At 45.5% G+C, this 144,179-nt stretch overlaps 3 gene segments (V, D, J or C); all 3 read left to right on the forward strand.

The window, feature by feature from the left end:
- Positions 1–46,080: 46,080 nt before the first annotated feature.
- Positions 46,081–66,242, forward strand: LOC138520322 (T cell receptor alpha variable 17-like). The segment is given in 2 exon segments: positions 46,081–46,195; positions 65,902–66,242. Coding segments are annotated over 2 exon segments (456 nt in total).
- Positions 66,243–76,576: 10,334 nt separating this feature from the next.
- LOC138520323 (T cell receptor alpha variable 17-like) lies at positions 76,577–78,342 on the forward strand. The segment is given in 2 exon segments: positions 76,577–76,634; positions 78,002–78,342. Coding segments are annotated over 2 exon segments (399 nt in total).
- Positions 78,343–85,501: 7,159 nt separating this feature from the next.
- On the forward strand, positions 85,502–111,539 carry LOC138520324 (T cell receptor alpha variable 26-2-like). The segment is given in 2 exon segments: positions 85,502–85,571; positions 111,199–111,539. Coding segments are annotated over 2 exon segments (411 nt in total).
- Positions 111,540–144,179: the final 32,640 nt, after the last annotated feature.

The following is a 144,179-nucleotide window of genomic DNA, read 5'->3' on the forward strand; positions in this document are numbered from 1 at the left end:
GAGCGGTATTCTGAAGCTGATATTTGAATAGGTCTATCATCATATCTTCCTCCTTTGCCAGTTGGAAAGAGTAGAGGAAAAGCACGCGCTTCTATACTTTTTTCCCATATACTGATTGGCGATCCTTTTGTTTGACGCATTTGGTAAGTTTCCAGTACATCTTGTACGGTGTCATTACAGTGCAAAGGATGAATTGTATACTGGTCTAAAGTATTTGATATTGTAGCAGGATCTAGTAGCTCAAATTGACCAGCTTCTTCTGTTTCTTGAATTATTTCAGTTGTATCTTTCAAGTTTTCTTCAATATTAATTTCTTTGTTATATTCATTATTCTCTTTAAGATATTGGAAGGCTTGTCTAACTTTCTATAAATCTACCAGCTGTTGCCATATTTTTTGTCTTTTGTAGGTACTCCATTTACTAATATAATTAAAGATTGGTGCATTGGACGTTGCACTCCTAGAGTGTGCACATTTTCTTTTAAGTTTAATGGTAAATAAACTACTTTTCCACGAATGCCTTTTACCAATTCAGAGGGAGGTAATTTTGCTGTTTTTGGTTGAAGGCGTATTATTGCTTGAAATGGGTGTACTGTTTGAATTATGATGCTCTCATATAAATTAGGTTGTTGTAGAGGTTTTGGTACTGGGTATAATTCCAAATTATTTGTGATAGAACATGAAGGAGTTTGGTTGTTGTCAAGTTTTGTGGTGCAATAACTGCAAAGTATTAAGGGCTCAGTTATTTCATATTTGTTTTCTGCTAGAAGGTAGAGAGCTAATTCAAACCATTTAGAATCTTCATTGTCTTCTATTTTGTATGATAGGTCCACAGTTTTTGTGTTACTTTTATAAAAAATTCTACGGCAACATACACATACATGGTTTGGTACTTCAGCTGATGTACTTTTAAATTTTAGTATTTCTTTTTTGTATGTGTTTAGCAAAAGGTTGCCATGTGTAGAATTGTTGCTTAATTGGTTTAAAGCTATTTCATTCTGTAAATGGCTTTCACTTCCAAAATATTTTTTCTGGATATAGTGAATTTCTTCAAGTAGGTCTTTTGCTGTACCATGTAGAAGGATGTTATTTAACTTTGCTAGTGCTAAAGCATGACTTTTAGCATAGTACAGTTTATAGACTAGATTTCTTATAGTTGAATGATGTGTTGATATCCTTTTGATATCATGGAAAGTGGTTTTACAAGTAGGTCCTGTAATGCAGGCCAATGAATGTCCTTGTAGTCCTGTGTACTTGCGCACTGGACAGGTATCTATATTTTGCAGTAATTTAATTTTGATTTTGTCTTTGCTTTTTACATATTTATTGAGGAATTGGTATAAAGATTTGAAACATTGTTTGGGAATGTTACACATTGACGTGCATGGCCATTTGTACACTAGACGTTTTGATTCAGTTGAATGGAGGGGTAATTTTAAGTTTTCAGGGCATATTTTTGTAAGGAGTACTTCTTGTTCCATTATGGTATTATTCACTTTTTCATAACCTCGACCACTGCTATTTATGGCAATTGTATTCGTTTGCTTTTGTTTGTACGCTTGTTCATTAAAATATGGTTCTGTGCTCGTAGTGTGATTCCATTCACCTCCGCAGATACTTAAGAAGTTCTTTCTGTTGACTTTTCGCTTATTGAGAAGTCTTTTTTGTAATTTAGTTATTAGTTTTGTTAGTGGTTTCATTTTGTTTAACAGTAAAATAAATAAATTTCTTTTGAGAAGAATTGCACTGTCCATCAATGCTTCTAAGATTAATTTCCTACGATAGGTTTTAAGCTATGAACCTGATTTCTCTCCTGTTTTTATAAGATTTTGAAGGACTTTGTGACAGTATATTTTGGCTAAAATACTTTTCTTGGTATGCTTACTTTGCACTATATTAAAATTTAAAGAAGTAGTTTTATCTGTACTGATAGGTGATTTTCTGTTAATTGTTTTTTGGTTTGTTTTACATTTTGATAGAGGAAGCGAAGTTGTTGTACTTGAAACTTTTTGTGTTTCACTAAATTATTGTATTAGCTGTTTTGTTTCAACTTTTTTTACAAATTCTGCTAGAGATGGATGCTTATGTTGGACACCTTTATTTTCATTTGCTCTAATTTTGCGTTGCTTTCTACGGAGTTTTCTTTTGGTAGGCATTCTTTAGGGTCTGTTGAAAAAAATAAAGAAGATATGGGTTGGGGTGTTCTGGAATATATGTGTGCTGTGTGCATGAGTGTTTGAGTAAGATGATAAAGATGTATGTAATGGTGTGTGATTGTGCATTGAGAACTAAAACTAGTAGGGGTAGGTATTCTTGAATTTATGTGTAACTAAACTGGGGTTCAGATGACAAAAAAAAGTAAGCTAGTGGTGTGGAAAAGTACAAATAGTAAATGTAATGTATACAATTAAAACAGTTGTTTGTTCTATAATATGAAAATTGTAGTGGTTCAGTTGGCTAATTTGTGTGTCCAAAAATAGAAATTTGTGGGCCATTCTGGTTGTAAATCGCTTTTTACGACATGGAAATTTTTGGACAAAATGGTACAAAATCTCTATTTTAAGAAACCAAAATAGCTGGTATTAATGTTATAGTATATTTGATTAATAATATAAATAATATGGTGATATTTTACTTACTTTTTTTTTTTAATTAACAGGTAACTTCTTAGTTTTTCTTTCTTCTTCGAATTCGGCTGCTTCTTTTCAGGAAACTGGTCTTCACTGCAACTGTGAAAGCTTCAAATTAGTAACTTTGTTTGTATATAGCACTGTTTTTAATTTAGATATTGATTTTTTTAATTGAAATCCTCAGTGCCTTCTGTAAAACTATTAAACTAATTTATTTACATAAGATACATTGCATCAGTTCAGTGTATATGATATGCTCTTAATGAACAAATTGTATTGAATGACTAACTGTAGCAAAAATAAAATATCTTTACTATGTCTTGTGAAATTTATAATATATTAGTGAATACCACTATTTCTGTAAGTAAACTGTTCTAGGTAATAGCGCCTCAATGTCATGTCTATTTTAAAGTAATTAAATAAATAAATAAATAAAAACAAAAAATATGAAATTGTATAAGTATTTTTATAAAGGTTCAAACATAGATTGTGTTTGCATGCAATTTTGTTTGAATATATGTAGTCTATATATTTCATTTAAAAAATGTTAGTTTAACATGATTTGAGTGTGTGTGTTTAAAGAAAGTAAAAAGTATGAAGGTGTATAAGTGGTAGTTGATTTTAGGAAATAGAAAAAAGCACAGTAAATTCATTTAACAGATTTTACAAGGTAAAAGTCTGTTTGAAAATGTGTTCATCTACCATAGCTCTCAAGTCACACGCTTTTAGCCGGTGTCACACGCCTTGTAAAGGGCAGACTCTCCCGCCAAGCCTCCTGCACGCCCATTCATTCCAATGGGCGTCTCACCCGCTAAAAACAAAATCGGGTGATTTCACCCACCTGTAAAACAAAAATGGTTGAGAGCCATGTCATGTAGTATACAGAAAATATGCATACCTGAAGTTTGTGTTCATGCATATGGATATGCGTGGAGCTGCAAGTAGAAATCTTGAAGACTTGTACAGTATTTGTGGTAGATGCTGCTTGCCAATGATATGACACTTGTACTCAGAGAGATTCAGAGTACATTTGCAGTGCTGATCTATGATGATGCAGTTAGATGTAGAGGTCTTGAATGTGATTGGTGCATGGTCATGTGATTTTTGAGGTACATCCAACGAGGGAATGGCAGAGAGAGTGTAGGGGAAATGGTAGAAGGGCTGTTCATGTTACGATATGTCCGCGGACATGGCGGTAGTTCCAGGACATCGGGAGTTACATCCGGGGATTTTTGGGTTCAGAAGTCATGCAAATGAGAATAAGCACTGAAAGGGATTGGTCAGGAAAGTTTGGTGGGTGTGTTGTGCCAGGAGAGATTTTTTGAGATACTCTTTTTGCTGAGAGAACAAAAGATAGCTATGGCTGTGTGTTTCAGAAAACAGATTGTTTGGATTTTAGGAGATTCGTGGATACATTGGTTGACGGTGCATGCAGAAAGCTGTGGAGTAGCTGTAGATCTTGGATTCCCACATGTGGAAGTACACTGGCATGGAGTACGTGGAATGAAGTGGTTGGATTTGCTACCTCTCTGTGCTACTTTGGAGACAGAGCAACATCCAGACATAATTGTAATTCATTGTGGAGAGAACAGTTTAGGGCATGTGACTGGAATTTTTTTGCAATTTGCTATGAAAGAAGGACTGAGGAAGGTTATGGACATGTTTCCTAATTCGCAAGTGATATTTTCACGGATTGCGCAGAGACAAATGTGGCTTCGTTCTTCTTCATTTGGTCCACAAATGGAAAAAGCAAGGCGCAATGTTAATAAGGCTGTTTGTGGCTTTCTAAGAGATTTTGGCATGTCTTCTTTTCACAATGGAAATATTATGTTTTGTAGTACATACATTTTTCGCAGAGATGGAGTCCATCTTACTTATGCTGGCAATCAGATTTTTCTGAGAAATGTACAAAATGCATTGCGACCTTTTTTGGAATTACAACAATGATTTTGAAGTAGATGTTAAGCATTTACAATTTTTGACTTACAAACACCACCCAAAGGCTCTTTTCAGAGCCACCACTTCTTTCCAGAGAAAATTACAATGTTTGTGATGGAGTAGTAACCCAATTTTTTTAATATTCGCGAACTGTTCGCGGACTTCTAAAAAATACAAAGAGCCCTGCTTCATTTATTTTCACTTCTATTTTTTAACTGTGAAAGGCGGCTCTGAAAAGAGCCTTATTTTTTTTTTATTTTTGTAATTTTGTATTTTTTGGGTTTTTCAGACACGACACAGTAGGAGAGGAGGGTAAAGGAGGGCAAAGGGGGGGACACTAACCACAGGGATAAGAAAGGGCGAGCTGAGAGAGGAAGATGTAGAGTGGGTTTTATTTGGGTAGTGAGCAGGTCTTCTCGTGCTCTGAGACGATAGTCTCAAAAGCACTCCGAAGTCGCTCCCCCCTGCAGAGTAGTGTGTCACAGTACATACATACAACTGTGACCCTCGAAAGGTAAGGGTCATCAGCATTCTGTATGGCCTATGAGGCAGCTTCAGAAAGACGCTGTCCCACAGAGGTGGTCCTTGTGGTGACAGGATCAGAAACAGAGGATGAAGTAGAGGAAATCAACCTGCTACGTTCTTCGCAAGGTACAACCCTGCGAATAGCCCCAGAGTGAAATGACCTCAGGTGTCGCTTCATAGTAGTGGTCCCAAAGCTGTAGTTACCGTGCTTCCCGCGACTGAGTATAATTTTGCACTCATTGCAGGTAACATGGTTCGCACGAGCCTTAGGACCATTCCCATGAATGGTAAATAACAGCCACACCCAAGACTCACGCCTAGTGCGGGTAGTAGGGATTTCCTCTACCTCATTCTCATCATCCTCTTCTTCCTCCTCTGCATCCTCACTCCTGTTCCCCTCTTCAGGCCCTTGGGGAGGTGGTGGTGGTGGAGGGGGGGTGGTGGTGCTGAAGGAGGTGCAGCACCAAGTGGCAGTTCAGCAGCCAAGGATGCCATGTCGATGATGGTGTAGTCTGCAGGTGGCAGCAAAAATCACTGTGTTCTGAAGAATAGCCAGAAACACAATGGGAATAAGCTCTTGGGCGTGGTCTTTTATAGGGGTGCTTGTGCACGGTCCGCGGACATGCGCACTGTGCGCGGACAGATCGAACACAAAAAAAGGATCGGAAAGTTTCAAAAGGTATATAGAAAGTCAAGATTGCTTTGTGGGACTTGTGGCATTGTGAGATTTTATTGAAAAATATTATGGATTAACTGAAAATGTACTTTTAAATTGTTCGGGGACACGAACAGTGTCCGCATTTCAGGACACACGATGAGCGTGGGCGCGGTCATATGATCTGTTTGCAAACTAGTCTGCGAAGGAAGCGCCTGTCCGCAGGACACCAAGTGCACGGAGATTGGTTAGCGCATGCGCATTGATGTCCTACGGACACTGTTCGGGTTCTGAAGTAATTAAAAGTGCGTCACACGTGAAACGAATATTTCAGGACACCGCGTGTCTTCTTAGAACAGTTTAAACTTGGTAGCGAACAGTAAGGACAGATATAGTGTTCTTCAGGACACGTGTAATTTAGTTTATGTAGGAACATTTCAGGACACCAATTGTGTTCTTAGAACACTTTCAATTGGGTATCGAACACTACGAACAGTTGTACTGTTGTTCAGGACACATCATTTTCGTGTATTTAGGAACATTTCAGGACAGCAATTGTGTTCTTAGGACAGTTTTAAGTTGATAGCGAACATTAAGGACAGATATAGTGTTCTTTAGAACACTTTAATTTTTGTTTCTTTACGAACATTTCAGGACACCACGTGTGTTCTTAGAACAGTTTCAACTTGCTAGCGAACAGTACGAACAGGTGTGGTGTTCTTCAGGACACCTCCATTTTCGTTTATGTACGAACATTTCAGAACACTCGCACTGTTCGCGGACACTTTTATTGTTTTTAAAAAAAAACGGAAACTGTTCACAATACAATATAAAAATTAAACTTTATTTAACATATATTAATAATTTATGACAGAGAAGGTGAGGCAGAAACAGAAACAAAAACAGGAGAATTTGGGGTTTCAACATGATTGGTATTAGGTGAGGAAGGGATGGAAATCTCATCAAAACGTTTTGGATTATGGAGAGGGTTTGGGGATAATTGACTGGGATATGGTGAGGAGGGACAAGTACATGTGGGGCAATGGTATGACGTTTTTGTTTTAAAATGATCTTCAACAAAAGTTTTTAAATTATTAAAATTGGTCAACAGTAAATCAATTTTTTCTTTTATGTTGTCAAGCGTGTTTTCCATAACAGCTTCTTCAGAGGTAGTTTCTATTTTGTTATGCTCTGTATAAAAAAAAATATATATATGTTAAATGTATACAAAATAATAATATTTAAATGGTTTATATTATAAAGTGTTTACCATTAGTTTCACTATCTTGTGACATTTCTTCATGTGGGAAATTGTCCTCTAGCCATTCTAGAGTACTAGACATTTCTGTGAGAAAAAAAAAGAAAAGATAATATATTTTTTAATCTAATACAGAAAGTTTATAAATATATGAGTAACATGAAGTACACTTACTATTTCTGGTAAGATAAGTCCTATGTATTCAGTGGGTCTGGTCTTGTTCTCAGTTCTGTTGTGTCTGTGAGGTAATTATGTTGGAAGCCAATTTATGTTCTTGTGGTATATTCCATTTCAGAACATATTGTATTTAAATGAATGGTTAGTGTGTTACATATATGGGTTACATTTCTTATGTATTACTATATACAATGTGTTTGTGTGCTGCTTTTTGAATTTGTTAAATGTTCTTATATTATGATATAACAATCAAACATACCCCCCTAAAGTTTTTAGGAAGTGGTACTGTTCTCCGAACATGTCCGCGAACATTAAATAATTTCGCGGACATCAAGTTCATAAGAAGAGATCTAGTCAGTTCCATATGACATGTATATAAAGTCAAAGTCATTATTGTTAAGTTTTGCTACTAAAAACCTATGAAATTCTGTGAAAAAACTTTGTTAAAGGGACGTTATGGTTAAGTTGCGCTACTAAAAACCTATGAAATTCAGTGAAAAAAACTTTGTTAAAGGGACGTTATGGTTAATTTGCGCTACTAAATCAGTGATGTCATCAATGACATTTGTGATGTCATCTTTGATGTCCTGGGTGTTAGTCTTAGCAGAGCACGGTGGTGGCGCGAGTTATGGTTGGTTAGCTTACCATAACTGGCGAATTTCAAGGGTTTTTCGGTTTTACTTGGAACCATAACGTCCCTTTAACAAGTTTTTTCACTGATTTTCATAGGTTTTTAGTAGCGCAACTTAACCATAACGTCCCTTTAACACATTTTTTTTCACTGATATATATATATATATATCATTAAAAACCTTTGTTAAAGGGATGTTATGGTTCCAAGTAAAACCGAAAAACCCTTGAAATTCACCAGTTATGGTAAGCTAGGCAACCATAACTCGTGCCACCACTGTGCACTGATAAGACTAACACCCAGGACATCAAAGATGACATCACAAATGTCATTGATGACATCACTATGTGTCAACAACAATAACATACTACCATTCTATAAGTAGTATTTGAACTCGCACTATATATTTATGTTACTAACCCTCACTTGACTGTGCAGTATAAAACAGTTCCTAACTCTTTTGTTTGCCCAATAGGGCTCAAATGTGTGTTTTTTTAAGGTTCAATTGTGTTTTTGTGAACCTACAGATTTTAGATGTGTGTCTAAACGTATGAATAAATTGAATTATCCCAAAAATTATTTCCAAACCAGTCTATGACCTCCAATAACTAGTATTTGTACACACTAGCTACCTGCTTCTCTAGGCTTACCTTTTTACACGGTTGAAGAGGGGAACTGTTGACTCCTTCTTTTTCCCTTATGTTAACTGCCTTCTTGAGTCAAGCCACCCTATAACAAAAGAGAAGGACCCTTTTCTTGCCCTATCTTTACCTTGCTCACCCACAAGTGCCAGTCTAATCTGTCCCCTGCGTACCTTGCCAACCACTTAATACCCCACTCCTCATCCCGCCCGCTGAGATCAGCCCAAGCCCACACCTTATCCACGCCCAGGTTTAAGCTGCAAAAAGCAGGCGGGTCTAGCTTCTCAGTCTTTGCGGCCAAATTATGGAATACACTTCCCAACCCACTCAGAGCCGAACAGTGTTACCACTCATTCAAGAGTAAAGCAAAAACTTGGCTCTTTGCACAGGACCATGCTCCCACATGCATTTAACTTAGGTCACCGCGTACGTTTACTACATAACATCTGTATCCCACTGTAAATATGTGCACAGTCTGCTCACCTACTTTTGTACTTATCTTGTATTTTCCTGCTACCTTATCATATCAACATCAAGAGTGTATTGTATGCAATTTTTTACCTGTATACCTGTAAATTCCATCCTGTACATACAGCGGCATCAGCCACCTTGCACTGTTTTGTTTTCTGTAACCTCGTACTTTGAAGAAATGCGCCCAGATGCCTTTGGCCAGGTGCGCAATACTAATAAATAAATAAACTAAACTAAACTTGGACTGGTCAGCACCCACCAGTTCATCTGTCCTTGGCAAGGGATGGGCATCGGTCTTGGTGACTGCATTTAATGCCCTATAGTCCACGCAGAATCTGAGTTCCATAGGTCCTGCCTTTGGTGCTAACACACCTGGGCTAGCCCATGGAATTGTGGAAGTTTCAATCACTCCAAGGTCGCACATCTTATTTACCTCTTTGCTTTTAACAGGTAAACTATCACTAGTGTCTATATCATGCTGGCCCCAAGGGGTCAAGCCTGGTGTAAGTGAAAACAGAAGGCCAAAGTGAGTTAGCAAAGCTTTGCACTCCTCCTGTTGCTGCATTGTCAGATTAGTAGAGAGTTTTAACCCTTCTACTGACCCATCTGAAGGGTGTTCCCTTAGAACAGGGGTGCACAACTGATTTTGACAGAGGGCCAAAAGTACCTTACATGAGGGCAATAGTGGGCCGAAAAGTAAATGTGGGCGGGGCGGTAGGCGGGGCATGGCAGGAGGCTTTTTAAACCCCCAATTTGTACTAAACACATGGAAAAATAATGTTTTTGAGGGGTAACGATTTTTATTTGCATTTCAAACTTACATTTTGTACTACACATTTTCCATTGTTATAATTTATTTCTATTTAGTTATTGTATCTCGCCTGTTTAATTAACTTATATATATTTTATTGACCCTAGATACACTATGCCCCATGGCCCCCTCACCCCAACCAAACACTATGCCCCATGTCCCTCACCCCCAACCAAACACTATGCCCCATGGCCCCCTCACCCGCAACCAAACACTATGCCCCATGGCCCCCTCACCCCCAACCAAACACTATGCCCCATGGCCCCCTCACCCCCAACCAAACACTATGCCCCATGTCCCTCACCCCAACCAAACACTATGCCCCATGGCCCCCTCACCCCCAACCAAACACTATGCCCCATGACCCCCTCACCCCCAACCAAACACTATGCCCCATGGCCCCCTAACCCCCAACCAAACACTATGCCCCATGGCCCCCTCACCCCCAACCAAACACTATGCCCCATGTCCCTCACCCCAACCAAACACTATGCCCCATGGCCCCCTCACCCCCAACCAAACACTATGCCCCATGACCCCCTCACCCCCAACCAAACACTATGCCCCATGACCCCCTCACCCCCAACCAAACACTATGCCCCATGGCCCCCTCACCCCCAACCAAACACTATGCCCCATGGCCCCCTCACCCCCACCAAACACTATGCCCCATGGCCCCCTCACCCCAACCAAACACTATGCCCCATGGCCCCCTCACCCCCAACCAAACACTATGCCCCATGGCCCCCTCACCCCCAACCAAACACTATGCCCCATGGCCCCCTCACCCCCAACCAAACACTATGCCCCATGGCCCTCACCCCCAACCAAACACTATGCCCCATGTCCCTCACCCCCAACCAAACACTATGCCCCATGGCCCCCTCACCCCCAACCAAACACTATGCTCCATGGCCCCCTCACCCCCAACCAAACACTATGCCCCATGTCCCTCACCCCAACCAAACACTATGCCCCATGGCCCCCTCATCCCCAACCAAACACTATGCCCCATGGCCCCCTCACCCCAACCAAACACTATGCCCCATGGCCCCCTCACCCCCAACCAAACATTATGCCCCATGGCCCCCTCACCCCCAACCAAACACAATGCCCCATGGCCCCCTCACCCCAACCAAACACTATGCCCCATGTCCCTCTCACCCCCAACCAAACACTATGCCCCATGTCCCTCACCCTCAACCAAACACTATGCCCCATGGCCCCCTCACCCCCAACCAAACCACCCAACTCAGCACACACACAAACATGCACCCATACAGACCCGAACCCCCCACCCCAGCACACAAACATGCACCCATACAGACCCGAACACCCCACCCCCCAACTCAGCACACACACAAACATGCACCCATACAGACCCGAACCCCCCACCCCCCAACTCAGCACACACACAAACATGCACCCATACAGACCCAAACCCCCCACCTCCCAACTCAGCACACACACAATCATGCACCCATACAGACCCGAACCCCCACCCCCCAAATCAGCACACACAAACATGCACCCATACAGACCCGAACCCCCCACCCCCCAACTCCAAACCCCCACCCCCAACTCAGCACACACACACTCAAGCATGCACCCATACAGACCCGAACCCCCCACCCCCCCAACTCAGCACACACACAAACATGCACCCATACAGACCCGAACCCCCCACCCCCCAAATCAGCAAACTCTCAAACAAGCACCCATACAGACCCGAACCCCCACCCCCCAACTCAGCACACAAAAAACATTCAAATCAAAACATTCATACACATCCGACAACCCCCCACCCCCGCATCTCAACATACACACAAAATACATTCAAATACAAACATTCACACACCGCCCCACATCTCAACATACACACAAAATACATTCAAATACAAACATTCACACCCCCCCCACATCTCAACATACACACAAAATACATTCAAATACATTCATACACATCCGACACACCCCCCCACCCCCACATCTCAACATACACACAAAATACATTCAAACACAAACATTCATACACATCCGACACACCCCCCACCCCCGCATCTCAACATACACACAAAATACATTCAAATACAAACATTCATACACATCCGACACACCCCCCACCCCCGCATCTCAACATACACACAAAATACATTCAAACACAAACATACATACACATCTGACACACCCCCCCACCCCCGCATTTCAACATACACACAAAATACATTCAAACACAAACATTCATACACATCCGACACACCCCCACCCCCGCATCTCAACATACACACAAAATACATTCAAACACAAACATTCATACACATCCGACACACCCCCCCGCCCCCGCATCTCAACATACACACAAAATACATTCAAATACAAACATTCATACACATCCGACACCCCCCCACCCCCGCATCTCAACATACACACAAAATACATTCAAACACAAACATTCATACACATCCGACACACCCCCCCGCCCCCGCATCTCAACATACACACAAAATACATTCAAACACAAACATTCATACACATCCGACACCCCCCCCACCCCCGCATCTCAACATACACACAAAATACATTCAAACACAAACATTCATACACATCCGACACCCCTCCACCCCCGCATCTCAACATACACACAAAATACATTCAAATACAAACATTCATACACATCCGACACCCCCCACCCCCGCATCTCAACATACACACAAAATACATTCAAACACAAACATTCATACACATCTGACACATCCCCCCACCCCCGCATCTCAACTTACACACAAAATACATTCAAACACAAACATTCATACACATCCGACACACCCCCCACCCCCGCATCTCAACATACACACAAAATACATTCAAACACAAACATTCATACACATCCGACACACCCCCCCACCCCCGCATCTCAACTTACACACAAAATACATTCAAATACAAACATTCATACACATCCGACATACCCCCCCACCCCCGCATCTCAACATACACACAAAATACATTCAAACACAAACATTCATACACATCCGACACACCCCCCCACCCCCACATCTCAACATACACACAAAATACATTCAAACACAAACATTCATACACATCCGACACACCCCCCCACCCCCACAACTCAACATACACACAAAATACATTCAAACACAAACATTCATACACATCCGACACACCCCCCTACCCCCGCATCTCAACATACACACAAAATACATTCAAACACAAACATTCATACACATCCGACACACCCCCCCACCCCCACATCTCAACATACACACAAAATACATTCAAACACAAACATTCATACACATCCGACACACCCCCCCACCCCCGCATCTCAACATACACACAAAATACATTCAAACACAAACATTCATACACATCCGACACACCCCCCCACCCCCGCATCTCAACATACACACAAAATACATTCAAACACAAACATTCATACACATCCGACACACCCCCCTACCCCCGCATCTCAACATACACACAAAATACATTCAAATACAAACATTCATACACATCCGACACACCCCCGCATCTCAATTTACACACAAAATACATTCAAACACAAACATTCATACACATCCGACACACCCCCCACCCCCGCATCTCAACATACACACAAAATACATTAAAATACAAACATTCATACACATCCGACACCCCCCTTACCCCCACATCTCAACATACACACAAAATACATTCAAATACAAACATTCACACACATCCGACACACCCCCCACCCCCGTATCTCAGCATACACACAAAATACATTCAAACACAAACATTCATACACATCCGACACACCCCCCCACCACCGCATCTCAACAAACACACAAAATACATTCAAACACAAACATTCATACACATCCGACACACCCCCCAACCCCCGCATCTCAACTTACACACAAAATACATTCAAACACAAACATTCATACACAACCTACACACCCCCCACCCCCGCATCTCAACATACACACAAAATACATTCAAATACAAACATTCACACACATCCGACACACCCCCCCACCCTAGCATCTCAGCATACACACAAAATACATTCAAACACAAACATTCATACACATCCGACACACCCCCCCACCACCGCATCTCAACATACACACAAAATACATTCAAACACAAACATTCATACACATCCGACACACCCCCCCACCCCTGCATCTCAACTTACACACAAAATACATTCAAATACAAACATTCATACACATCCGACACACCCCCCACCCCCGCATCTCAACATACACACAAAATACATTCAAATACAAACATTCATACACATCCGACACACCCCCCCACCCCGCATCTCAACTTACACACAAAATACATTCAAACACAAACATTCATACACATCCGACACACCCCCCCACCCCCGCATCTCAACCTACACACAAAATACATTCAAATACCCCCCCCCAATAAAGCAAAACAAACCCGACACACAAACACAAACAGAGCACTTACCGGAGACGTGCTGGAAGGCAGGCAGGTAAGCTGGAACGCTGGAATCGCACTACGACTGGCGTGGTCCAAGGCAGAAATGCCTTCCGGCATCAAGCCTTATGGACCACGCCAGCCGTAGTGCTGGCCCTCCATTGGTGCACCACACACGCATTACGTGGCTCGCAGGAGCGACGTGATGCGTGTGTGTGCTGAGCCAATGAGGGCCAGTGTTTTCACCGGCCCGGAAGACAACAAAGACTTTCCTAATGGAGGGCGGCCGCGGGCCGCCCTCCATTAGGAAAGTCTTTGTGCCTCGCGGGCCGGTCAAAGGGGCATGGCGGGCCGCAACTGGCCCGCGGGCCGTATGTTGTGCACCCATGCCTTAGAAGATCTGGGAGAGGCTCACTTTCTTCTTCTTCTTGATCAGAAGTTAAGAGCAAAGCTCATATCTCTGGTCTAGAAACATAAGAATTCAGATGGTTAGAATGAAAGACCTTGGGTGCCTCCTTGTGGTTGCCCAAGTCTACCAAATAATTTACCTCTCCATGTTTTCCTACAACTTTGAAGGGTCCTGCCATTTGTGCTTTAAGACTCTCTGTCTTACTGGGACCATGGGCCTCATTACGGGTTCCGCAGTAACCGTGCCAGTGCAACCGGCGGGTTGCTGCCGGACCCATAAAAAAAATGACTGCCGCCTGACTTCCCGGTGCCACTGGGCTATTCCAAGTCTGGTGGCCGGGAAGACAGGCTCCAGAAATTTTGTTAGTCCCCATTCCCATGGAGTCACATACAACTCCATGGGAATGGGGATGCGGGAACACCAGCACTGTTAACAACAGTACCAGTGCTCCTGTGACAACTCTGCAAGTGGGTGCCATCCCGCCCAGCAGGTCTGACCCTGGCGGGCATGACAGCACCCTCCCGCAGAGTTGTAGTTTGCCGGTCCAGAAAAACAGTGCCGGTAGGCTTACCAGCACCATTGTTTCCGGACTGGAACAATTGTAATGAGGCCCCATGATGAGAACTTGTTGGTCTGGAGTGAACTCCACCATGTTTGCCTCTGGTCATGCCAATGCTTAAACAGAGCTTGACAAGCTTTAACATTCTCAGTAGCCTCTGTCACCATGAGTGCCATTCTCTGTCTGAGGCCAAGCACATAGTCAGTAATCCTTGCTGGCTTGAGGGAAGGAGCACTCTCCAGACCCTCTTTAATCACGGGCAAAGGGCCTCTGACTGGATGATCGTAAATTACCTCAAAGGGGATAAAGCCCACTCCAGCTTAAGGAACTTCTCTGTAGGCAAATAAAAGGCATGGCAGAAGAAGGTCCCACTTTCTTTTAAGTAGTTCTTCCAAAGCTCCAATCATGCTCTTCATGGTTCTATAAAACCTATCTATCAATCCATTTGTCTGAGGGTGATAGGCAGTTGTGAACTTGTGGGTGACCCCACAGGTTTTCCACATGGCTTGCATGTAGTGGGAAATACAATTTGACGCCTTGTCGATACAACCTCCTTAGGAAATCCTACTCTGGTAAAAATACAAAGTAGGGCCTTAGCCACTTCTTGAGCAGTAACAGTTATCATCGGAATAGCTTCAGGGTACCTGGTGGCATGGTCCACCACAACCAATATAAATTGGTTGAAGATGTTGGAAGGTCTAGGGGAAAAAACAATGTCAATCCCACCCTCTGAAAAGGAACTCCCACAACTTGGAGAGGCACTAAGGGTGCCACATTCTTGGCTCCACTCTTGCCAGATAACTGGCAGGTGTGACAACTCCTACAGTGTTGTTCAATCTCTGCACCCATCTTGGGCCAGTAAAAGTACAATGAAATCCTCTCCTTTGTCCTATTAGAGCCTAAGTGACCAGCCAGGGGGACTTTATGTGCTAACTATTGGAATTTGGGTCTCAATTCCTGAGGTACCACCATTCACCTTAGGTCTCCTGAAATAGACTCCATAGGCTCACCGTATAGAAGTCCATCTTCCCAGTAAAGCCTATGCTTCCCAGGATCTTGCCCTTCACTCTGGGAAGCGGCCTGCTGATGCAGACCTTCTACAGTGTGATCCTCACTTTGTCCCCTACTGATGTCTGTCCTTGGGGGTGCTTCTGCAAGTAAAGTCTGCAGCTCAGGATGGTCTCTTGGATCCAGATCTTCTAGACAAGGTTGAATATCCTCCTCCTCTGACTCATCAGAAGAGGGTTCTTCTGGGGATTCATTTGGCACCAACTCACCCTCAGCTGGTGGTGGGGTCACAGGGGTAACACCTAGATTTTCAACAAGGACCTTTTTCCTAGTGTAGGTTTGGGGCTTGGGGCCCTTCTTTCCTTTAGAGGCTCTAGGTTTCCCCTTGGTCTCAGATGGACAATCCTTTAAGGTTGCCTCTCTGGCTTTCCTTGTCAACTCCCTTCTCTTCTTAGAGGGGGGTTTGGGTGTGCTGGAGACTTCACCTAAGGCCTAATGTCAAAATTACCAGTGCCTGATTTCCTGTCCGCCGGACTTGGAATAGCCTAGTGGCACTGGGAAGTCAGACACTGTAATTCATTCCGAGTCCAGTGGCAACCCGACGGTAGCAACGGCAGGATTACTGCCGGACTCGGAATGATGTCCATGGTCATTTATTTTCACAGAGATGATAAAAATGTAAATAGTTTTTTGTCCTCACAGATATCTAAAAACACAGTGTTAAAGTACAAAAAGTAAAGACCTCCAAAAACTACATGTGTTCTAACAAAACTACTACACACAAAAAACTGTCATAAGTCTTAAAAGAGATACAAAAAAAATGGGTATCTGTTACATTATCACAGCATTCATATTGGCAATCTAGCTTTGGTTGTGATCTCTACCACTTAAGTAGCACACATTGTGGAGAAGAACCAATTCCAATTCAAATGTTTTATTTCGACACAAAGTCATAAATGCCACAATACATAAAACAATTCATCAGCATAAAACAAAAAGATCAGTTGATCAGGTCAAGGCTCATCATAACAGTAATTAAAACACAGTACGTGCCTCTGTCCTAAGCCAGCCACCAGTTAACAAATAAGAAGCAGAGCTACAGGAGGGCTCTCATTTTCTTTGCACGAATCCTCCATACCCACTTAAGGTATATACTGGTTGCAAAGACTGCAGGAACATCAGAAGAGTCCAGCACATGTTCATAACCCCACTTATAGTCCTGCAGCTACGGCTTACAAAAAGAGGATTAATAATGCATTCCCTCAGCGCTTTGGTAACAGGACATAACAATATTAAATGGGGGAGATCCTCATCTGAGTCACCACATAAAATACACTTAGCAGATACTCCAGAGTTCTATTTGTGTAATAATACTGCATTTGGTAAAATTCCTAAACTGAACTTTATATACTTAGACTTCTCGTTTTTAGGAGTAATGTAGTTCAAGTAGTCTTCACAGACCACATCTTTTTTTATAATGAGGTAGCGGGCCAGGGTTCCGAGGCCTGAGCTTTCAGATCTATGTCCCGGCCCTCTTTGATCAACATGACCCTTTTCACCACAAACTTGGACCTGGAATCCATGCCATTTGGATTCGACCAGAGATCCCTAAACCCAAGCATCCCCAGCAGACTTTTATCATGGGTTGCCCATTTCAGAGAGGTGCCCCCTTGCTGCGACAAGACATCCATCATCGCTTCTCTGTATTTTGAAAGCTCTACACTTGTCCACAGGTGGACCAAATAAAACACTGGGCGCAACTGACAAATAGTTTCTATTCCCTGAAAGCCAGTTTCTAGCAAGACCGGTACATTTGAGGCAGTACTTGGATGCCCAAGAAACTTTTCAAGAATGTATGCCCCGCCAACGCCAAACTGTTAACATTAGATAGGCCCCACAATTCCATCCCATACAATGCTGCTTGCCTTGCTTGGGCTTTATATGCCTCCAGTGACACTACGACAGCTCTGTTGCCACATTCATGAGTGAACCTGGCAAGGGCATCACCACACATTGTGGGGGAATAGTCATCTGGTAAGGGGGTAAACACCCTTGCTTTTTGGATGTTTTTTAAATAATAAAACAGAGTCTGTAATTCCATCTCAAAAAGGCTGGTCTGCTGATCAGACTCACCTTTCAGTAAACTCCATGCCAAAAGCATAGAGTACACCTGTGCCCTGCAGCATCAATATCCTGATCTGCAGCACCTGCTCTTCCGTAGCACAAAGGAGGTACAGAAGTCACAGGTGTCCTATTTGACAGCTGTTGTGACAGCAAAGTCACCACAGTGCAGATGCTACAATTAAATCTATATCTATGTTCCAAATATTACGATAAACTCTCACTGGTGGCAGGATAATCTGGAAACACATGCTATGCCTACGTTTTTTCTGCATTGGGTGATGGTTTATCTAATAATTAAAATCCACATCTGATTTGTAGCATACTAGTGTCCTCCTTGTGAGCACAGACAGCTTGGGAGGCTATGTGGATTTCAGACACGTGACTGGCAGCATTTCAGTCAATCGGACAATGGACAAGATGCATGCCTCAATTGACTCTCTGGGAGGAAATGTAACACCTTTTTTGTCAGACCTGGGATCTCGCAGCTTGAGATATCCATGCACCCTGGCATCAAAGAGTTAATTCCATAACAAAGGTCTGCCTCACAAAAGGGTGTGAAACACCAAAGGGCTTTTGAAGTGCACGGTTAGAGAAGAGGGTTGGTTTATACAAACAGGCAGGGCAGAGCATAAGCAAGAAGTGGTTCCACTATCATGAATTTCTGTGGGCTTCTTTTTCCTTCCTGTCCTGCCGTCACGCATCCTAAACAAAAAAGAACTTTGGGTATGCTGCAGGAAGTCATCCAAAACAGAATCTTGAAGCGGTTGTCTGGCTTCCCCTCGGGAAATGCCCATCTGTGCTTTATGCCTGGAGTTGAGGGTCCCTAAATTTGGAACACAAGCAAAAATTAGACTTAGGCCCTCATTACAAGTCAGGCGTTAAGGGTTTAATGGAGCCGTCGGCGCCGTTAACCCTTAACGCCTGATTCACACTTTAACGCCTGCTTTTTGCAGGCGTTAAAGTCCAAGGCGCTAAGCGACCTTCGTGCTAATTACGGCACCGTAATTTACGGTGCCGTAATTAGCGCCTTCCCCATCCCCATTATGCCCTATGGGGCAAAAATGGGAATGGGGAAGGGCAAATGGTGAATGGGGAATTACCGCCCCACTCACCTTGGAATGGGGCGGTAATTCCGCCATCCACCATGGCGGAATCCGTCATGGACCATGGTGCTAATAGCACCATGGTCCACCGCCTGACTTGTAATGAGGGCCTTGGTAGTTTCTTTTTGAAGGTGTTGCAGGCTGAACCCAAGAACACAAACATGCAACATATGTTGGTGGAAATGGCAAAAGCAACCCCCTGTTTGAAATGTCAGTGGTTCCATGAAGTCCTTAAAGTTCTGAGGAAGGGAGGTATTGTGTCAGTGAATATGGTGAGATATTCAAGTCTGGCAGTCTTGACATCCCCTATTAAAAGGGGTGTATTAAGCGAGGACCAGGTTGAGCATTGGAGTGCAGCACATTTTTTGGGATCCTTGAGCCTGTTGTCCTCTTTGAGATGCAGCCTAGCGTTGGGTGGGGGTGTGGGTACAATTTCCTCCCCCAACTGTAGGCGCCTTTTTTTCTGACACAATTAAATACAAAGCCCCTGGTGGCCCGTACCAAATACAGAAAGGTAGACCCAGCGAACTGCAGCATGTGTGGGCTGACAGCAATGCAGGATCTCTGTCATTTCCGGCTAATTTGTAATTGGTATCTGGATTTGAGAAGGGACCTGTTAAGGCCCTTTTTCTTCAAAAATTATATTCGGGATTGGAAGGGGGACATGTATTTTATTTGGAAGTGTAAGGACATGGATTTTATTTTAAATGTGTGCAGCTACGTGAGACTGGCTTTGATTTGATGGGCAGGAAAACTGTTAATTTAGTATTTTTCATTAAGGTTGTAGGGGGAGTGTTGTGTTTGGGGTTGTTGAGGGCTGTTTTTAATTCTTCAGGCCTGGGTGCTATTAATGTTAGTTTGATGTTGCTGCTTGCTCTTACTGTTTTTAGTGTTTGTAAATTGTTAATAGAGAAATCTGAGTTATTAAAATATTCATATGCTGCAGAAAGGCACAAGTCACTTGTTATCGTAACAAGGATTACACCCTTAAAAGCAGGCTTGTTTTGACCAATACCCTGTTGCTTGTTGCCTTTATAAGGAAGCAGTCACCCCCCTTTTTATTGGATTCATTCCTGAACTACAAGAAGAATTCATGTGGCTCTCTTTTGGGAATACTTACCTCTCCAAAGCTCTCAGCTATTGAGGTGAAGAAGGAGTGCTCCAAGGCAGTGGCAAGCTCTGCTCCATCCCCATCCCCAGGGAATGTTGGCAATGAACTGCTGTTGGAGCAAGACCTGCTTCTGCCAACACCACCACTACCCAGGAATTCAGTGGAGGTGATTGACCCATTCAGGTGTTATCCAGCATCCCCTGTGTTGGGAGACCAAAAACAAGGATTCATCTTGTCCCTGAGCCCCAGGTTTTGGACTCACATCAACTGAAGAAACAGAGTAGCTGGTCTTCAGCCTTTCTACTACATTGAACCATATTAAACCATCTTTGACCACGTTCCAAAGCATTTCACACAAAATAACCCATGGTGCTGTCTCTGGCACGTCTTCGGACTTCTTTAAACCACTGTGCTGCTCCTCGAGCTAGTTTGCTGCTGCAGTATGACAGCTGAGCACGTCGATTGGCCTGGCTCAAACAAGAAGCATGCATCTGATGAATGCTTTGACCCACAGCATTTCTAACAGCACATTGAACCGCCAGCATTTTCCTCACTAACTCAAGTTCTAATGCAAACAATCATTAGTGTCAACTTTGGCCAGCACACTTCAAACACTGCATTGAACCGCATTGAACCGCAATAAGCTTCAGTTTGAACTCAACTCAATGCCTGCCCCCTGTCTCGATCACTGCAACTCACTACATCAAACCTGGTTTGGCCCACCCACACAAAGGCAAAAAGCTTGGTTCTATTCTGTTGAACCACCAACAACTAAAAAGGTACCATTGGAAGGCCCAAGGCCCCCTAGTACACTGGTTCTGTGACCCTAGAGCCCGGGTAAGCCCCCCTTTGCACCTTTTCCCATATGACATTTCCTTTTTACCAAAACTGATGTTATTTATTGCCTTATCCTCCCTGCTAATTATACTGAGTGCTTGCACCATTGCATTCAGCATTTCACTGTCTTACTTTACAAGGGTTTTCCAGTACCGTTCGTTTCTATTGTATATTGATGTGTTTATAGAACCTTGATTGGGCATGCCTTTATTTTGTATTGTTGTATTATTGCTATTAGGGATGCTACTGTCGCACATTCCCTCCTGTCGTAAGAGTATAGCTTACCCTCTGCCAAAATTACCACAAAAGGCAAAGGAGGTACATCTCTTATCTGTTCCTGTTTTGCCTTTATGATTGGACTCAGGGTTATTTTGTAAAATTCAGAGAGCTGAGTAGGCAGTTTAGCCACTACCCTTGTATTTCAGTGAGTAAGTAGTCATTTCATCGCACACATGTACTGCAAACCCCAGCAGTGTACAATTCAAGGGTGAAAGGTAGTTTCCAGGCACCCTCTGGGTGGTCTACCTAAGGAGAGGTGGAGTTACAAATCCCAGGTGCATAGAAGAGTGCAAACTCTCCATATCCGTAATTGAAAATCCCTTAAAAGACTTTTGAATTTGAATTTGAATTTATTTGTAAAGCACATATCCTCCTTACAGAGAGGAACCAGAATGACTGAACTGCAGCCGGGCATCAATTTTGCAGGGTTTTTGCAACTCTGTATAGAAAATAGAAATTAAATCAGTTAATGAAAGAGTTTTAAGGTTTTTTTGATATAATAAGTAAGAGTTGAACTGGAGTCCTCCAGCCCTTTAAGATGAGTTAGCAATACCCTTGAGATGGATGGGGATGCAGAAATTAGTCAAAAATCAATAATTGAAACAACTCAGGTAGTTGGCAAAAGGATAACTGTTTTAATATCAATTATCTAAAACAGGGAGTACAACATACATCAACAACGTCTCAGTGTAAGATCTCTCAATGCATCTAAAAAAAAGCATTCTTTTAAAGCAACAAAGCATCATAGGTGATTTCAACCTATGTATTACTAACGTCATCCTATGTGGCAAACTACAAAAACCTATTGACAAGTGTGATTGTTTCTTGAGGAACTTCTAAGCATACGATCCATACTCGTCTACAGGAGTGAAGAATAGTGATAGGCTTTTTAACATCAGGTGGGGCAACTAAGCCCTCCCCTTAAACAGGTCACTACGAACGTCACTAAATACACAACGTCCCATTGGCTACACAAACTATAGGACCCTTAATCATGCGGCCCCCTACCATTGGTTGGCACTCTAAACTCTGTCAGTACTTTTCCACCTAAATTAGCAGCACGCAGACTGGGCTACCAAGTACTGGTTAGCTAGTCTTCAACCATAGCTTCCCACCAATTAGCCTATTCATCCATCATCACCTCAGTGGTCTGCTGTCAATTAGGGCTTTAAACTTGTCCTTGGGAGTGTTCTTTGCTCTGGAGAATTCAGGGGAGTGAAGGCACGCTCTGCCCTCATGTGTAGGTCTGACCATCATGTTCGTCCAACTTCATCCCTCCACGTGACTGAAGACCACACCACAAAATCGAGCCCTAGTGTATTAAAATTCTATTTTCTATTAGACCTCTGACGTTTTCCTTGTTTGTGTCCATGCCTGCTGAACAGGAACGTTGTTCTTTCACATGATTTTTATCCAATGTCTGCTCATCCCAGCGTGAGAAGACCTTGGCTTCTTGGCTCATTTAGTCTCGCCTTTCTGAGATTCACTTCATAATTCACTTGTTTTCTAACTGCGACACACTAGAAAAGAGGCCTTCCTTCTTTAGCCCAGCTCTGCTAGAATACCTAGTGGAAACATCCATTCTTTACTCACTTATAGATATATATATGTATATGGTGGTGCATGCTGCAATCTATTCACTACTTAGCTAGCCTCAAGAATACTTCATCTGCTTGCGTTTCTTTGCATCTGTACACGTGTAAAACAGTTTGACATCTTCATCTGTTCTGTAGCATACGTTTCTTCATCTTGATCCCAAGATGCCACTTATCTTCGATACTTTCTTGATGCATTATAGAATATCTGCATTCTCTAGTCTCTGCATCTCTTCTATGTACGTCACCTCGACTCTGCATGATGTCACCATTCGTCTTTGCCATTCATTTGCTCTGCTTCTTCTGGGATTTCATTCAAATGTCCATCATACTGTCTCATATGCAAGTATGGTTCCTCAATGGGAACCTTGCTTCCAGGATCCTCCTTGGTATTGGTATTTTCACTGGTACTGCACGTGTCTTACCCTCTGGTTCCCAACATATAGGCAAGATGGGTAAGGTGATTGAGGTGGGGGTACTTAGCTCCTTCTCTACACTCCCCCCTCTGGGCGATTAATCAACCACTCTGCCATCATCCTTCACATCTAGACATCCTTGTCTGAAGAAATGCTTTTTTGGGATCCATACCTTTATGACTCCCTTCAGGCATCCAGCTGATTTCACATGCTCATCCTTGTTCCAAGTCATGAGCATGCACTGTCCTCTTGGACTGCAAAAGATCCAACTTCCCACATCCTTCTTATGGTTCTTTGGATACAAGAACTTCGTTCCCTCAGGTGCATGGATACAGGCCTTCACAAAGTCTCTGATTTCTTCGTCTGTCAAGTCTCTGGCCTTCCATCCTGATTCAACATCGATCATGATTTTCATCCCTATGTCTTTCTTTGCTGTCTTCTTGCATTGTGTGATTATTATCTTAATCACACAAAATCTGAGCAACACCAAAACAATCTGGGCTTCAAGGAACTTGAACATGTCTGCCATCTATTGTGGAACCCAAGAGAAAAGTCATCCAAACCAGCTGTCATCAGCAATGTCTTCTACTTTGTCTATCATCTGGACGTGTAGCTTTGTCAGCATCTCTATGGCCTCTGTCAAGGTGCCATTCTCGTCATCGTGAGAAGGTATGAATGTGCAACATGATTCTCCGATTTTTGCACAAACACCTCCATCCATAGCTGTGATTATATCCAGGACGTATCTATTCTGAAGAGTCATCAGTCGTATGGCTTTCATCTCTTCTCTGATAGCATTACGGTTGTGTTGATCATCTGCAGCAATGCCCATCTGGTAATCTGCAGCCATTTGGTATTTGCTCCAACTTGGATTCTCGGCATGAAGATCAACATGAATACTGATGAAGTCTGACTGAACAGTCTGAGCTCATACGGGATAGAGTCAAAAGCTTCTCTTGACTTGGCAGAGAAATTGTTCTCCCTCTTTATTCCATTAATCAGCTCCACAGATCTCTTCTTCCTCAGGTGAGCATCTGTTTTTGGGAAACTGTCAAGGTTCAAATCACTTTTAGGAATCACCAATGGGTAACTTCATATAAGCTTTAGATCCACATGCCCAATACTGATCCATGATCACTGCTGTCCCAATGTTCATTCCTAATGCATCAAAGACACGACTACAGTTCTGATTCACTCCAACTTAACTTGTGCCATTGTTTCTGAAGCACAGCTTTGCACTCTCTAAAGGCACTATCCGCAAGGGTCCTCCTCTGTCTTTGACACAGGTCAGTAGCTTAGCAAGTTTCGCTGTAATGGCTCGCACAGCACTTGTGCATTCCAAATAGTTGATTCAGGATGATCAACTAACATCCAGGCTCTGCAGATAACCACTCCTTCTTCCCAGCCATCTGGTGATAACACTGATCCCCAAATCTGCATCTGGCCTCTGTTCTTCCAAATTTGAATGTCTTCTGCAGATTTTCCTGGACTCACAAGTCTTCTGTTTACTTCCCATCTGATTCCAGCTCCTTTCACTCTGGGCTTTACGTATCTGATCACGTGATTCCTCGTATGCACCCTATTTCTTGTCTTCGTATCTTGGACATAGTAATCTTCATCTGGATCTGTCCATTCAGTTGCCCATTTGAGATAGGCATCTCGGCCCATGAACTTGCCTCTTGTACGACAGAATGCTATGTGCTATAGACAATGTGCAGTCTGGACATCTATTTCAATAGCTATGAAGATCTCAGACTTCCCCATGCTATGAGGCTGGAGTGCACATACAAAGCATTCCTCCTTTGAGGTTCTTCTTCCCACTTCTTTCATATGCTGATAACATATGTCATTCCCCAAATGTGCAGTGCTATCCAGGTAACCATTCAGTTCATGATCATCCTCCCTAGCACTTCTCTTAGATCTTGTTTTATGAGCCTCTATAATCACCTCATGAAGTATGTCAACATAACTCTTCCTTACTGGACCAATTATAGGAACATTTGTCAGTGGACTTGGTGTTTTACATGTTCTACCTGTGTAGGTTCACTCCTAGTCAATCTCTTCCTTTGTCTCTCCTTTTGAGTCTGTTTCTGGTGCTAAGGAACAATCTCCACAACACTTTTTTCTAACAAAATATGTCTATTGACATTTGCAATAGATCCAGGGAATTTTACACCATCTACTGGAATAGGAATGACTAAATAGGGTCTTTGCTGCATTGTAGTTGCCACATCTGTACCCTTTTCTTGTATAGGAGGATACACAGGAATCTTTGCTCCACTTGAGTCTATATAGTAAGCAGTGCGTACTGTAAGTGAGAGCAGCATCACTATAAACAAGATGCAAGAGTAAATTACACACAAATAAGACAACTTGCAGCAATAGCTTTTTGCACAACGTGGACGTCTATCATTATCTGCCATTATAAAGTTGCTATTGATGCCGTCCATTTGACTTTTAAGGAAGGAAAAATAAATCTTTAACGTGCAACATCATGCACTATGTATGGAAGCTGCTGAATCAGCTCCACAAGTTCCTCGATCAGCTCCAGCTGGCTATATGATGATGAACAAAAGTTTCCAATGAAGACCACGAATTGGCCTTTTACCAGACGACATGAAGATTCTCCTTCAGCATGAAACAAAGTTCCTCAACCAGTAGACTTTTGGATCTTCTCCCTCGAAAGTCTCATTCAGTTCTCAGTGTTCTCTCTGAGTACCTGTTCACTTGTATTATGATGTCTCTCAATATTTCATTAAGCGCTGCATTGTTCCTTGGCTCTCTCAGGAAGGTTCTGACATCAGTTTGTCTCCCAACAAGATGCGTACATTCCTCAATCAGATAGTAGAACACCCAACTGACCAGTCTATGTGCATTATACAGTTATAGGGGCATTTGTGTTTTCCCCACTGTACTCAGGAAGCTGGAGAATTTGCTCAGTGATGGCTGCAAGCAATCTCCTCACGATTAGACCATTCTTAGAATCTTGCAAGCACAGATGAACGCTAGTAGTTCTCCCCACAAGCGCAGGCTAAGCGCAAAATGAACAGAAAAACTGCAATAACGATCCATGAAACGTTGGCATTGGGCACCACCATAGGCCCCTCCAAACAGAAATTCAGTGAGAAAGGAATCGGGGAACTGCTCCCTCTTGCAGTCGTCAAAAAAGAACTCCAGATCTGGCATATTTTTGTTTTTCAATCGAGGCTTAAGCATGCCTCAGTCCAATGTCAACAAACTCCTGTGGCTCAAGTACAAAATAGCTTCCCTTCACTTTTTTTAGTGACTGAAAAGAGTGTCCCGAAATAAGCCACAGTCCAATATATTCTTTATCTTTATTCAACAGATTCTGCGTCTTTCTTCCTCATCATAGACCTAGTCTGCACGTGCTGTGGTTCTTACCCGATGCTTACTTTTGATGTGGGTGTTAGGCAGAAACCTGTGCAATTCCCTTAGGGACCACTGCAAAAGGCTTAGGACTATAGGTGTTGGCAGTAAACCCAATTGGTAGCAGTCTGCACCACCCAGATTTACCTGGTAGCAGTGGCTGAGCAGTCAGACTTCTCTCAAGAAGAGTTAGACAGTATGTAGAGTATACACATTAGGTACAGAAATACAGTAGCACAAGCAAACACTGACCAGAGCTTTGGTATAAAAGTATATAATTATTTATTTAAAAACACACTTGTAAAAATACACTAACACTAATATGGCAAGCAAGTTCCAAACACAGTCACTTAGAAATATACACACTTCCCTCATTCCTTATTAGACAAGTCTTAGTTAACACCACTTATTTCCAGACAGAGGTGAGCGCTTAACTAAAGATGGCACTCCAATAAGTTATCACAAAAGGGAGGGAAAAGGCAGGAATTAGGAAAGCACACAACACAATACTTTAGAAGTACTCAGCAAGGCAGGAAAGTCAAAGTCTACTTGTGAGCAAAAAGTTCAGAGGCCCGGCTCCCTCTTAGAGAGAGTAGAACACCAATGCGCCCAAGATCACACAGTTTAAAAGGCTTGAAAAGTCTTGTAGAGAGTTTAAAAAGGAATGAGTTCAGCTCAGAAAAGTTCAGTTAGCCAGCCTAGGGCCAACCCAAGTGGTAAATTGAGGATTTAAGAGACACCCCACACAGACCGCTGCGAGGGAGGCCAGCCGGACACAGTACCTTGAAAGTGGAGAGAATCCTCCAGCGGGGGCAGTTGTTCCTGGCAGCGGGTGCAAGTCGCGGCGTCATCCAGAGGAAGAGAAGATCTCGACGTGGAGGAAAGCTGAAGGTCGTTGCACTGCCAGGGAAGAAAGCAGCCGCAGAGTTCTCCGGTTAAAAGGTACTACCCTTTTATTCGCGGTTATGGTAACATGTGGTATCCCGGTTGCCGGGGTGCTTGGCACAGGCAAGGCAGCCACGAGATGATCCGGGAAGGCGAAAAGGCGGGCAAACTGGTTATCCCCACCAGTCAAAGGAAGAAGACTCTTCGGGATGAAGATCTCCTCTGTCGTTGGAAGAAGTGGTGAGTCGGTTCAGCAGGGCTCCACCGGTAGTGTCGTCATTGCAGGTCGGCTCAGCTTCTCCCTCTTCGGATTCTTTGGTCCTGTGGCGATGTGAGGGGGAATTCTCTGTTTAGGCTGAATTTCCTAACCTAGTGAGTCCCCCAGCAGCTTTGCTGGATTTTTGGGGTTTATTTTTTTCTCCTGCCAAGAGTGAGACTCTTTTACCCTCACTCTTGGACATGATTTGAGCGTGTTTCTTTGGATCTAGAAGTGTTTAATGGGCTATGGGGTCTTTTACTCCATAGGGTTTCATGTGTTTTTGTGATATGTGTTACACAGCACCCTCAGTGCAGTGACACAGGGGTGTCTTAGTGACCCCCCAGTATAGACTCCATACCCTGGGACTGACTACTGTCTCCCAGGGCATGTAAAGTCACCATTGACTTTACTAGTCTTAAATTCTGAACAGAACCAGTACAAACCATCATATTGTGGACGTACTGGCTGGGGCAATTCAATTGCCCCAGGGTCTGTTAGTCGAGGGGGCACGTCTCCGTCCCCCCTGATCGAGTTTTGGCTGGTGGCAGTGGATACTACTTTTTATATTCAACCGCGAATATTTTCCTAAGGGATTTCCCATTGTTTTAGGCTACTATCTTTATTTAATTATTTACGGTAGCCTCGAACATACCGCCGGTTCATTTAATTAATATTAATTCTCTGGTTGGTATTTTTCGCCAAAACTTGATTCTAAAATGGCGTTTGTGTTCTCTTCTGTGACTCCAACCCAAGTCGAGCCCTTTGTTCCACTTTTTTGGCGGGCTTCTCCACAGAAGCCCTCCAAAGTGGTGCCACTATGTCTGGGGTACTTAGGAGGGGTGGAGGGGAATTTAGGCACCCTGGACTGAGTTGCCTAGGCAACTCAAGTCGCACTCCATCCTGATTGCCCCAAGTGGAGAGCCGGCCGGCTCACCACTTAGCATGTTTGAGTGACAGCTAGGCTGAGTGAATGGGGGTTTGCTGCATAAAAGCAGGGCTTTGGGGACTGGAACTTCAGAAGTCGCCACAGGACCTAAGAATCCGACGAGGGAGAAGCTGAGCCGACCTGCCACAACGCTACCACCGGTGGAGCCCTGCTGGACCGCCTCACCACTTTTCCCAACGACAGAGGAGATCTCCCGCCGGAGAGTCTTCTTCCTTTGACTGGTGGGGATAACCAGTTTCACCGTCTTTTCGCTTTCCCGAAGTACCTCATGGCCGCCTTGCCCGTGCCAAGCACCTCGGCAACTGGGATACCACGTTTTACCACGACCACGAAACCAAGGTACCACCTTTAACCGGAAAACTCTGTAGCTGGTTTCTTCCCTGGTAGTGCAACGACCTTCCTCTTTCCTCCAAGTCGAGATCTTCTCTTCCCCTGGACGACGACATAACTTGCACCCACTACCCAGAACAACTGCCACCGCTGGAGGATCCTTCCCACTTAAGGTACAGTGTCCCGCCTGGCTTCCCTTGCTACCGACTGTACGGGGTAGATTTAGCCCCCGGCTTTTGAACCTGGTTTAGCCTGGGATACCTTGGCTAAACTTTTCTAAGCCTCTCTAAACTCTTCTTGAACCCTCTGCAAACTTTCTAAGCCTAGTGTAACTGTGTGATCTTGGGTGCATTTGTGCTCTGCTCTCTCTAAGAGTGGGCCCGGCCTTTGGACTTTGGCTCACCAGTGACTTTTTGCTCTCTGCCTTGCTAACAGTGTTCCTGAATCATAGAGTGGTGTACCTATTCATATTCTGTCTTTTTCCCTCCCTTTCTCACAAACTTATTAGAGTGCAATCTAGTTAAGCGCTCACCTCTGTATGAAAATAAGTGGTGTTTTACTGTGATTTATCTAATAGGGAAAAAGGGGTGTATATATCATAATAGTAACTGTGTTTAGGATAAGTTTACAATAAGAGTGCTGGAGTGTTTCAACTGTGTGTTTTTAAATAAATAATTATATACTTTGATACCAAAGCTCTGGTCAGTGTTTGCTTGCATTATTGTATCTGAGTGCCTATTGAGTATACTTTGCATACTGCCTAACTCTTCTTGAGGGAAGTCTGACTGTTCAGCCACAGCTAGCAGGTAAATCTGGGTTGTACAGACTGCTACCAAGTGGGTTTACTGCCAACACCTGTAGTCTTAAATCTTTTGCAGTGTTCCCTAAGGGAACTGCACAGGTTTCTGCCTAACGCTGGTGTACAGCGGTGGGATTTGTATTGAGTATACACTTTGGAGTGCTTTAGGATACCTTAGTGCAACTAACCACAAAGCTTAGCACTGAAAAAGTAATCTTTCTAACATGTCAACTATAGTCAAAAGTCCCTTGCTACAAAAACTGCTGATTGTTTAAGAGTATTGTGTAAGCATAAGAACCTCCTGACTAAAGGCAAAAAAATGGAGTTAATAGAAAGGTTGTTAGCTAACCAAAGTCTGGATGATGGGTCTGAGGAACCTAACATGCCAGAAAATGTAGATAACAGTATAGAAATTGATATTGATCCAAATGTTGATAATCTTCAGGAAGAGTCAGAAGAGGAGGGTGAGGCTGCTTTGACTGTCCCCCCTAGGCCTCTGTCTGCTCTTCCTGCTGTACCTACTGGGCCTTTACCAAGTCCCACACTAAGTCCTCAATATCTCGAATTAGAGAAAATGAAACTTGAACTAGAGTTCAAGAGGCTGAATACTCTGGCTGAACAGAGACATCAGGAAATGAATCAAGAACTAAGGCTAAGGGAAATGGAGCTCAAGCATGAGCTAGAAATGAAGAAATTATCTGTTGAAAATGCTTCTCTCTCTGGCTCCTCTAGAAGTTCCAGTCCTAAAAGACCCCGGATGCCTAAAGAATTGGTTGGTATGTATGAGTCTAGGTTGGATATGTTGGATTGGTTGTCTCTGTTTGAATATAATCATGGGCTCCAGAACATCACAGGAAATGACTTGCTCACCTGGTTGTTCTCTAGGCTTCCCCCTGTTGCAACTGATGTGGTAATGGAGTTGGGGGAGGAGTATAGGAAAGAGTATGAATGTGTAAAACTAGCTTTGATAGCTAGGTTTGGGAAGACCCCTTCCCAGTATCTTAAGAGGTTTAGGACCCTCAAAAAGCATGATGGTACCCCTTGGGCTACCTGGGTGAGTGAAGGGTTGAAAAACTTAGAGGGATGGATTAAGGGTTACAAAGTGAACACTTATGAAGGTTTGAAGAATCTTTTCATGTTGGAGTCAATTTATGATGCCTGCTCTCCTGAGCTCAGACAGCACTTGGCTGATTCAAAGGAATTAGATTCCCGAAAGCTAGCTAAGGCTGCTGACTTGTGGGTTGCCAACAGGGCCACTCACAAGGATTCTGGGGTAACTCAGAAAAATGATGAGGGGAAACAGCCTAAAAAGGACTCCAAAGAGAATTCTAATACTGCAAATTCCAAAGAGGGCCCAAACAAAACCAGAAGGATAAGCCACCAGGGAAACCACAGCAGAATAGTGTCTCCTCTGGTGCCAAACCAGAGGGAGGTCAGAACAAGCCTCCATTCCAGAAGGCATTGGGAAAATGCTTTGTTTGTGGCTCTACTGACCATGTGAAAGGAGATCCCAGATGCAAGGGTAAACCTTCAGGGATCCAACTTGCCTCCTTAGCCTTCGCTCCAGAAGAGGAAGTCCCTATGGCAAGCAGAAACTTTCTACTGCTGGCTGATGAACCCATTGGAGTCTCAGCCAGTGTTTCTTTAGTCTCTCTGGGGTTGTGGGAACAACAGAATTTAGATGTGTATAATTCTATCCCAGATAATACTAAAGAGTATTATAAAGACAGTGTCCAGGTGAATGGTCAGGAGACTCCTGCCATTAGAGACACTGGGGCCAGCATAACTGTGGTGGATGATTCATTTTTCAAGGCAGAGGATATTGCTAAGGCACCCAAATGCCTCACCAAGTTAGCTGGAGGGCCTGTGCAGATGTGTCCCCAGTTACCAGTTCTCATCCAGTGTAATGACATGGCTGTAAAAATACCTGTCAGTGTACAATGTGAAGTGCCAGGTAGGGTTCTGTTGGGTAATGACCTAAAAGCTCTTGGAGTTGTGTCACATACCCTCAGACCACCTAGTAAAAGGTTACAGGAGCTCACAAAACCTGCAAGAGAAAAAACCCTGAGAGGGTTATCTCAGGAGATGATGACAGAGATCACTCCTTTACCACTGGAACAACTCACTGCAGTAACTACCAGATCAGGAGCAAAGGGGCAACCCAAGACTCCTAGGAAGAAGTCAGCAGCAAGCACTCCAGTGCTTCCAACAGTTACACCTGTAACTCCACCTCCAGCTGAGGCTGAGAGGGAGGTACAACCCTGTATGGTTGAACTAGACTCTGAAGAAGAGCTAGTGGGAGGCCAATAACTTATTGGAGATCTAGACCCTGAGGACCATCCTGAGCTGCAGTCTTTACTGGCAGAAGGTGGACCCAGCAGGGCAGCTTTCCGTAAGGGACAAAGAGAATGCCCAACTCTGGAGGGTCTCCGCCTACAGGCAGCTGCTCAGGCTGATGGGCAAGAGCCTGGGAAGTATAGGTTGCACTGGGAAGATGGCCTCTTCTACAGTGAACCAACTGAGTCTGAAGCTGGAGACTACAAACGCCTTGTAGTACCTCAAGAAAACAGACAACAGTTCTTGCACTTAGCCCACGAGATTCCTTTGGCTGGTCACTTGAGTTTCAAGAAGACCAAGGAAAGGCTCTCACTCTACTTCTACTGGCCAAAAATGGAGGCCGAAGTAGATAAGTTCTGCAAGAGCTGCCATACCTGCCAAACTTCTGGTAAGGTTGGTGCCAAGAATGTGGCACCATTAGTGCCTCTCCCAGTTGTGGGAGTCCCATTTGAGAGGGTAGGGATTGACATTGTTGGTCCCCTTGATCCCCCTACTTCCTCAGGCAACAGGTTTATCCTTGTTGTAGTAGACCATGCTACTAGATACCCTGAGGCAATACCTATGAGAACTGTTACAGCTCCGGCTGTGGCTAAGGCCCTCCTTGGTATTTTTACCAGGGTTGGGTTTCCTAAGGAAGTGATATCCGACAGGGGGTCAAACTTTATGTCCCACTACATGAAAGCCATGTGGAAAACATGTGGAGTTACTTACAAGTTCTCAACCGCCTACCACCCCCAAACCAATGGGATGGTGGAAAGATTTAACAGAATCATGAAGAGCATGATAGGTGCTTTAGAGGAACCCTTGAAAAGAAAGTGGTACCTTCTTCTGCCATGCCTTCTCTTTGCTTATAGAGAAGTCCCTCAGGAGGGAGTAGGTTATTCTCCCTTTTAACTTCTCTATGGCCATCCGGTCAGAGGTCCATTGGCCCTGATTAAGGAGGGGTTGGAAGGCGCTCCTCCCCTCAAGCCAGTCAGAGTGACTGACTATGTGATAGGTCCCCGAAGGAGAATGTCACACATGATGGCAGAAGCTAGTGATAACCTGAAAGCTGGACAAGCTTTGGTCAAGCATTGGCATGATCAAAAGGCTAACATGGTTGATTTCACTCAAGACCAGCTAGTTCTCGTTATGCTCCCAACAAGGCAGAGGGCCTTGCAAGACAAATGGATGGGACCCTTCAAAGTTGTGGGAAAACTTGGCGAGGTCAACTATCTGGTGGATCTGGGCAGACCCAGGGAAGCTCCTACAGTCTTCCACACCAACCGACTGAAAGCGTACATCTCCAGACCTGAAGTAGGAGCTTTGCTTCTAGCTTCAGCAGCAGAGGAAGAAGAGAGTGAGTCTCTCCCTGATCTCCTCAGAGGTGTACCTTTAGATGAAAAAATTGAAGGAGTCAATCTCTCTTCAGATCTGACACCTGAGCACCAAGAGGAGTGCAAATCTATGTTAAATCAGTTTGTCTCCCTGTTCTCACTCTCACTAGGCTTGACCCCTTGGGGACAGCACGAGATACTCACTGGTGACTGTCTGCCAGTCAAAAGCAGAGGATACCGAATGTCAGAAAATGTGAGAACCCATATTAAGGGGGAGGACAAGAAGATGCTTGATCTCGGGGTAATAGAACCCTCTACTAGTCCATGGTCTAGCCAAGTGGTATTAGTACCAAATGCAGGATCCAAAGACTTGAGATTCTGTGTGGACTATAGAGCTCTTAATGCAGTCACCATGACTGATGCCCACCCTTTACCCAGGACAGATGAGTTGGTGGATAAACTTGGTGCAGCCAAGTACCTCTGCACATTTGACCTTACATCAGGCTATTGGCAAATAGCCTTGACAGACCATGCCAAGGAGAAAACTGCATTTTCCACCCCAGTTGGCTTGCACCAATTTAAGGTCATGCCTTTTGGATTAAAAAATGCACCTGCTACATTCCAAAGGATGGTGAACCAAGTTCTAGCTGGGATGGAGGACTTCTGCATGGCATACTTGGATGACATTGCAGTCTTCAGCCACTCCTGGGAGGATCATGTGAACCACCTAGGACATGTTTTGCAGGCTCTTGGACAGGCCAATTTGACTATCAAGGCAAGTAAATGCCAGATAGGTCAAAGTAAGGTGGTCTACCTTGGACAAGAGGTAGGAGGTGGAGAAATAAGGCCTTTGCTCAGCAAGATTGAAGCTGTGCAAAATTGGACAACACCTACTACTCAAACCCAAGTGAGAGCCTTCCTAGGCCTCACTGGGTATTACAGGAATTTCATTGAGAACTATGGGACCATAGCTTCTCCCCTGAATGTAATCTCCTCTCCAAAATTCCCTAAAAAGGTCAAATGGAATGAGGAGTGCAATCAGGCCTTTGAAAAACTGAAGAAAGCTCTTTGCCAAGCTCCAGTATTGAGAGCTCCTGACTACCACCAAACTTTCATTGTACAAACTGATGCTTCCAATGTAGGTATAGGTGCAGTTCTAAGCCAACTGGATGAGAAGGGTAGAGAGCACCCCATTTGCTTCATCAGCCGTAAGCTGAAGGATCCTGAAACAAGGTGGGCAACAATAGAAAGAGAATGCTTTGCTATTGTGTGGGCACTGAAGAAGTTTAGGCCATACTTGTATGGTTCTACTTTTGTCATTCAGACTGACCACCAACCCTTGAGATGGTTAATGCAAATGAAGGGAGAAAATCGAAAACTATTGAGATGGTCAATCTGCTTGCAAGGGTTTGATTTCACCATTGAGCACAGGTCAGGGTGTCACCATCAAAATGCTGATGGACTCTCTAGGATGTATGTCATCGACTAGAGGTATGAGGTTCATCCAGGAGTGGATTAAATCCTCCTGTCCCTTAGTCTGGGGGGGGGCGAGTGTTAGGGAGAATTCTCTGTTTAGGCTGAATTTCCTAACCTAGTGAGTCCCCCAGCAGCTTTGCTGGATTTTTGGGGTTTATTTTTTTCTCCTGCCAAGAGTGAGACTCTTTTACCCTCACTCTTGGACATGATTTGAGTGTGTTTCTTTGGATCTAGAAATGTTTAATGGGCTATGGGGTATTTTACTCCATAGGGTTTCATGTGTTTTTGTGATATGTGTTACACAGCACCCTCAGTGCAGTGACACAGGGGTGTCTTAGTGACCCCCCAGTATAGACTCCATACCCTGGGACTGACTACTGTCTCCCAGGGCATGTAAAGTCACCATTGACTTTACTAGTCTTAAATTCTGAACAGAACCAGTACAAACCATCATATTGTGGATGTACTGGCTGGGGCAATTCGATTGCCCCAGGGTCTGTTAGTCGAGGGGGCACGTCTCCGTCCCCCCGATCGAGTTTTGGCTGGTGGCAGTGGATACTACTTTTTATATTCAAACGCGAATATTTTCCTATGGGATTTCCCATTGTTTTAGGCTACTATCTTTATTTAATTATTTACGGTAGCCTCAAACATACCGCCAGTTTATTTAATTAATATTAATTCTATGGTTGGTATTTTTTGCCAAAACTTGATTCTAAAATGGCGTTTGTGTTCTCTTCTGTGACTCCAACCCAAGTCGAGCCCTTTGTTCCACTTTTTGGCAGGCTTCTCCACAGAAGCCCTCCAAAGTGGTGCCACTATGTCTGGGGTACTTAGGAGGGGTGGAGGGGAATTTAGGCACCCTGGAGTGAGTTGCCTAGGCAACTCATGTCGCACTCCATCCTGATTGGCCCAAGTGGTGAGCCGGCCGGCTCACCACTTAGCATGTTTGAGTGACAGCTAGGCTGAGTGAATGGGGGTTTGCTGCATAAAAGCAGGGCTTTGGGGATTGGAACTTCAGAAGTCGCCACAGGACCTAAGAATCCGACGAGGGAGAAGCTGAGCCGACCTGCCACGACACCACCACCGGTGGAGCCCTGCTGGACCGCCTCACCACTTTTCCCAACGACAGAGGAGATCTCCCGCTGGAGAGTCTTCTTCCTTTGACTGGTGGGGATAACCAGTTTCACCGTCTTTTCACTTTCCCGACGTACCTCGTGGCCGCCTTGCCCGTGCCAAGCACCCCGGCAACCGGGATACCACGTTTTACCACAACCGCGAAACCAAGGTACCACCTTTAACCGGAAAACTCCGCGGCTGGTTTCTTCCCTGGTAGTGCAACGACCTTCCTCTTTCTTCCAAGTCGAGATCTTCTCTTCCCCTGGATGATGACGCAACTTGCACCCACTACCCGGAACAACCGCCACCGCTGGAGGATCCTTCCCACTTAAGGTACCGTGTCCCGCCTGGCTTCCCTTGCTACTGACTGTACGGGGTAGATTAAGCCCCCGGCTTTCGAACCTGGGTTAGCCTGGGATACCTTGGCTAAACTTTTCTAAGCCTCTCTAAACTCTTCTTGAACCCTCTGCAAGACTTTCTAAGCCTAGTGTAACTGTGTGATCTTGGGTGCATTTGTGCTCTGCTCTCTCTAAGAGTGGGCCCAGCCTTTGGACTTTGGCTCAACAGTGACTTTTTGCTCTCTGCCTTGCTAACAGTGTTCCTGAATCATAGAGTGGTGTACCTCTTCATATTCTGTCTTTTTCCCTCCCTTTCTCACAAACTTATTAGAGTGCAATCTAGTTAAGCGCTCACCTCTGTATGAAAATAAGTGGTGTTTTACTGTGATTTATCTAATAGGGAAAAAGGGGTGTATATATCATAATAGTAACTGTGTTTAGGATAAGTTTACAATAAGATTGCTGGAGTGTTTCAACTGTGTGTTTTTAAATAAATGATTATATACTTTGATACCAAAGCTCTGGTCAGTGTTTGCTTGAGTTATTGTATCTGAGTGCCTATTGAGTATACTTTGCATACTGCCTAACTCTTCTTGAGGGAAGTCTGACTGCTCAGCCACAGCTACCAGGTAAATCTGGGTGGTACAGACTGCTACCAAGTGGGTTTACTGCCAACACCTGTAGTCTTAAATCTTTTGCAGTGTTCCCTAAGGGAACTGCACAGGTTTCTGCCTAACAGGCGATGTCTGAAGTCCCAGTCCCCAAAGCCCTGCTTTTATGCAGAAAACCCCCATTCACCAGTCCTAGCTGTCAATCAAACATGCTAAGTGGTGAGCCGGGCGGCTCACCACTGGGCCAATCATACAAGAGTGCAACTTGAGTTGCCAAGGCAACTCAGTCCAGGGTGCCTAAACCCCCCTCCCACACATCCTGTAAACCCAGAGTGGCACCACTTTTGGAGGCTTCTGTGCAGAAGCCTGCCAAAAGCACAACAAAGGGCTCGACTTGGGTTTGGAGTTACAGAAGCGAACACAAACACCATTTTAAAACCGAGTCCTGGCAAAAAGACCCAACCGGGGAATAAATATTAAATAAATAACCCGGCGGTATCTTTAACATTGCACCAAAAAGTGGTGCGTTTAAAATGAATGGAAAATCCCATAGGAAATATTCTTAAGGAATATTTTGCGTGGTAACCACTGCCACCAGCCAGAAACTCGACAAGGGGGGACTGCACAGTGCCCCCTTGAAAACAGACCCAGGGGTAATTTAATTAACCCCTTCCAGTACTTCCACAATATGATGGTTTGTACTGGTTCTGTTCACAAATGTGGACTAATAAAGCCATTGGTGACTGTACATGCCCTGGGAGACAGTAGTCAGTCCCAGGGTATGGAGTCTATGTTTGGGGGTCACTATGAGACCCATGTGTTACTGCACTGAGGGTGCTGTGTAACACACATCCCAAAACACATGAAGCCCTACGGAGTAAAAGACCCCATAGCCCATAAAACACATTACAAAGTCAAAGGATATCTCAAATCATGTCTAAGAATGGGGGAAAAAGAGTCTCACTCTTAGCAGGAGAAAAAAAATAAACCCCAAAAAATCCAGCAAAGCTGCTGGGGGACTCACTAGGTTTGGGAAATTAGCCTTAACAGAGAATTCTCCCTAACAGGGGTGAGAGTGAAGGGGGTTCTCCAGCATATATTTTCACATCTCCAAGGAAAAAGCAAGCGCGTCTGCCTTGTACTTTGACTGCAGATGGTGTCACGTCCTCCACTATGAAGGGGCCGTTAAAACAAGGCTCATGCACCTTCTAATGAAGTTGCAAATTAGGACTGCATCTCCAGGGAAAAGTTTGGGAAGACAAACTTTTCAATTCCACTTGTTGTAGCATCTCCTTCTGTGTTCTGTGCTGCCCCACAACCCTTTAGCTTGAGCTGATCTGAAATGACAGAGAAACTTGCAGTCATGCATGTAAGATAATCACGTAACTCCTTTCCTAACAATTCTGCTGTTGTCCGGGCATCACTTCTAGTTCTAGACGGAGGTGTGACAGTTGTCCTCATTCACCTCCCTGTCACTGTCTCGTGGGGGGTAAGATGGTGGTCTGAACCTGTCTGATTTCTCAGCACATTCAAATCCAGTGGTAGACAATAAAACCATCCTTTCTTCAGGGTAAGCTTCAATGTGGCTATTCTCTCTTTAAGAAAGCCGTTGAGTCTCTCACAGACACTGTTTGCTTGTAGGTGATACGCTGATGAATACATGTGCACCACCGTTTTTTAGCCCGTCTGAGCCATTGCAAAAGGGGTCCAGCCCTATACAAATCAGTCAGGTAGTGCCACCAATGGTAGCAGCCAGGCCCGAACTGCTAGGCCAGGTCCCCTCTGCACGGAAACACCAGCAACCCCAGACATGTTTCGACCTTGTTGGGCCTCCTCAGTGAGGTGCAGCTTGGTTCCCCATGCCTGCTGGGCCTAGAGACCCAAGCTACTCCTCACTGATGACACCCAACAAGGCCGAAACATGTCTGGGGTTACTTGTGTTTCCATGCAGAAGGGATGTGACCTAGCAGTCCGGGCTGGACTGCCCCTTTTGGGGTGAGGCCAAGCCTGATTTGCATATGGTCTTTCCCCTTCTGTAATGGCTTGGCAGGTGAAGAACGATGGTCTGGAGGGTTGCCCAGAGCAATGCCAGTGGTTAAGATTCATTCTAAACCTTCCAGCTATCACCTCTTTGTGTTTGCTTTATACTAAGCAACAAGCTTATTTGCTCAAAGACTTCATTGACAAAATGAGGGCCATTATCTGATCTCAATACTTCACATATTCCCCATCTAGGAAACACTTCTCGTGCTAATAATGTAGCTGCACAGGGTGGTGGCTGGGTGTGCACACGGTCCAGTTTCAATCCACCTCGGAAAAGGACATACCACTACAATGATATATCTGTATCCATTGCATACTTGCAGCATGTCAACAAAGGCGATATGCAAATGCTGAAAGGGTCCACTAGGTCTTGGAATAACTCCTCTAATTGTGCGCAATGTGTGTCCAGCAGTAAACCTTTGACATACGATACAATTTAATACATAAATTGCAACGTGTTCTACTAAATTTGGAACAAACCAATCCTCTGCTATTGTTGCGGCGAGGCTCTCTCTAGTAACTTGCACAGGGTGGTGTAGCTGGTCCAATGCCACCCTTAATAAGGTACAGGCATCACCGGTTTACCAGTGCTGTCTTGTTGCCACAATGCTTCAGAGGGGTTTAAAGAACACCCTCTTCATGTCTACATGTCTTTCTCATCTTGAGGTGCGTCCCCTTGGATCTCTGCTAGCTGAGTCCTAGACAAGTTATTATAACATTCAGACACACTCATCATCACTACCATACTTTCATTCACATCAGACGTATCAAATGACATGATAGTTTCTGAACATGCAATTCGCTTGGCTTCCTCGTCTACTTTTTGATTTCCACTTGAGATAAAATCTGCTCTCTTAGTATGTGCTGCCCATTTAACTACTGCAATGGCTACTGGGAGCTGTAGTGCTTTAATGAGTCTGTACAATAAGGCTGCGTGCACTGAGGTAGCCCCTCCTTTTCCAACATGCTAGGCCTGCGTGCACTGTCGATGTCACATAGGTAGAGTCACTGTACATGGTTACTTCCTATCTGCGTGTCTCTTGAGCGCAATAATCAGCGTCACTAATTCTGCAGCCTGTGCCAAAAACTCAGACGGTAGCCCTGCCCTTATCAACACTTCAAACTCTCCATTGGCCGTGTGCTTTGCCACAGCGGCACCTGTATATCTTTGTCCATAATTTTGATTGATTCTCAAAGACCGTCAAAAAAAATCTCCCTAGCTACCAACGCATTTTCCTTCACCATCGAGAATTCATCGTAGAATTCCTCATAGTTCGAGCAATCATGTGCATGCTCGTCCTCTGCCAGTGGTTCTGCTACAAACATGGCAGGATTCACTATTCTGCATCTCACTATTTTAATTGCTGGATTCGATATGACTACCTCATAGGCAGATGCCCTTTGAGATGTCAACGTGCCTTTGGGCTTTTCCAAAATAGAAAATAATGCAGGCTCAAGAAATAACATCATAGAACATCCCATCACTATGCTAGCAGCCTTCTCAATGGCAAACGCGGCGGCTGCCAAGTATTGTTCGCACGGAAAGTGATCTCTCATTACTGGGTCTAGAATACTACTTTAATATGCAAGGGGCTTGTACCCCAATGTGGTTAGGTGCTTGAGTACAGCTGTCATAACAGTGCCATTCGTGTGCGAAAATAAGAAGAATTCCTCAGTATAATTGGGAATTCCTAAAATTGGAGCTGTGCAAATTGCCTTTTTCAACTCGTCAAACCCTTTTTCCATCTCCTCATTCCAAACAATTTTTTTCCTGATTTACCTGTGCTTTCTTTAGAGCTTGCAACACGGGCCTTGTGTATGAACTGTAATCAATGACCCATGCTCTTACATGATTACACAGTCCCAAAAATCTCTGAGTGTTCTTTATCGTGAGTGGCTTTGCTGTTTTCAAAATAGCCTCAGCTCTTTCAGGAGTAACTTTCTTTCCTTCACACAAAATGTGCTGGCCTATGTAAAGCACTTCCTCTTGACAGTATTGCAATTGCTCCTTGTCTACTTTATATCCTTTACTGCAAAAATAATCATTCACTGGATTGAATAGCTTCTGCACTCTTCCTCTAAGGTGCTACAGACCAATATGTCATCCACGTACTGCAACACTGCAATTTAAGACCATCTGGAGGCCCATATATCAACCTTGGTGCAGATTGATAAATCCAGTGTACAAGGGATTTGGTCTGTGCAGGGTTAGCTTGGATATGCAATAAATAATATGTGCAGAATTAAGGCTGTGCTGTGTTTGAATGAAGACGTGACAAGCCACAAGTGTGGAATGTGAGATCTGGTCTACTAAAGGCATTGGATTGTTTGTTTAAAATACTTTCAGAGCATGAAAACAGCACTAAGGTGTAGCTTATGTTGCTACCATTATAAGCAATCAGGATAAACAAGGTCAGGACTTTCGAGAGGGCTGGCTGATTGAATGACACATGAGGTCCCACAAAGGGCAGGAATTTCTACAGTTTATGTAGGTAGGACCTATATTCTTAGTAGGTCTCAGAAAAGGGCTTAAAAAGACTGGTTAGGAAAGGGCTGGGGCTTTTTATCTCTCTCACAGGCTCGGGAGCTGGCAGCTGTATCAGCAGAGGTTGCAGTCCCAAGTGCTCTTATCATTTGGCTGAATTCAGGAGAAGTGTTTGGCAGAAAGGCTGGTAGAGGAATCTATGGGCTCGTTCCAGGCAAAAATGATGTGGGCCAGATAAAGAGTTCTTCTGTCCGACAACTAGACTGGGGTCACGAGCAGTTCGGGACACACAAACACTTAAAGATTATTCTTTGCGAGTTCAGTTAATTTGATGAGCATGCTAATGAGTGAATGCTTAAGTGGGTAAAACATGTTTTTAGGTGTTGTACTGTACATTTTAAACATAGGCAGCTGTGTTCATGTTTATCCATGAATGCGATAACATTGAGATATGACAGAAGCTTGTACTCAGCCATGTTTATTTGCGATGTTCAAGGCCAATGTTGGCAGAACTCTGGGCGTTATCGCAAATAGAATGTTTTGAAACCCATTGCGGGAAAGGCTTAGGTTATGTTTGAAATACAACGTGGATGTTGTGCATTGTACATGTCATTCCATGTAACTTGCATATTTCTAACTTCTGATAAAGAATAACAATTTGAAAAAGGTGAATTATCCTCAGTGTACTTATTCTGTGCTCAGTTTTATTGGGTTGGCATACAGATAGTTGCAGAATGTGTGGAAAAATGCAAAGCAAAGTTAGTCACTCTAAATTGTGTTCTTATGAAAATCTCTGAATGAATGTTCATGTTTCCTTTACATGGCAAATGTATTCTGAGATGCAAGCCAGAAGGGCATGATGTGGTGTTGTAAATAAGTTAATTGTTTAGAGTGTACTAAGTCCAGTATTTGCTTACTGTTAGTGATCCCGGTATAAGAACAATTATCAGGCAGTACTATAAAGTTAGGCTCACCACTATACCAGTAAATACCACGAAATACCAGAAATACCACCAACCAAAGAAAATACCACTAACCAAACATACTGCCATAAATATCTCTTATAGCTTGGTGCGTTGCCCATGAAGCGGTAAAATAATTATTGGACTTAGCCTTGCATTATAAGGCATAACCATATTGTGCGCTCATTCTCAGAATTAAAACTCTAATCAACACAACTGTGCCGGGTACACATTTGGGGTCATTACGACCCCAGCGTTAAGGGTTTAATGGCGCCGTAAAAGTCTGCGGGTCCATTTGCGGGTCACTACTTTAACGGCTGGTCTCGACCAGCCGTTAAAGTAGTGAACCGCAAATGGACTTTGAAGGCAATAATGGTACCACAATTAGCGGTACCGTAATTGCTGCCTTCCCCATTCCCATTGAGCCTTATGGGGCAAAAATGGGAATGGGGAAGGGCCATGGTGGCACCTTGGGCCTCATTACGACCCAGGTGGGGGACCATGGTGCTAATAGCACCATGGTCCTTGCCGGTATCCGCCATGGAGAAAGGGGGAATTACCACCCCATTACAAGGTTGGCGGGGCGGTAATTCCCCCTTCCTCCATGGCCCTTCCCCATTCCCATTTTGGCCCCATAGGGCTCAATGGGAATGGGGAAGGCGCTAAGTACGGTACCGCAAATTGTGGTACCGTACTTAGCACCAAGGTCCCTTTGCGGGTCCCTACTTTAACGGCTGGTAAAACCAGCCGTTAAGGTCAGGTCCCGCAAAGGGACCACGTAATCAGGCGCTAAGTGTTTAACAGCACCGCAGCCTTTTACGGCGCCGTTAAACACTTAGCGCCTGGATCGTAATGAGGCCCATTGACTTTTACTATTGTGTCATTAGCACTAATCCCACCATGTCTCAAATTCAGGCTGAATTTTATGAGTTATCGGACAATGTTGAGGCAAAATGTTTTGCTTTTGCAAACGGGTCATCTGAAAATCTGATATAATGGAAAGGCTTGATGTATACTGAAGTTGGAAGAGAGACCCCAGAAGACATTTTTGGTAAAGCAAGCTCATCCAGACATGCCTTCTTAGGTTCTTTCAAGCATCAGAGTATAAGGATGAGAGAGATTGTATCCTTAGATTATCCGCAAAACTGTGATTTTCACTACATAAGTTCATAACATTGCGGGAAGAAGATTCTGAGGTCATTAGCAAATTCAAGTGCAGTTTGGACAATGAATGTCATCAGGTGGAGCAATTGAAAGCAGAATTAAAAAAGCAGAGAGCCAGACACGGAACTGCAAGCTAGATGTAGTGACCTTGATGCACGATTGGCTCAGAGAGAGAAACAATTTAATGAAAGTGTGGAAGAGTTAACCCATTTAAAAACAGTGTTAGATGATGTAAGGCAAGAAGGTCAGGGATAAGAATTCAGCCCTCTGTCATGAAGCAGAGCAGCTTCATGGACAGTGCAAAAACCTAGAACAGAAAATATAACATTTGAAGTCTCAGGAAAAGCAACAGTGTACCACATTCACTGCAGCTGAATGTTATCACAGTTCTAGCCAGGAAAATTGACCAGCAGCTGTCCACATGGCCAGACCTAGTTATGATCCAATATTAGAGTCTGAATCACCTGAACATACTCACACACATTCTTACCCACAAGAGAACAGGAATGAGCAACAAAATGGCACAAACCAGGTTGCATCATGCAGTACTAAATTATGAAATCTATCAAGAACTTGATTAAACCGTTCAAAAAAGGAGGCGATTGTTGCATAGAAGATCATTTGGAGGTGGTCCATGATATATTCAAAACCCTTAAGATTCTTAGGGAACAATATGGATGTTATTTTCACCTCACTCTAGATGCAGTTTCTGCTAGTATCATCCGTGGTCTCAATGAGCAGGAAAATGTGTCATGGGCAGACTTTCAGAAAGAGATTGGACACCAATTCTCACCCTATCAGTCTATACAGCAAGCCAAGAAAGTTGCGTATAGCATGGCTGCACATTAGAATGGATAATTGAACAGGCAAGCAAACAGTATGAGGTGATATTTAAACCTGAAAGAGGAGGGGCCTAGGAATAAAGAGGCAAAATCAAAGTCTAAGGTATCCACACCCACAATTATGTAGGTAAAGTCAGTAAAGATGCTGCTACAATCAGCCCAAACTCAGGCAAAGAATGAGCAGGTGTTAAAATCCATGGCGCTAAGGGACCTTGTTGTTAATTACGCCACCGTAATTTACGGTGGCGTAATTAACGCCTTCCCCACTCCCATTGCCCTATGGGGCAAAAATGGGAATGGGGAAGGGTAAATGGGGATTGGGGACTTACCGCCCCGCCAACCTCGGAATGGGGCGGTAAGTCCGCCAACCACCATGGCGTAAAAGTAGTTTACGCCATGGTGGTAAAGGTACGACCCAGGCGGTAACTTACCGCCTGGGTCGTAATGAGGCCCAATGTGTGGATCGTGAGCGGAACACAAAAAAAAATCTATTTGGGAAAGGACATCATGCACAGAATGTGTATGGTGTTATATTTTCTAAATCAAAAGGTCTGGTCCAGATAGGGTGGAGCTGCACCCACATTTGAAGACAAATCATTGTGCCTAAATGATGCCATATGTGATTCTGATGCATTTGTGTTCCTAAATTAATCCATAAAGCAGCAAGAATTTGAATGCAAATATACATTATTTAAAGGGATTGCGGATGGATCCAATCAAATCCTGGTGGACAATAAACAGGGTCGAGACATTCATTTGGAAGAAAATACAACATTAGGAATGGCAGTGCAAGGGTCTTCCTATACTGCTGATTTCAGTAACTCAGTGATAGGGAACATTCCTGAAAGCTAGGTGACTGCACATGATGAATTACCAGAATCATTGGATTCTAAGCCAAAGGGAATCTTTAAAGTTCAGTCTAGGTACCCTTATGAGCCAAGTGAAATGTTATGCTGTCATCAGGATGATTGTGTACTATTCAAATTAGGGGATTCTCAAAGAGAATAGCAGCATATTGAAGTGGAGGTTGATATTCCAAAACATTTGAGGGTAGCGTCTCTCCAAAGAGACACTGCCACATGGTTAGAGGAAAGTACAGAGGTTCCTTCTTTGGAGGACTTCCCAGAGTTTTCTAAAATGATAGAGGAGCAGATTCAAGCTGCAGATTCTTGCACAAATGAAGAAGAAAAAGACCAATTGAGGAAAATGTTTATTGAGTTCAAACAGGTTTTTGCCAAAGATGCCTACGACTGTGGGCTGACCGATTTGCATGTTGCCACACTACCAGAAGGACATGGGTGGGAGCCAGTATTTGTGCGGAAATATAGGTTTCCCCTGGCATGTCTGGAGTCACTGGCTGAAATGATCAAACATTTTGAATCTAGAGGAATCATTAGGCATATTCATAGTGCATCACATACTCCCATATTTGGTGTGCTAAAACCCAATGGCCAATGGCGTTTGTGTGCAGACTCAAGAGAATTGAACAAGAGGGTACCTGTTTCACGATGGCCGCTTCCATTTATTGATCAGGGCCTTGCACAAGTTCACGGGTCATAGGGGTGAGAGGGCAGGTCCTACATGTACAGGGACTTGAAAGGGCATCCATTGTTCAGTTGTGGTAATGTCTCCCCCTTCACATGGCATTTCACTGGTGCTGCAAGATCAGTGTGTGCTATGGCACTTGTATTCACACAGTATCCATGTCCATTGCCCTCTTTGCCTCTCCATGTACCCAGTCAGTGTGCTGTTCTGCAGGACCATGGCATTGTGGGTGGAACTCAGGCAGTGAACACAGCAGTGTGTAAGGAGGAGGTCAGGATTGCAGGTGACCTGCACATACAGGGAGCAATCTTGCATTATGTTGTGGTATACCTCTTCAGATGCCTGGGGGGCCACCAACGCCACATCGGGGCAGTGCAGAGCAGCAATCAGTTGGGCATGTGGGCTTCTGCATACAAAAAATGCCTTCATGGCATTCTCCTGTGCCGGGTGGTGGGCAGGAAGATGTCCCAGGAGATATGGCACAAGAGAGCTTCCACCACCTGCACAAGCACATTAGAAAATGCAGTGTGGAAAATGCCATGGAGTATGCCCACAGTGTGCTGGAAGTTGCAAGTTGCCAAGAAATGTAGGATCAACACAAACTTCAGCAGCTTTGGTAAGGCTGATCTTATGTTGATACTGCTCTCTGTCATTCTGAGTCAGGATGAACAGCTCAGTAATGATCTCCATTTTCAGCTGGTACAGGGTTATTAGCTGGTTGTCAGTCAAGGTCCAGGGTGAGGGCCTGACACGGGTTATATGTGCTTGCCTTGCATTGCATTGCGTCTCTTCCTCTCTGCTCCCTGTACCCCGTGCTGCTCTTCCAGCCTGTGCAGCTCAATGCGGAGCAGGAACAGCTGCATGTCCAAATTCGCAACAGCTAGTGGCAACATGGTGATGGAAAGTGTGTTTGAGGCAGGTGTGGGCCTTATGTCCGCTTCCTGAGTGGATTGGGTGCACCTGTGGCCTAATTATATTCAGCTGTATTCATTGACCTCCTCCTACCAGGTGGAGGTAACTGCACTGTGTTTTTGGTGGGATTACCACCCATTTTTGGTGGTATTTCAACTTGTAATACAGCAGAAATACCATTTTGTATCTTGACTATGATTCCACCGGGGATCATGTCATCACATGTTGGCGTTATTTCCTCTGGCGCTAATTCTGCTGGCGGAATTAGAAACGACTTCTGATTCAGCGGTATGCTAAAAGTGGCATCATTTACCATATACCACCAGACTCATAATGAGCCTGCATGGTCTTCTGCCATAGGCCCTCTAAATCAAGAACAACTCTATGGTTATGAAGGTTTTAAAAATAGTTTTGTCCAAAAGCCGGAAACGAGCTTCTGACACTGTGTTATGTTGTCATACTTGACGATATTTCTCTTTTTTATTTATTTTTTACATTACCTGATGAATTTTAAGGTCTTCGTTAAGTGATTAAAGAGCAAGTTTTTTTATATATGTAAATACCTCTGGCTGATAATTGATATTTATTGCATCTGAGAATAATCATAATACCTTGTGTGTTGTGCTGTCCAACACATGCTGATTAGTACTAAACTACTCTGGGCCATGTCTGTGAAAGGTGAGACAAGGATGCTGTGGGATCCTGGGACCCCATTTCCGACACAGTAGAAAACCACCGATCAGTACTACCTATACATGTCAGTCAAACTATCTTCCACTCGGCCTTGAGAAACAGTCTGACACTTGGTTGCTCCTGCATTAGTATTACCTGTTCTCTCTGTAAGAGGATTCAATTCAACACTACAGCTAAGTCAACGCCTAGTCTGGAATACTGAATGAAAACCCTTATTGATATATCTTTAGGTCCAGTTCATGCGTTCTGGATGACTACCCTTATATAACACCCCTCTCTTGGAATCCCCCTGACCCCACTGAGCCAAGAAGTAGTTCTGTTTTGCAAGTTAAAAGGGTTTATTTGATGATTTAAACAATAGATATATATATGACACTTTATAATAAATTAATAATTGAATAGCACACTTAATCTGATATGATAAAGATTGACAACAGAGAATCTGGCACTAGCACACTTCTTTATAATTACTAAGGAGTTGAGATGAAATGGATAAGGTAGCACACGGGTAATTAGGAACAAGAGTATAATGTGGTAGAGGATGCTTTATGTAAGCTCAGGTGGATGCAATATTCAATGAATGCAGTACAGAAAATACTCAATATGATTTCAACCAAACAATGTAATCACTTTTCTCTGGCTATTCACTCCCCCCCTCTTTATGCAATGCAAGGAAATGGGAGGAAAGCACACAGTTCTCAGAAATGCAATCAATGTAATCAGTTCAATCCAGCAAGCTTAGACAACAGAAAACAGATAGGAGTTTTGAAATCACAGGCCCAAATTGCTTTGATATGTGCTGGCAATGAATGAGAAATATGCTGGAAACGCTTTTAATTCCCTTTCAGAGGTTCAGGGTGAGTGGTATCTAGTTAATATTAGTCCAGGCTCACACTAGCAATGATGCAGGGATAGTTAGCAGGTTAAACGAATTTCTGGCAAATGGAAAGCAAACAGCAGCAGTTTTTACATGTGAAGAAATTGCAAATCGCGGTAAAATTCGCGGATGCGTGTTCCGCGATTGCGGTAAAACTATAAGGGGTAGGGATGCGGTTCTTGGTGCGATTCAAAGCTACGATTCTAAGCTTTCAAATGAAAGTTACTGCAAGTCTCTAGCCCAAACGGTCGCGGAGATATGAGCGATTTAATAAAGGTCGTTTTTGGGTTTGCAAATTTCAAAAGCTCAAAATGACAAGTGCAGCTTGCAACTAGAAATGACAGGTGACAGCTTTACAAATGACAGGTGACAGTTAGGAGGCAGTTCTACTTAGATTAAATAGATTGAATTATATTATTTTAACTAAGAGATTGGTTCTGCACAGTTTTCTAGGTACTCACACTATATTCTTGAGTGAAATGGGCCTCATCACGGATCTGGTCAGGGTTTTAAATTCGCCTCTGGTCTCTGCACTTCACAGTGATCTGGGTCAGCTCTCTCTGCTGGTCTGGGTCTCTCTGGGTACAGCACTGCTTTCTCTCTGGTCTGGTCTCTTAGTTCTGGATAGATTGAAGTCTCTAGTTTGGCTTTCTGGAGGTTGATGGAGGTAAGTATGGATTTTTCCGGCAGAGCGTCCCGCTGCAGATGGATTTGGAAAGTCCCTATCTGTCCTGACTGTCTGCTTTTATGTGTTTAGAATATGGGTGTGTTCTAGCATCACTGACCCTACCTCTCTCTCAGCTTCTAATTGGTCAAACTTCCATTTATCATTTGATTGGGGAATGAACTGTGAGTCAGAGTGATGTCATTTTACAGCCTGCAGAAAGTCCACTCCTCCTGTCAATTTACACACAAATCTAGATTTGAAACAAATACATATTTGCAGAGGTACATATTGTTTTAAAATCATATGCACCCATCATGCATTACAGGAGGTATACCCTGTTCAAACTCTGCTCTTCCTGGGAGCTTGCATTCAGAAATGGCACATATTTCACTTTTTAACTGATTTTTCAATTTCTGACATTGACCCAACTTTACATATATGTGTGCAGGGAGTATGGACATTAACTGAAGAAGTTTCAGATTTTTAACATGCATACAGTTAGAGTAATATCCATTTTTCCGCTAAAACCCCCCTGAACATGCCACCGGGTTGAAAAACCTCTTAAAATGTGGGCAGAAAAATCACAAGAATTATGGTATCATTTATAAAATTTTCACATGTCCGCTCTATGAGTTATTCATCTTTTTAAAGTTATGTTCTGGCTCCAAAGGGGTGTGGTTTCCCAGGTCACATGGTATAGAAACCAGTCTTTCCAGTTTCTGCCAAGCCAGCTTGCTCTCACAGGCAGTGCTCCTCCCAGCTCCTGCCAAGAGGAAGCTACATTTTACGACTGCGGTAATAAAAACCTTTGCCTGAGTGAAGAGGGCTTTGTCCACTCTCTTGCAGAGCCCAGGTAATTCAGTTATCAGATAGATGGCATATCCTCAGTGGGGGCAGCAAAAGGAAGGTTGGCCTGGGAACACAGTGGTGACTCAAGTTTCACTGCTGATGGGGGTAGTTGCCAGGCAGAATCAAGTTCCTTAAGCCAGACTTTCAGCTACTGTCATGTTATTTGTTGCTTTTTAAATTAACTTGCAATTTTACACATGCAGCTAGAATGCTGATTCTAAGTGCAAAACTATGACATTTAAACAATTGCAACCTATGTGACACTCAAAAGTAGGTCACTCAGTCAATTTAAACATTTAGATTTTTTTTTTTTAGTGTCTTTCAATCCAGTGCAACTTAAACTGCTGAAATCCACAGCGCAGCCAGTCTTGTTATAAACCTTGTCTTATGATCTTCATTTCCCAGATTTTGTAGGCACACAAAACTCCATTCTGCCAAATGTCTGCTGGTGTTCAGTAAATATTTTGCACATATTGCAATGTTTGAAAATAGGCATTTTGACTTGCCTTCAGGGAAACAGAGTGGTTTTAAAACGCCGGCTTTTGGATAGTGGTGAGTACTGGTACTGCACCCATTTTTGGGATTTAAGAAATGAATTCCCCACAATTCTAGGTTGCATTTGGCAATCAGCATTGCCATTCCCAATGGTTTCAGACTACTGTGCGGGTAGTCCAATGGTGGTTTTAGGCAGTGTCCTTCTGTGCCCATAACATCGGCAAAAATGAGTGGCAGCCTATTCTTCATGCATTTCCCTGTGCATTTTCTGGGAAGCTCTGGCCATCATGATGTTTTCATGTCAGTACTGCACAGTTTTGAGGTAGGGGTAGGATGCATGGGTAAATACATCCCACAAGCCCCCCTCTTGCGATGGCCATTCTGTTTCACTGATGGGACTCGCAAGATCTGGGATGTTTCCTCATCTTCTTCCAATAGATGGCACAGTTCAGCATCTTTTCCTCCATCCGGTACTGATCGATCAGTTCTCCTCGCCGGTCCTGATGGGAATATTGGGCGGTCCACTGGGCCCATTGGATCTTCGTTCCCGGTCTCCGTATCATCCTCCTTGGCCCGTCTTCAGGTTTTCTTTCTCCTAGGATGACAAAGGAAGAGCGGCAATACCTATTCATAGACGTTTTTCCACCATCGTTGAGATAGTGGGGCAGCATATGCATTTCATCATCACGAAACATTACATTCTTATTTTGAAAAAAAAACAGTATAACTAAGAGACAGTTTCATGCAAATCACAATATTTTAGAGACTAGATGTGGTATGTTTTATGATTGGAACTGAATTAGTCTGAGACAGTACCCGCTAGGATTCCAGAGGATTCCTCCAGTTGTTGCAGAGTGTGCCTGGGATGGCAACATTTCAACTGGTTTATGTGGACCCACTTGTCTTCCCCCTCTGCCGAACCGCCTTTGGGGATGCGGATCTTGTAGGCCACAGGGGAGATCTTATCGACGATCTCAAAGGGTCCCTTCCATGTAGGCAAAAATTTGCGCTGCTTGGCCTGGTTCCTTTGGAAGTTGTATAGATAGACCCGGTCCCCCACCTGATATTCCTTCCTGGAAGTCTTCAGGTCATAGTGGGTCTTCATGCTATCAGCCGATCTTTCTAGATTCCGCTGAGCATAAGCAAAAGCATGTTGGAGGTGTTTCCTTAAATTCTCTACATACTCATGAGTAGTGGAGGCATTTATCAGTGTCTGCTCTTGGGTCCTGTAGAGCAAATGCTGCGGAAGCACCATCTTGCGCCCAGTCATCAACTCAAATGGTGACATTTTGGTTGCAGATGAAGGGGTAGATCTGATAGCCATTAGGACCAGAGGTAATCGGATATCCCAACTTGGCCCAGAATCTGCCACAAACTTCTTTAATATGCTCACAATTGTCCGGTTATATCTCTCTACTGCCCCAGAAGAAGCTGGTCTATAAGCAATATGCAGCTTTCTCTTGACCCCCAGTATCTCCCACATCTTTGTCATTACTTCACTGGTGAAGTGGCTACCTCTGTCTGACTCAATCCTTTGAGGTAGACCAAAACGGGAAAAGATGTGGTTAATCATCAAGGCAGCTGCAGTTTCTGCCTTGCAATTTGGGGCTGGGAGACATTCCACCCACTTGGTAAACAAGCATGTCACAGTCAACATGTACTTATTCCCCCTAGCCGAGCGAATCACGGGGCCTACGAAGTCGATTTGTAAATCTGACCATGGCAGGGTCAGCCCCCTCTTTTGTAAAGGCGCCCGGTGTGTGAGGGATGTCGGCTGAAATTGTGCACACACAAGACAACCCTTCAAATATTGGTTGAGGTCCTGGCCCATGTGTGGCCAGTATGCAACCTCTCTTAAGATTTCCAGTGTTGTGTGAAACCCCCTATGACCGGCGGTGGCCGCATCATGGGCGTGACCTAACATCAGGCTTCGGAATGAGGTAGGAACCACCCACTGATCGTGGCCAGCTTTGGATTTCCTTACCAGCAAACCGTCTTGGATTCGGAACATTTTTGGACATTTCATCAACACTCTTAGGTCCTCTTTCCCAATGTAATCGGTATCCGTCAGGGGAAAGTTCTCAGGGTCCTCAAGGTGCTGGTAAAATTTACCAATAATTGGATCCCCCTTCTGAGCCGTAATCAAATCAGCATCAGGGGTCTCCTTACTCCATTGTGCAATTGAAAGGTCGTTGTGAGCATTTGTCTGGGACCTAGTGATGGCAGTGACCTGGATTTCCCCCAACAGGGACTCAATCTCAATTAGATCCCCTTGGATGGCCCCGGTCTTGGCCAACTGATCAGCTAAGTCATTTCCAGTTTTGTCTGGTCCCTCTACTTTGGAATGACCCTTGATCTTCTTCCAATAGATGGTCATCTCGTTCGAGGTGACCAGATCATCAATGTTTTGGATCAACTTCCCATGTTTCAAGGGTTTGTTGTTAGCACATAACATGCCTCTGGTTTTCCAATTAACCAGGTGCTCCACGAACCCGTTCCGTACATAATCCGAATCTGTGATTATGACCAGTTCGTGGAGTTGATGCTGGACAGCAGTGAGGATGGCATGATGCACAGCCATCAATTCTGCCACCTGACTACTTCGGGGACCAATTTTGTATCCAGCGGAGGGTTCTGGGGACTCATTCACCCATGCATTCCCTACGCCGGCCACCAGTTCTTTCTCCCCGTTGTTGTCAACATGGTAAGAGCATCCATCCACATAGACAGTGGGCATTCCCTCACACTTGTCTTCTTCAAAGACTTTGTGGGGGGAATTAAGGTATGCCTCCATGTTGTCCTTTATTTTTAGACTTTCGTCCTCGAGACAGTTTTCTCTGGCACAATCATGCAAGTCAGCCAGACCTTGCGCGAGGGGACTCTTCTTGTTTTGGCCATATCTGACCTCCACAGGAAAGCCTTGCATTGACAGAATCCAGGAAGTAATTCGGGAATTACTCACATTTCCGGCCCGGATTCTGTCACTTTGGAGATATTGCAGAGGCTGGTGTGGAGTCTCCACTATGATGTGCTCCCCCTGGATAAACGGGCGGTAATTCTTCAATGCCCACACCGTCGCCAGGAGTGCCTTCTCACAATCGTTGAATTTTTCCTCCACAGAGGATAAAGTTTTGCTCGCATAGGAGATTACTTTATTGACCTTGTCATGCTTTTGGTATAATACTGCCGTCAAGCACGTATTAGAGAACCCTGTCTCCAGGAAGAACTCCTTGTTTCTGACAGGGTAAGCTAGGCAAGGCGCTTGTGAGAGGCTTCTTTTGAGTTGTCTTACTGCCTCGGCTTGTTCTGGACCCCATTCCCACTTGACCCCCCCCTTCAGGAGATGAATCAGGGGTCTGGTGATCTCTGCGTAGCCCTCAATGAACTTTCTGCTGTAATTAGTCAGTCCAAGGAGGCTCCTTAGTTCCCGCAGAGTTGTGGGGTCTTTCAGTTTCTGAAGTGCTTCCACTTTCTTTTCCTGGGGACAAAGACCCTGAGGAGTAATCTCATGCCCCAAGAAATTAACACGGGTTCTACACCACTGTGCTTTCTGAAAGGAAAGTTTTGCTCCGGCGGCCCTCAACTGTGTCAGAACATAACGGATCTCCGCTATGTGTTCCTCCACAGATGAACTTTTGATGAGGACATCATCTACATAAGCCAGGTTACCCCTTGCACCCAAGTCGGGCATGGCCTTGTGTAGAAAAATGTTGAATTCATTGCCGGAGTTGAGGTATCCGAAGGGAGTCCGGGTCCATGTGTACTGCTGGCCCCCAAAGGTAAAAGCCAGCTTGTATTGGTCCTCCCTACTGACAGGCACGGTCCAGTATCCATTGGTCAGGTCTATTGCAGTGAATACCTGTGACCCCTGAATCTGGGCCAGACCTTGGTCAATGTAGGGCAGAGGCCATCGGGAAGTATGGACCCGTTTGTTGAGCTCCCTGAGGTCAGCGCAGAGTCTCCACTGGCCGTTTGGCTTCAATATTCCCAGCACCGGATTATTGAAGGTGCTGTGGACTGGACGGATTATTCCCCGGGACTCAAGGTTCTTAATTATTTCAGTAAGGGACTCCATTGATGCGAGAGGCAAGCGATATTGCTTCACAAACACAGGAGTCATGCCAGGGTCCGTGGGGATTGTTGTTGTGTGGATGTCAGTGCGACCACAGTCATATGAGTCTACCGCAAAGAGATCTTGGAAATCCAAGAAAACTTGTTTCAACTTTTGCTTTTGTTCCAGAGTCACACAGGCATCAGCTAGGTTGACTCTCTCTTCCACCATCTGCCTGAAGCCTGGAAAGACTTCTGGTTTGGCTATTTCAGCGGCCTCCTCCAGCTGGGTGGAGAAGTCCCTGGTTAGAGTGCTGATTTGGACCGGAGGCTTCAGGTGGGAAAGGCAGCCCTCATGGACCTGGAAAATCACCTCATCCCTCCTGAAGTCACACGTCACATCTTCCTTACCATAGGGGCAGGAAGTGTACACCAGGAAGTTCCCCCCATGCCGGGTAAAAATCCTGTCTGGTGTTGTATTGTCCTCACTGTCACTGTCAACACAGTCCTTGGGGATTGGTCCCAACAGTTCATTTACAAGATCAATGGAGAAATGTCGGTCATCAACCGCCATTCCAATAATGGTGCCTGCGGCTAGAGTAATACTCTTTAAGTCGCTGTTATCCACCTCTATTGGAATGGTGTCATGTTCTATGTTGACTAATGGTGTTGGGTTTACCCCCAACCCTTGCTGTTGGAAAGAAGCATTTAGATGTATGTAAGCATCAGGGTTTTGCAAATATTGTCCTCTTTTAACTTTCACTTCCAGGGAGAATTGTCGGGTCCTTTCTGGGATGGTGACTTCCTCTTTGATCTGAATTTCAACTGCATAAGGTAGCAATTGAGCTGACCTAAATGCTTTTTCTGGATCATCAAAGCCCATGGGATTATCCGCTAATCGGGACCAAGCTTTGAAGTTTATTAGGTCCAAACTAATGGCAAAGCGATTGAGAATGTCACTGCCTAAGTAAAAGGCGGCAGGGACGTCTCGCACGACCCAACAATTGTGGACTATGCTCTTGTTGCCAATGGAGATTTTGAGCATACACCTGCTTGGCAGGAGATGTTTGGAATTAGGTGCTTCCAGGTCCATTTCCCATTTGTCTATCAGTTTGAAGGTGGGAATGGCTGGATCTTTTGGGAGTTGGCGGAACATGGCTTCGCTGATGAAGCTCTTACCGTTGTTCACACACACTCGAGCGAGAACAGAGTCCTTCCCATCATTTAACTGAACAGGGATGAACAACTGCTCTCCAATTTGCTGAATATCAGCCAGGCTCTGAGCTGATTTCACATCTTTCTGGACTATAGGAGTGGGAGTTTCAGATTGTGGATTGGTATAGAATTTCAGAGTGTTTCCTTCCAGCGTGGAATACCACCTTAAACTGGAAGGAAGGTTGATTTTCAGAAATAGAGAGGACCCCCCATCACCAGTCTGTTGTCCTACTGCTATTACTGTCACGTCTGGAATTTGGCTATTCTGGAAGTGAAATTCTACTTGGTCAGATTTTTGTTCAACCATGTGGCATGTGCCGTTTAAACTAACATGGTTGACACTCTGTTTTAATTTTATTGGTCGGCTAGTCTGGGTCCAGAGGACCTTGTTTACACAATCTATTAGGGGTGACAACCTTCTCAGGAGGTCATTCCCTAGTAAACAAGGGGTGCCCTCTGGGGTCACAACTATGACCGGGTGTTTCAACTTATGTCGCCCAATTTTAATGTCCAAGTCTGCAGTCCCCTCAACGGGAATTTCCTTCCCGTCAAAGTTCTGTAGTTGTCCCGGAAGAGAGGTGAGAGGAATTTGGTAATTCTCTCCCCTTCCTGCATTCAGTTCGTCAAAGGCCCTTCTGGACAGAAGGGTAGCTTGAGATCCAGTGTCCACCAGTGCCGAGATTGTACCCTGCCCCTGTACTTGTACCGGGGCATAATATCTTCCCTCCTTCTCCTCAAGGGGGCACAGATAATGCACATTTTTGGACAACTGGTGGGCTAATTTTCTGGTTTTGGACATCGCGAGAAAAGAATTTTGGGCAGAATTCTGTGGAGAGCCTTGGGAATCTGAAAGAAAAAGTTGGCAACTGGAGATCAGAGCCATTGTGGGTTCCCCTGGCTCCAGTTCTGGGCCGCCCCCCCCTTTTTGGAGGCAGTCCCCAGGATGGGTTCGAACCAGGGGATTTTCTTGATGTTGGTTCTGGGATGAGATGGTGGGCGGCGGTAGCTCAGTCTCCACATCTCCCCAGTCTGGATTTGCATCCCTAGGGACCCATTTTTCTTTGGGAGGAGTTCCCCCCTCTCTGAAGGAGAAGATCCTTTTCCCAGGATCCTCTGAGGATCCCTCTCCCTCAAATTGGAAGATCTGTACCTCCTCCTCAAACTGAGTCTGTTTGGGTCTTTTGTTTCTCCTACCCCCCCTCTGCTCCTTAGGAGGCAGACTTTCAGGGGCAAGAGATTTTGTTTCCGGTTCCTGGGTATCCAGGGGCTGTTTACAAGTGAGGAAGGAAGCTTCCTCCAAGGCTTTACACCCCCCTTCCCTTTGTGCCTCCTCCCTGGGAACCGGTGAGTTATCGGGGTGCTGCCCCCGTCATTGTTCTGGAGCACCAGGTCCAGAGTTGGGTGCGTTCTGCGCCGGCACGCCCATCTGAGGGTTCTGCTGAGCCCTCAGTATGTGACCCAGATCCCGCGCCATGTTTTGAACCTGGCGCTCTAACTGGGAAACCCGCTCAGGCTGATACGGGGCCCTGTTTTCTCCCCTGGGCTGATCCCGGGAAGGGTAGCTGTCCCTTCTTTGGTAGTACCCCTGGTTGGGAAGATTTGGGTACCCCTCCACCCTTGGCCTCCCCTCTCCCGGATTCAGTGGTCTGGGCTCAGGGAATTGGGGAAAGAAGGATGGATGGTTTTGGGGCTGAAAGTCGGGTGGATATCTGGGGAAAAAGTTCTGCCCAGGGTTTGGTAAATTTCTGCCCTCCTGTGGGAAGTTTGGAGGGAAGTTCCCTGGGTTAGGTGCTTGGCTGGATCCCCCCCCTTGGGCTGGAGGAGTCCACACATAACCCAGGATGGGTCGATTTCCCTTGTAACGGGGACTTACATAATCAGGAGAGCGAGGGACCCCATTTGTGGGGCTGCCTCCTTGGCTCCCTGTCTGTGACTGGCCCGAAGACCTTCTGGGCCTAGCATTATTAGGTGCAGGCAGGTTTTTAGGCCCCCCCATCTCCAAATCCAAAACGGGGGTGACCTTTACCTCTGCCACCTTGACAGCAGCAGGGGTGCTGTTGGCTTTGGGGTTTTTCTGGGCATTGCTTTTATTTTCTATGGGCTTCTGCACCTCATAGATCCGGGTAGCCTGTTCAATGACCCAGTCTAAAGATCTTTTCTCATGAAAATCTCTCACGAGCTGGGTCATTATATATTTGGGCAAGGCATGGAAAAATGTATTGACAAACTCTCTACTATCTGTGCGCACCCTTCTGGTGGTTTGCGCAAAAGCACGCTTTAACTCCTGCACAAATTCTCGTGGGGCCTGATCCTCCCCACATTGCAAATTGTAGGCCGCCTTGCGAGCCTCTTGAGGATTTCTGTGAACAGAAAAATGTTTCAGGATGGCCGCCTTATAGGTGGACCATCTTAAATGATTTTGGTCCTCCAGCCCCGCAAAGAAACTGGAGTATTCCGGGGAGAAGGTCCACTTTACATATTGAATGCAGCTTTGGCTGTCCTTCAAATGGAAAGTCTCCATCATTTGTTCAAACAACTCTAAGTGCTCCCAAACAGAATACTTAGCGTTCTTATGGTAAGGCGTGATGACGCTCCTGATCGCCTTAATCTGCTTTAAGGGGTCCTTAAGCAAGGCCCTTTTTGCCTTATTGGCCTTTTTGGTTCGGGTAACCCTTGTCCATTCTTCCTCGGACTCAGAGGCACTGCTCCCAGAGGTTCCCGTCTGTTCTTCCAGGTTTTCCCGGATTCTGCAAGCCTGGGAATGGCTGGCAGAATGTGGGGACCTGGTCTCCTGTGTCCTGCGCAGTTCAGAGGAGTCTTCAGATTCCTCCTTGCTGCCAGGATTTGATGGGTACCCCCTCCACTGACCTAACTGGGCAGAGGTTTTCAGGATGCCCTTAATGGGCCTACTCTCCTGGGGTTCCCCATTGAACCGTACTGTACTTGGGTGCCCATACCCGGATGCCCACCCCTCCATTCCTGAGTGGTACTGGCCTATGAGCCCCATACTCTTAGCTGGATAGTAATCTGCCATCCCTGTGGCCCTGTGCTCATGTGCGCCAGGGGACATGGGGGTGGCAGAGTCCAGGGACTGAGAGGTATGAGGGCCTCTGGTACTAGGGCTCCTGAGGTTATGCTCCGGAGTTTCCATTTCCCAGCGAACCTCATCTCTATCCGCCCCTGCTCCCTGTTGCAATGCAAGAGCCTGCATTTGTGCCTTCAGTTCCTCAGTTAAGGCCTTACTCGACTCTATCAGTCTCTCCTGCATCGCTACCTGCTGTTGGAGCCTATCATTGTGCTGGCAGAGAGCTTCATTCTCTCTCTGTGTTTCCTGATTGGTCCTGGAGAACTGGGCCAGTCTTTGCTGCAGGAGGTTTACCTCCTGGGCCATGTCCCTATTGGCCTGCTCCTTTCTTGCTAGAGCATCTTCCTCCCTTCTGGTGTGCTCTACCAAGTTCTGGTTTTCTTTTTGGAGATCACCCAGCCCCTGGAGGGCCAGGTGATTTTCTTCAATTTTTCTTTTCAAATGGCAGACTTCCTGGCCTAAGGCGTCTCTTTCCTGACTAAGAGCCTGCATCTGCGCCGCCAGGTCGTCCCTTTGCCTTTGGAAGGCGCCGGCTTTCTGGCGCTCCTGATCAAACTCTGCCTGGGTATCCAGGTCTTTCAAAATTAGTTTGTTGCTCTCCTCTTTCTCTCTGTCTAGTTGGATTTGCAGGGTGGCTACCTGCTCTGTGCATGCCCTGTTGAAATTGATCTGTTGCTCCAGCTTTTTCTGGTTCTGCAGTAAGGAGTCCAAACTGTCTTGGTGCTCCTTCTGCAGGGCCAGAAATCGGGTATCCTGGTCTGTCTTTTCCTGTTGTAGGATGCCCATATCCTCTTTTATTTTAATGATATATTGCCTACTATTATTTTCTGCCTCCTGGCTCCTCTGCAGCCTCTGCTCAGAAGAGTCCAGATCAGATTGGGCCTTCTGTAATGCCATCTGTTGCCTATTTGCCAGATTTTGGCTTTCAGCACATCTATCCTGCATGTCTCCCATATATAGGTACAGGTATGCTGCTATCCTGGCAATCTTATTGTGTTCCTCTTTGGCTTTAGGAGCCATATATAGTTCACTCAGGGCCACATGTAAGGGACCCTGATCTCTATATATATCTGACCCTGTTTCAGTGACCTGTTGTGTGATGGCCTGCAACCACACATCCTGGCCCTGTTCGGTCCATTCACCTCTCACAAATAGCTTATGCAAGAGGTGCTCTCTGGCTATTTTCATGTCTACTAAGGTCGTCATTCTAGAGATTGGTCTCTGTCCTGACTTACAGAAGTTTGTATTTTATTTTTGCAGAACAGAACTTTTCTTGGAGTGTCCCTTTTGAGGAATGCTTCACAGCGTAATGCAGCGTGGTGATCCGACCGGATGTATGTATCCCGTCAGTTAGCACACTGTATTAAGCTGCACAAGTGGTATTCTAACCCAAACGTCCGGCTCGAGCCCCCAATTTGTAAGAGGATTCAATTCAACACTACAGCTAAGTCAACGCCTAGTCTGGAATACTGAATGAAAACCCTTATTGATATATCTTTAGGTCCAGTTCATGCGTTCTGGATGACTACCCTTATATAACACCCCTCTCTTGGAATCCCCCTGACCCCACTGAGCCAAGAAGTAGTTCTGTTTTGCAAGTTAAAAGGGTTTATTTGATGATTTAAACAATAGATATATATATGACACTTTATAATAAATTAATAATTGAATAGCACACTTAATCTGATATGATAAAGATTGACAACAGATAATCTGGCACTAGCACACTTCTTTATAATTACTAAGGAGTTGAGATGAAATGGATAAGGTAGCACACGGGTAATTAGGAACAAGAGTATAATGTGGTAGAGGATGCTTTATGTAAGCTCAGGTGGATGCAATATTCAATGAATGCAGTACAGAAAATACTCAATATGATTTCAACCAAACAATGTAATCACTTTTCTCTGGCTATTCACTCCCCCCCTCTTTATGCAATGCAAGGAAATGGGAGGAAAGCACACAGTTCTCAGAAATGCAATCAATGTAATCAGTTCAATCCAGCAAGCTTAGACAACAGAAAACAGATAGGAGTTTTGAAATCACAGGCCCAAATTGCTTTGATATGTGCTGGCAATGAATGAGAAATATGCTGGAAACGCTTTTAATTCCCTTTCAGAGGTTCAGGGTGAGTGGTATCTAGTTAATATTAGTCCAGGCTCACACTAGCAATGATGCAGGGATAGTTAGCAGGTTAAACGAATTTCTGGCAAATGGAAAGCAAACAGCAGCAGTTTTTACATGTGAAGAAATTGCAAATCGCGGTAAAATTCGCGGATGCGTGTTCCGCGATTGCGGTAAAACTATAAGGGGTAGGGATGCGGTTCTTGGTGCGATTCAAAGCTACGATTCTAAGCTTTCAAATGAAAGTTACTGCAAGTCTCTAGCCCAAACGGTCGCGGAGATATGAGCGATTTAATAAAGGTCGTTTTTGGGTTTGCAAATTTCAAAAGCTCAAAATGACAAGTGCAGCTTGCAACTAGAAATGACAGGTGACAGCTTTACAAATGACAGGTGACAGTTAGGAGGCAGTTCTACTTAGATTAAATAGATTGAATTATATTATTTTAACTAAGAGATTGGTTCTGCACAGTTTTCTAGGTACTCACACTATATTCTTGAGTGAAATGGGCCTCATCACGGATCTGGTCAGGGTTTTAAATTCGCCTCTGGTCTCTGCACTTCACAGTGATCTGGGTCAGCTCTCTCTGCTGGTCTGGGTCTCTCTGGGTACAGCACTGCTTTCTCTCTGGTCTGGTCTCTTAGTTCTGGATAGATTGAAGTCTCTAGTTTGGCTTTCTGGAGGTTGATGGAGGTAAGTATGGATTTTTCCGGCAGAGCGTCCCGCTGCAGATGGATTTGGAAAGTCCCTATCTGTCCTGACTGTCTGCTTTTATGTGTTTAGAATATGGGTGTGTTCTAGCATCACTGACCCTACCTCTCTCTCAGCTTCTAATTGGTCAAACTTCCATTTATCATTTGATTGGGGAATGAACTGTGAGTCAGAGTGATGTCATTTTACAGCCTGCAGAAAGTCCACTCCTCCTGTCAATTTACACACAAATCTAGATTTGAAACAAATACATATTTGCAGAGGTACATATTGTTTTAAAATCATATGCACCCATCATGCATTACAGGAGGTATACCCTGTTCAAACTCTGCTCTTCCTGGGAGCTTGCATTCAGAAATGGCACATATTTCACTTTTTAACTGATTTTTCAATTTCTGACATTGACCCAACTTTACATATATGTGTGCAGGGAGTATGGACATTAACTGAAGAAGTTTCAGATTTTTAACATGCATACAGTTAGAGTAATATCCATTTTTCCGCTAAAACCCCCCTGAACATGCCACCGGGTCGAAAAACCTCTTAAAATGTGGGCAGAAAAATCACAAGAATTATGGTATCATTTATAAAATTTTCACATGTCCGCTCTATGAGTTATTCATCTTTTTAAAGTTATGTTCTGGCTCCAAAGGGGTGTGGTTTCCCAGGTCACATGGTATAGAAACCAGTCTTTCCAGTTTCTGCCAAGCCAGCTTGCTCTCACAGGCAGTGCTCCTCCCAGCTCCTGCCAAGAGGAAGCTACATTTTACGACTGCGGTAATAAAAACCTTTGCCTGAGTGAAGAGGGCTTTGTCCACTCTCTTGCAGAGCCCAGGTAATTCAGTTATCAGATAGATGGCATATCCTCAGTGGGGGCAGCAAAAGGAAGGTTGGCCTGGGAACACAGTGGTGACTCAAGTTTCACTGCTGATGGGGGTAGTTGCCAGGCAGAATCAAGTTCCTTAAGCCAGACTTTCAGCTACTGTCATGTTATTTGTTGCTTTTTAAATTAACTTGCAATTTTACACATGCAGCTAGAATGCTGATTCTAAGTGCAAAACTATGACATTTAAACAATTGCAACCTATGTGACACTCAAAAGTAGGTCACTCAGTCAATTTAAACATTTAGATTTTTTTTTTTTAGTGTCTTTCAATCCAGTGCAACTTAAACTGCTGAAATCCACAGCGCAGCCAGTCTTGTTATAAACCTTGTCTTATGATCTTCATTTCCCAGATTTTGTAGGCACACAAAACTCCATTCTGCCAAATGTCTGCTGGTGTTCAGTAAATATTTTGCACATATTGCAATGTTTGAAAATAGGCATTTTGACTTGCCTCAGGGAAACAGAGTGGTTTTAAAACGCCGGCTTTTGGATAGTGGGGAGTACTGGTACTGCACCCATTTTTGGGATTTAAGAAATGAATTCCCCACAATTCTAGGTTGCATTTGGCAATCAGCATTGCCATTCCCAATGGTTTCAGACTACTGTGCGGGTAGTCCAATGGTGGTTTTAGGCAGTGTCCTTCTGTGCCCATAACATCGGCAAAAATGAGTGGCAGCCTATTCTTCATGCATTTCCCTGTGCATTTTCTGGGAAGCTCTGGCCATCATGATGTTTTCATGTCAGTACTGCACAGTTTTGAGGTAGGGCTAGGATGCATGGGTAAATACATCCCACATCTCTCAGGGGCCTGTGTCCTTCCTTCCACCATGTATCATTCCTATCCTGTGTTCCACACACTCTGGTCTCCCATGAACTCTCCACTTTCACACGGGATTTAATAACTTGGGCCTCATTACGGAAATTGCGTACTGATGCAAATGGATTTTGCATGGTAGTTGGACTAGGATAACATTGCCCTAGTGTAAAAAACATATTCCATCAATGCATTTTACCACCAGGATAATGTTTTCCCGAGTTCTAATATGGAACTTTATTAGTGCTAGGACAGGAAATTGCCCTGGTCAAAACATGCATTGAAAGAATATTTATTTGGATTAGAGCAGTTTTTTCGCTAGTGCAAATAGCATACACAATTGCACAAATAACCAATGCAAAGCTGCTACGAAGAGGCCCTGGTCCTTTCTGCATATGCTCCGCCTTCAAATAATTTACATTGCACCAGTTCAAGTGCAGAAAGTGATCCTAGTGCACAAAACAGTTTCTTTTACCGGTAAGATCAATAAACTGGTTGTGTGCCTGCGGCTGCGATCTGTGCGATATCTGCAGGTCGCAGGTTTGAATCCCTTTAAGGCCAACTAAGTCCCTCATCCTTCTGAGGTCAATACATGAGTAAAAACTTAGGTTGGGTGATAATTATACGTAATTGGATCTCTGGTACGATAGGTCAGAGGGTTGAGCGCTTGCTGCTGCGATCTGAGCATGATCTGCAGGTCGCAGGTTTGAACCCCAGCAACGCCAACTCAGTCTTTCATCTTTCCGAGGTTGATAAATGAGTACCAATTTCGGTTGGGTGATATTGTATGTAAATATGTGCTCTGTAAAGCGCTTTGGATAAAGGTGCTATATAAATAACATATTATTAAATATGTGCAGCGCTAGCCCTTTGGCAAAAGCGCTATATAAATAACAACTCATTGCCATTAATGCTTTTTGCATCCCGGCAAAAGACTATGGAAAACATTGCCCCTTGCCCCGTGTCAAAAATGCACTGCACGAATATATTTTTTGCACTGGAAGCATCCTTGCCATAGTGTTAATTGTACTTGCACAGCTGCAATGTTTTTACAATACCACCCCTGTGACAGTATTACAGAAACTTTGCACAAGAGCAGGTGGCACTGTGACAAAAATTGCCGTAGCACAAACGTCATACTTATGCAAGGAATAGCACTAGGGCACATATTTCCTTCATGCAAAAATGCATTTTGAGATAGTTTTTTGCATTAGGGAAATGTGTGTCCTAGTGCTTTTTGCTCTTGCACCAGTTCCTGTAAAACAGCGCTAGGTCTTCCATGCACAGTTAAGTTATTTAGTTTTATTATCCATTACTTCCAAAATCCACCCAGTCCCCCAGTGCACGGGGCAACTTTTGATCACCCCTAAGAGATGACACATTCACAGCAGCGCTGTGAGCACATCTAAGTGACCTTACAATAATTTTAGGAAGGTGTGATGCCTTGTAACTGGGGGAGTACAAAAGGCATGTATTTCACTACACACTCTTACGGCAAGATCACAACCCACCACCCGCCAAGATATTTTGTCTCGAAGTCGAGGCCCACAGCATATGAAAGAGAGTCTGCATCCTGTTGAGCTCAAGTGAGCCCGAAGGAGACATGATGGATCATTTCTGTGTCTACCACAAACCACCACTAGTGCTGAACTGTGGGGGCGGGGGCAGAACATGGAGTGCTACAAAACGTTATGCAAGCACCACAAAACCTCATTCCCCAGCCTGCAAAATGTCAGTGCTCGCCCTCATCATTTCAACACTGCCAGGTACTATGAAAATGTACATTGCTATGCTATTTCTGAGGTAGTCAGAGTGGACTAGCCACTTAGATAGTTTAGCGAGTGATCTTATTTCAAAGATCAGTGTTTAACTTGCAATCGCATGTTAGCATCCTGGCATGTATAACTCTGGCCTTTATTCATCGACTATATCTACACACATATCTAGCTATGTTTAGGCTTCCGGAGGAGCTCGCAAAAGAGGGTCTTGGCACATGGTTTGATTTGTATTAAGTGGACATATTCTCTGTTTTCACAGGTGTTCTGGGGCAGTACAAAGTCTTGCAGGCTGAAAATATGTTTGCTGCTGAAGGGGGTCCTGTTCAGTTAAACTGCAGCTACGAGGGGTCAGAGTACAGCCTGCAGTGGTATAAGCAGGGCTTTGGCAGACCACCCGAACATATCCTGACACGGAGCACCAGTGGCATCAGTCAGGACGGGGAAGTCACAATGGTGTTGCAAACAGAGAACAAACACACATCCCTGCGCCTGAGCCGCACCAAAATGCATGACTCCGGACTCTATTACTGCGCAATGGAGCACAGTGCTGCACTACAGTTTCAGCAGTGCACAATATCCTATGCTAGCAGCAATGAATAATAATCTGCTGGATGCACTTCAGTGTTGTAATTAAAGCACCATGGACTTTATTCCAAGTCTGGCGGTGCTGCCAAAAAATGGCAGTCATTCCGTTACTGTTCTTTTGTTTGGCGGTAATGGAATTATTGCCAATTTTTCTTGAAGTGGAGGATTTACCTCCAGCATTCTGTTGGATGTAAATCCTTCATGTTAATGCCGAACATATGCAGATTTGCTGTGATCGAATTACTGCTCGCAGTAAACCCACCAAAACCCTATGGAGTCGAAAAAAGGAAAGGGGACTAATACCACCACACCACCACTCGGAATCTCATGCTAAATCAACAGCACTGAGTGGCGGTAACAGTAACCGATTTTACCAGTAATCTGGCTGATTTACTGGCAAATTACTGCCAAACTCCGAATGAGATCATACATTCCTACTCTTGTGGGATGTTTGAACCCACTCATCCAAGCCCTGCAAAATCATTGTGCATTACTGGTAGCAGAAACAGCAGAAGGGCCAACGGAAAGCATGCTGCTTGCCAGAAATCATCCAAAAATGCACAGTAAAAATCTGAAGAATAGGCTGCCACCCACTTTTGCCTATATTAGTGAGCACAGGAGGTCACTGCGTAAAACCACCATTGGGCTACACACAGTAGCCTGAAACCATTTGGGAATAGCAATACTGATTGCCAAAAGCAACCCAGAGCTGTTGGGAATTCATTATCTTGATGTCAAAAATTGCTAAAATCATGGCTCACAAAACAATTAAAAAGATCTCACCTCCTTGTTGGGGGGTCAACATCATTCTCCCGCAAGCATCTTCATGAATCTGAGTTCCACAGAAGTGCATCCATATTTGAACAAAGTATATTTTGAGGATTGCTTACTGGTAAGGCAGCTGTCGAAAATGGGTGCAATACCAGTGCTTGACACTGACCGGTGCTAGCGATCTAAATTCTGACAGGAGACCTGTATTTCTGAAGCTAAACAGGAACCTGAGTTAGCTGAGACTTCAAAAGGCTGGCTGTTCATGTGAAGCCTTCACACCTAGCCTTCACAGCAACAGCACAGGAAATCACACGGTCATGTTGATTAAGAGGGAGGAGAATTTCCCTGCAGCTGGAGAAACAAGACAAAGGATTCTTTCAGCTGAATAGGATATGCTGATTTGGGTGTGCCTGAACAACACTGCTCTGGGGGAAGGCAAGACATCTGATCTCTGAGTCAAGCCAAGTTTCTAGGGGCGGAGACAAACAACTGTGGATTCAGAGAGTCCAGCAAATATATGTTTTATGAGAATACTGATAACTAATTATACCAAGCGGACAAAAATGTACAATTTGGAGATTCTTAATATGAAAAATGCACTCACAATTTGAGACTAAGCTGGACGCTGTGGGATGTTCTGAGGCCAAGCCCCGTAATTATGAATATTGCAGGCACAGTGTTTATTCTAGGAAAATGAAAACTTACTGTAATATGCGCAGAGAGGGGGTGTACCTCCGTGTAAGATTTGTTGCAAAACCAATATGGCAAAACCCATTAAAAGCGCAAAATGTTGTCATTTCTGAACCCAAGCTCGTAGAAACATGTGACTTGAACCAAACTGTACCTTAAGCAATCTGTCATGCAATTTAGGTAATATTAACAAGTGGGGTATATTGCAAATATGTGTTTTATGAAAAGAAGATATGCTGTACGGACACAAAGGGGAGTGTCCTTTTCTTGAGCCATAAAGATGATACCTGATGACTCATTCTGACTCACAACTCCGTTCTCCAGTCAGAGGACAGTAAATCCTTTAACCTATCAGGATTCTCAGAGGGTTGGGCATAGGAAGTCAGCCTCCACACCCCCTTTGAGACCACATAAAAAGAGACTGCTGAGACCCAGATAGGAACACTAACTTTTCCACTACTCATCGATTCCTGCACAGCACGCTGCCCGACCATATCCAGAAAAAAAACTCCAGACTCCTGAGGCTCCAGAACTTAGACTCCAGATAGACTCCAGAACCAAACTCTAGAACTAAACTCTAGAACCTTAAGCAGGGGCCAAACCCAAAAGCTGAACTCTTTTCAGGGGCCCCAGAATCCAGAAACCTAACCAAACTATTGAACAGCCGGGCAAGCTGTTTGAATCTGGCTAGAACCCTGTGCCAGAACCATATCCAGACCCAGAAAGCAGAGCTGTACCCAGAACCGGGCAGACCCAGACCAGACCGCTGTGCAGTGCCGATAGCAGACCAGAGGCCCCGCTGTGAGCAGAACCAGTGCCAGAGACCATCCCGTGGCGAGAGAACCGCAGCCCAAACCTGACCAGATCTGTGACGAGGTCCATTCCCTTCCAAAACTAGGAGTGAGTATCTAGAACTCTCCAGAACCCATCTCTTAGTTTAAAGTAATCTTATCCCATCCATTTTAACTGGTCCAGAACTGCATAGAAATCGTGTGTCCATTCTGTGATTTCAAAGCGGTAAAAGTGTCATCTGTCATTCTTAAGTCTTGACTTCATTTCTGAAAATCCACCTCCACAAAAACATCCGTATCTTTTGAATCGTATGTCCTAGAAGCAAGATTTAACTGTAATTTTAAAGCTAAGAACCTACATTTTCCAACATACCCAAAACGACCTTCCAACGCCTTATACTTTTTCAGTAATCGCGGTTTACGCACTTAGAGAAAGTGCCACGAATTGCAATTTGGCTCAATTTCACCACTTGTGAAAATAGCTGCTTCTTGCTTTCCACTGCTGAAATTCGTTTTCACTCTGATAATCATTGATGAATCATTGTTAGTGTTGACCTGAACTAATTCAAAGTAGCTATCACCTACCCTGAATCTCCTATAGTGAATTAAAATCATTTTCAGCATATTTTTCACTTCATTGCAAATCACATGTAAAAGTATTTTTGCCTGTTTAAAAGCATACCGGTTGCTCTAAGCTTGCTGGGGGAAACTGGAATTTGAACTGCATTTTGATTGTATTCCTGAAAACTGTGTGCTCTCCTTTATATTCTTTATATTTCATAAGGGGGGGAGTGAGTTGTCACAAGGGAAAAAGTGATCAGATTATCTCTTGTTGAAACCATATCCAGTTTATTTCTGTGCTGCATTCTTTCCATCATTGCTTTTCCTTGAAACCATACAAAGTATTCTCTGCTACCTTATCCTTTCTATACCAACTCCTAAGTAATTAAAGGATTGTGCTACTGTAATATTATCCATTGTTGATCACTGTCATATTCATAAGTGTGCTATCAAATATTAATTTATTCATAAAAGTGTGATATATATATTGTTTAATTTTTCCAATAAACCTTTTAATTTGCAAAACCTACTTCTTGGCTCAGTGAGGTCAGGGGGATTCAAAGAGAGGGGCGTTATATAAGGGTTTATCATCCAGATTAAAGAACTTCACATAAAAATATATGAATAAGGGCTTCCATTGGGCATCCCAGTCTAGGCATTGACTTAGTTGGAGTGCTTGATTGAAGTCACTTACACTCTTCAATTCCAAACCAGCCTCTGTCACAATCAGTGAACTTCAGTATTAAGTTGGTGGATAATTTGTCAAAGGGCTTTAACAACTCAGAAAAGGGGTGTGGTGTACAAAGTGGTTGGTGTGGCTCAAATGGATCACAGTGATTTTAATTCGCCACTGGCCAGGTGTGAGTGACTTAAACAAGTAGTGGTTTCCTCTTAATCCTGCAACTTGCATTCCTGTAATTTGTAATGAACAGGCAATACAAGAAGCACAGCAAAAAAATTGTGTCAGTGAACTACTCTTGTTTGGATGGTGTACTCGTTGGTGTGACAATCATAACAATATCAAGCACAACTTGAGAGCTTTGCCTCCTGAATTTGAAATTCTCGCCATAGAGTTTGGACAAAATCATTGGGAGTGTAATTGCTAATCAACTACTTATACACATCAGGAAACTCCCTTGGCTATGAGATTTCCAATCCAGGTTCAGTTCCAAATTTAGCACTGAAACAGTCAGATCCTGGTGGGTGTGAGTGACCTACACATTTTTAACACATGGGACATATGCGTGCTAGGCCTCCTTGACCTCTTGGCTGCGTTCGACACAGTCATCCATCATATACAAGTAACACTCCTTGAACACAGGATGGGGTTCTCTGGCACAGTCCCAAAATCAGGGTACTACATTGAGGGGAGCTGGGAGCTATTTAGCTCCTGCTTGTAGCCTTAAAGAGCTTAGTTAGCTTGGCACCAACAGCTATCAGGAGCTACCTTTGGCTCCCCAGGCCAACTGATGCCAAACAAACAAACATATGTGAATTTAACTATGTGCATTTGGCATAGCCTATAAATAAGCATTAGGGCACATCAATTTAACATTTAAACCATATGGGTTCATTAAAAAAAACATTAAGTTTGCATTTTATGTTGAAGTTAGATTTGCGGAACATTATGTACTAGCTCCTAGTTCCCCAGCGGTAGCTCCTGCTCACGGGTTAATGCCGGATACCCAGGAGCTGCTTTTAGCTCCTGCTTATCTAATCTTAATTTCGACTTCTTCAAAATGGTTCACATCCTCCCTATTTGGTTGGCGAATTTCACTATGTGCATTTTGCACAGTCTATAAATAAGCATTAGGGCACATCAATTTGACATTTAAACCATATCGGCTGTCTACAAAGGCTCCTTAAGATCAGAATACAGACTGGTCACCTATGGAGTCCCTCAGAATTCTATCTTCGCCCTGTTCATCCTTAACATTTATGTGGAACTGCTGGATTCACTTCGAGGTGACCCCAACATCATGATACACCTGCACGCATATGAAATACAGTTGTAGCCAAAGCACAAGAGCCCACAAGATATTGCCCAGTTTCCCTCATTTTGTACATCCTTTCCTATGTGAATGACAAGTACCTTCTTAAATGTCTACGACTGGGCCGTGCCTCCAAACACGAACCCACTCAAAGCTGGCTGTAAGACATGCAATTGGATTGCTCCAACCCTCACCTCACCGAATCAGCGAAATCCATAGGCTTCATTGAGGATAACAATCACTCCTTCCTACAACACATTGTGCAATGGGCTCATACAACGTGGTATCAAATCTCTCTTCTCCACATGATCAAGCCCTTCATCCCACAAGGACATCCAAACTGGGACTGACTTTAGGTTATGGGGCAAACAGGGAAGCTGACATCCTGCAAAACATGGCATGGACGAATATCAGTGCAACCCCAAGATGATTGCCAACCGCACCATGAGATAAAAGGGTTTGTGCTCCAAATATATGCCAAAATAAGCTGCCATGGGGTTGTTTGATAGTTGTCCAGCATGGTTATTTTTGCAACTCTCTGTCAAAATGGTACTTCTTCACCATTCACATGTTGTTTGTTTTGTAATGAGGTTGTTCCGGTATCCAGTGATTTTAACAAAAACAATTACAAAGAGGTAATTTTCAGAGAAATAATTACATCGAAAAGAATACAGAATGTTTAAAAATATATTACACAGCCACGTTAGTGGCTGTGTAGTTATGGTTAAATTGCTAATCCCATAGGAAGAGCACTTTTGGGTGGCTTATAACTTTGTTTCCTCTGGACGAATCCTCACCAAACTTTGCAAATGAAGTATATGGCCCACTCTGAATGTGTTTGCAAAGTTTGGTGAGGTTTGGTCCAGGGGGGGCAAAGTTATATGGGGGTCCCAAAATGTCTTTTTTTTCCCATAGACTGAATGCGGAAAAAACTTTGCTCACGCCTAGAGCCCAAACCGCTGGACGGATTTTCACCAAATTTGCGGCAGGAGCAGCGGCTTGGTCCCAAAAGCGTGCTTTTGTAAATTTGGTGAAAATCCAACTAGTAGTTTTTTTTTAAACGACTAAAAAGTAGGTCACAAAAAATTAGCGATATCTATGTCCGCTCCACAGACAAACTTCCCTGCTTGCTCCGCGGACAGGACACCGATTGGCTAATCGCCTTGCATCATGTCCGCGGACATGAACATGTTCGCTGATTGGCTGGGATGAAGCGTGAGGTGCGTCGGATTGTTTCGATGCGCCTGCCATCTTGGATCCATGTTTGGTGTCCGCCGACACCGCGGTAAATCATAATAAAAAACACAACATTGCACTTGTCAAACTTATCAAATAATCTCTGGGGAGGTGAGGGGTGATGAGGATGGGATGGGATATGGCTGCAAGAAGTTGGGGTAAGAGGTGATAACAGGTGGGGAGGGTGTTGGGTCGGTGGGAAACAGGGGTAATCGGGGGACCCAAATGGATTTTTTTGATGTAAATGTTTCTCAGAAAAATACCTCTTGTTGTTCCACCCCCATATGACTCTTTATACTTACCCCTTCCCTGTCCTTCCTTCTTCATCCTCCTGAAACCTTTTTTTTAATTTTTCCCCACTTCCTTTTGTTAGGGGGAATTCTCTGTTTAGGCTGAATTTCCTAACCTAGTGAGTCCCCCAGCAGCTTTGCTGGATTTCTGGAGTTTGTTTTTTCCATCCTGCCATGAGTGAGACTCTTTTCCCCCACTCTTGGGCATGTATGTGTGTAATTCCTTTTGAAATGTCAATGTGTTCGATGGTCTATGGGGTCTTTTACTCCATAGGGTCTCATATGTTTTTCTATGTGTGTTACACCGCACCCTACGTGCCGTAACACCGGGGCGCCCTAGCGGGTCCCCCACCATACACTCCATACCCAGGGACTGACTACTGTCTCCCCGGGCATGTAAAGTCACCATTGGCTTTACTAGACCTAAATTTACTAACAGAACTAGTACAAACCATCTTATTGTGGACGTACTAGTAGGGGTAATTCGATGACTCCTGGATCTGTTACTCGAGGGGGCACTGTCCCGTCCCCCCTCTTTGAGTTTTGGCTGGTGGCAGTGGAAACTACTTGTTATGTTCGTCCCCGAACATAACCCCATGGGACTCGTCCCATTGTTGGAGATGGATACTTTTTCTCATTAATCTCTGACGTACCACCGATCTACTTATCTTAAATAGGTTTATCGAGTGGTATTTTCTGCCAGAACTCGGTTTGTAAAATGGCGTCTGTGTTTGTCTCTGTGACTCCTAAACTAAAGGTCGAGCCCTTTGTTCCACTTTTGGCGGGCTCTGTACAGAGACCCTCCAAAGTGGTGCCATTCTGTCTGGGTTACCACAGGGGTGTGGGAGGGGGTTTAGGCACCCTGGACCGAGTTGCCTTGCCAACTCCGGTCGCACTCTGGAGTGATTGGCCCAGGTGGTGAGCCTTCCCGCTCACCACTTAGCATGTGTTGATTGACAGCTAGGCTGAATGAATGGGGGTTTTCTGCATAAAAGCAGGGCTTTTGGGACTGGATCTTCAGAAGTCGCCACAGGACCTAAGAATCCGACGAGGGTAACGCTGAGCCGACCTGCACGACGACACCTCCGGTGGAGCCCAGCGGAACCGACTCACCACTTCCCGACGACAGACGAGATCTCCCTGCCGGAGAGTCTCTTCCCCTGACTGGTGGGAACAACCAGTCCCCTTTGCTTTTTATTCGCCTCAGGACGCGGTGGTCGAATTGCCCGTGCAGAAGCACCTCGGCAACCGGATAGCCACTACCCCTGAACCGCGACCAAAAGGTGGTGCCTTGTGACGGAGCACTCTGCGGTTGGTCTCTTCCCTGGTGGTGCACCGGACTTCATTTTCTTCGACGACAAGATCATCTCTACTCTTGGCAAAGAACCAACGTGCATCCACCACCAGGAACAACTGCCCCCGCCGGAGCTGCCCTCCACAACAAGGTACCGTGTCCGCCTGGCTTCCCTTTCGATCGGTTCGAGTGAGGTGTCTTAATCCTCTCCGTTCCGTTGGGTCGCCTCCAAGCTTTTCTCATTCTTTGTTCTGAACTGGTTCAATCCACCGATAACCATTTGCAATACAGACTTGAATGCATCTCCACTACAGACTTTTTGGGACAGCGCGCCTTGCCTCTCTCCGAGTGGGCCTGGCCTCTGAACTTTACGATCTATTGTGATTCTTGCCTTCCTGCCTTGCATTTTATCCGATAGGATCGAACTGTGTTGGTTTCGTAACCTGCCTATCTTTTTCTCTCCCGTCCTAACTAATATTCGAGTGTCATCTGGGTTGAGGTATACACCTCTGTCTGAAAATAAGTGGTACCAGTAGAACCTAGAGTTGTCGATATTGCTAGGGGGATTGATCGTCTACTCCGTAGAGTAATTGTGTTTGATTTGTTTGCCGTGATATGCCTTAGTGTTTTTCATAGACATTTTGTTATAAATAAATACCTTAATATCTTTACACTAAGCCTCGTTGCGTGTTTGCTTGTCTTGCTGTGAAGAATTGCCCTATTTTGTATACTCCACATACTGCTCAACTTTTCTTGAGAGAAGTCTGACTGCTCAGCCACAGCTACCACGTGAATCTGTGTGGTGCAGACTGCTACCAAGTGGGTTCACCGCCAATGCCTGTAGTCCTAAATCTTTTGCAGTGGTCCCAGAGGGAACTGCACAGGTTTCCGCCTAACACCTTTTTTTTCCCTAAGTTCATAGACAGTATGTCCACTAACCCCGCCTCACCTGTATTCTCACCACTGTAATTATGGAAATAACAGCAAATGTATGAAAAAACGCGTCTATGCTAATCTGTATATCTGTATACTCACCATGTATGCCTGTAACAAGTAAGAATTCTTAGCGCCACGATGCCCCCGGGCAGATGTGCGCTCTACAAATCCAAATAAATAAATAAATAAATATGTGGATTTATCAGATTTGGACTGAGAAAATAGGGTTTTTATTTTTCTCACTGCAGGTCAGGCCAAAATTAAGCTAATATGAAACATAGTGAATTTGGTGCCAGATTCTGGAAACACTACAATAGAAAGGAGGTAATTGCTGGGCTTCCATATACTTCTAAAAACCAGGACCATTGAAAATTATGGGAGGAACTGGTCAGCTGGGTACCCCGAATAATCGAGGGGCAGTGTTACAGGATCCGGGGTAGATTTTCATGACACTCTAATTTCGATGGAGCTGATTTGTGAAGCCATTGCATCACTGGTACATATTGGGACTAGAGTGACACACGTCATTCAATAACGAACATGCATCAATGTGTTTCCTGTATCTAATGACAGGTAACCTTGGCAGTGATTCCATGGCAAACATCCGCGTAGATGTATAGGCCCCTAGCCATCCAACACCAGCCTGGTTTCCTGACCAACCTGGTCGTGACGAGGCCCTCTACATCAAGAACTGCAGTGCTATGAGTATGAACGCTTTAAAAAAACAGTTTAGTCCCAAAGCCTGACCACGAAGATTCTGACACTGTTTTTTCACATTGATAATCACTTTAGTGGTCTTAATTAAGTGATTAAAGAACGATTTTGTTATATAAGTAAATTCCTCTGGTCATTGATATTTATTGCATCTGAGAATAATCATATAAGCTTGTGTGTTGTAGTGTCCTGCACACGCTGATTAATACTAAGCTACTCTGGGCCATGTCTGTGAAAGGTGAGCCAAGGATGCTGTGGGATCCTGGGATCCCATTTCCAACACAGTAGAAAACCACCGAGCAGTGAGATGAGCCAGCAGTACTACCTATACATGTCAGTCAAACTATCTTCCACTCAGCCTTGAGAAACAGTGTGACACTTGGTAGCTCCTGCATTAGTATTACCTGTTCTCCCCCAGGGGCCTGTGTCCTTCCTTCCACCATGTATCATTCCTATCCTCTGCTCCACACACTCTGGTCTCCCGTGAACTCTCCACTTTCCCACCGGATTTAATAACTTGGGCCTCATTACAGAAACTGTGTACTGATGCAAATGGAATTTTGCATGGTAGTTGGACTAGGATAACATTGCCCTAGTGTAAAAAACTTATTTTTTCATTGCATTTTAACACCAGGATAATGTTTTCCCGAGTTCTAATATGGAACTTCATCAGTGCTAGGACAGGCAATGGCCCTGGTCAAAAAATGCATTGAAAGAATATTTATTTGGATTAGAGCAGTTTTTGCGCTAGTACAAATAGCATACACAATTGCACAAATAACCAATGCAAAGCTTCTACGAAGAGACCCTGGTCTTTTCTGCATATGCTCCGCCTTCAAAGAATTTACATTGCACCAGTTCAAGTGCAGAAAGTGATCCTAGTGCACAAAACAGTTTCTTTTACCGGTAAGATAAATAAACGGGTTGTGTGCCTACTGCTGCAATCTGTGCGATATCTGCAGGTCGCAGGTTTGAATCCCTTTAAGGCCAACTAAGCCCCTCATCCTTCTGAGGTCAATACATGAGTAAAAACTTAGGTTGGGTGATAATTATATGTTATTGCATCCCTGGTAAGATGGCTCAGCGGGTTGAGCGCTTGGTGCAGCGATCTAAGCGTGATCTGCAGGTCGCAGGTTTGAATCCCGGCAACGCCAACTCAGTCTTCCATCTTTCCGAGGTCGATAAAGGAGTACCAATTTCGGTTGGATGGAGGTCGATAAAGGAGTACCAATTAGATATTGTATGTAGATATGTGCTCTATAAAGCGCATTGGATAAAGGCGCTATATAACTCATTATTATCATTAAATATGTTCTATGTGCAGCGCTAGCCGTTTGGCAAAAGCGCTATATAAATAACAACTCATTCCCATTAACGCTTTTTGCATCCCGGCAAAAGACTAGGGAAAACATTGCCCCTTGCCCCGTGTCAAAAATGCATTGCACGAATATATTTTTTGCACCGGAACCATCCTTGCCATAGTGTTAATTGTACTTACACAGCTGCAATGTTTTTACAATGCCACCCCTGTGACAGTGTTACAGAAACTTTGCACAAGAGCAGGTGGCACTGTGACAAAAATTGCCGTAGCACAAACGTCATACTTATGCAAAGAATAGCACTAGGGCACATATTTCCTTCATGCAAAAATGCATTTTGAGATAGTTTTTTGCATTAGGGAAATGTGTGTCCTAGTGCTTTTTGCTCTTGCACCAGTTCCTGTAAGACAGCGCTAGGTCTTCCATGCACAGTCAAGTTATTTAGTTTTATTACCCATTACTTCCAAAATCCACCCAGTCCCCAGTGCACGGGGCAACTTTTGATCACCACTAAGTGATGACACACTTAAAGTAGTGCTGTGAGCACATCTAAGTGACCTTTCTATAATTTAAGGAAGGTGTGATGCCTTGTAACTGGGGGAGTACAAAAGGCATTTATTTCACTGCACACTCTTACGGCAAGATCACAACCCACCACCCACCAAGATATTTTGTCTCGAAGTCGAGGCCCACAGCATATGGAAGAGAGTCTGCATCCTGTTGAGCTCAAGTGAGCCCGAAGGAGACATGATGGATCATTTCTGTGTCTACCACAAACCGCCGCTAGTGCTGAACTGTGGGGGCGGGGGCAGAACATGGAGTGCTACAAAACGTTATGCAAGCACCACAAAACCTCATTCCCCAGCCTGCAAAATGTCTGTGCTCGCCCTCATCATTTTAACACTGCCAGGTACTATGAAAATGTACATTGCTATGCTATTTCTGAGGTATTCAGAGTGGGCTAGCCACTTAGATAGCTTAGCGAGTGATCTTATTTCAAAGATCAGTGTTTAACTTGCAATCGCATGTTAGCATCCTGGCATGTATAACTCTGGCCTTTATTCATCGACTATATCTATACACATATCTAGCTATGTTTAGGCTTCCGGAGGAGCTCGCAAAAGAGGGTCTTGGCACACGGTTTGATTTGTATTAAATGGATATATTCTCTGTTTTCACAGGTGTTCTGGGGCAGTACAAAGTCTTGCAGGCTGAAAATATGTTTGTTGCTGAAGGGGGCCCTGTTCAGTTAAACTGCAGCTACGAGGGGTCGGAGTACACCCTGCAGTGGTATAAGCAGGGCTATGGCAGACCACCCGAACATATCGTGACACGGAGCACCAGTGGCATCAGTCAGGAGGGGGAAGTCACAATGGTGTTGCAAACAGAGAACAAACACACATCCCTGCAACTGAGCCGCACCAATATGCATGACTCCGGACTCTATTACTGCGCAATGGAACACAGTGCTGCACTACAGTTTCAGCAGTGCACAATATCCTATGCTAGCAGCAATGAATAATAAACTGCCGGATGCACTTCAGTGTTGTAATTAAAGCACCATGGACCTTATTCCAAGTCTGGCGGTGCGGCCAAAAAGTGGCAGTCATTCCGTTACTGTTCTTTTGTTTGGCGGTAATGGAATTATTGCCAATTTTTCTTGAAGTGGAGAATTTACCTCCAGCATTCTGCTGGTGGTAAATCCATCATGTTAATGCCAAAAATTTGCAGATTTGCTGTGATGGAATTACTGCTCGCAGTAAACCCAACAAAACCCTATGGAGTCGAAAAAAGGAAAGGGACTAATACCACCACACCACCACGCGGAATCTCATGCTAAATTTGGCACAGCCTATAAATAAGCATTAGGCACATCAATTTGACATTTAAACAATATGGGTTCATTAAAAAAACATTAAGTTGCATTTTATGTTGAAGTTAGATTTGCAGAACATTATGTACTAGCTCCTAGTTCCCCAGCGGTAGCTCCTGCTCACGGGTTAATGCCGGATACCCAGGAGCTGCTTTTAGCTCCTGCTCATATAATCTTAATTTCGACTTCTGCAAAATGGTTCACATCCTCCCTATTTGGTTGGCACCTAGCTGTCTACAAAGGCTCCTTAAGACAGACTGGTCACCTATGGAGTCCCTCAGAATTCTGTCTTCTCCCTGGTCATCCTTAACATTTATATGGAACTGCTGGGTTCACTTCTAGGTGACCCCAAGATCATGATACACCTGTACGCATATGAAATACAGTTGTACCTAAAGGACAAGAGCCCACAAGATATTGCCCAGTTTCCCTCATTCTGTACATATTTTCCTATGTGAATGACAAGTGACTTTTTAAAGATTAACCCCACCCAAACCAAATGTGCACAACTGGGCAGTGCCTCCAAACACGAACCCACTCAAAGCTGGCTGTAAGACATGCAATTGGATCGCTCCAACCCTCAGCTCACCGAATCAGCAAAATCCATAGGCTTAATTGAGGATAACAATCAATCCTTCCTACAACACATTGCGCAAAGGGCTCATACAACGTGGTATCAAATCTTTCTTCTCTACATGATCAAGCCCTTCATCTCACGAGGACATTCAAACTGAGACCGACTTTAGGTTATGGGGCAAACAGGGAGGTGACATCCTGCAAAACATGGCATGGACGAATATCAGTGCAACCCCAAGATAATTGCCAACTGCAACATGAGATAAAAGGGTTTGTGCTCCAAATATATGCCAAAATAAACTGCCATGGGGTTGTTTGATATTTTTCCAGCATGGTTATTTTTGCAACTCTGTCAAAATGGTCCTTCTTCAACATTCACATTTTGTTTATTTTGTAATGAGGTTGTTCCGGTATCCAGTGATTTTAACAAAAACAATTACAAAGTGGTATTTTTCAGAGAAACAATTACATCGAAAAGAATACAGAATGTTTAAAAATATATATAAATGGGGTTGGGGTAACAGGTGATAACGAGCGGGGAGGGTGTAAGGGTGGTGTTATAAGCATATGGAAACAGGGGAAATCGGGGGACCCAAATTGATTTTTTCGATGTAAATGTTTCTCAGAAAAATACCTCTTGTTGTTCCACCCCAATATGACTCTTTATACTTACCCCTTCCCTGTCCTTCCTTCTTCATCCTCCTGAAACCTTTATTTTTTTTATTTTTCCTAGCTTCATAGACAGTATGTAGATTTATCAGATTTGGGCTGAGAAAATAGGTTTTTTATTTTTCTGACTGCAGGCCAGGCCATAATTAATCTAATATGAAACATAGTGAATTTGGTGTCAGATTCTGGAAACACTACAATGGAAAGGAGGTCATTGCTGGGCTTCCACATACTTCTAAAAACCAGGACCATTGAACATTTTGGGAGGAACTGGTCAGCTGGGTACCCCGAATAAGCGAGGGGCAGTGTTACAGGATCCAGGGTAGATTTCTATGACACTCTACTTTCTATGGTGCTGATTTGTGAAGCGATTGCATCACTGGCACATAGTGGGACTAGAGTGACACACGTCATTCAATAGCGAACATGCATCAATGTTTTCCCGTATCGAATGACAGGTAACCTTGGCAGTGATTCCATGGCAAACATCTGCGTAGATGTATAGGCCCCTAGCCATCCAACACCAGCCTGGTTTCATGACCATCCTGGCCGTGACGAGGCCCTCTACATCAAGAACTGCAGTGCTATGAGTATGAACGCTTTAAAAAAACAGTTTAGTCCCAAAGCCTGACCACGAAGATTCTGACACTGTTTTTTCACATTGCTAATCACTTTAGTGGTCTTAGTTAAGTGATTAAAGAGCTATTTTGTTATATAAGTAAATTCCTCTGGTCATTGATATTTATTGCATCTGAGAACAATCATATCAGCTTGTGTGTTGTAGTGTCCTGCACACGCTGATTAATACTAAGTTACTCTGGGCCATGTCTGTGAAAGGTGAGCCAAGGATACTGTGGGATCCTGGGACCCCATTTCCAACACAGTAGAAAACCACCGAGCAGTGAGATGAGCCAGCATTACTACCTATACATGTCAGTCAAACTATCTTCCACTCGGCCTTGAGAAACAGTCTGACACTTGGTTGCTCCTGTATTAGTATTACCTGTTCTCTCTCAGGGGCCTGTGCCCTTCCTTCCACCATGTATCATTCCTAACTTGCGCTCAACACACTCTGGTCTCCCGTGAACTCTCCACTTTCTCACAGGATTTAATAACTTGGGCCTCATTACGGAAACTGTGTACTGAGGCAAATGCAATTTTGCATGGTAGTTGAACTAGGATAAAATTGGCCTACTGTAAAACACATATTCGTTCAATGCATTCTAGCAGCAGGAGAATGTTTGCCGGAGTGCTCATATGGAACCTTATGAGCGCTAGGACATGCAATTGCCCTGATCAAAAAATGCATTGAATTTAAGTTTATTTGCATTAGAGCAATGTTTGCCTGAGTGCAAATAACGTTCACAATTGCACAATAACCAATACAAAGCTTATAGAAAGAGGCCCCTGGTCTTTTCTGCGTATGCTGTGCCTTCAAAAAATTGGCATTGCACCAGTGCAAGTTCAATAAGAAGTATGGCAAAAAATAAATAAGTGCATAAAACAGATTCTTTTAACAGTAAGATAATTCAGCGGGTTCAGCGCTTGCTGCTGCGATCTGTGTGATATCTGCAAGTTGCAGGTTTGAATCCCTTTAAGGCCAACTAAACCTCTCATCCTTCTGAGGTCAATAAAAGAGTACCAACTTAGGCTGGCTGATAATTATATGCAAATATGTTCTTTGTGAAATACTTGCACTTTGGTGAAAGCACTATACAAATTACAAACGATTGCAATTAACGGTTTTTGCATCCAGAAAATGACTATGGCAAATATAGCTCGGGTTTCAAATATGCATGGAAAAAATATGGTTGTTGCACCAGAACCTTGTTGCCTTAGTGATAATTGTACTTTCACACCTGCAAGGTTTCCACAATACCACCCCTGGGGCAGTATTACAGAAACTTTGCACAAGTGTAAGTAGCATTGGGACATTTGCCCTAGTGCAAATGTCCTACTCATTCGTGCTGTGAATCTGTGAGATATTAATTTGTCTCTTTTCTTTTCTACTAGTGCAATCTGAGTCTTGCATGATGTCTCCTTAATATACATTATTTAAAGGGATTGCGGATGGATCCAATCAAATCCTGGTGGACAATAAAGGGGGTCGAGACATTAATTTGGAAGAAAATACAACATTAGGAATAGCAGTGCAAGGATCTTCCTATACTGCTGATTTCAGTAACCCAGTGATCGGGAACATTCCTGAAAGCTATGTGACTGCACAGGATGAATTACCAGAATCATTGGATTCTAAGCCAAAGGGAATCTTTAAAGTTCAGTCTAGGTATCCTTATGAGCCAAGTGAAATCGTATGCTGTCATCAGGATGATTTTGTACTATTCTAATTAGGTGATTCTCAAAGAGAAGAGCAGCATATTGAAGTGGAGGTTGATATTCCAAAATATTTGAGGGTAGCGTCTCTCCAAAGAGACACTGCCACATGTTTAGAGGAAAGTACTTCTGCTAGGCAGAATCCTGTGCAGTGCCCTTAGGGACCACTACACACAATTAAGACTACAGGTGGTGATACAAGTTTTACCTTTGGTACAAGCCTGTACTACTATGTCATAGTGGTAGCAGTGGCGGAGCAGCCAGGCTTATCTCAAGAGTACATGAGTAGTAGCAGAGATTACACAAAGGGACCACAATTACTGTGACTCAAGCAAACACTGACTCAAGGTTTCAGGTAGAAAAATATAAGAACATTTATTTTTAAACCATTCGTTATAAACACAAAACTTATATTAAACTTCAATAAAAACCACATGTTAAATATACTACAACTAACCAATTCACTTTGTACAGAAAGTCTCAAGGTAAGTACCCTGTGTTGGAATGAACCTGTGTTAGGCACAAAAACACGTTACTGCGGATATGAATGCGATCACTTTTTGACAGTTCGGTCTATTAAACAAACGGGTATCCGTGACATGAAATGCTACTGGGGCAAATACACACTTAGCACCTGAGATACCCAGAGGGAGTTGGAGGCAAAAATCACAGGCAATATATTGGTTAGGCAGGCAGAATCAAGAAACACTCAGAGACAGGAGTTCAAAAGTCAAAGCCAGGGTCGAAGACACCGGGGCCAGTTGCCGAAGATCACATGGTCTAACAGTTCACGATTCAACAAAGCCAAAAGTACTTGGATATTGTCAATGTTCGGAAGAAAAAGTTATAAGAAGGAGCGAAGACAAGATCAAGCCTTGGAAATGAATAAAAAGGGATTCACCCAATTTCCGCAACAGAACACAGTACCTTGTTCCAATGGTGCAGCTGGTGCCCTGGCAGTTGTTCCTGTTGGTTTCCCACAGACCCATGATTCCTGGAGCTTCGTCGAGAAGGAGGACGTCTGAAGGGGGTCTGCACCACACAGGGATAAGGCCGGCAGCAGCGACACAGAATAAAAGGTGCGCTCCTTAAAAACAGGAGAGGCTCTTCAGGTTCCTATCCGGACCACTACAGAAGTGTGCAGCGATTTCAATGACGGAAGAGGATCCTCTGGCTGTAGAAGATGAGCTGGTTATCCCCACCAAGCTCAAGGGAAGAAGACTCCGGACTGGATCTTCTCTGAGTCATTAAAGGGCAGATAGCTCAGGACTGCAGCAGGGCTTCACCGGGACAGGGTAGTTGCAGCAGCCGTCGTTCTCTCCACTTCTCTTCGGTTCCTTGTAGTTCCAGTAGCGACTCTCTGACTTCTAGCCCAAGAGACCTGCCTTTTATGTGAAAAACCCCCATTCACGCAACCTGGCTGTCAATCCCCCAGTAGGGGGGTTGTCCAGCCCGGACAACTACCCTGGCCAATCATGACAAAATGCGACTTGGGTTTCCTAGGATACCCTGTGCAGGGGGTGACTACACCCCTCCCTCACATTCAGCCCACCTCGACACCCAGGCGCCTTGAGGAGGGCTTCTGGGCAGAAGCTCGCCAAAAGACAGTGAACAAAGAAGGCGAACCTCGTTTGCGGTGCAAAGTAAAACACAAGAAGGACTTTAACAAAAAGAAATGGTGAATAAACCCAACCTGAGCCAAAAGAAAGATGATTTGGTCAAGCGGGTTTATGTTCGAGGCTAATATAATAGCCAAGAACAGTACCACGTTTATCTAATATAATTGCGGTAGAAAAGTTAGGGTAGATACCACTGCCACCAGCCAAGTCTAAATGTTAAAAGAGCGAAACAATGCTCTACGAGGTACAGATAAAAAGGGATACGAGTTAACCCTTCCCAGTACTCCATGGAAGATGGGGTGTACTGGATCTTTGGTAGATTGACTAAGTTAATGGTAACTTTACCCTTTTCTGGGGGACAGTAGTCGCCTCAGAAATGGAGTTGAGGGAAGTCTCAAAGACAACACTTGCCACGGCACTGAAGGTGCCGTGTGACACACACAAAGAAGGGGGCTACTGAAGTGGTGTATTCCAGAGCCCACAATCACAAAAACAGATGGAAACACATAGCAAAACACAGGTAAGAGTGGGGGAAAAGCTCTCACTCATACCACGAGGAAATAAATAAACGCCAGAAGTCCAGCAAAGCTGCTGGGGGACTCACTAGGTGAGGGAAATTAGCCATAAATGAGAATTCTACCTAACAACTTCCCAGAGTTTTCTAAAATGATAGAGGAGCAGATTCAACTTGCAGATGCTTGCACACATGAAGAAGAAAAAGACCAATTGAGGAAAATATTTTTGAGTTCAAACAGGTTTTTGCCAAAGATGCCTACGACTGTGGGCCGACCGATTTGCATGTTGCCACACTACCAGAAGGACATGGGAGGGAGACGGTATGTGTGCAGAAATATAGGTTGCCACTGGCATGTCTGGAGTCACTGGCTGAAATGATCAAAAATGTTGAATCTAGAGGAATCATTAGGCCTATTCATAGTGCATCACATACTCCCATATTTGGTGTGCTAAAATCAATGGTGTTTGTGTGCAGACTCAAGAGAACTGAACAAGAGGGTACGTGTTTCACGATGGCCACTTCCATATTTTGATCAGGGCCTTGCACAGGTTCACGGGTCAAAGGGGTGAGAGGGCAGGTCCTACATGTACAGGGACTTGAAAGGGCATCCATTGTTCAGTTGTGGTAACATCTCCCCCTTCGCATGGCATTTCACCAGTGCTGCAAGATCAGTGTGTGCTATGGCACTTGTACTCACCCAGTATCGATGTCCATTGCCCTCTGTGCCTCTCCATGTACCCAGTCAGTGTGCTGTTCTTCAGGACCATGGCATCGTGGGTGGAACTCAGGCAGTGAACACAGCAGTGTGTAAGGAGGAGGTCAGGATTGCAGGTGACCTGGACATACAGGGAGCAATCTTGCATTATGTTGTGGTATACCTATTCAGATGCCTGGGGGGCCACCATGCCACATGGGTGCAGTACAGAGCAGCAATCAGTTGGACATGTGGGCTTCTGCATACAGAAAATGCCTTCATGGCATTCTCCTGTGCTGGGTGGTGGGCAGGGAGATGTCCCAGGATATATGGCACAAGAGAGCTTCCAGCACCTGCACAAGCACATTAGAAAATGCAGGCTGGGAAATGCCATGGAGCATGCCCACGGTGTGCTGGAAGGTGCAAGTTGCCAAGAAATGTAGGATTGACACAAGCTTCAGCGGCTTGGGTAAGGCTGATCTTATGTTGATACTGCTCTCTGTCATTCTGAGTCAGGATGAACAGCTCAGCATTGATCTCCATTTTCAGCCGGTACCGGGTTATTAGCTGTTTATCAGTCAAGGTCCAGGGTGAGGGCCTGACATGGGTTATATGTGCTTGCCTTGCATGGCATCCTTTCCTCTCTGCCCCCTGTACCCTGTGCTGCTTGTTAGGCAGAAACCTGTGCAGTTCCCTTAGGGGCCACTGCAAAAGATTTAAGACTACAGGTGTTTGCAGTAAACCCACTTGGTAGCAGTCTGTACCACCCAGATTTACCTGGTAGCTGTGGCTGAGCAGTCAGACTTCCCTCAAGAAGAGTTAGGCAGTATGCAAAGTATACTCAATAGGCACTCAGATACAATAATACAAGCAAACACTGACCAGAGCTTTGGTATCAAAGTATATAATTATTTATTTAAAAACACACAGTTGAAACACTCCAGCACTCTTATTGTAAAATATTCTAAACACAGTTACTATTATGATATATACACCCCTTTTTCCCTATTAGAAAATCACAGTAAAACACCACTTATTTTCATACAGAGGTGAGCGCTTAACTAGATTGCACTCTAATAAGTTTGTGAAAAAGGGGGGGGGAAAGACAGAATATGAAAAGGTACACCACTCTCCGATTCCAGAACACTGTTAGCAAGGCAGAGAGCAAAAAGTCACTGGTGAGCCAAAGTCCAAAGGCTGGGCCCACACTTATAGAGAGCAGAGCACAAATGCGCCCAAGATCACACAGTTACACTAGGCTTAGAAAGTCTTGCAGAGGGTTCAGAAAAGCATTTAGAGAGGCTTAGAAAAGTTTAGCCAAGGTGTCCCAGGCTAACCCAGGTTCGAAAGCCGGGGGCTAAATCTACCCCGTACAGTCGGTAGCAAGGGAAGCCAGGCGGGACACGGTACCTTAAGTGGGAAGGATCCTCCAGCGGTGGCAGTTGTTCCTAGTAGTGGGTGCAAGTTGCATCGTCGTCCAGGGGAAGAGAAGATCTCGACTTGGAGGAAAGATGAAGGCCGTTGCACTACCAGGGCAGAAACCAGCCGCAGAGTTTTCCGGTTATAGGTGGTACCTTTGTCTCACGGTCGTGGTAAAACGTGGTATCCCGGTTGCCGGGGTGCTTGGCACGGGCAAGGCGGCCAGGAGGTACGTCAGGAAAGCGAAAAAGACGGTGAAACTGGTTATCCCCACCAGTCAAAGGAAGAAGACTCTCCGGCGGGAGATCTCCTCTGTCGTTGGGAAAAGTGGTGAGGCAGTCCAGCAGGGCTCCACCGGTGGTGGTGTCGTGGCAGGTCGGCTCAGCTTCTCCCTCGTCTGATTCTTAGGTCCTGTGGCGACTTCTGAAGTTCCAGTCCCCAAAGCCCTGCTTTTATGCGGCAACCCCCCATTCACTCAGCCTAGCTGTCACTCAAACATGCTAAGTGGTGAGCCGGCCGGCTCACCACTTGGGCCAATCAGGACGGAGTGCGACTTGAGTTGCCTAGGCAACTCAGCCCAGGGTGCCTAAATTCCCCTCCACCCCTCCTAAGTACCCCAGACATAGTGGCACCACTTTGGAGGGCTTCTGTGGAGAAGCCCGCCAAAAAGTGGAACAAAGGGCTCGACTTGGGTTGGAGTCACAGAAGAGAACACAAACGCCATTTTAGAATCAAGTTTTGGCAAAAAATACCAACCGGAGAATTAATATTAATTAAATAAACCGGCGGTATGTTCGAGGCTACCGTAAATAATTAAATAAAGATAGTAGCCTAAAACAATGTGAAATCCCATGGGAAAATATTCGCGGTTGAATATAAAAAGTAGTATTGTAAGAGGATTCAATTCAACACTACAGCTAAGTCAATGCCTAGTCTGGGATACTGAATGGAAACCCTTATTGATATATCTTTATGTCCAGTTCATGCGTTCTGGATGACTACCCCTATATAACACCCCTCTCTTGGAATCCTCCTGACCCCACTGAGCCAAGAAGTAGTTCTGTTTTGCAAGTTTAAAAGGTTTATTTGATAATTTAAACAATAGATATATATATCACACTTTATAATAAATTAATAATTGGATATCACACTTAATCTGATATGATAAAGATTAACAACGGAGAATCTGGCACACTTGTGAATAGGAACAGAAGAATAAGGTGGTAGAGAATACTTTATATAAGTTCAGATGGATGTAATGTTGAATGAAAATGCAATACAGAAAATACTCAATATGATTTCAACAAAACAATGTAATCACTTTTCTCTGGCAATCCCCTCCCCCCTTTATGCAATGCAAGGAAATGGAAGGCAAGCACACAGTTCTCAGAAATGCAATCAAATGTAATTCAGTTCACCCCAGCAAGCTTAGACTACAGATCGGAGTTTTAAACACAGGCCCAAAATGCTTTTACATGTGCTGGCAATGAAGTGAAAAATATGCTAAAATGCTTTTAATTCCCTCTAGAGGTTCAGGGTGAGTGGTATCTAGTTAATATTAGTCCAGGCTCACTCTAGCAATGATACAGGGATGGTTCTTAAGAGGCAAACGAATTTTTAGCAAGGAAACGGCTGTTTTCACACGTGGAGAAATTTGCAAATCGCGGCAAAATTCGCGCGTGCGTTTTTCGCGATTACAGAGGAACTACAAGGACTAGCACTATCGTTTTGGGGTCCTAGGACAGCATAGGATCTCAGCTTCCAGATGAAAGTTACTGCAAGTCTCTAGGAAAAACGGTCACGGAGATATGAGCGATATGGTAAAGGTTGTTTTTCAGATTTGAAATTTTAAAGTTCAAAAAGACAAGTGACAGCTAGCAACTAGAAAATGACAGGTGACAGTTAGGAGGCAGTTCTACTTAGATTAAAATAGATTGAATTATATTATTTTAACTAAGAGATTGGTTCTACACAGTTCTGCTATGTACTCACAATATATTTAGAAATAGAATGGGCCTCGCCACGGATCTGGTCAGGTTTTAGACTGGACTCTGGTCTGGTCTCGGCACTTCACAGTGATCTGGGTCAGCTCTGCTCTGCTGGTCTGGTCTGGGTCACTCTCTGGTTCTGGATATTGATAGATTTGAAGTCTGGATCTCTGGATGTGGATAGATTGAAGTCTCTATGTTGGCTCTCTGAAGGTTGATGGAGGTAAAGTATGGATTTTCCCGGCAGAGCGTCCCGCAGCAAATGGATTTGAAGGTCTCTATCTGTCCTGACTGTCTGCTTTTATGTGTTTTGAAAATGGGTGTGTGTGCAGCATCACTAGGCTCTACCCCTCTCCACTTGTCATTGGCCAAGCTTTCATTTCTCCCCTGATTGGGGAAGCTAAATTGTGTCAGAGTGATGTCATTTTACAACCTGCAGAAAGTCCACTCCTCCTGTCAACTTGCACACAAATCTAGATTTGAACCAAATACATATTTGCAGAGGTACATATTGTTTTAAAATCATATGCCTCCATCACATGTCACATGGGGTATACTCTGTCCAAATCTGCTCTTCCTGGGAGCTTGCATTCAGAAATGGCGACATTTGCACTTTTTAACTGGTTTCGCAATATCGGACATTACCCCAAATTTATACACATGTGCGCAAGGAGTATGGACATTAATTGATGAAGTGTCCGATTTTTAACATGCATACATTTTAAGTAATACCCTCTTAACTGCTAAAACCCCCTGAACATACCACCGGGTCCTAACACGTCTTCAAATGTGCACCGAAAAATCACAAGAATTATGGCATCATTTAAATAATTATGACAAGTCCGTACTATGAGTTATTCATCTTTTTCTAAAACCATATTCTGGCTACAGGGGTGTGTCTTTTCAGGTCACATGGTACAGAAACCAGTCTTTCCAGTTTCTGCCAAGCTCAGAGACCCTGCCCCTCCCAGCTTCTGCCAAGAGGAAGCTGTTTTACGACACCTGCAATAAACCATCTGCCTGGGCCCTGGAAGGCCCATTGTTCAAGAGGAAGCCATTTACGACTACCCTAATAAACCCTCTGCCTGGGTCCAGGACAGGCCTTTGTTCAATTTCCTGCAGAGCCCAGGTAATTCAATCAGAGAAGTGTCATATCCCTTTTGGTGGGAGCAGCAAAATGCAGGTCGGCCTGGGAACACAGCTGTTGTGCAAGTCTCAACTCCTGTCGGGGGTAGCTGGTGGGCAGAATTCAGTTCCTTAAGCCAAGTTTCAGATAAAATGTCACTTTTTGTTCCCCAGTTTAAGTCAAGACAATTTTTACATATGCAGCTAGAATGCTGATTCTAAGTTCAAAACTATGACATTTAAACAATTGCAACCTATGTGACACTCAAAAGTAGGTCACTCATTTAATTTAAACATTTCGATTTTGGTGGTTTTAATCCAGTTTCAGTTAGGCTGCTGACATGCATAGCTCAGCCAGTTTTGTGATGAACATTGTTTTAGGCTCATCCTCTTTCCAGATTTTGTATGCCCACAAGACTTTATTCTGCCAGATGTCCGCTGGTGTTCAGTGAGATTTTTGGATGTGTTGCAAATAGGCATTTTGAGCTGGCATTCAGAGAAACAAAAGGTGATTTTAAAGTGCGGTTTTTCCTTTGGCACACATTTCACTCTTGGCACCCCGGCCCATCCTGCTCGCACTGGTGGGTGGCAAGTTAGGCAACCATTTTAGTGTGCACAATTGCGCGGTTTTCATAGATTCTGGCGCACATGTGGGCTTTTTCGGCCATCTTGGATTTCCTAAGCCCACAGCACCAAATATTGTAGCCTAATAGTCCAAACGTGGGTCAGGACACCCAACAAATCCCCCCATGTGACTGCCCTTTGAATTTGAGTCGATGGGGAGTCGGGTGCACAAGGGTTTTGACCCACACACTGGTCTGTCCGCATAATCTTCTTCCAATTCTGCAAATGGCACAGTTCAGCATCTTTTCCTCCATCAGGTCGGATCGATCGGTTCTCCTCGCCGGTCCTGATGGGAATATTGGGCGGTACCCTGGGCCCCTCGCGTTTCTGCTCCCAGTCTCCGGATCGTCCTTCTTGGTCATTCTCCATGGTTTCATCTCTCCTAGGATGATAAAGCAAAAGCGGCAATACCTACTCATAGACGTTTTTCCACCACTGTTGAGATAGTGGGGCAGCATATGCATTTCATCATAATGAAACATTACATTCTTATTTTGAAAAAAAAACAGTATAACTAAGAGACAGTTTCATGCAAATCACAATATTTTAGAGACTAGATGTGGTATGTTTTATGGTTGGAACTGAATTAGTCTGAGACAATACCCGCTAGGATTCCAGAGGATTCCTCCAGTTGTTGCAGAGTGTGCCTGGGATGGCAACACTTCAACTGGTTAATGTGGACCCACTTGTCTTCCCCCTCTGCCAAACCGCCTTTGGGGATGCGGATCTTGTAGGCCACAGGGGAGATTTTGTCTATAACCTCAAAGGGTCCCTTCCATGTAGGCAAAAATTTTCGCTGTTTGGCCTGGTTCCTTTGGAAATTGTATAGATAGACCCGGTCCCCCACCTGATATTCCTTCCTGGAAGTCTTCAGGTCATAGTGGGTCTTCATGCTATCAGCTGATCTTTTTAGATTCCGCTGAGCATAAGCAAAAGCATGTTGAAGGTGTTTCCTTAAATTCTCTACATACTCATGAGTTGTGGAGGCATTTATTAGTGTCTGCTCTTGGGTCCTGTAGAGCAAATGCTGCGGAAGCACCATCTTGCGCCCAGTCATCAACTCGAATGGTGACATTTTGGTTGCAGATGAAGGGGTAGATCTGATGGCCATTAGGACCAGAGGTAATCGGATATCCCAACTTGGCCCAGAATCTGCCACAAACTTCTTTAATATGCTCACAATGGTTCGGTTATATCTCTCTACTGCCCCAGAAGAAGCTGGCCGGTAAGCAATATGCAACTTCCTTTTGACCCCCAGTATCTCCCACATCTTTGTCATTACTTCACTGGTGAAGTGGCTACCCCTGTCTGACTCAATCCTTTGAGGTAGACCGAAACGGGAAAAGATGTGGTTAATCATCAGGGCAGCTGCGGTTTCTGCCTTGCAATTTGGGGCTGGGAGACATTCCACCCACTTGGTAAACAAGCATGTCACAGTCAACATGTACTTATTCCCACTAGCAGAGCGAATCACGGGGCCTACAAAGTCGATTTGTAAATCTGACCATGGCAGTGTCATCCCCCTCTTTTGGAGAGGCGCACGGTGCGTGAGGGATGATGGCTGAAATTGTGCACACACAAGACACCCCTTCAAGTATTGGTCGAGGTCCTGCCCCATGTGTGGCCAGTATGCAACCTCTCTTAAGATTTCCAATGTTGTGTGAAACCCCCTATGACCGGCGGTGGCCGCATCATGGGCGTGACTTAACATCAGGCTTCGGAATGAGGTAGGAACCACCCACTGATCGTGGCCAGCTTTGGATTTCCTTACCAACAAACCGTCTTGGATTCGGAACATTTTTGGACATTTCATCAACACTCGTAGGTCCTCTTTCCCAGTGTAATCGGTATCCGTCAGGGGAAAGTTCTCAGGGTCCTCAAGGTGCTGGTAAAATTTACCAATTATTGGATCCCCCTTCTGAGCGGTAATCAAATCAGCATCAGGGGTCTCCTTACTCCATTGTGCAATTGAAAGATCATTGTGAGCATTTGTCTGGGACCTAGTGATAGCAGTGACCTGGATTTCCCCCAACAGGGACTCAATCTCAATTAGATCCCCTTGGATGGCCCCGGTTTTGGCTAGCTGATCAGCTAAGTCATTTCCAGTTTTGTCTGGTCCCTCTACTTTGGAATGACCCTTGATCTTCTTCCAATAGATGGTCATCTCATTCGAGGTGACCAGATCATCAATGTTTTGGATCAACTTCCCATGTTTCAAGGGTTTGTTGTTAGCACATAACATGCCTCTGGTTTTCCAATTAACCAGGTGCTCCACGAACCCGTTCCGTACATAATCCGAATCTGTGATTATGACCAGTTCGTGGAGTTGATGCTGGACAGCAGTGAGGATGGCCTGATGCACAGCCATCAATTCTGCCACCTGACTACTTCGGGGACCAATTTTGTATCCAGCGGAGGGTTCTGGGAACTCCTTCACCCATGCATTCCCTACGCCGGCCACCAGTTCTTTCTCCCCGTTGTTGTCAACATGGTAAGAGCATCCATCCACATAGACAGTGGGCATTCCCTCACACTTGTCTTCTTCAAAGACTTTGTGTGGGGAATTAAGGTATGCCTCCGTGTTGTCCTTGATTTTTAGACTTTCGTCCTCGAGACAGTTTTCTCTGGCACAATCATGCAAGTCAGCCAGACCTTGCGCGAGGGGACTCTTCTTGTTTTGGCCATATCTGACCTCCACAGGAAAGCCTTGCATTGACAGAATCCAGGAAGTAATTCGGGAATTACTCACATTTCCGGCCCGGATTCTGTCACTTTGGAGATATTGCAGAGGCTGGTGTGGAGTCTCCACTATGATATGTTCCCCCTGGATAAACGGGCGGTAATTCTTCAATGCCCACACCGTTGCCAGGAGTGCCTTCTCACAATCGTTGAATTTTTCCTCCACAGAGGATAAAGTTTTGCTCGCATAGGAGATTACTTTATTGACCTTGTCATGCTTTTGGTATAATACTGCTGTCAAGCACGTATTAGAGAACCCCGTCTCCAGGAAGAACTCCTTGTTTCTGACAGGGTAAGCTAGGCAGGGCGCTTGTGAGAGGCTTCTTTTGAGTTGTCTTACTGCCTCGGCTTGTTCTGGACCCCATTCCCACTTGACCCCCCCTTCAGGAGATGAATCAGGGGTCTGGTGATCTCTGCGTAGCCCTCAATGAACTTTCTGCTGTAATTCGTCAGTCCAAGGAGGCTCCTTAGTTCCCGCAGAGTTGTGGGGTCCTTCAATTTTTGGAGGGCTTCCACTTTCTTTTCCTGGGGACAGAGACCCTGAGGAGTAATCTCATGCCCCAAGAAATTAACACGGGTTCGACACCACTGTGCTTTCTGAAAGGAAAGTTTTGCTCCGGCGGCCCTCAACTGCGTCAGAACATAGCGGATCTCCGCTATGTGTTCTTCCACAGATGAACTTTTGATGAGGACATCATCTACATAAGCCAGGTTACACCTCGCACCCAGGTCGGGCATGGCCTTATGTAGGAAAATGTTGAATTCATTGCCGGAGTTGAGGTATCCGAAGGGAGTCCGGGTCCATGTATACTGCTGGCCCCCAAAGGTAAAAGCCAGCTTGTATTGGTCCTCCCTACTGACCGGCACGGTCCAGTATCCATTGGTCAGGTCTATTGCAGTGAATACCTGTGACCCCTGAATCTGGGCCAGCCCTTGGTCAATGTAGGGCAGAGGCCATCGGGAAGTATGGACCCGTTTGTTGAGCTCCCTAAGGTCAGCGCAGAGTCTCCACTGGCCGTTTGGCTTTAATATTCCCAGCACCGGATTATTGAAGGTGCTGTGGATGGGACGGATTATTCCCCTGGACTCAAGGTTCTTAATTATTTCAGTAAGGGACTCCATTGATGCGAGAGGCAAGCGATATTGCTTCACAAACACTGGAGTCATGCCAGGGTCCGTGGGGATTGTTGTTGTGTGGATGTCAGTGCGACCACAGTCATATGAGTCTATCGCAAAGAGATCTTGGAAATCCAAGAAAACTTGTTTCAACTTTTGCTTTTGTTCCAGAGTCACACAGGCATCAGCTAGGTTGACTCTCTCTTCCACCATCTGCCTGAAGCCTGGAAAGACTTCTGGTTTGGCTATTTCAGCGGCCTCCTCCAGCTGGGTGGAGAAGTCCCTGGTCAGAGTGCTGATTTGGACTGGAGGCTTCAGGTGGGAAAGGCAGCCCTCATGGACCTGGAAAATCACCTCATCCCTCCTGAAGTCACAAGTCACATCTTCCTTACCATAAGGGCAAGAAGTGTACACCAGGAAGTTCCCCCCATGCCGGGTAAAAATCCTGTCTGGTGTCGTATTGTCATCACTGTCACTGTCAAAGCAGTCCTTGGGGATTGGCCCTAACAGTTCATTACCTAAATCTATGGAGTAATACTCTTTAAGTCGCTGTTATCCACCTCTATTGGAATGGTGTCATGTTCTATGTTGACTAATGGAGTTGGGTTTACCCCTAACCCTTGCAGTTGGAGAGAAGCATTTAGATGTATGTAAGCATCAGGGTTTTGCAGATATTGTCCTCTTTTAACTTTCACTTCCAGGGAGAATTGTCGGGTCCTTTCTGGGATGGTGACTTCCTCTTTGATCTGAATTTCAACTGCATAAGGTAGCAATTGAGCTGACCTAAATGCTTTTTCTGGATCATCAAAGCCCATGGGATTATCCGCTAATCGGGACCAAGCTTTGAAGTTTATTAGGTCCAAACTAATGGCAAAGCGATTGAGAATGTCACTGCCTAAGTAAAAGGCGGCAGGGACGTCTCGCACGACCCAACAATTGTGGACTATGCTCTTGTTGCCAATGGAGATTTTGAGCATACACCTGCTTGGCAGGAGATGTTTGGAATTAGGCGCTTCCAGGTCCATTTCCCATTTGTCTATCATTTTGAAGGTGGGAATGGCTGGATCTTTTGGGAGTTGGCGAAACATGGCTTCGCTGATGAAGCTCTTACCGTTGTTAACACACACTCGGGCGAGAACAGAGTCCTTCCCATCATTTAACTGAACAGGGATGAACAACTGCTCTCCAATTTGCTGAATATCAGCCAGGCTCTGAGCTGATTTCACATCTTCCTGGACTATAGGAGTGGTAATATCTGATTGTGGATTTGTAAAGAATTTCAGAGTGTTTCCTTCCAGCGTGGAGTACCACTTTAAACTGGAAGGAAGGTTGATTTTCAGAAATAGAGAGGACCCCCCATCACCAGTCTGTTGTCCTACTGCTATTACTGTCACGTCTGGAATTTGGTTATTCTGGAAGTGAAATTCTACTTGGTCAGATTTTTGTTCAACCATGTGGCATGTGCCGTTTAAACTAACATGGTTGACACTCTGTTTTAATTTTATTGGTCGGCTAGTCTGGGTCCAGAGGACCTTGTTTACGCAATCTATTAAGGGTGACAACCTCCTCAGGAGGTCATTCCCCAGTAAACAAGGGGTGCCCTCTGGAGTCACTACTATGACCGGGTGTTTCACCTTGTGTCGCCCGATCTTAATGTCCAAGTCTGCAGTCCCCTCAACGGGAATTTCCTTCCCGTCAAAGTTCTGCAGTTGTCCAGGAAGAGAGGTGAGAGGAATTTGGTAATTCTCTCCCCTTCCTACATTCAGTTTGTCAAAGGCCCTTCTGGACAGAAGGGTAGCTTGAGATCCAGGGTCCACCAGTGCCAAAATTGTACCCTGCCCCTGTACTTGTACCGGGGCATAGTATCTTCCCTCCTTCTCCTCAACGGGGCACAGATAATGCACATTTTTGGACAACTGGTGGGCTAACTTTCTGGTTTTGGACATCGCTAGCGAAGAGATTTGGGCAGAATTCTGTGGAGATCCTTGGGAATCTGAAAGAAAAAGTTGGCAACTGGAGATCAGAGCCATTGTGGGTTCCCCTGGCTCCGGTTCCGGGCCGCCCCCCCCCCTTTTTGGAGGCAGTCCCCAGGATGGGTTTGAACCAGGGGATTTTCTTGATGTTGGTTCTGGGATGAGATGGTGGGCGGCGGTAGCTCAGTCTCCACATCTCCCCAGTCTGGATTTGCATCCCTAGGGACCCATTTTTCTTTGGGAGGAGTTCCCCCCTCTCTGAAGGAGAAGATCCTTTTCCCAGGATCCTCTGAGGATCCCTCTCCCTCAAATTGGAAGATATGTACCTCCTCCTCAAACTGAGTCTGTTTGGGTCTTTTGTTTCTCCTACCCCCCCTCTGCTCCTTAGGAGGCAGACTTTCAGGGGCAAGAGATTTTGTTTCCGGTTCCTGGGTTTCCAGGGGCTGTTTACAAGTGAGGAAGGAAGCTTCCTCCAAGGCTTTACACCCCCCTTCCCCTTGTGCCTCCTCCCTGGGAACCGGTGAGTTATCAGGGTGCTGCCCCCGTCATTGTTCTGGAGCACCAGGTCCAGAGTTGGGTGCGTTCTGCGCCGGCATGCCGATCTGAGGGTTCTGCTGAGCCCTCAGTATGTGACCCAGATCCCGCGCCATGTTTTGAACCTGGCGCTCTAACTGGGAAACCCGCTCAGGCTGATATGGGGCCCTGTTTTCTCCCGGGAAGGGTAGCTATCCCTTCTTTGGTAGTACCCCTGGTTGGGAAGATTTGGATACCCCTCCACCCTTGGCCTCCCCTCTCCCGGATTCGATTGTCTGGGCTCAGGGAATTGGGGAAAGAAGGGTGGAGGATTTTGGGGTTGAAAGTTGGGTGGATACCTGGGGAAAAAGTTCTGCCCAGGATTTGGAGAATTTCTGCCCTCCGGTGGGAAGTTAGGAGGGAGGTTCCCTGGGTTAGGTGCTTGGCTGGACCCCCCCCCTTGGGCTGGAGGAGTCCACACATAACCCAGGATGGGTCGATTTCCCTTGTAACGGGGACTTACATAATCAGGAGAGCGAGGGACCCCATTTGTGGGGCTGCCTCCCTGGCTCCCTGTCTGTGACTGGCCCGAGGACCTTCTGGGCCTAGCATTATTAGGTGCAGGTAGGTTTTTAGGCCCCCCTATCTCCAAATCCAAAACGGGGGTGACCATTACCTCTGCCACCTTGGCAGCAGCAGGGGTGCTGTTGGTTTTGGGAATTTTCTGGGTATTGCTTTTATTTTCTATGGGCTTCTGCACCTCATAGATCCGGGTAGCCTGTTCAATGACCCAGTCTAAAGATCTTTTCTCATGAAAATCTCTCACGAGCTGGGTCATTATATATTTGGGCAAGGCATGGAAAAATGTATTGACGAATTCTCTGCTGTCTGTGCGCACCCTTCTGGTGGTCTGCGCAAAGGCACGTTTCAGTTCTTGCACAAACTCTTGTGGGGCCTGATCCTCCCCACACTGCAAATTGTAGGCTGCCTTGCGAGCCTCTTGGGGATTTCTGTGAACAGAAAAATGTTTTAATATGGCCGCCCTATAGGTGGACCACCTGGAATGATTTTGGTCCTCCAGCCCTGCAAAGAAACTGGAGTACCCTGGGGAGAATGTCCACTTTACATATTGGATACAGCTTTGGCTGTCCTTCAAATGAAAAGTCTCCATCATTTGCTCATAGAGCTCCAAGTGTTCCCAAACAGAGTAGTTGGCGTTCTTATGATAAGGCGTGATGACACTCCTTATTGCCTTAATCTGTTTCAATGGGTCCTTAATCAAGGCCCTTTTTGCCTTATTGGCCTTTTTGGTTCGGGTAACCCTTGTCCATTCGTCCTCTGACTCAGAGGCACTGCTCCCAGAGGTTCCTGTCTGATCTTCCAGGTTTTCCCGGATTCTGCGAGCCTGGGAATGGCTGGCAGAATGTGGGGACCTGGTCTCCTGTGTCCTGTACCGCTCAGAGGAGTCTTCAGATCCCTCCTTGCTGCCAGGATTTGATGGGTACCCCCCCACTGACCTAACTGTGCAGAGGTTTTCAGGATGCCCTTAATGGGCCTACTCACCTGGGGTTCCCCATCAAATTGCACTGTGCTTGGGTGCCCATACCCGGATGCCCGCCCCTCCATACCTGGGTGGTACTGGCCTATGAGCCCCATGCTTCTGGCTGGATAGTAATCTGCCATCCCTGTGGCCATGTGCTCATGTGCACCAGGGGACATGGGGGTGGCAGAGTCCAGGGACTGAGAGAAATAAAGGCCTCTGGTACTAGGGCTCCTGGGGTTATGCTCAGGAGTTTCTCTTTCCCAGCGAACCTCATTTCTATCCGCCCCTGCTCCCTGTTGCAATGCAAGAGCCTGCGCCTTCAGTTCCTCAGTTAAGGCCTTACTAGCCTCTATCAGTCTCTCCTGCATCGCTACCTGTTGTTGGAGTCTTTCATTGTGCTGGCAGAGAGCCTCATTCTCTCTCTGTGCCTCCTGATTGGTCCTGGAGCACTGGGCCAGTCTTTGCTGCAGGAGGGTTACCTCCTGAGCTGTGTCCCTATTGGCCTGCTCCTTTCTTGCCAGAGCATCCTCCACCCTCCTGGTGTGTTCTAACACGTTCTGGCGTTCTTTTTGGAGGTCACCCAGCCCCTGGAGGGCCAAGTGATTTTCTTCTGTTTTTCTTTTTAAATGGCAGTCTTCCTGGCCTAAGGCGTCTCTTTCCTGGCTAAGAGCCTGCATTTGTGCCGCCAGGTCGTCCCTCTGCCTTTGAAAGGCACCAGCTTTCTGGCGTTCTTCATCAAACTCTGCCTGGGTATCCAGGTCTTTCAAAATCAGCTTGTTGCTCTCTGCCTTCACTCTATCTAGATGACTTTGCAGGGTGGCTACCTGCTCCGTGCATGCCCTGTTAAAGTCTAATTGTTGCTCCAGCTTTTTCTGGCTCTGCAGTAGGGAGTCCAAACCTTCTTGGTACTCCCTCTGCAAGGCCAGAAATCTGGTATCCTGGTCAGCCTTTTCCTGTTGCAGGATGTCCATATCCTTCTTTATTTTAATGATGTGCTGTCTACTCTCATTTTCTGACTCCTGGCTTCAGTGCAGCCTCTGCTCAGAAGAGACCAGGTCAGATTGGACCTTCTCTAACGCCATCTGTCGCTTATTCGCCAGATCTTGGCTTTCAGTACATTTATCCTGCATGTCTCCCATATATAGGTACAGGTACGCCGCTATCCTAACCATCTTGTCTTGTTCATCCTTAGCTTTAGGAGACATGTATAGTTCACTCAGGGCCACATGTAAGGGACCCTGATCTCTGCATATATCTGACCCTGTTTCCGTGATCTGGGGTGCGATTGCTTGCAACCAGACCGTCTGGTCCTGATGAGTCCACTCACCACTCACAAATAACTTATTTAAGAAGTGCTCTCTGGCTATTTTCATTTCTACTAAGGTCGTCATTCTAGAATTTGAGTTCCTTCTTGACTTACAGAAGTTTGTATTTTATTTTTGCAAAACAGACCTTTTCCTAAGAGCGTTCCTTTGAGGAGTGCTTTACAGCGTAACACAGCGTGGTGATCCGACCGGATATGTGTATCTGGTCAGCTGGCACACTGTATTAATCTGCACAAATGGTAGATCTAACCCAAACATCCCGGACGAGCCCCCAATTTATAAGAGGATTCAATTCAACACTACAGCTAAGTCAATGCCTAGTCTGGGATACTGAATGGAAACCCTTATTGATATATCTTTATGTCCAGTTCATGCGTTCTGGATGACTACCCCTATATAACACCCCTCTCTTGGAATCCTCCTGACCCCACTGAGCCAAGAAGTAGTTCTGTTTTGCAAGTTTAAAAGGTTTATTTGATAATTTAAACAATAGATATATATATCACACTTTATAATAAATTAATAATTGGATATCACACTTAATCTGATATGATAAAGATTAACAACGGAGAATCTGGCACTAGCATACTTGTGAATAGGAACAGAAGAATAAGGTGGTAGAGAATACTTTATATAAGTTCAGATGGATGTAATGTTGAATGAAAATGCAATACAGAAAATACTCAATATGATTTCAACAAAACAATGTAATCACTTTTCTCTGGCAATCCCCTCCCCCCTTTATGCAATGCAAGGAAATGGAAGGAAAGCACACAGTTCTCAGAAATGCAATCAAATGTAATTCAGTTCACCCCAGCAAGCTTAGACTACAGATCGGAGTTTTAAACACAGGCCCAAAATGCTTTTACATGTGCTGGCAATGAAGTGAAAAATATGCTAAAATGCTTTTAATTCCCTCTAGAGGTTCAGGGTGAGTGGTATCTAGTTAATATTAGTCCAGGCTCACTCTAGCAATGATACAGGGATGGTTCTTAAGAGGCAAACGAATTTTTAGCAAGGAAACTGCTGTTTTCACACGTGGAGAAATTTGCAAATCGTGGCAAAATTCGCGCGTGCGTTTTTCGCGATTACAGAGGAACTACAAGGACTAGCACGATCGTTTTGGGGTCCTAGGACAGCCTAGGATCTCTGCTTCCAGATGAAAGTTACTGCAAGTCTCTAGGACAAACGGTCACGGAGATATGAGCGATATGGTAAAGGTCGTTTTTCAGATTTGAAATTTTAAAGTTCAAAAAGACAAGTGACAGCTAGCAACTAGAAAATGACAGGTGACAGTTAGGAGGCAGTTCTACTTAGATTAAAATAGATTGAATTATATTATTTTAACTAAGAGATTGGTTCTACACAGTTCTGCTATGTACTCACAATATATTTAGAAATAGAATGGGCCTCGCCACGGATCTGGTCAGGTTTTAGACTGGACTCTGGTCTGGTCTCGGCACTTCACAGTGATCTGGGTCAGCTCTGCTCTGCTGGTCTGGGTCACTCTCTGGTTCTGGATATTGATAGATTTGAAGTCTGGATCTCTGGATGTGGATAGATTGAAGTCTCTATGTTGGCTCTCTGAAGGTTGATGGAGGTAAAGTATGGATTTTCCCGGCAGAGCGTCCCGCAGCAAATGGATTTGAAGGTCTCTATCTGTCCTGACTGTCTGCTTTTATGTGTTTTGAAAATGGGTGTGTGTGCAGCATCACTAGGCTCTACCCCTCTCCACTTGTCATTGGCCAAGCTTTCATTTCTCCCCTGATTGGGGAAGCTAAGTTGTGTCAGAGTGATGTCATTTTACAGCCTGCAGAAAGTCCACTCCTCCTGTCAACTTGCACACAAATCTAGATTTGAACCAAATACATATTTGCAGAGGTACATATTGTTTTAAAATCATATGCCCCCATCACATGTCACATGGGGTATACTCTGTCCAAATCTGCTCTTCCTGGGAGCTTGCATTCAGAAATGGTGACATTTGCACTTTTTAACTGGTTTCGCAATATCGGACATTACCCCAAATGTATACACATGTGCGCAAGGAGTATGGACATTAATTGATGAAGTGTCAGATTTTTAACATGCATACATTTTAAGTAATACCCTCTTAACTGCTAAAACCCCCCTGAACATACCACCGGGTCCTAACACGTCTTCAAATGTGCACCGAAAAATCACAAGAATTATAGCATCATTTAAATAATTATGACAAGTCCGTACTATGAGTTATTCATCTTTTTCTAAAAACCATATTCTGGCTACAGGGGTGTGTCTTTTCAGGTCACATGGTACAAAAACCAGTCTTTCCAGTTTCTGCCAAGCTCAGAGACCCTGCCCCTCCCAGCTTCTGCCAAGAGGAAGCTGTTTTACGACACCTGCAATAAACCATCTGCCTGGGCCCTGGAAGGCCCATTGTTCAAGAGGAAGCCATTTACGACTACCCTAATAAACCCTCTGCCTGGGTCCAGGACAGGCCTTTGTTCAATTTCCTGCAGAGCCCAGGTAATTCAATCAGAGAAGTGTCATATCCCTTTTGGTGGGAGCAGCAAAATGCAGGTCGGCCTGGGAACACAGCTTTTGTGCAAGTCTCAACTCCTGTCGGGGGTAGCTGGTGGGCAGAATTCAGTTCCTTAAGCCAGGTTTCAGATAAAATGTCACTTTTTGTTCCCCAGTTTAAGTCAAGACAATTTTTACATATGCAGCTAGAATGCTGATTCTAAGTTCAAAACTATGACATTTAAACAATTGCAACCTATGTGACACTCAAAAGTAGGTCACTCATTTAATTTAAACATTTCGATTTTGGTGGTTTTAATCCAGTTTCAGTTAGGCTGCTGACATGCATAGCTCAGCCAGTTTTGTGATGAACATTGTTTTAGGCTCATCCTCTTTCCAGATTTTGTATGCCCACAAGACTTTATTCTGCCAGATGTCCGCTGGTGTTCAGTGAGATTTTTGGATGTGTTGCAAATAGGCATTTTGAGCTGGCATTCAGAGAAACAAAAGGTGATTTTAAAGTGCGGTTTTTCCTTTGGCACACATTTCACTCATGGCACCCCGGCCCATCCTGCTCGCACTGGTGGGTGGCAAGTTAGGCAACCATTTTAGTGTGCACAACTGTGCGGTTTTCATAGATTCTGGCGCACATGTGGGCTTTTTCGGCCATCTTGGATTTCCTAAGCCCACAGCACCAAATGTTGTAGCCTAATAGTCCAAACGTGGGTCAGGACACCCAACAGTATCCACTGCCACCAGCCAAAACTCGATCAGGGGGGACGGAGACGTGCCCCCTCGACTAACAGACCCTGGGGCAATCGAATTGCCCCAGCCAGTACGTCCACAATATGATGGTTGGTACTGGTTCTGCTCAGAATTTAAGACTAGTAAAGTCAATGTTGACTTTACATGCCCTGGGAGACAGTAGTCAGTCCCAGGGTATGGAGTCTATACTGGGGGGTCACTATGACACCCCTGTGTTACTGCACTGAGGGTGCTGTGTAACAAATATCACAAAAACACATGAAACCCTATGGAGTAAAAGACTCCATAGCCCATTAAACACTTCTAGATCCAAAGAAACACACTCAAATCATGTCCAAGAGTGAGGGTAAAAGAGTCTCACTCTTGGCAGGAGAAAAAAATAAACCCCAAAAATCCAGCAAAGCTGCTGGGGGACTCACTAGGTTAGGAAATTCAGCCTAAACAGAGAATTCTCCCTAACACTCGCCCCCCCCTAGACTAAGGGACAGGAGGATTTAATCCACTCCTGGATGAACCTCATACCTCTAGTCGATGACATACATCCTAGAGAGTCCATCAGCATTTTGATGGTGACACCTTGACCTATGTTCTATGGCCCAATCAAAGGTTTTCCTTTGTAAGCTATATGACCTACAAACCCTTTGAGGAACATCAGTCTTTTTAAAGTTATAGGGGATCTGGTTGACCAGTCCCTCAGAAGTTGGTACAACTTCTGAACCTGTGTTAGGCTTTTTCATAAAGGATTCCCTTAGATCTAGAGGGGCCTCCAAGGTTCCTCACCACCTCTCTTGGGGGAGCAGGTTGGGTTTTAGGCCTCTTGGTTGGAGGGGTTGGGGTTAGGCAATGTACCTGCTTCCCCTTCCTCTTAGATTTAACCTTACCTACTTTAGGAGTTTCCCCCCTAATACTAGGTTTTGAGTTGGGGTCTTCAGTAGAAGGTCCAACAGTCTGAAGGTTTTTGGCCTTAGACTTTTACTTTCCTGGTTTTCCACCAGCATTGAGAATTACCAGTTCTCTTAGGCCTAGGTAAGGGCCCAGTAGGTCTATCCACCTCTTCCTCTGAAGCAGGGGGAGTCACAGACTCTGAAACTGGGGGAACAATGATGAAGCTTGGTTGGGGCTCCCATTTCCCTAATGTACTAGCCTGAAATGTGCCTTGGTTAGAGGTCAACTTACTAACACCAGGGCTTGTAGTGGGGGTCTCAGTAGAGGTTCCCACAGGCTTAGAGTGGTCCCTTATGGTGGCCTCTCTAGCCAATTTGGTTAGGTTCTGGTTCTCCATACTGGGAGGCCTGGGGGTATGTGACACTACTTCTAGAGTTCTCAGGTCATTCCCCAACAGGACCTTCCCAGGCACCTGAGTCTGAACACTGACAGGGATCCTTACTGTCATGTTGTTACACTGAATAAGGGCTGGTAGAATAGGAACCATTTGGACAGGGCCTCCAGACATCTTAGTGGGACCTTTGCGTGCTTTTGCCACATCCTCAGGGTGAAAGAAGCTTTCATCCACTACTGTTCTGCTGGCCCCAGTGTCTCTCCTGGCAGGAGTATCCTGACCATTGACAAGATCACTGTCCACATAATACACCTTAGAGCTAACAGGTAGGGAGTTATACACCACCCTATTCTGGGGACTAACCAGACCCTTAGGCTCTAAGTTTACAGTTGCTTGAAGACCCAACGGTTCTTCAGCAAAGAGTTCAAAGTGGGCACTAGCCCTCTGTACTTCATCCTCAGGAGTGAAGGCTAAGGAGACTGTGCTGATCCCTGCAGGTTAACCCTTGCATCTGGGATCCCCTTTGATATGGTCAGTAGCCTTACAGATATAGCATTGTCCAAATGCTCTCTAAAAGGGTGGCTTGTTCTGACCTCATTCTGGTTGTTGACCAGAAGGTACACTAGCCTGATTCGGTTTACCCTGGGGCTTACCCTGGTTATTTTGTTGTTTGTGGCCCTCTTTGGGATGGGAGGTATTAGAATTCTCTGGATTCATTTTAGGTGGCTGCTTTCCCTCATCCTTTTTCTGAGTGACCCCTGAATCCTTGTGAGTGGCCCTGTTGGCAACCCACAAGTCAGCAGCCTTAGCTAGTCTCCTGGAATCTAAATCATTTGAATCAGCCAAGTGCTGTCTGAGCTCAAGAGAGCAGGCATCATAAATTGACTCCAACATAAAAAGATTCTTCATACCTTCATAAGTGTTCACTTTGTAACCCTTAATTCATCTCTCTAAGTTTTTCAAACACTCACTCAGCCAGGTAGCCCAAGGGGTACCATCATTCTTTTTGAGGGTCCTAAACCTCCTAAGATACTGGGAAGGGGTCTTCCCAAATCTAGCTATCAGAGCTAGTTTCACACATTCATACTCTTTCCTATCCTCCTCCCCCAACTCCATTACCACATCAGTTGCAACAGGGGGAAGCCTAGAGAACAACCAGGTGAGTAAGTCATTTCCTGTGATGTTCTGGAGCCCATGATTATATTCAAACAGAGACAACCAGTCCAACACATCCAACTTAAGCTCATACATACCAACCAATTCTTTAGGCATCCGGGGTCTTTTAGGACTGGAACTTCTGGAGGAGCCAGAGAGAGAAGCATTTTCGACAGATAATTTCTTCATTTCTAGCTCATGCTTGAGCTCCATTTCCCTTAGCCTTAGTTCTTGATTCATTTCCTGATGTCTCTGTTCAGCCAGAGTATTCAGTCTTTTGAACTCTAGTTCAAGTTTCATTTTCTCTAATTCGAGATATTGAGGACTAAGTGTGGGACTTGGCAAAGGCCCAGTAGGTACAGCAAGTAGAGCAGACAGGGGCCTAGGGGGGACAGTCACAGCAGCCTCACCCTCCTCTTCTGACTCTTCCTCAAGATTATCAACATTTTGATCAATATCAATTTCTATACTGTTATCTACATTTTCTGGCATGTTAGGTTCCTCAGACCCATCATCCAGACTTTGGTTAGCTAACAACCTTTCTATTAACTCCATTTTCTTGCCTTTAGTCAGGAGGTTCTTATGCTTACACAATACTCTTAAACAATCAGCAGTTTTTGTAGCAAGGGACTCTTGACTATAAGTTTCCATAGTTGACATGTTAGAAAGATTACTTTTTCAGTGCTAAGCTTTGTGGTTAGTTGTACTAAGGTATCCTCAAGCACTCTAAAGTGTATTCTCAATACAAATCCCACCGCTGCCACCAGTGTTAGGCAGAAACCTGTGCAGTTCCCTTAGGGACCACTGCAAAAGATTTAAGACTACAGGTGTTGGCAGTAAACCCACTTGGTAGCAGTCTGTACCACCCAGATTTACCTGGTAGCTGTGGCTGAACAGTCAGACTTCCCTCAAGAAGAGTTAGGCAGTATGCAAAGTATACTCAATAGGCACTCAGATACAATAATACAAGCAAACACTGACCAGAGCTTTGGTATCAAAGTATATAATTATTTATTTAAAAACACACAGTTGAAACACTCCAGCACTCTTATTGTAAAATATTCTAAACACAGTTACTATTATGATATATACACCCCTTTTTCCCTATTAGAAAATCAATTATTTTCATACAGAGGTGAGCGCTTAACTAGATTGCACTCTAATAAGTTTGTGAAAAAGGGGGGGGGGAGACAGAATATGAAAAGGTACACCACTCTACGATTCCAGAACACTGTTAGCAAGGCAGAGAGCAAAAAGTCACTGGTGAGCCAAAGTCCAAAGGCTGGGCCCACTCTTAGAGAGAGCAGAGCACAAATGCGCCCAAGATCACACAGTTACACTAGGCTTAGAAAGTCTTGCAGAGAGTTCAGAAAAGCATTTAGAGAGGCTTAGAAAAGTTTAGCCAAGGTGTCCCAGGCTAACCCAGGTTCGAAAGCCGGGGGCTAAATCTACCCCGTACATTCGGTAGCAAGGGAAGCCAGGCGGGACACGGTACCTTAAGTGGGAAGGATCCTCCAGCGGTGGCAGTTGTTCCTGGTAGTGGGTGCAAGTTGCGTCATCGTCCAGGGGAAGAGAAGATCTCGACTTGGAGGAAAGATGAAGGTCGTTGCACTACCAGGGCAGAAACCAGCCGCAGAGTTTTCCGGTTAAAGGTGGTACCTTTGTCTCGCGGTTGTGGTAAAACGTGGTATCCCGGTTGCCGGGGTGCTTGGCACAGACAAGGCGGCCACGAGGTACGTCGGGAAAGCGAAAAGACGGTGAAACTGGTTATCCCCACCAGTCAAAGGAAGAAGACTCTCCGGCGGGAGATCTCCTCTGTCGTTGGGAAAAGTGGTGAGGCAGTCCAGCAGGGCTCCACCGGTGGTGGTGTCGTGGCAGGTCGGCTCAGCTTCTCCCTCGTCGGATTCTTAGGTCCTGTGGCGACTTCTGAAGTTCCAGTCCCCAAAGCCCTGCTTTTATGCAGCAAACCCCCATTCACTCAGCCTAGCTGTCACTCAAACATGCTAAGTGGTGAGCCGGCCGGCTCACCACTTGGGCCAATCAGGACGGAGTGCGACTTGAGTTGCCTAGGCAACTCAGCCCAGGGTGCCTAAATTCCCCTCCACCCCTCCTAAGTACCCCAGACATAGTGGCACCACTTTGGAGGGCTTCTGTGGAGAAGCCCGCCAAAAAGTGGAACAAAGGGCTCAACTTGGGTTGGAGTCACAGAAGAGAACACAAACGCCATTTTAGAATCAAGTTTTGGCAAAAAATACCAACCGGAGAATTAATATTAATTAAATAAACCGGCGGTATGTTCGAGGCTACCGTAAATAATTAAATAAAGATAGTAGCCTAAAACAATGGGAAATCCCATGGGAAAATATTAGCGGTTGAATATAAAAAGTAGTATCCACTGCCACCAGCCAAAACTCGATCAGGGGGGACGGAGACGTGCCCCCTCGACTAACAGACCCTGGGGCAATCGAATTGCCCCAGCCAGTACGTCCACAATATGATGGTTGGTACTGGTTCTGCTCAGAATTTAAGACTAGTAAAGTCAATGGTGACTTTACATGCCCTGGGAGACAGTAGTCAGTCCCAGGGTATGGAGTCTATACTGGGGGGTCACTATGACGCCCCTGTGTTACTGCACTGAGGGTGCTGTGTAACACATATCACAAAAACACATGAAACCCTATGGAGTAAAAGACCCCATAGCCCATTAAACACTTCTAGATCCAAAGAAACACACTCAAATCATGTCCAAGAGTGACGGTAAAAGAGTCTCACTCTTGGCAGGAGAAAAAAATTAACCCCAAAAATCCAGCAAAGCTGCTGGGGGACTCACTAGGTTAGGAAAATCAGCCTAATCAGAGAATTCTCATTAACACTGCTCTTCCAACCTCTGCAGCTCAATGCGGAGCAGGAACAGCTGCATGTCCAAATATGCAACAGCTAGTGGCAACATGGTGGTGGAAAGTGTGTTTGAGGCAGGTGTGGGCCTTATGTCCGCTTCCTGAGTGGATTGGGTGCACCTGTGGCCTAATTATTTTCAGCTGTATGCATTGAGCTCCTCCTACCAGGTGGAGGTAACTGCACTGTGTTTTTGGTGGAATTACCACCCATTTTTGGTGGTATCTCAACTTGTAATACAGCAGAAATACCATTTTGTATCTTGACTATGATTCCACAGGGGATCATGTCATCACATGTTTGAGTTATTTCCTCTGGCGCTAATTCTGCTGGCGGAATTAGAAACGACTTCTGATTCAGCGGTATGCTAAAAGTGGCGCCATTTACCATATGCCACCAGACTCATAATGAGTCTGCATGGTCTTTTGCCATAGGCCCTCTAAATCAAGAACTACAACTCTATGGGTATGAAGGTTTTAAAAATAGTTTGTCCAAAAGCCGGAAAACGAGCTTCTGACACTGTGTTATGTTGTCATACTTATTGACGATATTTCTTTTTTATTTCTTTTTTACATTACCTAATGAATTTTAAGGTCTTTGTTAAGTGATTAAAGAGCTCTTTTTTTATATATATTTGGCTGGTAATTGATATTTATGGCACCTGAGTACAATCATATAACCTTGTGTGTTGTCCAACACATGCTGATTAATACTAAGCTACTCTGGGCCATGTCTGTGAAAGGTGAGCCAAGGATGCTGTGGGATCCTGGGATCCCATTTCCGACACAGTAGAAAACCACCGAGCAGTGAGATGAGCCAGCAGTACTACCTATACATGTCAGTCAAACTATCTTCCACTTGGCCTTGAGAAACAGCCTGACACTTTGTAGCTCCTGCATCAGTATTACCTGTTCTCCCCCAGGGGCCTGTGTCCTTCCTTCCAACGAGAGGCGTAGGCCTCTGGTAGGGCCTGAGGGGCAAGGCCCATCCAAAATCTGTAAATGCCCACTCAGCAGCGCTGTGTGGGCATTTACAGATCTTTTTGTCAGTGCAGTGGGCCCAACTACATTAGCATCAGGCCCCATTTGCTAGACAATCCTGGCTCCGCCTCAGCTTCCACCATGTATCATTCCTATTCTGTGCTCCACACACTCTGGTCTCTCGTGAACTCTCCACTTTCACACAGGATTTAATAACTTGGGCCTCATTACGGAAATTCTGTATTGATGCAAATGGAATATTGCATGATAGTTGGACTAGGTAACATTGCGCTAGTTTAAAAAACATATTCTTTCAATGCATTTTAACACCAGGATAATGTTTTCCCGAGTTCTAATATAGAACGTCATTAGTGCTAGGACAGGCAATTGCCCTGGTCAAAAAATGCATTGAAAGAATATTTATTTGGATTAGAGCAGTTTTTGCGCTAGTGCAAATAGCATACACAATTGCACAAATATCCAATGCAAAGCTTCTACGAAGAGGCCCTGGTCTTTTCTGCATATGCTCCGCCTTCAAAGAATATACATTGCACTAGTTCACGTGCAGAAAGCAGTATGACAGAAAGTGATCCTAGTGCACAAAACAGTTTCTTTTACCTGTAAAATAAATAAACGGGTTGTGTGTCTGCTGCTGCGATCTGTGCAATATCTGCAGGTCGCAGGTTTGAATCCCTTTAAGGCCAACTAAGCCCCTCATCCTTCTGAGGTCAATACATGAGTAAAAACTTAGGTTGGTTGATAATTATATGTAATTGTATTGCCGGTAAGATAGCTCAGCGGGTTGAACTCTTGATGCAGTGATCTGAGCGTGATCTGCAGGTCTGAACCCCGGCAACGCCAACTCAGTCTTTCATCTTTCCGAGGTCGATAAATGAGTACCAATTTCGGTTGGGTGATATTGTAAGTAAATACTTGCTCTGATAAAGGCGCTATATAACACATCATTATCATTAAATATGTTCTATGTGCAGCGCTGGCCCTTTGGCAAAAGCGCTATATAAATAACAACTCATTGCCATTAACGGTTTTTGCATCCAGGCAATAGACTAGGGAAAAATTGCCCCTTGCCCCGTGTCAAAAATGCATTGCACAAATTTATTTTTTGCACCGGAACCATCCATGCCATATTGTTAATTGTACTTACACAGCTGCAATGTTTTTACAATACCACCCCTGTGACAGTGTTACAGAAACTTTGCACAAGAGCAGGTGGCACTGTGACAAAAATTGCCGTAGCGCAAACCTCATACTTATGCAAGGAATAGCACTAGGGCACATATTTCCTACATGCAAAAATGCATTTTAAGATAGTTTATGGCACTAGGGAAATGTGTGTCCTAGTGCTTTTTGCTCTTGCACCAGTTCCTGTAAGCAGCGCTAGGTCTTCCATGCACAGTCAAATTATTTCGTTTTATTACCCGTTACTTCCGAATTCCACCCAGTCCCCCAGTGCACGGGGCAACTTTTGATCACCACTAAGAGATGACACACTCACAGCAGCGCTGTGAGCACATCTAAGTGACCTTGCAATAATTTAAAGAAGGTGTGATGCCTTGTAACTGTGGGAGTACAAAAGGCATTTATTTCAAAGCACACTATTACGGCAAGATCAAGTACACAACCGCCCACCCGCCAAGATATGTTGTCTCGAAGTCGAGGCCCACAGCATATGAAAGAGAGTCTGCATCCTGTTGAGCTCAAGTGAGCCCGAAGGAGACATGATGGATCATTTCTGTGTCTACCACAAACCACCGCTAGTGTGGGGGCGGGGGCAGAACATGCAGTGCTACAAAACGTTATGCAAGCACCACAAAACCTCATTCCCCAGCCTGCAAAATGTCTGTGCTCGCCCTCATCATTTCAACGCTGCCAGGTACTATGAAAATGTACATAGCTATGCTAATTCAGAGTGGGCTAGCCACTTAGATAGCTTAGCGAGTGATCTTATTTCAAAGATCAGTGTTTAACTTGAAATCGCATGTTAGAATCCTGGCATGTATAACTCTGGCCTTTATTCATCTACTATATCTACACACATGTCTAGCTATGTTTAGGCTTCCGGAGGCGCACGCAAAACAGGGTATTGGCATACGGTTTGATTTGAATTAACTTCACATATTCTCTGTTTTCACAGGTGTTCTGGGGCAGTACAAAGTCTTGCAGGCTGAAAATATGTTTGTTGCTGAAGGGGGTCCTGTTCAGTTAAACTGCAGCTACGAGGGGTCGGAGTACAGCCTGCAGTGGTATAAGCAGGGCTATGGCAGACCACCAGAACATATCCTGACACGGAGCACGAGTGGCATCAGTCAGGAGAGGGAAATCACAATGGTGTTGCAAACAGAGAACAAACACACATCCCTGCACCTGAGCCGCACGAATATGCATGACTCAGGACTATATTACTGCGCAATGGAGCACAGTGCTGCACTACAGTTTCAGCAGTGCACAATATCCTATGCTAGCAGCAATGAATAATAATCTGCTGGATGCACTTCAGTGTTGTAATTAAAGCACCATGGACCTTATTCTAAGTCTGGTGGTGCTGCCAAAAAGTGGCAGTAATTCCGTTACTGTTCTTTTGTTTGGCGGTAATGGAATTATTGCCAATTTTCCTTGAAGTGGAGGATTTACCTTCAGAATTATGCTGGAGGTAAATCCTTCATGTGAATGCCAAACATATGCAGATTTACTGTGATGGAATTACTGTTCGCAGTAAACCCACCAAATCCCTATGGAGTCAAAAAAAGGAAAAGGGACTAATACCACCACACCACCACTCGGAATCTCTTGCTAAATCCACAGCACTGAGTGAAGGTAACAGTAACCGATTTTACCAGCAATCTGGCTGATTTACTGGCAAGTTACTGCCAAACTCCGAATGAGATCATACACTCCTTCTCTTCAATTCCAAACCAGCCTCTGTCACAATCAGTGAACTTCAGTATTATTTGGTGGATAATTTGTCAAAGGGCTTTAACAAGTCAGAAAAATGGTGTGGTGGATTAAGTGGTTAGTGTGGCTCAAATGGATCACAGTGATTTTAAGTTGGCACTGGGCAGGTGTGAGTGACTTAAACAAGTAGTGGTTTCCTCTTAATCCCGCAACTTGCATTCCTGTAATTTGTAATGAACATGCAATACAAGAAGTACAACAAAAAAATGGTGTCAGTGAACTACTCTTGTTTGGATGGTGTACTCGTTGGTGTGACACTCATAACAATATCAAGCACAACTTGAGAGCTCTGCCTCCTGAATTTGAAATTCTCGCCATAGAGTTTGGACAAAATCATTGGGAGGGTAATTGCTAATTGTTAAGACGGATTTCTGAACTCTGTCCTGGTGGCGCAGAAGTTCAGAAGGCCAACCTAATTACTTTGAACAGGGTAACCTCTGGACAAGCCAGACCAATCAGGGTAGCGATCGCGGCGGTCAAGACTAGGTCTCAAGAGGGGTGAGGGTGACTGAAAGCCTGCAATGAGCACACAAAGCAAGGACACTTACAAACTACTCCAAGCAGGTGTTATATTAAAAATATATATACATTTATTCCAAGGCCTTTAAAACAATGACCGTAGCGAGAAATCACAATACAACTCTAGTAAACCAACACATACCATACCAATACAATATATATACAAATACAAACAAGTCTCAAGCGTTAGATGCACGAAATGTGTAGTCCACCTAAAAGGGAAGGAAAACAGGCAGTGCGAAATAATGCTTAGACCGAGTCCGCCTTCAGAGGCACCTAACTAAAAGGAAGTCCGAGCCCTACGAAGAGTTGAGCCTTGTGCTCAAAAGTACCTGCACACGCTGGTGCCAACGGGCAAAAAGGGGAGTCTCTTCGAGGGAATCAGGCAGTTCAGTTTAGTGCACAAATGAAGAAGAACAGAGTTCCGCGACTCAAGCGCAGCCTCCACTGTGGGCAGAAGCAGAGCGCGAATACGGAAAGGCGTGCTGTTTTGACACAGCGGGGAAAAGCTATGGGCTCCTGCAGGAGGGCAACCAGTTCCTAGCTATGCTACTCACCGGTCCCCGATGCAAGCAGACCCAGGCTTCTCCGCATCAGTTTCAGTCGCTGGCAGGTTCAGGAGAGCAGGGGACGTCTCGTCGTCGTGTTGATTCTGCAGCAGCAAAGTTGAGTTAAAGATGTCCCAAACGAAGTGAACCTGCACAGTTTGTTACCACAGCAGGGCAACGGAGCGGCCGTGTGTACCTCAGCCAAATGTACACTACTCACTTCAGACCTGGGAACGCCAAGTGTACGAATCGTGTGAGAGTGACAAGGACTCGAAATACTACACAACCTGGCGGCGGTTACAGAGCAAGACTCCTGTGTGGGCTGGTCAGTCTGCTGGATGGTCCAGAGACGCTTCCGAAGGCTTACGAGCAGGAGGTGGTGAAGATGCCGAGAATAGCTGTTCCCGCTATTCCAAGGGTCGAAGTACCAGTACAGGCCTTCTGGTTCGATCAGAGGTAAAAAGGGTTTCACAAGGCGACAGCAGTGCAGAGGAGCAGTCCTTCAGCGGGTCACCAGCGATTCCTAAGTACAGCCTCGTGGTTGCAGGTGTTGGGTGTCCTGACCCACGTTTGAGCTATAATGCTGCAACATTTGGTGCTGTGGGCTTAGAAAATCCAAGATGGCCAAAAAGCCCACATGTGCGCCAGAATCCAGGAGAACCACGCAGTTTGTGCACACTAAAATGGTTGCCTAACTTGCCACCCACCAGTGCGAGCAGGATGGGCCGGGGTGCCATGAGTGAAATGTGTGCCAAAGGAAAAACCGCACTTTAAAATCACCTTTTGTTTCTCTGAATGCCAGCTCAAAATGCCTATTTTCAAACATTGCAACACATCCAAAAATCTCACTGAACACCAGCGGACATCTGGCAGAATGAAGTATGTGTGCATACTAAATCTGGGAAGTTGAAGAGCCCCAAAACAATGTTCATAACAAGACTGGCTGAGCTCTGCAGGTCTGCAGCAGCCTAACTGAAACTGGATTTAAAACTACCACAAATCGAAAATGTTTAAATTAACTGAGTGACCTACTTTTGAGTGTCACATAGTTTGTCACTGTTGAAATGTCATAGTTTTGAACTTAGAATCAGCATTCTAGCTGCATATGTAAAAATTGTCTTGACTTAAACTTGGGAACAAAAAGTGAAATTGTATCTGAAACCTGGCTTAATGAAACTGAATTCTGCCTGACATCTACCCCCACAGGAGTTAAAACCTGCTCAGCCACTCTTCCCCTTGCCAAAAGGAGTTGTCACCTCTCGGATTAGATTAGGGGTGGAGCAGCTACAGGGAGTTGAACAAAGGCCTGTCCTGGGCCCAGGCAGATGGTTTATTAGGGTGGCCGTAAAATAGCTTCCTCTTGGCAGAAGCTGGGAGGGGCAGGGTCTCTGAGCTTGGCAGAAACTGGATAAACTGGTTTCTACACCATGTGACCTGAAAAGACACACCCCTGTTGGCCAGAATATGATTTTAAGAAAGATGTATAACTCACAGTGCGGACTTGTCAAAATTATTTAAATGATACCATAATTCTTGTGATTTTTCTGTGCACGTTTTAAGACGCGTTGGGAATTTGTGTGATGTTCTGGGGCAAAACCCCACTACTTATTGACACCACATACTCTTTGTTTAAGCCAGCGACCTGGAAAGTTACTGACATATGTGTGGGAGGGGGGTGTACATGTGCATAAATCTGGAGAAAAATCTGATGTTGCAAAACCCACTAAAAAGCACAAAATGTTGCCATTTCTGAATGCAAGCCCCCAGGAAGAGCAGAGTTTGAACAGAGTATACCTCATGTGATATGTGATGGGTGCATGTAATTTTAAACAAATGTGTACCTGTGCAAATATGTCTTTAGGTCAAATATAGATTTGTGTGTAATCTGACGGGGGAGTGTCCTTTCTGCAAGCCATTAAATGGCATCATTCTGACACACAATCCTGCTCTCCAGTGAGAACGCAAAGAATTCTCCAACCTATCAGAACTCTGAAGGGCTTGGGCCTAGAAAGCTAGCCTCTCCACCCACTTTCAAAACACATAAAAAGAGACTGCTGGGACAGGTAGAGACATTCAAATTCAGTTGCTGCAACGTGCTCTGCCGGACCATACAACATCCAGAAGATACCAGATTCAACACTTAGACTTTAAAACTCCAAAGAACTTGATTCAGAACTCAAAGCAAGGGCCTAAACCCACAAACTGAGAACTCTTCTCAGTAGGCTTCAGCATCCAGCAAACCTAACAGCGGTAGCAGTATCCAGGAGCCGTGCAGATCAGCGCTGGGTCCAGAGAAAGCTGTGCAGAAAGATCCAGAAGCAGTGCTGTACCCAGAGAAAGCAGAGCAGTATCCAGAACCAGAGGCCAGAGATCCAGAGTGACCCAGACCGCTGTTAGCAGAACCAGAGAGCTGACCCAGATCACTGTGAAGTGCCGAGACCAGAACCGGAGTCCAGTCCAAAACCTGACCAGATCCGTGGGGAGGCCTATTTCAAGATATATTGTGAGTACCTAGCAGAACTGTGCAGAACCAATCTCTTAGTTAAAATAATATAATTCAATCTATTTTAATCTAACCAGAACTGCCTCCTAACTGTCACCTGTCATTTGCAAAGCTGTCACCTGTCATTTTCTAGCTGCAAGCTGTAACCTGTCGCTTTGAACTTTTAAAATTTCAAATCCGAAAAACGACATTTATTTAATCGTCCGTATCTCGTGCTAGGAACTTGGTTTAACTTTCCTCTGAAAGCTTAGAATCTCAGCTTTTCAACAAGCTTAGAACCGACTTGCTACTCCTTATACTTTTGCCGTAATCACGATTCTTGCGTAATCGCGATTCTCGCACTCGCAAATTTTGCCGCGATTTGCAATTTGGCCCGATTTCTTTACTTGTAAAAAGATAGCTGCTTTTGCATGAACTGCCAAATTTCGTTTGCCTCTTAAGAACCATCCCTGAATCATTGCTAGAGTGAGCCTGAACTCATATTAACTAGATACCACTCACCCTGAACCTCCTGAAGGGAATTAAAGCATTTACAGCATATTTCTCACTGCATTGTCACCATATTCAAAGCACTTTTGCCTATTTTCCAAACTCATACCTGTTTTCTCTAAGCTTGCTGGGGTGAACTGAATTACATTTGATTGCATTACTGAGAACTGTGTGCTTTCCTTCCATTTCCTTGCATTGCTTAAAGGGGGGTAATGAATTGCCTGTGAAAAGTGATTACATTGTCTTTTGCTGAAATCCTATCAAGTTTTTTTCTGTACTGCATTTTCATTCCACCTTGCATCCATTTGAAACCATAAAAGTATTGCTGCTATCTTATCCATCCTATAACCACTCATCATTGATTATAAAGAAGTGTGCTAGTGCCAGACTATCCATTATTGATTACTGCTCAGATTAAGTGTGATATTCAATTATTAATTTATTATAAAGTGTGATATATATATATATTGTTTAAATTCTCATATAAACCTTTTAACTTGCAAAACAGAACTACTTCTTGGCTCAGTGGGGTCAGGGGGATTCCAAGAGAGGGGTGTTATATAGGGGTAGTCATCCAGAACTCATGAACTGGACATAAAGATATATCAATAAGGGTTTCCATTCAGTATCCCAGACTAGGCATTGACTTAGCTGTAGTGTTGAATTGAATCCTCTTACAAAGTGGGGGCTCGAGCCGGACGTCTGGGTTAGAATTATCACTTGTGCAGATTAATACAGTGTGCTAACTGACAGGAGACATACATCCGTTCGGATCACCACGCTGTGTTACGCTGTAAAGCACTCCTCAAAGGAAAGCTCTAAGGAAACGGTCTGTTTTGCAAAAATAAAATACAAACTTCTGTAAGTCAGGAAGGAACTCAAATTCCAGAATGACGACACTGGTAGACATCAAAATAGCCAGAGAACACTTCTTACATAAGCTATTTGTGAGAGGTGAGTGGACTCATCAGGACCAAACGGTCTGGTTGCAGGCAATCGCGCAACAGGTCCCTGAAACAGGGTCAGTTATATGAGGAGATCAGGGTCCCCTACATGTGGCCCTGAGTGAACTATATATGGCCCCTAAGGCTAAGGATGAGCACCACAAGATTGCCAGGGTAGCGGCATATGTATATTTACATATGGGAGCCATGCAGGACAAATGTGCTGAAGGCCAAGATCTGGCGAGTAGGCTACTGCTGGCACTACAGAAGGCCCAATCTGAACTGGACTCTTCTGAGCAGAGGCTGCTCAGGAGCCAGGAGTCAGAAAATGACAGCAGACGGTACATCACTAAAATAAAGAAGGATATGGATGTGCTGCAACAGGAAAAGGCGGACCAGGATACCAGATTTCTGGCCTTGCAGAAGGAGTACCAAGAAGGTTTGGACTCCCTACTGCAGAGCCAGAAAAAGCTGGAGCAACAGTTAGACTTCAATAGGGCATGTGCTGAGCAGGTAGTCACCCTGCAAAGCCACCTAGATAGGGAGAAGGCAGAGAGCAATAAACTGATTTTGAAAGACCTGGATACCCAGGCAGAGTTTGACCAGGAGCACCAGAAAACTGGTGCCTTCCAAAGGCAAAGGGATGACCTGGCGGCACAGATGCAGGCTCTTAGTCAGGAAAGGGATACCTTAGGCCAGGAAGTCTGCCACTTAAAAAGGAAAATGGAAGAAAATCACCTGGCCCTCCAGGGACTGGGTGACCTCCAAAAAGAACACCAGAACTTGTAAGTGCACACCAGGAGGGTGGAGGATGCTCTGGCAAGAAAGGAGCAGGCCAATAGGGACACAGCTCAGGAGGTAACCCTCCTGCAGCAGAGACTGGCCCAGTACTCCAGGACCAATCAGGAGGCACAGAGAGAAAATGAGGCTCTCTGTCAGCACAATGATAGGCTCCAACAACAGATAGCGATGCAGGAGCGACTGATAGAGTCTAGTAAGGCCTTATCTGAGGAACTGAAAGCACAGGCTCTTGCATTGCAACAGGGAGCAGGGGCGGATAGAGACCAGGTTCGCTGGGAAAGGGAAACTCCTGAGCATAACCTCAGGAGCCCTAGTACCAGAGGCCTTTATCTCTCTCAGTCCCTGGACTCTGCCACCCCCATGTCCCCTGGCGCACATGAGCACCGGGCCACAAGGATGGCAGATTACTATCCAGCCAGAAGCATGGGGCTCATAGGCCAGTACCTCCCAGGAATGGATGGGCGGGCATCCGGGTATGGGCACCCAAGCACAGTGCAATTTAGTGGGGAACCCCAGGAGAATAGGCCCATTAAGGGCATCCTGAAAACGTCTGCCCAGTTAGGTCAGTGGGGGGGTACCCATCAAATCCTGGCAGCAAGGAGGAATCTGAAGACTCCTCTGAACGGCGCAGGACACAGGAGACCAGGTCCCCACATTCTGCCAGCCAATCCCAGGCTCGCAGAATCCGGGAAAACCTGGAAGATCAGACAGGAACCTCTGGGAGCAGTGCCTCTAAGTCAGAGGATGAATGGACCAGGGTTACCCGAACCAAAAAGGCCAATAAGGCAAAAAGGGCCTTGCTTAAGGACCCATTGAAGCAAATAAAGGCAATAAGGAGTGTCATCACGCCTTATCACAAGAACGCCAAGTATTCTGTTTGGGAACACTTGGAGCTTTACGAGCAAATGATGGAGACTTTCCATTTGAAGGACAGCCAAAGCTGTATTCAATATGTAAAGTGGACCTTCTCACCAGAATACTCCAGTTTCTTTGCGGGGCTGGAGGACCAAAATCATTTAAGATGGTCCACCTATAAGGCGGCCATCTTGAAACATTTTTCTGTTCACAGAAATCCTCAAGAGGCTCGCAAGGCAGCCTACAATTTGCAATGTGGGGAGGATCAGGCCCGACAAGAATTCGTGCAAGAACTGAAACGTGCCTTTGCGCAGACCACCAGAAGGGTGCGCACAGACAGCAGAGAATTTGTCAATAAATTTTTCCATGCCTTGCCCAAATACATCATGACCCAGCTCGTGAGAGATTTTCACGAGAAAAGATCTTTAGTCTTGGTCATTGAACAGGCTACCCAGATCCATGAGGTGCAGAAGCCCATAGAAAATAAAAATAATGCGCCCAAAAACCCCAAAACCAACAGCACCCCTGCTGCTGCCAAGGTGGCAGAGGTAAAGGTTGCCCCCGTTTTAGACTTGGAGATGGGGGGGCCTAAAAACCTACCTGCACCTAATAATCCTAAGCCCAGAAATCTCTCGGGCCAGTCACAGACAGGGAGTCGAGGAGGTAGTCCCACAAATGGGGTCCCCCGCTCCCCTGACTATGTAAGTCCCCGCTACAAGGGAAACCGACCAATCCTGGGTTATGTGTGGACTCCTCCAGCCCAAGGGGGGGGATCCAGCCAAGCACCTGACCCGGGGAACTTCCCTCCTAACTTCCCCCAGGAGGGCAGAAATTCTCCAAATCCTGGGCAGAACTTTTTCCCCAGGTATCCACCCAATTTCCAGCCCCAAAATCATCCATCCTTCTTTCCCCAATTCCCTGAGCTCAGACAACCTAATCCGGGAGAGGGGAGGCCAAGGGTGGAGGGGTACAAAAATCTTCCCAACCAGGGGTACTACCAGAGAAGGGATAGCTACCCTTCCCGGGATCAGCCCAGGGGAGAAAATAGAGCCCCGTATCAGCCTGAGCGGGTTTCCCAGTTAGAGCGCCAGGTCCAAAATATGGCACGGGATCTGGGTCACATACTGAGGGCTCAACAGAACCCTCAGATGAGCGTGCCGCCACAGAATGCCCCAAACTCTGGACCTGGTACTCCAGAACAATGACGGGGCAGCACCCCGATAACACACCGGTTCCCAGGGAGGAGGCACAAGGGGAAGGGGGGTGTAAAGCCTTGGAGGAAGCTTCCTTCCCAACTTGTAAACAGCCCCTGGAAAACCAGGAACCGGAAACAAAATCTCCTACCCCTGAAAGCCTGCCTCCCAAGGAGCAGAGGGGGGGTACGAGAAACAAAGGACCCAAACAGACCCACTTTGTGGAGGAGGTACAGGTCTTCCAATTTGAGGGAGAGGGATCCTCAGAAGATCCTGGGTAAAGGATCTTCTCCTTCAGAGATGGGGGAACTCCTCCCAAAGAAAAATGGGTCCCAAGGGATTCCAATCCAGACTGGGGAGATATGGAGACTGAGCTACCGCCGCCCATCATCTCATCCCAGAACCCACAATGCCAAAATCCCCTGGTTCAAACCCATCCTGGTGACTGCCTCCAAAAAGGGGGGGGCGGCCCAGAACCGGAACCAGGGGAACCCACAATGGCTCTGTTCTCCAGTTGCCAACTTTTTCTTTCAGATTCCCAAGACTCTCCACAGAATTCTGCCCAAATCTCTTCTCTAGCAATGTCCAAAACCAGAAAGTTAGCCCACCAGTTGTCCAAAAATGTGCATTATCTGTGCCCCCTTGAGGAGAAGGAGGGAAGATACTATGCCCCGGTACAAGTACTGGGGCAGGGTACAATTTTGGCACTGGTGGACACTGGATCCCAAGCTACCCTTCTGTCCAAAAGGGCCTTTGAGGAACTAAATGACGGAAGGGGGGAGAATTACCGTATTCCTCTCACCTCTCTTCCTGGACAACTGCAGAACTTTGACGGGAAGGAAATTCCCGTTGAGGGGACTGCAGACTTGGACATTAAAATTGGGCGACACAGGGTGAAACACCCGGTCATAGTAGTGACTCCAGAGGGCACCCCTTGTTTACTAGGGAATGACCTCCTGAGAAGGTTGTCACCCCTAATAGATTGTGTAAACAAGGTCCTCTGGACCCAGACTAGCCGACCAGTAAAATTAAAACAGAGTGTCAACCATGTTAGTTTAAACGGCACCTGCCACATGGTTGAACAAAAATCTGACCAAGTACAATTTCACTTCCAGAACAACCAAATTCCAGACGTGACAATAATAGCAGTAGGACAACAGACTGGTGATGGGGGGTCCTCTCTATTTCTGAAAATCAACCTTCCTTCCAGTTTAAAGTGGTATTCCACACTGGAAGGAAACACCCTGAAATTCTTTACTAATCCACAATCAGAAACTCCCACTCCTAAAGTCCAGAAAGATGTGAAATCAGCTCAGAGCCTGGCTGATATTCAGCAAATTGGAGAGCAGTTGTTCATCCCTGTTCAGTTAAATGATGGGAAGGACTCTGTTCTCGCTCGAGTGTGCGTGAACAACAGTAAGAGCTTCATCAGCGAAGCCATGTTCCGCCAACTCCCAAAAGATCCAGCCATTCCCACATTCAAACTGATAGACAAATGGGAAATGGACCTGGAAGCACCCAATTCCAAACATCTCCTGCCAAGCAGGTGTATGCTCAAAATCTCCATTGGCAACAAGAGCATAGTCCACAATTGTTGGGTCGTGCGAGACGTCACTGCCGCTTTTTACTTAGGCAGTGACATTCTCAATCGCTTTGCCATTAGTTTGGACCTAATAAACTTCAAAGCTTGGTCCCGATTAGCGGATAATCCCATGGGCTTTGATGATCCAGAAAAAGCATTTAGGTCAGCTCAATTGCTGCCTTATGCAGTTGAAATTCAGATTAAAGAGGAAGTCACCATCCCAGAAAGGACCCGACAATTCTCCCTGGAAGTGAAAGTTTAAAGAGGACAATATTTGCAAAACCCTGATGCTTATATACATCTAAATGCTTCTCTCCAACAGCAAGGGTTGGGGGTAAACCCAACTCCATTAGTCAACATAGAACATGACACCATTCCAATAGAGGTGGATAACAGCGACTTAAAGAGTATTACTCTAGCCGCAGGCACCATTATTGGAATGGCGGTTGATGACCGACATTTTTCCATTGATCTAGGAAATGAACTGTTAGGACCAATCCCCAAGGACTGTTTTGACAGTGACAGTGAGGACAATACAACACCAGACAGGATTTTTACCCGGCATGGGGGGAACTTCCTGGTGTACACTTCCTGCCCCTATGGTAAGGAAGATGTGACTTGTGACTTCAGGAGGGATGAGGTGATTTTCCAGGTCCGTGAGGGTTGCCTTTCCCACCTGAGGCCTCCAGTCCAAATCAGCACTCTGACCAGGGACTTCTCCACCCAGCTGGAGGAGGCCGCTGAGATAGCCAAACCAGAAGTCTTTCCAGGCTTCAGGCAGATGGTGGAAGAGAGAGTCAACCTAGCTGATGCCTGTGTGACTCTGGAACAGAAGCAAAAGTTGAAACAAGTTTTCTAGGATTTCCAAGATCTCTTTGCGGTAGACTCATATGACTGTGGCCGCACCGACATCCACACAACAACAATCCCCACGGACCCTGGCATGACTCCAGTGTTTGTGAAGCAATATTGCTTGCCTCTCGCATCAATGGAGTCCCTTACTGAAATAATTAAGAACCTTGAGTCCCGGCGGAATAATCCGTCCAGTCCACAGCCCTTTCAATAATCCGGTGCTGGGAATATTGAAGCCAAACGGCCAGTGGAGACTCTGCGCCGACCTCAGGGAGCTCAACAAACGGGTCCATACTTCCCGATGGCCTCTGCCCTACATTGACCAAGGGCTGGCCCAGATCCAGGGGTCACAGGTATTCACTGCAATAGACCTGACCAATGGATACTGGACTGTGCCTGTCAGTAGGGAAGACCAATACAAGTTGGCTTTTACCTTTGGGGGCCAGCAGTACACATGGATCCGGACTCCCTTCGGATACCTCAACTCCGGCAATGAATTCAACATTTTCCTACACAAGGCCATGCCCGACCTGGGTGCAAGGGGTAACCTGGCTTATGTAGATGATGTCCTCATCAAAAGTTCATCTGTGGAGGAACACATAGCGGAGATCCGTTATGTTCTGACCCAGTTGAGGGCAGCCGGAGCAAAACTTTCCTTTCAGAAAGCACAGTGGTGTAGAACCCGTGTTAATTTCTTGGGGCATGAGATTACTCCTCAGGGTCTCTGTCCCCAGGAAAAGAAAGTGGAAGCAGTTCTGAAACTGAAAGACCCCACAACTCTGCGTGAACTAAGGAGCCTCCTTGGACTGACTAATTACAGCAGAAAGTTCATTGAGGGCTACGCAGAGATCACCAGACCCCTGATTCATCTCCTGAAGGGGGGGGTCAAGTGGGAATGGGGTCCAGAACAAGCCGAGGCGGTAAAACAACTCAAAAGAAGCCTCTCACAAGCGCCTTGCCTAGCTTACCCTGTCAGAAACAAGGAATTCTTCCTGGAGACGGGGTTCTCTAATACGTGCTTGACGGCAGTATTATACCAAAAGCATGACAAGGTCAATAAAGTAATCTCCTATGCGAGCAAAACTTTATCCTCTGTGGAGGAAAAATTCAACGATTGTGAGAAGGTACTCCTGGCAACGGTGTGGGCATTGAAGAATTACCGCCCATTTATCCAGGGGGAACACATCATCGTGGAGACTCCACACCAGCCTCTTCAATATCTCCAAAGTGACAGAATCCGGGCCGGAAATGTGATTAATTCCCGAATTACTTCCTGGATTCTGTCAATGCAAAGCTTTCCTGTGGAGGTCAGATGTGGCCAAAACAAGAAGAGTCCCCTCGCGCAAGGTCTGGCTGACTTGCATGATTGTGCCAGGGAAAACTGTCTCGAGGACGAAAGTCTAAAAATCAAGGACAACACGGAGGCATACCTTAATTCCCCACACAAAGTCTTTGAAGAGGACAAGTGTGAGGGAATGCCCACTGTCTATGTGGATGGATGCTCTTACCATGTTGACAACAACGGGGAGAAAGAAATGGTGGCCGGTGTAGGGAATGGATGGGTGAATGAGTCCCCAGAACCCTCCGCTGGATACAAAATTGGTCCCCGAAGTAGTCAGGTGGCAGAATTGATGGCTGTGCATCAGGCCATCCTCACTGCTGTCCAGCATCAACTCCACGAACTGGTCATAATCACAGATTCGGATTATGTACGGAACGGGTTCGTGGAGCACCTGGTTAATTGGAAAACCAGAGGCATGTTATGTGCTAACAACAAACCCTTGAAACATGGGAAGTTGATCCAAAACATTGATGATCTGGTCACATCGAATGGGATGAACATCTACTGGAAAAAGATCAAGGGTCATTCAAAAGTAGAGGGACCAGACAAAACTGAATATGACTTAGCTGATCAGCTGGCCAAAACCGGGGCCATCCAAGGGGATCTAATTGAGATTGAGTCCCTGTTGGGGGAAATCCAGGTCACTGCTATCACTAGATCCCAGACAAATGCTCACAATGATCTTTCAACTGCCCAATGGAGCAAGGAGACCCCTGATGCTGATTTGATTACAGCTCAGAAGGGGGATCCAATTATTGGTAAGTTTTACCAACACCGTGAGGACTCTGAGAACTTTCCCCTGACGGATACCGATTACCTTGGGAAAGAGGACCTAAGAGTGTTGATGAAATGTCCAAAAATGTTCCGAATCCATGACGGTTTGCTGGTAAGGAAATCCAAAGCTGGCCACGATCAGTGGGTGGTTCCTACCTCATTCCGAAGCCTGATGTTAAGTCACGCCCATGATGCGGCCACCGCCGGTCATAGGGGGTTTCACACAACACTGGAAATCTTAAGAGAGGTTGCATACTGGCCACACATGGGCCAGGACCTCAACCAATATTTGAAGGGTTGTCTTGTATGTGCACAATTTCAGCCAACATCCCTCACACACCGGGCGCCTCTCCAAAAGAGGGGAATGACACCCCCATGGTCAGATTTACAAATCGACTTTGTAGGCCCCGTGATTCGCTCCGCTAGGGGGAATAAGTACATGTTGACTGTGACATGCTTGTTTACCAAGTGGGTGGAATGTCTCCCAGCCCCAAACTGCAAGGCAGAAACAGCAGCTGCCTTGATGATTAACCACATCTTTTCCCATTTTGGTCTACCTCAAAGGATTGAGTCAGACAGAGGTAGCCACTTCACCAGTGAAGTGATGACAAAGATGTGGGAGATACTGGGGGTCAAGAGAAAGCTACACATTGCTTACAGGCCAGCTTCTTCTGGAACAGTAGAACGCTACAACCGGACAATTGTGAGCATCTTAAAAATGTTTGTGGCAGATTCTGGGCCAAGTTGGGATATCCGATTACCTCTGGTCCTAATGGCCATCAGATCTACCCCTTCATCTGCAACCAAAATGTCACCATTTGAGTTGATGACTGGGTGCAAGATGGTGCTTCCTCAGCATTTGCTCTACAGGACCCAAGAGCAGACCCTAATAAATGCCTCCACAACTCACGAGTATGTGGAGAATTTAAGGAAACACCTTCAACATGCTTTTGCTTATGCTCAGCGGAATCTAGAAAGATCAGCTGATAGCATGAAGACCCACTATGACCTGAAAACTTCCAGGAAGGAATATCAGGTGGGGGACTGGGTCTATTTATACAACTTCCAAAGAAACCAGGCTAAACAGCGAACATTTTTGCCTACATGGAAGGGACCCTATGAGATTATAGACAAAATCTCCCCTGTGGCCTACAAGATCCGCATCCCCAAAGGCGGTTTGGCAGAGGGGGAAGACAAGTGGGTCCACATTAACCAGTTGAAGTGTTGCCATCCCAGGCACACTCTGCAACAACTGGAGGAATCCTCTGGAATCCTAGAGGGTACTGTCTCAGATTAATTCAGTTCTAACTTAAAATATCCTACATATAACCTATCCTACATATAACCTATCAAATTCTGTGTTTCTCAAGTTTATGTGTTCCTGTCGCTTAATTAAAAAAAATGAGCATGTTCATATCTGTTGAGTTCTAAAATATATATGTCACCCCACTATATCAATGGTGGGGGAGAAATGTCCATGAATAGGTATTGCCGCTTTTCCTTTGTCGTCCTAGGAGAAAGAAAACCTGGAGACGGGCCAAGGAGGACGATCCGGGGACCGGGAGCCGAGACCCGAGGGGCCCAGGGTACCGCCCGATATTCCCATCAGGACCGGCGAGGAGAACCGATCGATCAGTACCGGATTTGCAGAATTGGAAGAAGATTATGCGGACATACCAGTGCGTGGGTCATCACCTTCTGTGCACCCGACTCCCCATCGACTCAAATTCAAAGTGCAGTCACGTGGGGGGGCTTTGTTGGGTGTCCTGACCCACGTTTGAGCTATCATGCTGCAACATTTGGTGCTGTGGGCTTAGAAAATACAAGATGGCCAAAAAGCCCACATGTGCGCCAGAATCCAGGAGAACCACGCAGTTTGTGCACACTAAAATGGTTGCCTAACTTGCCACCCACCAGTGCGAGCAGGATGGGCCGGGGTGCCATGAGTGAAATGTGTGCCAAAGGAAAAACCGCACTTTAAAATCACCTTTTGTTTCTCTGAATGCCAGCTCAAAATGCCTATTTTCAAACATTGCAACACATCCAAAAATCTCACTGAACACCAGCGGACATCTGGCAGAATGAAGTATGTGTGCATACTAAATCTGGGAAGTTGAAGAGCCCCAAAACAATGTTCATAACAAGACTGGCTGAGCTCTGCAGGTCTGCAGCAGCCTAACTGAAACTGGATTTAAAACTACCAAAAATTGAAAATGTTTAAATTAACTGAGTGACCTACTTTTGAGTGTCACATAGTTTGTCACTGTTGAAATGTCATAGTTTTGAACTTAGAATCAGCATTCTAGCTGCATATGTAAAAATTGTCTTGACTTAAACTTGGGAACAAAAAGTGACATTTTATTTGAAACCTGGCTTAATGAAACTGAATTCTGCCTGACATCTACCCCCACAGGAGTTAATACCTGCTCAGCCACTCTTCCCCTTGACAAAAGGAGTTGTCACCTCTCTGATTAGATAAGGGGTGGAGCAGCTACTGGGAGTTGAACAAAAACCTGTCCTGGGCCCAGGCAGATGGTTTATTAGGGTGGCCGTAAAATGGCTTCCTCTTGGCAGAAGCTGGGAGGGGCAGGGTCTCTGAGCTTGGCAGAAACTGGATAAACTGGTTTCTACACCATGTGACCTGAAAAGACACACCCCTGTTGGCCAGAATATGATTTTAAGAAAGATGTATAACTCACAGTGCGGACTTGTCAAAATTATTTAAATGATACCATAATTCTTGTGATTTTTCAGTGCACGTTTTAAGACGCGTTGGGAATTTGTGTGATGTTCTGGGGCAAAACCCTGCTATTTATTGACACCACATACTCTGTGTTTAAGCCAGCGACCTGGAAAGTTACTGAGATATGTGTGGGAGGGGGGTGTACATGTGCATAAATCTGGAGAAAAATCTGATGTTGCAAAACCCACTAAAAAGCACAAAATGTTGCCATTTCTGAATGCAAGCCCCCAGGAAGAGCAGAGTTTGAACAGAGTATACCTCATGTGATATGTGATGGGTGCATGTAATTTTAAACAAATGTGTACCTGTGCAAATATGTCTTTAGGTCAAATATAGATTTGTGTGTAATCTGACGGGGGAGTGTCCTTTCTGCAAGCCATTAAATGACATCATTCTGACACACAATCCTGCTCTCCAGTGAGAATGCAAAGAATTCTCCAACCTATCAGAACTCTGAAGGGGTTGGGCCTAGAAAGCTAGCCTCTCCACCCACTTTCAAAACACATAAAAAGAGACTGCTGGGACAGGTAGAGACATTCAAATTCAGTTGCTGCAACGCGCTCTGTCGGACCATACAACATCCAGAAGATACCAGATTCAACACTTAGACTTTAAAACTCCAAAGAACTTGATTCAGAACTCAAAGCAAGGGCCTAAACCCGCAAACTGAGACCTCTTCTCAGTAGGCCTCAGCATCCAGCAAACCTAACAGCGGTAGCAGTATCCAGGAGCCGTGCAGATCAGCGCTGGGTCCAGAGAAAGCTGTGCAGAAAGATCCAGAAGCAGTGCTGTACCCAGAGAAAGCAGAGCAGTATCCAGAACCAGAGGCCAGAGATCCAGAGTGACCCAGACCGCTGTTAGCAGAACCAGAGAGCTGACCCAGATCACTGTGAAGTGCCGAGACCAGAACCGGAGTCCAGTCCAAAACCTGACCAGATCCGTGGGGAGGCCTATTTCAAGATATATTGTGAGTACCTAGCAGAACTGTGCAGAACCAATCTCTTAGTTAAAATAATATATTTCAATCTATTTTAATCTAACCAAAACTGCCTCCTAACTGTCACCTGTCATTTGCAAAGCTGTCACCTGTCATTTTCTAGCTGCAAGCTGTAACCTGTCTCTTTGAACTTTTAAAATTTCAAATCCGAAAAACAACCTTTATTTAATCGTCCGTATTTCTGGAACCGTTTGTGCTAGGAACTTGGTTTAACTTTCCTCTGAAAGCTTAGAATCTCAGCTTTTCAACAAGCTTGGAACCGACTTGCTACTCCTTATACTTTTGCCGTAATCACGATTCTCGCACTCGCAAATTTTGCCGCGATTTGCAATTTGGCCCGATTTCTTTACTTTTAAAAAGATAGCTGCTTTTGCATGAACTGCTAAATTTCGTTTGCCTCTTAAGAACCATCCCTGAATCATTGCTAGAGTGAGCCTGAACTCATATTAACTAGATACCACTCACCCTGAACCTCCTGAAGGGAATTAAAGCATTTTCAGCATATTTCTCACTGCATTGTCACCATATTCAAAGCACTTTTGCCTGTATTTCAAACTCATACCTGTTTTCGCTAAGCTTGCTGGGGTGAACTGAATTACATTTGATTGCATTACTGAGAACTGTGTGCTTTCCTTCCATTTCCTTGCATTGCTTAAAGGGGGGGAGTGAATTGCCTGTGAAAAGTGATTACATTGTCTTTTGCTGAAATCCTATCAAGTTTTTTTTCTGTACTGCATTTTCATTCCACCTTGCATCCATTTGAAACCATAAAAGTATTGCTGCTATCTTATCCATCCTATAACCACTCATCATTGATTATAAAGAAGTGTGCTAGTGCCAGACTATCCATTATTGATTACTGCTCAGATTAAGTGTGATATTCAATTATTAATTTATTATAAAGTGTGATATATATATATTGTTTAAATTCTCATATAAACCTTTTAACTTGCAAAACAGAACTACTTCTTGGCTCAGTGGGGTCAGGGGGATTCCAAGAGAGGGGTGTTATATAGGGGTAGTCATCCAGAACTCATGAACTGGACATAAAGATATATCAATAAGGGTTTCCATTCAGTATCCCAGACTAGGCATTGACTTAGCTGTAGTGTTGAATTGAATCCTCTTACACAGGATACTTGGCTCCTGTATTCCTTCGTTCGTGAGAACTCAGGAGATCGACATGGTAGTGGTGTTTCCAGCCCCCTCTTATCCACGGTTCCCTTCGCGCCAAAACAGAGGGGACCCAATGGGAGATCCGCTCATCAACACTGACACCATACGTGGACCTATCACGGACCACGGTGGTCCCAGGCATTCACACCACCCTAGACTCTCTGGCACCCAGGATGTGTATTGGGACCAGACATCCCAGCCCACATCCTGGAGGCACACACAAGGCCTGTAGAAGCCCGCGAAAGCATCCATGTTTTGCAGGAAAGTACATGCCCAAATAAGGAAGGCCCCGGGTCGGCTCGACCTGGGGAAGGTGAAGGGAGCAAGACGGTCAGCGGACAGGACAAAGGAGCCTCGTGGTCTGGCCATTTTGGGAGCCAGGCCACCATTTTGGGATAAGCGCGAGAAACGCGCTTAAAACGCCAAAAGGAGCTCAAAACACAAGAAACGATTGCTGTCACTATTCCCATCCGTGAATCACTTGCACCGATCAGTTACAATCCGAAAAGAGTATCTAGGGCCTGTAGAAGGCTAGAGACCCAAGAGAGCAGTAACTTAGCTTACAGTGCCCTCTTGTGTCATGTTGCACGAAAGCCGCAACATGATAAAAGAAACTATGGAAAACAGCGTTTCCCGGTACTGACTGTCTTAAGGGCATGGCAGTTTCCCCGTAAGAATGGAGCGAAAGCCCAGAGGAGTGCGGCAGAAGGCTGCACTTCTCTGGCAAAGTCGAGAACAAGGTGAAAAACAACAGCAAATAGTTTAGGGGTTGCCACATGGAAGGAAAATTACCCACAATTACGAAATCTGTCCTAACAATCGCCCCTTCCAGACTATGGACAGGGGGAACTAATCCACCCTGGATGAGTCTCTTGTTCAGGTCGGTTAAACATTCTGGACAATCCATCAGCATTGCTATGTTGGACACCTGGCCTATGCTCAATAGTGAAGTCGAAGCCTTGTAGACTTATGGACCACCTTTGGATTCTCCCCCTTCATGTTCATTAGCCACTTTAAGGGCTTATGGTCAGTTTGCACAGTGAAGTGGGTCCCATAGAGGTAGGGCCTCAGCTTCCTTAGGGCCCACACAACAGAGAAACATTCTTTCTCTACCGTGGACCATCTGAGCTCTCTGTCCTTAAGCTGGCGGCTAATAAAACCAATAGGGTTTTCCTTACCCTTCTCATCTACTGGCGATAGTACAGCTCCTATCCCAGTGTCAGAGGCGTCCGTCTGCACGATAAAAGGTCTTTGATAATCAGGGGCCCTGAGGACAGGGGCCTGGCACAAGGAGTCTTTTAAGCCGTTGAAGGCCTTCTCACACTCGTCGGTCCAAGTTACCTTCTTGGGTTTCTTCGGAGTGGTGAGGGCAGTCAGAGGGGCAGCTATGGTGCCATAGTCTGCCACGAAGTTGCGGTAATACCCCGTGAGTCCTAAGAAGGCTCTCACTTGGGTCTGTGTAGTGGGGGTAGGCCAGTCTTGTACTGCTTGTACTTTACTGGGTAGAGGATGTATCCTCCCTCCACCTACTTCATGTCCAAGGTAAACCACTGAGCCTTGTCCAATCTGGCATTTACTAGCCTTTATGGTCAAGTGTGCTTTCTGAAGAGCCTGGAGCACAATCCCGAGGTGTTTCACATGGTCTTCCCAGGTGGCACTGAAAACTGCTATATCGTCCAGATATGCAAGACAGAATTCGTCCAACCCATTCAACACATGATTCACAAGCCTCTGGAAAGTGGCAGGTGCATTTTTCAACCCGAACGGCATTACCCGGAATTGGTAAAGGCCGTCTGTAGTAGAAAACGCTGTCTTCTCCTTGGCATGTTCTGCTAAAGCTATTTGCCAATAGCCAGCAGTGAGGTCAAACGTGCTGAGGTACTTGGAGGCACCCAAAGTATCCACCAGCTCATCTGTTCGAGGCAAGGGGTGTGCATCTGTCTTGGTGACAGCATTCAGAGCCCTGTAATCCACGCAGAACCTCAATTCAGAAGTGCCTGCCTTTGGAACCAAAACCACAGGGCTGGACCAAGGACTACTAGAGGGTTCAATCACCCCAAGTTCTAACATCTTGTTGACCTCGGTCTTAATATAAGACCGTACTTTGTCTGAAATCCTGTATCCCCTACTTTTGGTAGGTACACTGTCTCCTGTGTCTATGTTATGTTTGCATCTAAGTGTCAAACCAGGCGACTGTGAAAACAGGGGGGAAAACTGCCTAAGCAAACTTTTCACCTCAGCCTGCTGATCAGAAGTCAGGTGAGGGGCCACTCGGACACCCTCAAAGGAGCTATCTGAAGGACCACTTTGGAACAGTTCGGGGAGAGGTTCAGACTCCTCTTCCTCAACATCTGAAGCCAGTAGCAGTGCTGCGATTTCGACTCTTGGGACGAAAGCCTTCAGCCTATTTACGTGAAACACTTTGGCAGCCTGTCCAAGCCTTCCAAGGTCCACTAAATAGTTAACCTCACCCAGGGGCTCCACCACTGTGTAAGGGCCTGACCATTTGTCCTGTAAAGCTTGAGGCCTTATGGGATTCATGATCAGGACTTGCTGACCAGGTGTAAAGTTGATGAGGGAAGCTTTCTGGTCGTACCAATGTTTCACCAGCACTTGTCCTGCCTTCAATTTATCACTAGCCAAGCCCATCAGAAGTACCATTCATTTTCTGAGCCCTAGCACATAATCTACTACGTTGGTAGTAACAGGGGGAGTGGGCATCTCCCATCCTTCTTTGACTATGGCTAAGGGTCCCCGTACAGGATGACCGAACAGAAGTTCGAAGGAGCTGAAGCCAACACCCTCCTGTGGTACCTCTCGGTAGGCAAACAGTAAGCATGGTAAAAGAAGATCCCATTTTATTTTCTGAGGTTCTTCCAGAGCCCCAATCATGCTCTTTAACGTTCTGTTGAAACGTTCCACCAGACCATTGGTCTGGGGGTGGTATGCAGAAGAGAACTTGTAGGTGACCCCACATTCTTTCCACATAGCCTGCATATACTTCGACATAAAGTTGCTGCCACGATCCGACATAACTTCTTTTGGGAAGCTAACCCTAGTAAATATGCCAAGTAACGCTTTTGCAACTGACTTGGCAGTTACAGTTTTCAATGGGATGGCCTCAGGATATCTGGTTGCATGGTCGACCAGCACCAGGATAAACCTATTGCCTGAGGATGTTTGCGGGTCAAGGGGACCAACGATGTCGATCCCTACCCTTTCGAATGGTATTCCCACAACTGGGAGTGGTACCAATGGAGCTTGCATTGTCGAGCCAACCTTACCAGATAACTGGCAGGAGGCACAACTCCTGCAGTGACTTTCTACTTGCACCCCCATCTTGGGCCAGTAGAAGTGCATGGATAACCTTTGCTTGGTCCTCTTAATACCAAGGTGACCAGCAAGGGCACTTCATGCGCCAACTGCAGGAGGAAGGGTCTTACAGCAAGGGGAACCACCAACCTCCTATGGTCTCCTTCTGTAGACTCTGTGGGCTCACTATACAGGAGTCCACCTTCCCAATAAATCCGATGCGTCCCAGGAGGTTCACCCTCAAGCTGGGGGCAGGTCTGTCTCCTTAGGCCTTCCAGAGATGGGCACTCACGTTGGCCTTTACTGAATTCGTCCCTATCAGGACCACCTTCTACTAACAAGTCTTTTAGTTCAGGATGGTCGTTGGGGTCAAATACTTCAGGCATCGCCACCTCCTCGTCAGGCCCGGGCAATTGACCAACTTCCTCCACCGCAGTGGTAGGCGAGCTCGGGGGAATATTCTCTTCCCCTCGACTTGACTTGTTTACTCCTTTCGCCTTGGGTTTCCCCTTCGGCTGGGGCGGCGTATTGGTCTTGGCCAATGCTGCCCGTGCTTGAGACCGTGTGTAGGGTCTTTCGGCAGTGTCTCCTACGAGCCCTAAAGTTCTGAGATCATTACCTAACAAGATCTTTCCTGGGACGTTTCTCTGAATGCTCACTGGAATCCTGACTGCTGTACGATTTAAAGTAAGATTTACAGGTATTACTGGGAACATACGGAGTGGGCCGTCAGCCAATTTAGTGGGCATCAGAGTAGCTCTGGCAACTTCCTCTGAGTCTACCAAGGTAGAATCCACTACAGTTCGACTGCACCCACTATCCCTAAGAGCTGGAGTATCTACTCCATTGATCAGCACACTGCCTTTAAAGTAGTGCTTGGTATTATCTGGAATCCTAGCATAAGCCTCTGTGACTTTAGGCTCCCAGGAACCCAGGGAAACTAAAACTACCTCAGCTTCTATCCCGCTGGGAAATGAGTCTGAGGAGAAGGATGCTCCTGTAATCTCTTCTTCCTCGTAGGAGGAGAAGGCCAGATTAGCGGAGTGGACCCCCAAAGGTCTAACCTTCCACCGGGGATCCCCCTTCATGTGGTCAGTTGCTCCACAAGCAAAACAAGATCCATTGGGTCTGTTTACATAGGGAGGCTTATTGTAACCAGAGTTCTGTTTCGGAGTCTGACCTCCACTACCCTGTGAGTTCTCTTGTGTCTTACCCTTATTTTTCTTTTTGTGGCCCTTTTGAGAAGAAGATTTATCAGATTCTCCACCCTCCTTATCTTTGGACTTTTTCCCTTCCTCCTGCTTACCAGGATGAGTTTTGTCCTTATGGGACACTCGATGTGACACCCATAAGTCTGCTGCAATGGCCAGCTTCTTAGGATCTATCTCCTTCGAATCGGCCAAATGCTGCTTAAGCTCCGGGGAAGAAGATGCAAAAATGTGTTCCAGCATGACAAGATTTATCATGCCTTCGAAGGTAGAAACCTTATAACCTTCGACCCAGCCAGTTAAGTTTTTTAAGGATTCAGTTACATAAGATACCCAAGTACCACCTCCTTTTGTCTTATACTCTCTGAATCGTTTCAAATATTGGCCCGGAGTCTTCCCAAACTTTAAAATGAGAGTTTACTTTAACATTGCGAAATCAGCTCGCTCAGCCTTCGACATTTCCATAATGGCACTACAGCCAGAATGGGGCAGTCTGCTGAGTAACCAGGCAATCTTATCAGCATTGTCAACTTGTTGAACTTCGCATGCATACTCAAACGCATTCAGCCACTCCATAATGTCATTCCTTTCCTCATACACACTGAGCAGATCTTTCGGAAACCGTGGATGAGAGGAGGCCCCAGACCCATGTCCAGGACCCTTGGATCCATTTGCAACCTGAAGCTTGGCCAGTTCCAACTGGTGATCCCTGTCTTTCTGTTTTTCTGCCTGTTCGATTTTTAGTTTGGCTATACTGAATTCAAGCTCCTTCTGCCTAAAACGCAGCTCTTGCTTCTTGAATTCAAGCATAGCCTCCCCATCAGCACTGGCAGAGGAAACATTAGACATCTCATCCTCCCTGTCCTCGTGGTCGCGGTGGATCAGTGCAGCGGCAGAAACGTTGGTTCTACCAGTGAGAGCAGCCCCACCTCCTTCCGCACTGTCCTCAGAAGTTATAGCGTCAAGCTGCGCTTCTTGCCACGCCACGATTCTTTGGATCATATCCAATTTCGTGCCTTGAGAGGAAACACCTCTCTCCGTACACACATCTTTTTCAATGTTTCTGATTTGGAAGCATTTAAAGTTAACAAGGTATTTGTTTCCATACTGTTAGATAGGACTATGGCCTTTTTAAAGTTAAACTATAACAATTCACTGCATGTCCTGGTAGGAATAACTTGAAATGCCTTAGTTCGTGCGCAACACTGGATACCTTCAGTCGTATCCCACTGCTGTACACCAATTTGTTAAGACGGATTTCTGAACTCTGTCCTGGCGGCGCAGAAGTTCAGAAGGCCAACCTAATTACTTGGAACAGGGTAACCTCTGGACAAGCCAGACCAATCAGGGTAGCGATCGCGGCGGTCAAGACTAGGTCTCAAGAGGGGTGAGGGTGACTGAAAGCCCGCAATGAGCACACAAAGCAAGGACACTTACAAACTACTCCAAACAGGTGTTATATTAAAAATATATACACATTTATTCCAAGGCCTTTAAAACAATGACCGTATTGAGAAATCACAATACAACTCTAGTAAACCAACACATACCATACCAATACAATATATATACAAATACAAACAAGTCTCAAGCGTTAGATGCACGAAATGTGTAGTCGACCTAAAAGGGAAGGAAATCAGGCAGTGCGAAATAATGCTTAGACCCAGTCCGCCTTCAGAGGCACCTAACTAAAAGGAAGTCCGAGCCCTACGAAGAGTGGAGCCTTGTGCTCAAAAGTACCTGCACACGCTGGTGCCAACGGGCAAAAAGGGGAGTCTCTTCGAGGGAATCAGGCAGTTCAGTTTAGTGCACAAATGAAGAAGAACAGAGTTCCGCGACTCAAGCGCAGCCTCCACTGTGGGCAGAAGCAGAGCGTGAGTACGGAAAGGCGTGCTGTTTTGACACAGCAGGGAAAAGCTATGGGCTCCTGCAGGAGGGCGACCAGTTCCTAGCTATGCTACTCACCGGTCCCCGATGCAAGCAGACCCAGGCTTCTCCGCTTCAGTTTCAGTCGCTTGCAGGTTCAGGAGAGCAGGGGACGTCTCGTCGTCGTGTTGATTCTGCAGCAGCAGAGTTGAGTTAAAGATGTCCCAAACGAAGGGAACCCGCACAGTTTGTTACCACAGCAGGGCAACGGAGCGGCCGTGTGTACCTCAGCCAAATGTACACTACTCACTTCAGACCTGGGAACGCCAAGTGTACGAATCGTGTGAGAGTGACAAGGACTCGAAATACTACACAACCTGGCGGCGGTTATAGAGCAAGACTCCTGTGTAGGCTGGTCAGTCTGCTGGATGGCCCAGAGACGCTTCCGAAGGCTTACGAGCAGGAGATGGTGAAGATGCCGAGAATAGCTGTTCCCGCTATTCCAAGAGTCGAAGCACCAGTACAGGCCTTCTGGTTCATCAGAGGTAAAAAGGGTTTCACAAGGCGACAGCAGTGCAGAGGAGCAGTCCTTCAGCGGGTCACCAGCGATTCCTCGGTTCAGCCTCGTGGTTGCAGGATACTTGGCTCCTGTATTCCTTCGTTCGTGAGAACTCAGGAGATCGACATGGTAGTGGTGTTTCCAGCCCCCTCTTATCCACGGTTCCCTTCGCGCCAAAACGGAGGGGACCCAATGGGAGATCCACTCATCAACACTCACACCATTCGTGGACCTATCACGGACCACGGTGGTCCCAGGCATTCACACCACCCTAGACTCTCTGGCACCCAGGATGTGTATTAGGACCAGACATCCCAGCCCACATCCTGGAGGCACACACACGGCCTGTAGAAGCCCGCGAAAGCATCCATGTTTTGCGGGAAAGTACATGCCCAAATAAGGAAGGCCCCGGGTCGGCTCGACCTGGGGAAGGTGAAGGGAGAAAGACGGTCAGCGGACAGGACAAAGGAGCCTCGTGGTCTGGCCATTTTGGGAGCCAGGCCACCATTTTGGGATAAGCGCGAGAAACGCGCTTAAAACGCCAAAAGGAGCTCAAAACACAAGAAACGATTGCTGCCACTATTCCCGTCCGTGAATCACTTGCACCGATCAGTTACAATCCGAAAAGAGTATCTAGGGCCTGTAGAAGGCTAGAGACCCAAGAGAGCAGTAACTTAGCTTACAGTGCCCTCTTGTGTCATGTTGCACGGAAGCCGCAACATGATAAAAGAAACTACGGAAAACAGCGTTTCCCGGTACTGACTGTCTTAAGGGCATGTCAGTTTCCCCGTGAGAATGGAGCGAAAGCCCAGAGGAGTGCAGCAGAAGGCTGCACTTCTCTGGCAAAGTCGAGAACAAGGTGAAAAACAACAGCAAAAAGTTTAGGGGTTGCCACATGGAAGGAAAATTACCCACAATTACGAAATCTTTCCTAACACTAATCAACTACTTATACAAATCAGGAAACTCCCTTGGCTCTGGGATTTCCAATCCAGGTTCAGTTCCAAATTTAGCACTGAAACAGTCATGATCCTGCTGGGTGCGGGTGGCCTACACATTTTTAACACATCGCACATATGCATGCTAGGCCTCCTTGACCTCTTGGCTGCGTTCGACACAGTCATCCATCATATACAACTAACACTCCTTGAACACAGGATGGGGTTCTCTGGCACCGTCCCAAAATCACGGTACTACATTGAGGGGAGCTGGGAGCTATTTAGCTCCTGCTTGTAGCCTAGAAGAGCCTAGTTAGCTTGGCACCAACAGCTATCAGGAGCTACCTTTGGCTCCCCAGGCAACTGATGCCAAACCAGGCAAATTTATGTGAATTTAACTATGTGCATTTGGCACAGCCTATAAATAAGCATAATGGCACATCAATTTGACATTTAAACCATATGGGTTCATTAAAAAAACAGTAAGTTTGCATTTTATGTTGAAGTTAGATTTGCGGAACATTATGTACTAGCTCCTAGTTCCCCAGTGGTAGCTCCTGCTCACAGGTCAATGGTGGATACCCAGGAGCTGCTTTTAGCTCCTGCTCATCTAATCTTAATTTCAACTTCTGCTAAATGGTTCACATCCTTCCTATTTGGTTGGCACCTAGCTGTCTACAAAGGCTCCTTAAGATCAGAATACAGACTGGTCACCTATGGAGTCCCTCAGAATTCTATCTTCTCCCTGGTCATCCTTAACATTTATATGGAACTGCTGGGTTCACTTCTAGCTGACCCCAAGATCATGATACACCTGTATGCATATGAAATACAGTTGTATCTAAAGGACAAGCGCCCACAAGATATTGCCCAGTTTCCCTCATTGTGTACATCCTTTCCTATGTGAATGACAAGTGACTTCTTAAGCTTAACCTCACCAAAACCAAATGTGCACGACTGGGCCATGCCTCCAAACTCGAACCCACTCAAAGCTGGCTGTAAGACATGCAATTGGATCGCTTCAACCCTCAACTCACTAAATCAGCAAAATCCATAGGCTTCATTGAGGATAACAATCAATCCTTCCTACAACACATTGCGCAAAGGGCTCATACAACGTGGTATCAAATCTTTCTTCTCCACATTATCAAGTCCTTCATCCCACGAAGACATCCAAACTGAGACCTACTTTAGGTTATGGGGCAAACAGGGAAGCCGTCATCCTGTAAAACATGGCATGGACGCATATCAGTGCATCCCCAAGATAATTGCCAACTGCACCATGAGATAAAAGGGTTTGTGCTCCAAATATATGCCAAAATAAGCTGCCATGGGGTTGTTTGATATTTTTCCAGCATGGTTATTTTTGCAACTCTCTGTCAAAATGGTACTTCTTCACCTTTCACATTTTGTTTATTTTGTAATGAGGTTGCTCCGGTATCCAGTGATTGTAACAAAAACAATTACAAGGGGGAACCCGGGGGGAACGCAAAGCGTTTCCCCCACGGGAGTTTTTGGCGCTGCACACGGCTTTGGGGATTTCTTTTTCTTGTGGCACTTCTTTGCCAGGGCAGGAGGTTACAGGGGCTAGGGCAGTATCTAGGGGGTAAATAGAGGTAAATAAAAAAAAAATAAAAAAATAAAACTTGTTTCAAAGTTAGCAGTTGTCAATTGGGGGATAGGTCCACGGGTAGTTTTTGGCTTGGGGGCTTAGGTTTGCTAGGTTCATTTTCAGGGGGCATATATATTGTAGTGCACAACCAGATTAGTAGTGCACGATGGTGGGCCAGGGAGCCAGCAAGAAGGGTCTGGTTGATGATAAGGCTCTGAGGGAGGCTTTGGAAATAATTAGTATGGCATCTAGGGCCCAGTTGGAGGGGGCAGTGGGGGAGATCACTGGCGGAGAGGTCATGGGGGAGGGGGAGATAAGTGGTGGTAGGCCGCAGCGTAGAGCAGCAGCAGATGGGGCTCTTGCGGCAGTGGTGGCTTGCACCCCATCGGCGGGGAGAGGGGAGGTTTGGGAAACTAGGGGCAGGAAGTTGAGGAAGGAGATAGACAGGAGGGCGTCAGGGGGAGAAATGATTTCGGGTGGGCAGCCATGGAGGGAGGGAGCGAGTAATAGTTCTAGGGAAGATAGTAATTCTCAGATGGAGGTGGCTCAAAGGAATCAGAGTGGAGCCAGTGAAGGGGTGCAGAGGGGGCTGACAGGGCAAAGGGGAAGAGGGGGTAAATACCTGCAGAAGAGTGCAGGTGGGAGAAGGAGGGAGAGGTCACCGTCATTTGAGGAGGTTAGAGTGGGGCGCGGAACGGCCCCCCCGGGTAGGAGGAGTGAGGGCGGAGGGCGCTGCGCAGCCCCCGCTGGTCAGGTGGAGGTAGAGGGTTTCAGTACGGCCCCTCCTCGGTCAGCGCAAGGAGAGCCTAGAGGGCGCAGCACAGCCCCTAGCAGTGAGGATTCCAGGGTGGAGGACGGAACGCCTCGCCCGAGAGAAGAGGACCAGGCCGGGGTTTCCACAACCCCGCCGAGAAGACGTCAAAGGAGTGGCGGGACGGACGCCCCGGTCTCGCAAGAAGATCATCAACTCAACTCGGGCATGAGCTCGCATCCGCAATGGTATTTAAGGGGTGATGAAGTTAGATGGGAGGAATATGTGGGGCAATGGGAAGTGGAAGATTATAGGGCGGAAAGGGAAAGGGGGGAGGAGAGAAGAAGTTTGAGGTGGGATATGGAAAGGGAAGTGCAGGGTGGACGGGGGGAAGGGGTCAAGGGAACTATTGGCTGGGTGAGTGTGCTGACATGTTTTGTCCCCGCAGTAGGAGCCCTCTAAGAAAGGAGAGGAGGAGCATCAGTGTGGACGCCAGACCACAGTCGGCAGGTGTGGAAAGAGGTGAGCGGAAAAGGGAATGGTCATCTGCATGGCAGAGAGGGGTCACAAGAAGGGGGACAGGGGATGAAGGGTCTGGACTGCAAGGTGTAAGGAAAGAAGTTGGTGTGCAGGCCATTGGAGCCGCAGGGGTTGAGAAGAGCATTTGCTCAGTGGAGGTCCAAACGGACAAGGTGGTGGAGCCATTGGTGCTCGAAGTGCAAGCTGGAAAAGATAAGGAGGTTGAAGTGAAAGGAAAGGAGAAAAAATTGCCATACATGGGGATAACAAAACTATTGGGGGCGCACTTGATGGCAGCGACCAGGGAGAAGATTCAGGCGGGGGAATTTGTGGATGTCTTTAAATTGCTCCATAGGGAAGTGAGAGCAAAGGAGGGGTCTAAGGAGGAAGAGAGGGAACTGGCTTCACGCCCAAGGGTCCCGGTGACTATTGAGAATTGGACATCGGCGTTTATCATTTATGCCAGTGTGTATTGTGAAAAATTCCCGGAGCGTTGCGTGGCCCTGCTTAAATATATGGATGTAATAAGGAAGGCTTTCACGAGTTTTGGGGGCTTTGCCTGGGTAAGGTATGATGAGGAATTCAGAGCGAGAATGGCAGAGGACAGTCAGGCGGTCTGGGGGGAGATAGACATGGATCTCTGGCTGCAATGGATGGCCCCAACGAGGCCTGCCCCGACATTGCACACAGCAAGGGGGCTGCCTGTGCCTTTCCGGCCCTTTCTTGGTCGCCCCGCCCATGAGGGAGCAGGGGGAGGAGGCAGGGGTCAGTCCTCAGCAGCATGCTGGGGGTATAATAAGGACGGCTGCACAAGGACCCTGTGTAGGTTCAGGCACGAGTGTAGCAAGTGTGGTGGAAAACACCCTCTCACTCAGTGTTTCCAACAGGGAGACAGGGGGAGGGGGAGAGGTTCAGGAAAAGGGGTTGTGGGGAAAAGCTTTTACTCCAATTAAAGTGGGTGTGTTGGAAAAATGGTTGCAATTTTATCCGGATAGGGAAGGGGCTAAGATTTTGAGTGAGGGGTTTTGTCAGGGGTTCAGATTAGGTTACCAGCGCCCAAGGGTGCGTCGGTGGGCTGAAAATTTGAAGTCGGCGAGAGAGAATGTTGAGGTGGTAAGACAAATATTGAACAAGGAAATAGCGGCAGGAAGGATAGTGGGCCCATTTGATGACATGCCGGGTGATTTAGTGATATCCCCATTGGGGGTGGTGGCCAAGAAAGCTCCGTAGGAGTTCAGACTGATTCATCATTTGTCATGGCCGGAGGGTATGTCAGTTAATGATTTCATTGCCCCGGAAGAATGTGGGGTTGTGTATGCAAGTGTTGACCAGGCGGTTGAGCTGATAAGGAAGGAAGTGCGAGGGGCCTTCATGGCCAAGTGCGATATCAAGGCGGCTTTCAGGTTATTGCCGGTGCACCCGGAGGATTTTTGGTTGTTGGGTTTGCAGTTTGAGGACCGCATATACATAGACAAAGCATTGCCAATGGGGTGCGCAATTTCCTGTGCTTTGTTTGAACGGTTCAGCTCTTTTCTACAGTGGGTTTTCTCATTCAGCTCGGGTTGGGAGAGTGTGCTGCACTATCTGGATGATTTTCTGTTCATTAGCGGGGCAAAAAGAGAGGAGGACTGCAAAGAAATGCTAAAGTTGTTTCAGGAATTGATGGAGGAGCTGGATGTACCCTTAGCCAAAGAGACAAAACAGAAGGGCCGGCAGTGGTGTTAACATTTCTAGGAATTTAACTGGATTCAGTGGCCGCACGACAAGGTGAGCAAATTGGTGGTACAGTTGGAGAAAGCGGTGGGGGCCAAGAAAATGATGCTGGTGGAGATGCAGAGATTGGTTGGGCATCTGAATTTTGCATGTAAGGTGGTGGCCCCAAGGCGGACGTTTTGCAGGAACATGGCAAGGGCCATGGCGGGAGCAAAGTGCCCACATCATCGGATAAGAGTATCGGGGGCAGTGAGGGAGGATTGCAGAATTTGGCTGCGCTTTTTGGAGAGTTTCAATGGAGTGTCAATGTGGTTGCAAGGAGACCCGGTGACATGGGAAGTTCAGATATTTTCGGATGCAGCAGGGGCCAGAGGTTTCGGAGTGTTTTGGGGGGGAAAGTGGTGTGCGGAGAAGTGGCCAGCGCGGTGGTTGAAGGAAGGGAGGAGTATAGCATTTCTTGAATTTTTTCCATTACTAGTGGCATTGGAGTTGTGGGGGAAGGAGTTGCAAAACAAGAAGGTGAACTTCAATGTTGACAACGAATGCGTGGTCCATGTGGTGAACAGGCAGTCAGCTAGGGATCAGAGAGTGGCAAGACTGATGAGAGAATTTGTTCTGCGTTGCATGGAATGGAATGTGGTGTTTAAGGCAACACATGTGCCGGGGAAGGATAATGGCATCGCTGATGCATTATCTCGTTTTCAATGGCAGAGATTCCATGGATTGGCTCCAGATGCAGATCAGGAGGGGCAGCAGATTCCGGAGGAGCTTTGGAAGATAGGAAGCTGAGAGTGCTGGCTTTGGTGGAGGGTTCATTGGCCTCGGCGTCTAAGAAGTCATACAGGAGGGCCTGGGAGGATTTTATTAGAGGAGGAGCTTGTAGTTGGAAGGGTAGATGGGATGCGGAAGAGCGGAGGAGGGATGATGTCACAAATTTCCTCCTGAGGTGCATGGACAGGGGCTGGTCAAGGGCAACGATAGCGGGAAAGCTAGCAGGGATTGCCTTTTATGGGAAATGGTTTTGGGGTTTTCAGCCAAGTGAGGGGGAAATGGCGAGTAGGATGTTGGAAGGATGGGCAAGGGAGAGTAAGAGGGACAAGGATAAGAGGAGGCCGATATTGGAGGAATTGCTGCAGAGGTTGATTGAGGTGGTGGGGGGAGTTTGCTGGTCGGTATGGGAAGGGGAACTGTTTGCGACTTGTTTTACGTGGTTATTCTTTGGGGCTTTCAGGGTTTCTGAGTTGGTCGGGGGAAAAGGGGGGTAGGGGGACTGCAATGGGAAGATGTTCAAATTACAGAAGAAGGTTTAGACATCAAGATTAAAAGGTCTAAGACGGATCTGAAGTGAAGGGGCTCTTGGGTTCTCCGGAGTCGAGTAAGCAAGGTTTTATGCCCAGTTCAGGCAGGCAAGGTGTGGAAGGAGCGCTGTGGGGGTAAGACAGGCTTGGTTTTTCAGCATGCGGATGGATCGCCGGTTTCAGCGGCCCAGGTGCTAGGGGTATTGCGGACGGCGCTGGTGGCAGTGGGAGAAAAGGCAGAGGATTTTGGGACTCATTCCTTTAGGATGGGCGCAGCATCTGAGGGTGTGTTAGGAAAGATTTCGTAATTGTAGGTAATTTTCCTTCCATGTGGCAACCCCTAAACTTTTTGCTGTTGTTTTTCACCTTGTTCTTGACTTTGCCAGAGAAGTGCAGCCTTCTGCCGCACTCCTCTGGGCTTTCGCTCCTTTCTTACGGGGAAACTGACATGCCCTTAAGACAGTCAGTACCGGGGAACGCTGTTTCCCGTAGTTTCTTTTATCATGTTGCGGCTTTCGTGCAACATGACACAAGAGGGCACTGTAAGCTAATTTACAGCTCTCTTGGGTCTCTAGCCTTCTACAGGCCCTAGATACTCGTTTAGGATTGTATCTGATTGGTGCAAGTGATTCAGGGACGGGAATGGTGGCAGCGATCGTTTCTTGTGTTTTGAGCTCCTTTTGGCGTTCTAAGCGTGTTTCTCGCGCTTAACCCAAAATGGTGGCCTGGCTCCCAAAATGGCCAGACCACGAGGCTCCTTTGTCCTGTCCGCTGACCGTCTTGCTCCCTTCACCTTCCCCAGGTCGAGCCGACCCGGGGCCTTCCTTATTTGGGCATGTACTTTCCCACGAAACACGGATGCTTTCGCGGGCTTCTACATGTCTTGTGTGTGCCTCCAGGATGTGGGCTGGGATGTCTGGTCCCAATACACATCCTGGGTGCCAGAGAGTCTAGGGTGGTGTGAATGCCTGGGACCACCGTGGTCCGTGATTGGTCCACGAATGGTGTGAGTGCTGATGAGCGGATCTCCCATTGGGTCCCCTCTATTTTGGCGCGAAGGGAACCGTGG

Source organism: Ambystoma mexicanum, chromosome 13 (assembly GCF_040938575.1).
Source record: "Ambystoma mexicanum isolate Mex_15411 chromosome 13, UKY_AmexF1_1, whole genome shotgun sequence".
Lineage (NCBI taxonomy): Eukaryota > Metazoa > Chordata > Amphibia > Caudata > Ambystomatidae > Ambystoma > Ambystoma mexicanum.